The 132586-nt window shown below is 39.4% G+C and overlaps 2 protein-coding genes across 2 annotated transcripts; both read right to left on the bottom strand.

Moving 5' to 3' along the window:
- Nucleotides 1-30735: 30735 nt before the first annotated feature.
- msh2 (mutS homolog 2 (E. coli)) lies at nucleotides 30736-117509 on the bottom strand. The gene is made up of 16 exons (XM_028820936.2): nucleotides 117239-117509; nucleotides 115433-115587; nucleotides 106172-106453; nucleotides 104015-104161; nucleotides 102443-102592; nucleotides 101014-101147; nucleotides 85061-85260; nucleotides 69577-69686; nucleotides 50182-50305; nucleotides 49857-50007; nucleotides 40547-40644; nucleotides 36434-36679; nucleotides 35832-36036; nucleotides 34114-34361; nucleotides 32541-32713; nucleotides 30736-31142 (listed from the first exon to the last, which is right to left on the bottom strand). The coding sequence occupies exons 1-16, from the start codon at nucleotides 117444-117446 to the stop codon at nucleotides 30972-30974; spliced, it is 2802 nt and encodes a 933-aa protein (XP_028676769.1). The 5' UTR covers nucleotides 117447-117509; the 3' UTR covers nucleotides 30736-30971.
- Nucleotides 117510-128938: 11429 nt separating this feature from the next.
- epcam (epithelial cell adhesion molecule) lies at nucleotides 128939-131402 on the bottom strand. Its single transcript, XM_051919386.1, is given in 10 exon segments — nucleotides 128939-129336; nucleotides 129437-129484; nucleotides 129793-129990; nucleotides 130214-130312; nucleotides 130473-130536; nucleotides 130621-130666; nucleotides 130669-130685; nucleotides 131080-131135; nucleotides 131138-131224; nucleotides 131226-131402. Coding segments are annotated over 10 exon segments (825 nt in total). The 5' UTR covers nucleotides 131388-131402; the 3' UTR covers nucleotides 128939-129288.
- Between the last annotated feature and the right edge of the window lie 1184 nt (nucleotides 131403-132586).

Raw genomic sequence — 132586 nt, 5'->3', positions numbered from 1 at the left:
TTACGACATCAGCAAATGTCTATATCCACTAGCATTCACATTTTGAACTTTTTAAAACAACCAGAAAACATCAAGTAAGGTAGCTATTGTCTGAAATCAAAGTAAGTAGAGAAACCTACAGCCACGGCAGATCTCCACCGCAGGACCACCACGTAACACAACCTGGGGTGAATAACATGTCCGCATCATTATATCAATGTCTAGTGACGTACAAACCAAATATCCTGACTAATGTCATCATTACCAAAGTAATTTGTGCCATCTCTTCTGGGAATAAGAAGCTCCTCTCATTCAGTCTGCCCCTCATTTTCTAAACCATCATAACGGAAACTCAGAGTACACCTAATGATACAAAGACATCTACTCAATGATTAAACAATCTTGTTCAAAAATAATAATAATCCAGACACTCCAAAAGTTGAAAGTCTTTGGTCAAAATGACAGAATCATTTGTGAGATGTCAATAGAAAAGAGAAAGGCCGAAAAAGAATAATATAATAGCAAAATATGTGACATGTTGGAAACAGACAACGGTATGGCATATACAAAGGACTTTACACAGCAATTGATAGATCCTTAAATATTTTTATTTTTATTATTATTTTTTAAATTATTGCATGGCTGATAGAACTGAGGCCAGCATGGTGGCGCAGTGGTAGCGCTGCTGCGTCGCAGTTAGGAGACCTGGGTTCACATCCCAGGTCCTCCCTGCGTGGAGTTTGCATGTCTTCCCCGTGTCTGTATGGGTTTCCTCCCACAGTCCAAAGACATGCAGGTTAGGTGCATTGACGATCCTAAATTGTCCCTAGTGTGGCCTGTGGTGGGCTGGCGCCATGCCCGGGGTTTGTTTCCTGCCTTGTGCCCTGTGTTGGCTGGGATTGGCTCCAGCACACCCCCATGACCCTGTAGTTAGGATATAGCGGGTTGGATAATGGATGGGTGGATGGCTGATAGAACTGAATGACTTGAGTACCTGCCTATAAGGTCGTCCTAGGGCCTACAAGGTGGCACTCGGTCAATGCATACACCGTGGAAGGACACCCAGAACTGCTAATTACCAAGTGAAGCTGTCACTAATAAGCCCCCTATCACAGGTAAGCACACCGCTTCTTACAGCCCCACATAATCACTCCATTCCCTGATGCCCAGCAGACTGACTCAGAGACTGCTTTTATTTTATCAAATTCTTACACTCTGTTGGACCAGTCCAGAAATGGCTGCACACAATAGGAGGGACTTTCAGTTACATAACATCCTGTTAGAGTACCCACTCAGTATTTTGTGCTCTCCATTATGCATTACAACAAGATATTGGAATGTAGTTAAGGAAAGAGCATCTCCTGTAAACATGACCTTAGAAAGGATTGTGACAAGGTGTCATCGTGGAAAGAAAAACAAAAAGCTATGTGAACTCTGTGATTAAAAACAAAAAATTACAGAAAAAAAAAGTTTTGAAAAATACTTTTGGCCTAATAAAGGCTTAAGAGGAACAACTTTGATCCTATCTTTTATTTTATATGGCAGACATATGTGTAACCTCCAATTGGAAAAAGATTACAGAATTTCAAAATGCTGTTCAAACAAAGATTAAAACTCACTTATATTAAGTCGAATATTTTCACATTTAACATCAAACCTTAGTAGTTTTCCATGTGAGCACTATGTTTAACTGTGGCACAGCTGGGCCTGCATTTCAGAGAGTCAAATCGCACCGGACACCTTTCAGCTATACAACCTGGGGACAAGCAAAGGGAGGGGTGGGGGAGTCCACCTTCAACTTACTGTAAAACAAAATGTTTATGTGCTTTGTTTGCAATTTTTCATTGTTTTGAGGAGAAGGAGAAAGGAATAGAATACTGAACATCTGAAATTAGGCAAGAAACATGAATAGCAACAGTCATTAATCACAGCAGCTCTATGTGGGAAAGCAAGGAGGAAACTTTAGACAGTATTCTATGATTTTTTTATATCAAATTATTTTTATATCAAAATATTTATCAACTTATTACGCATTGAAATCTCAGAATTTTCTTGATAAATCTTCTATCTTAAGGGCACAATTTATAAATATGTAAAACACACCTGAAAAAGTTAATACCATGGGAAAAAGGCAGAGTCTCTTATTTTCTTTTCAGCATTGCAAAAACCTTTATCTTTAGTTCATATTATATATATATCTATTATATAAAAAAAATCTTGGGTCGAGACGTGATCATCTCGAAGAGACACTTTGACGTCACGCGAGACTAGACATTACAACCTTAGAAAGCAAGACCCATGAGACGGTGACTTTTGTACGTCACGCCCTACTTACAAACAATTTAAAACAAGTTCACCGACATCTAACCTCGCAGCTGATGGAATGCTTTTGGCAGACACACTTCATGTGCTCCCAGCTCTTAATGTTATATGTTCTAGATGGCATGTGAACGACTAAACAAAGAAGAAAGAGCAGCACGTTGAAAAGAGACACAAAAGTGTTGGAGAGAAAAGAAGGCAAAAAAGGATGCACAAGAGAACAATAATAATCTATGTGCAAATTCACAAAATAAGGAAAGTAATAATCAGCCCAGACGTCCTGCGAGAGACACTTTAATGTCCCGCAAGACAAAGCAGTGAGACCAAAGGACAGCTGCTGTGCAGGGTTTTAAATGATCGACGTGCGGCGCGACAAGCAGAACACGCAGCTTAGCAGCAGAAAGACAGCAGCTGATCTGTCTGCATCTCCTTAGCTTGTGTTCAGAGTATCGTTACATAATGGATAATTAATGCATGTTTGCAGTACCTAAATGTTTTTTTTATATGATATACTGTATATTATATATATATATATATATATATATATATATATATATATATATATATATATATATATATATATACAGTAATCACAAGGGTTGCCATTTCCTATGCAGCCCTGTGGATGCCCTAATCGGGTTTAGCCCTGAGGAACACTGCCACCTGCCATGTGGGGAATAACGTATGGCCGGGAATGAAACCTTACATTACACCTGTCTTTCTTCTTGGGCACCCATAATGTATGGGTGAGAGAGTGAGATACAGATAGATATACTGATAGATATATGGCTATATATAGGCGTATGCGTTTGTTGTATATTTAGAATCTAGCTGAAATTTCTCCCTTGCTAAAATAATACTGAAATGCACTTTATCCAAATGGATTGCAGTCTTCAGTGGAGGCGTTGGGGGAAAGGCTGGAGAAAAGGGTGGCTTGTGTATACAGGTATTGGAACAAATTTACTGTGTGCATCATGGGAAAAGAATGTAACAATCTACAACAGATGTTTTGAACTTGTACATTGAGTCCAAAGAAACAAAACTAGATTTATTTCAATGAAATGACAGGGCTGCATTACTAGGTACACATTTCAAGTAAATAAATGTTAGATAATAAGTGATTACAAGACAGAATTACATAAAGATTAGGTTGAGCATTAGGAAGACACCACAAGGAATATACTTGCCTTTGGAAACTGAAACAATTCAATTCATGGCGTCACAAAGAGATCTGGGTGTGAATGTCTGTTTATGTACAGTTCCTAGATCTTCAGTTATTTTGGACTGCTTAATGAAAAAGAAAATGTTTAACATGCAGCAATACCTACCATGTATGATACCTAGTAATCCCCCTGAAAACTGATGCAGCCTTAAGACACGACCAATAGAAGCGTGCCACGCCAGGCTGCCATACCCCAGACACATGGAAAGTTTAGGAGGTAATAAGGCACAGTGGTTGATGCTAACCTTGAAGCACTTGTAACTGAATCATTGATTTGTTCCTCAATTGCACCGAACAATTATGTCATTTATTGCAGACTTTTGCAATCAAAATGCTACATTTACAGTGTTAAGGTACAGGTCTTAAAGTGATACATGAAAATGACTTATTAAAAAAAACAGCAATTTGAAACTCCTTGCTTTAAAAGAGTAAAGTCAATAAATTAACCAATTTATTCAATTTTAGCATTATGAACAACAACTTAACTGTTGCTGAAGGGTGATAGGCTAGAAGGGAATACTTTTTTGTTTTTAAGAAGTTATTCATTTTTTTACAGCTAAGCCATGTTGTTAGCTAGCTAGCTAGCTAGATAGCTAGCTAGCTAGCTAGCTAGCTAGCTAGATAGATAGATAGATAGATAGATAGATAGATAGATAGATAGATAGATAGATAGATAGATAGATAGATAGATAGATAGATAGATACATACATTAATTGCAAATTTTACTGAAGTCAACCTTATCAATTAAATTAATTACCTTGTATTTACTTGACTGCTGATTAAATGAACAATATTCAAATTTGAAATAAAGTCTTGTAAATATGTAAATTAAAATATGTATCGAATAGATTTAATAATAAGTATTACTATAATAACACAACTCTGCATGGTCTGTTTAACAATAATTTAAAAGTTAAAAAGTGACGTAAAATAAGAATAGTGAAAATTCTTTCCTTGCATATTCCACAGGACTGCCATTGCTCAGACCACTCATTTCGCTCATTTATGACACAGGAAGCATGTTCTTTTTTTTTTTTTTGTTTTTATATAAAGTATTTTTAAAGTTGATCCATAATTCTGAACTATGCAATGATAAGTGTTTCACTAAGTTGCATTTTATTTTTTTTATTTTTAATTAATATTATGCTTTTAAAGCTATCACTTGTTATTGTCACTCTTATTATTCTGGAATGGAAATGGTGTGAACTATTCCAGTTATAATCTATGCAATGTAGATGTCTGTCTTATGAAACAATGTTTAAATCATTTTATCAATCATACAGAATATAGGACCTGGTGTTACTGTAGAAAACAAATGAAAAATTCCAAAATCGAAGCTATATTTGTGTTTTCATTTAGACATTTGAACACTGGAAAGTAGAGTGGCAAAAAGGATAAGAGCTTGGACTAAATCATAGTCTGACTCTAATCAGGTTACTTAACAGTATAATGGAAATGGGGAAAAAATTGTTCTGTCAAGGTCTGTTTGTGTAGAAGTGTCAGCTATATAAATGTAAATATATTTTATGATCTATTTTTTGATCCTTGCATTTTAATATTTTCATATAATCTAAAATTCAGAACTTATATTCTTGTAGCAATTGATGGCATGGAATAAAATTAAGTGCATGAGATATCAAACATTAGTATTTTCTTTAGGATCAATCAAACACCTAACTATTACCAATAAAAAACAAAGAGCTTGTGGGGTTAACGTGCAGTAAAGTGCACCAAAGACTCATACTAACTAACTCAGCCCCTCCACCAACCCATAACCCAAAAATAATAATTATAATCTTATGGATCAGGCCAATGCAGAATTTGGTAAAGGCCCACTCTTGTGCTCCTGGTGTTAGAGCTGAGTGCTCAATGATGACTCTTTCCCTTTTCAGTAAACTGCATCCATTGACAACAAGATTATTATATAATAGTCCTTGATTCGGCTCAGTCATGCTCATTCTCCAAGTTCCCATCTTCCATGTGCTGAATCTGATTTTTCATTATAGGGGTATGGGAAGCTACAGCATGACCTGGCAGCATGGGCTTCGTATAAATGATAAAAAAAAAGAGTTTTCAAAGTTATCTTAAGAAGGAGAGAAGCCAGCATAACAGGGATATGTACAGGGAAATCCCCAAGAGTTTTGATGCTCAACACTCAACGATATTGTAAAACTCCTCAGAGCACATAGGTGGCAGGACATAATAGAAGTGACCTGCAGCCAGCACAACCACATCTGCAGGCATCAAAGTGATGAATAGATATGCTTTTTTTTGTTTTTTAATATGCACGCCTCAATTGTCTTCGTGAACCTAAATAAAACACCCACTTTTTGACCTAAAATAAAATGAGGCCTTATTTAAAGTAAACTCACCATCTTGATTTATGTTCATGAAGTCTTCTGCCGATAGTTGTCTCTGACACACACACACACACACACACACACACACACATCAGCCTCCTGACGACTGTCTCTGATCTGTCAGAAAGGCGGTTGGGCCTTTTCTTTACCAGAGTGAGGCTTCTTCTGTCATCAGCAGCGGACGTCTTCCTTGGCCTAGCAGTCCCTTTGCGATTACTGAGCCCAGTAAGGTTAACTTGTAACTCTACTTTGGGCCTGTTGTGAAAGACTGTGCCCTCCAGTGGGCTGGGATCCCACCTGGGCACAGATGGTTCACAGATATCCTACAGATCCCATCAAAAAGAAATTGCGTATTCAGAAAATCTATAAACTGGGGAAAATGTAAATCTTGATATTTACTTTCAGGAGCTGCTGAAGGCAGAAAGATGTATGTTATGAAACTCTGAAGATTAATGAATTCCACAGTATAAGCTTGAGATATTAATGTTACTGTGGAAAAAAGAAAAAGTAGTTTATAGGTCACAGATGTTGATAGAGCGATTTAGAAAGTGTTTTAAAGTTACAGCGTATATGAAAAATACAACTATAACTGACACAAATTAACAGTTATCTAATGCAGGATGTCCATAAAGCAAAACTATATCCTATCAAATTCTATAATGGAGGGTTACCCATCCAGGTTTGGCTCCTGCCCTGCATCTGATGTTGTCATGATAGGCTCTAGCTCTCTCAATACTGGATTAGACAAAGTGAGTACAAAACATAGAATGGATGGACAAGACAAATCTGTATCATCGCCTATGCCAACGATGTGAAGGGTTAGGCTGACTGGCAACTCGAAACTGGTTCAATGTGAGTGTGTGTCTGCTGTCCTGTTCAAATTTGACTCTAGGCTTCTGCCTAGTGATGCCAGCCCCTGCCATCCTGACAAAGACATGCACAGAAAAAACCATTGCAAAGACATGTGTTAGGTTAGTGGCGGACTATAAACTAGTTATAGATGTTCGCCTTCTTCAACAATGTATTAAAATAGTGGGCCTGGATAATAAATGGTTAACAGAAATCATTGGATCAGCAGCCAGACCTGATTTGATGCAAGCACTCCTCCAGAGAACTGATGGTCCATGGATGGAATAGAATGGAGCATAGCTGTCATCCCAAAATATGCCCAACATGACCTATCCATTGTAGGTCTAGGGAATTATGCTGATCGCAGTTATCTGTAAGCAGCCAGTCATTGTCCTGTGAAAGAATGGTGTGCTCCAAACAAGGTATCATCGCGTGACAATGACCACCCCCAAGAAACAGCAGAGGCCATCACAGGACCTTCTAGAAGTCACAGAGGAACCCGGAATGGAGGAAGCACCTATCGGTTAGTCTTATGATGCAGACTAATTAGAAATAAGTATAAGTTCTGTAATGTGACTGTCTCCCCATGAAAGCGCTAATAAACGGTCTGCATGGTGTGAGTGTGCATGTAGAAGTGGAACTCCTAATTGATCCCTAAATAAGGAAGAAACTAATAATCACAAATATTCTGCATTTCTGCAGAAATAGAGAAAATCAAATTGTATCCATGCTAATTAGGGAATCCAACTGCTGTAATTCCTGGGAAAACGGGAACGGCCAAGCTCGCATATATAGCGTGTAAAAGTGTAAAAATTGATCAAGAAATTACAGAGTTATAGATGAAAATAATTAAGGTGGCGCCATTGCTGCAGCTTGCACTTCATCGAACAACAGCTTTGAACAGCAACTTGAAATTGCAATGCGTCAGTCTGTTGCATCGCCATTATCTGTGCAAAGAAACTTGCCATCACAGAATGATAACAAGAAACTGGATGCATCAGTAATAGCTGAAATGGCGGCATTTCAGCGCAATGGCAAGCGCGGGGCGTTGTTTAGAACAAGTGTATCAGTATCCGATGACTGTGCCACCTACTTCAGTGGAGGCAGAGTGTGCTTTCTCAGCGGCTGGCATACTTCAGCACGAAGGTGCGCTCTCACATGGACGACCGCACGCTGGACACGTTGTACTTTCTATGCTCTGATTACCGCAACTAAAGATACATGTACTTATATGACAGCATGAACTGCTTGTAGATAAGGTTAGTCTTTTATTTGTGTCAACATATTGCAGTAGCTTTATTAAAAATAAGTGTTGGTCGTTCTAAAACCGTTCACATGTGAGATGCCCGTGCACTATGTTATCCCTGGGAGCACGGGATTCCTGGGAATGAAATGCGGGATTCCCGAATTCCCGGGAATGGATAAACCCGTCCAGGAATGGATTCCCTAATGCTAATCTCTATGTCATTATAAATTTAGTACGTACAGTATGTTGGGTTCAGTTTGAATCCTGAGCCCAGTCATTATGGAATTTACACATTCGCTGAATGTCCGCAAGAGTTTTCCTCCTGGATCCTCAGTTTTACTTCCATATCTCTAAGACACACAGATTAGGTTAATTGGCAATTTCCAAACTGGCTCTGAGTGCAGGGTGTGTGTGAGTCAGCCTCTCTCCAAACCTCCGCAACAAGATTAAGTGGTTTTAAGAAGGCTTTGTTTTCTGATGTAATTTTTTCCTTGGTTGGTTTCTGTTTGGTGCCTGATGCTTGCAAGATAAGTACTAAAATCTCGAGCTTGAGCCTAATGGATGAACAGGTTCATCCTCCTCATATTGAAGGGTCAACTTACTGAAAACTTACAAAAGCAATTAAGGTTGCAAGTAATGTGATTTGGATAGATAGATAAGACAGACAGACAGTTAAGACAGACAGAGCTACTTGTGATCTTAGAGCAGCAGCAAAGGTTATCAATGAGCTACAACAGCGCTGGTGTATTCATTAATTGCTCTGCCAAGTGTTAAATAAAATTTATCTGCTGGACAACAGCATGAACCTTGGATTCCTGGATTTTCAGGTCCAGGAAATCCTTCTGGATGGTCGGAAACTTCAGTGAAGGTGGGGGTGACCAGACTGGTAGATTCGTGTCTGGTCAAGAAGCTGTAGTGAGGTTTGTTACCAAAAGTCAGAGAATCGGTTGTCAAAACTGAAGCACTAAACCATGAACAAAGTCAAAAGGAATTAAGCCAGAAATCGACAGCCAAAAGATAAACTTGTCATCAAAACCCAGACGTAAAACCTTTAATGGAATCGAGATCGAAAAACTAACAATCATTCTCTACTACAAAGGCACACATTTAAATTGTTTAAGGTTTGAATCCGTAATCTCGGCCTCTGTAGTGAATGCAGTGCAGGGTTATAAAGCAAGGCATTAGCAAAATGGCACATGGTGTCCACAATAACTGCTACGTGGTTTTGGAACACCATCATTACATGTCAAAGCTTACAAAAATGTAGATGCAGCAAATTCATAAAATAATAATAATAATAAATCATTAAAGCAAAACAAACATATGCAGTATTAACATTCTGTAATGTCTAAAGTCTCCAAAATACATAACAGGGCAAACAAAACAACTGATGTAAAGCAAAAAAAAAACCAAACCAAAACAAAATAGCAAACTGGTCAAATTCACAATATTAAGGTGCTAAAGTTCATAAGAAAAAGTTAAATGTCATGATTTTATGCTAATCACCTCTTTTTGACCATAAGGTGCACACACCATGGCAAGATCTCCATTCAGGCCATTTCCCAAAATTTTACAAGACACAAAAGACAATAAAGTAAAAAAAAAATAATAGAAAAGGGAAACTTAGAAGCAAACGGCTGGCTGTTCATTTGTTTAGAGGAGACGGTATAGATCGCTCGAGTCTGCAGACGCAGCCTATATGCAGAGTAAATGAGTGTACTGTCTGTCTGTCTGTTTGTCTGTCAAGAAATACACCAAAGGCTCCAGTGCACAGGGGAATGGGCTCAATTATATTGTGTTACCTCCGCTTCATCTTCCCACACAAGATTCAAGCTAGAAAAAAAATAAAGAATACATGTATCCACATACGATTTTTATAGAAATTATGCAAGATGAGGGAATCTTCATATATGTTTAAGGAGAATGCTCGCTTTTTTCCATGTGAATACTTAAAAAAAAAAAAAAAATGAAGAACACGAATGTCACAGTTGATCAGTAAGTCAGATTATTTCTTAGAGGTTGTGCAGCCGAGTTAAAAACTGTATTTTCCAAGTGCATGCATGGCTTGTTCTTTATATGCCTTAAATTTTCCTTAGGTGACAAATGTAAAATGTACATGAATTATTGTAGATGATATGTACAGCTTGCTCTTACCCAGGATAAACAAACCGAAATCTGTTTGCCTTTTTGCAAAATCAATCTCCATTGATTGCAATGGATATAAATAAGATGTACATTCATCACTGCATACCTGCTGAAAGGTGATAGTTGAACCTCTTGCGTCAATTCACAACATCTGGTGTGTAGCAAATCATCTGCAACGTCTATTCATCAGGCCAGATGAGTGAGCTGCTCCTTACTGTTTATCATGGTGGACTGCATATGGCTGGTGCTCTCTTCATTAATTTAGGGATTACATTTAACATTCCACAAAGCCTGAAAAGAACAAGCAGCATACCGCGGGATGAACCGATTGTCACACATATGGGGAGGCTTTACCAACACTGCTGTTATTTTTGTACCAGTGGTTAGAAGCGATATGTGCCCACCATCCAGAGAGGTCTCTTCTCCAGGTTTGGAGGGTGACAAGAATATCTGAACTGCTCCCAATTCCCAGGGTCACCCGAATCTAAGGTAAGAAACTGCAAACCTCCAGCGGTGAAGCCCTGTTGGGGGTCAACTCCTAACAATACAAGCAATAACAGTGCCCTCCAGCTGTACCCCATTTCAATAGCAGGAATGCCCAACATCAAGATCACATCACTACCCATTCAAATTCAGAATCCCCAGGCCTAGGGGGAAACTCAACAGCAATATGGAACTCAAGTACTTCCACAATTCTAAATGGGTAAAAGAAATTTGTACATAGCAAGGATGCCTGCCTTTCTTGCTGAAATGGGTTTTGTAACAGAAAATTCAAAAATCACCTTTCAGCAGCTTTAGAGGTCCTCATTTTTTTGTGTATCTAAGTTTTTTTTTTTTTCCTGCATCTTGTTGCACACCTTTGATTTCATGTATGCAAATTTTTCGGTTTGCAAGTTGCACATTTTTATCAATGATTGTAATTTTATATTTATGTAAAAATGTAAAGCTCTAATAAATATAAATAACTCATTTTACAGCTGCTTGTGCGTCCCTCTTTATAACAACTGTGGTTTTGCTATGGCTAACGTATAGTCTGTCTCTCCCAGGAATGATATCAAAACTTTACCAGAGGCACCAGCACAAGATGGCTACGTGTAATGCTTTGAACCAAAGCCCCCAGATTCCAGGCGGCAGGGAAAGAGAAAAGATGTGCAGAGAGATGAATAGGTTTTAGGGGAGAAGAGGAAAAAAGAAGAACCCATCAACACAACCCAAACGTTAAGACAAGGAGGAAAGACAAGGGGAAAAAGCTCAAGTCTGAACAGAAAATCTCCTGTACGTCATCTTTTACCCCGTAAGGTCTTCTTTGTTGCTTAGTAAAATAAGCATTTGGGTGGATTTTCATAAACAATAAAATTTTCACTGAAAAATTATGAAATTCCGGGGAATAACAAAACATGGACGCTCAAGGTTTGAAGAGGTCGTGCCAGCTGCACGGCATCCCTGTAGGTGTGCAATCTACACAGAGCATATGTAAACTAAACAGCAGTCAGAGGTAGCATGGCGTGATCTGCAGATCTGAGCCTCCTTTAGGTACTGTAAGCTTCTTTTGGAGTTCGAGTGCTAGCGAGACTGGTTTTTGTAGAAAAAACAACAAATGAATGTAAATTTATGGGCAAACTTAAAATCAACAAATTCGAGACGGAATGTACCGCTTGTAGTGCAGGCACGTTTGTTTCATTTGCAGACAGAGGCACTCTTGATAATGAAGCACACGTGGAAACAGCTAAATACAGAAAGGCCATGGATGAGGGAGTCCTGAACCCACAGCCTGCACAGCCTCTTGCTTATTATCATGATTGTTCATGTTTCTACAGGCCTGAGGGTTAGCTATGGCTTAATTGAAATAAATTGAAATGTCAACGATCACAAACTTCATCGTGAATTCTGGATCCAGTGAGGAGATCATTCGTGTAGCTGAAGGTCTTTAGCATTTAATTGTGTAAAGCATCAAAGCAGCTATAAATCAACAGACTGTACAAGTCCTCTAATGAAGAACATTTCAAGAGCACACAGAAAAACAGAAGCAAAAGTGAAGTCGGCGAGTTCTCCTCATGCAGTTAAAACTGTGATAGACAGAATGGCAGGCATTCCTTTTTGTGGTTTGGCTACTGATGCATGTAATCTTCTTGCAGAGAAGATGTTTCATCTAATGATTTGCTGTTTTGATAGGGAAAGTAGTGACAGACTGACTAAACTTCTGGACATTCAAAGCAAACCAAATCAAACAACACAAACTCTTTCAGCTTATGTGTATACATACATCACTCAAGTTCAGCCTTGTAGAAAAAGACTACTGCTCTTTCAGGTGGTAATTCAAGTGTACAAATGGGAACTCCACCAGGGGAATGCTGCCCCCAGAGTATGGAGGAATTCATGGTCTAAAGAGGCAGTCTCCTCCGTCTTTCTAATATTATGGCTGCCTGGATGGGAAAGGCACCAGCAACCAAACTAACCAGGGTCCATGTGCATCCATTATAAAGGCATTCCGACTTGGTAAGGAACCACCGATCCCATCCGGGATGTCAGCCAAACCATGTAGTTGGTGATGTTATGTATTTATTATTATTATTATATATTTTATATATTGCGACAAATGTAGAGGGCGTAGCAGCCACTCAACCTGACACTCGACAGACGCAGGAGTCACACTGATAAAAACACAAATGTTTTCATTTTCTTTCTTCACCTGTGGGTAACACCTTCCCCATTCCCCACAGGCACTAAGCACAACAACACAATACACAATACTTTCTTCTTCTCCTTCTCTTTTCTCTTCCACTCCTCACAGCAAGCTTTGTCCCCCTCCTCCCGACTCTGGCTCCCCAAGTACTGTCTGCTGACCCCTTAAATAAGGCACCTGGAAGTGCTTCAGGTGCTTGTTGCTCCACTTCCGGCGGCACTTCCAGTTGTGGTGGAAGAACCACCCACACAGGCTCAGGAACAGCTGCAGCGCACACTGGCGGTGCCCCCAGATCCCAAAATGGCTGTAGATAACTCCCCCATGAAGTCGTGCGGGAATCCGAGGTACTGCTGCCACCCAGGGGGACTGCCATCTAGCATTCTGAGTGATACTCTGTCCACACTCGTTCCCCTGGCCCTACCAAGGCAGAGGTATCCCAGCCAGGCAAGGGTCCTGGTCATCCATGACAATATATAGTACACCCCCAAAATTCGCGGGGGTTACGTTCCTAGAGCACCCGCAAATTGTGAAAAACCACAAATTTTGGATGTAGTTTAAAAAATGCCTATTTTTATAGTTATACCCTAAATATGCCCCCAAAACACTTTAATTTCAAACTCAGCTTAATACATTACCTAAAAATAAAGAATGCAAAGGTAAACCTGTATACTGTACTGCTATGTCTCCCACAGTGCTAGAATGTAAAATACAGATGTTACCGCTATATGTACTGCAATTCATGCAAGTGTGTTTTCATTGCCAAAAGCCTTAGACGGTGCAGGGCGTTTCAGCGGCATCTTGGGGCTTTAAGCCTTAAACTGCCACATACTTGGGGGTTAATGCATCCCTGGACGCCAAATACTTTTTTGCTGCACTTTAAGTAAACGTCACAAATAACAAAGAAAAAGTGAAATTTTAATGGAACACTTTTTTTCATGCAAAGAGCATCACAATTACTGCAACACTGATCATTTTACACACTGCTAATGAACTGTAAAAACTATTTAAAAAACTACTGGAACAATATGTACAAAGTGCAAATGATGCCATGGATGTAAATCACTGAGCCAACTGCGCTTGAACTGGCTGCACGCAAGCACACAGAGGTAAGCACTGACACTGGCAGGCTAGTCTTAGTGCGGCTCACGCTTGGGTCACAGAAACACAGGAGATTGTAGAGACAGGAACTTTATTTAAACACTTCAAACAAACATGTCTCTTTCAGAAGGGAAACGAGCTCAGTATGCAGTTAGTTATCAATTAAACAATAGACAAACATCATAGGGGAGCACAACCCCTAACAGGAGCAGAGAATGTCTGGGGGAGGAAAGGGAAACAAAGCAATCAGCCAAAAAGGACAGGTACTGTTCAGGCTTTTAAGTAAACGGAAAACACAAGAACACTCAGCTGGAGATGTATCACAGTCAAACAGCAGCAAGGAGGAATGAATAACGCTGTAGTGGTCTGGTGCCACTAAGATTCACACTGTCGACGGTGATTTATTTATTTTTATGGTGGAGATTCCTGGGACGCAACCAGCCTTGACCTGACCAGCGCGCACTCACAAACAGAGACAAAAACAAAGCAAACCAGTAATCAAACAGAAAATAAAGAATGTAATGAAAACAACAATACCACTCCTGTTCCCCTTACGGTGATTACACAATAAATACAACAAAGCACAAACAAAACACAGTAAATCATGAAAAAGTTCATGAAAAAACGGCAACGGATGAAATGTAATGATGAAAATAGATAGTCCAGAGATCCGCACATTGAATGGGAATGCAAAGATAGTTCTACCGGTAGTTCCTGAAATGGTGAAGACGGGTGGACAGGTTCAGGAGTGCTCCTTTCTTTGCAGGATGGCCATTAATCCACTTACAGTCCTAATGTACACAGGCAGACCGCAGACAATCCAGATGCACGAAACGATCCAGGACAAAATGAATAAGTACAGGTAACCCAACAGAAGGCAGGCAGACAGGAACTTGAAACACAATTTACAAAAACTTTTTTTTTTGCTTTTGGTCACCGGCCCCCTTTTTAAAAGCAGTGCTGACACCTTTTGACCTCAAAACCCCCAGCAGAAGACCAATCAGATCCACTGCAGGGAGTTGCAGTTTAAAATGCTATTGGCTACTTTCACCATCCCAAGCCGTGGTTCTCTCTACAGCACAATATTGCCACGAAAAAAGGCATAAAAATTGCAGAGGATATTTGCGGCTTCAGCTAACAATTATTAGTTAGGTTCTAAGGAAAAATCAGCAAATGACTGAGGCCGCAAACTCTGAACTGCAACTTTGCGGGGGATCTACTGTGTGTGTATGTATGTATATATATTATATATATATATACATACATACAGTGGTGTGAAAAACTATTTGCCCCCTTCCTGATTTCTTATTCTTTTGCATGTTTGTCACACAAAATGTTTCTGATCATCAAACACATTTAACCATTAGTCAAATATAACACAAGTAAACACAAAATGCAGTTTTTAAATGATGGTTTTTATTATTTAGGGAGAAAAAAAATCCAAACCTACATGGCCCTGTGTGAAAAAGTAATTGCCCCCTTGTTAAAAAATAACCTAACTGTGGTGTATCACACCTGAGTTCAATTTCCGTAGCCACCCCCAGGCCTGATTACTGCCACACCTGTTTCAATCAAGAAATCACTTAAATAGGAGCTGCCTGACACAGAGAAGTAGACCAAAAGCACCTCAAAAGCTAGACATCATGCCAAGATCCAAAGAAATTCAGGAACAAATGAGAACAGAAGTAATTGAGATCTATCAGTCTGGTAAAGGTTATAAAGCCATTTCTAAAGCTTTGGGACTCCAGCGAACCACAGTGAGAGCCATTATCCACAAATGGCAAAAACATGGAACAGTGGTGAACCTTCCCAGGAGTGGCCGGCCGACCAAAATTACCCCAAGAGCGCAGAGACGACTCATCCGAGAGGTCACAAAAGACCCCAGGACAACGTCTAAAGAACTGCAGGCCTCACTTGCCTCAATTAAGGTCAGTGTTCACGACTCCACCATAAGAAAGAGACTGGGCAAAAACGGCCTGCATGGCAGATGTCCAAGACGCAAACCACTGTTAAGCAAAAAGAACATTAGGGCTCGTCTCAATTTTGCTAAGAAACATCTCAATGATTGCCAAGACTTTTGGGAAAATACCTTGTGGACTGATGAGTCAAAAGTTGAACTTTTTGGCAGGCAAATGTCCCGTTACATCTGGCGTAAAAGGAACACAGCATTTCAGAAAAAGAACATCATACCAACAGTAAAATATGGTGGTGGTAGTGTGATGGTCTGGGGTTGTTTTGCTGCTTCAGGACCTGGAAGGCTTGCTGTGATAGATGGAACCATGAATTCTACTGTCTACCAAAAAATCCTGAAGGAGAATGTCCGGCCATCTGTTCGTCAACTCAAGCTGAAGCGATCTTGAGTGCTGCAACAGGACAATGACCCAAAACACACCAGCAAATCCACCTCTGAATGGCTGAAGAAAAACAAAATGAAGACTTTGGAGTGGCCTAGTCAAAGTCCTGACCTGAATCCAATTGAGATGCTATGGCATGACCTTAAAAAGGCGGTTCATGCTAGAAAACCCTCAAATAAAGCTGAATTACAACAATTTTGCAAAGATGAGTGGGCCAAAATTCCTCCAGAGCGCTGTAAAAGACTCATTGCAAGTTATCGCAAACGCTTGATTGCAGTTATTGCTGCTAAGGGTGGCCCAACCAGTTATTAGGTTCAGGGGGCAATTACTTTTTCACACAGGGCCATGTAGGTTTGGATTTTTTTTTCTCCCTAAATAATAAAAACCACCATTTACAAACTGCATTTTGTGTTTACTTGTGTTATATTTGACTAATGGTTAAATGTGTTTGATGATCAGAAACATTTTGTGTGACAAACATGCAAAAGAATAAGAAATCAGGAAGGGGGCAAATAGTTTTTCACACCACTGTACATACATACATTCATACATATACATACAATATACACTCACACACGCAATCAGTCAACAGTTTTAGAATACATTGAAATGCAATGAATGACCTAAAATGGTAAAAAGGTAAGCAGTACACTATCGGTGCTTTAAATTTAAAATTTAGTTTAGCAAACATTAAAAAAAAGGAAATTTCAGAATATTACAAATGGACCTTCTTTCTTCAGGGAACAACTAACAGGTTACAACCTACAAATGTTTTGCAGCAATGAAAGAAAATGAAGCTATGCAAGATGAAACAAACAATTTACACGAGTGTCCCAACGTCTGTTGATTACTTCAAAACCCTATGTCGGTCTTAAAGCGGAGTTGGAGCACACTGTGCCACTACACCCTCCGCAGTACTACTTGGACAATATTCCAGTGATTATGGCAATTAGCAAAATAAATGAGACAGCATATTATTACCCTTAGGAGTGAAGCCCTTTCATTGAGATTTGTTTTTTATTTTTTTTGCACTTTCTCTAAATATATATTGTGGCCAGCAGGGGGTGCACTGGCCACCCAAACCCGACACAAAAAGAAGCCAAGCTGGACTTGTGCCTTTGCTCTCTGAGGTGGAGTGACATTCTGGGTCTCTCTATGACATAAAGTGGGACCCCGCGACACCAGCACCCCTTTTGCCTTGCCTTCGGCCTCCACTTCCAGCATCAGTAAGCTTCTCTGTCTTGTCCAACCGGTCATTACTTCTACATCGACTGTCGGAACTCAGCATCTTTCCGATAAGCCAACCTGAGCCCATTCGCTTAGGTTCCCCTTATTCTGTATTGTATTGGTGTCACGCACCTGTACCACCTCATTTGCCTTATTGGAGAGCTCTACGCCAAGCTTTCTTAAGTAATCTTTGTGGAAGAAATTTACTGACACCCCACACTGGGTGCCTCTTACAGGCGATAAGCGTCAATCATTCGTCTTTATTATCTAAGTCTTGCAAGAGGTAGCCATTACAGGAGCACAAGCACCTTATTAGTTAGCATTACAAGGAATTCATTACATAATCAGAAAATCTTTAAAATGATTGTTTATATCCAGTTGCTAACAGGACATGACAAAACATTCATACCTTAAATAACCCGGTCCACTAGGCTGTGAAGTATGTGACTTTTCAATGTGCTATGTGCATGAGATTTGCACGTTCGTTCTGTTCTCAAACCTTTGCATAACAAAGGTTTTCCTTTTTTATCATATTAAAACAACACCTTTAGTCTTTAAGCATAAGCTCAGAAGAAGAATATGAGATTCAAGCCCAAAGCCAGCAGATAATAAAGCTGGGTTCATTTTAACAGTGCATCTGCATCACATGATTAGGTGCACATCGATCCAGGGTTAAAATTCAACTTCCACAACCATCCACCCAGCCAATTCATTTGCACCTCGGCTGTCTGTCACATCACTGGCTCCATAAGGATCAACACAAATTGACAGGCACCAGCATAAGGGAAAAAAAACCCCAAAAACTATCAACTTATAGAAAGACATGACTGAGAGGGGTCAAAACTGGAAAACAAAGCTCCGGGTGAAAAAAAAAACTTGATGACAATAAGTCGCTCTTGCCTTGCATATATTTAAATCTATATAATTATCCATCTGTTATGTTAACCAATCCCCCATTCATCCAGTTTTCCACCCAATTTTACTTTAATGGGTAGTTCTACTCACTAATCACGGCGGCAGAGTGACTACATGTTGCATGTTGATTAGCACATGCAAGTAATCATTTCAGTTTCATTGTACAGTACGTGTGACAATATTGACCCTATGAACCGATCTAGTATATACACTCATCTGATCGTTCGTCCATCTATTCAGCCTCTTACAAATCCATTCATCTATCCAACTATTCGTTTATTCATTTCCTAAACTTGCCTTTTTTCCATTTCATTCAAATATATGAGAAGGCCTCCTGCAGAGCCCGTTCATTACAATAATGTCCTCTGTCTGTGGGTAGAAAACATTAGATTCTTCCAAGCAGATGAATCACAAAGAGTAGCTTATCAAATCATTCCACTCACCTCCAAGATGGATTATCATTACAACACAGCACATTGTACCACACTTGTCGAGTGATCAATCATATCTGACCCAGAGGTCAGCACTGGTGTCTCTTCCCATGCCAATCGCACATCCCAAAGGCTACACTCTGAACACAACATGGTGATCAATCCTTAAAATGACTCGTATATTGAAGTACATGCACAGAAGTGTTGACATTACTATAACACTGTGCACAGCAGAATGTTGCTACTTTCAAGACGAATATCCAGACCATCTTTGTCATCCATCCATTGTCTCCCGCTTATCCGAGGTCGGGTCGCGGGGGCAGAAGCTTGAGCAGAGATGCCCAGACTTCCCTTTCCCCGGCCACTTCTTCTAGCTCTTCCGGGAGAATCCCAAGGTGTTCCCAGGCCAGTCGAGAGACATAGTCCCTCCAACGTGTCCTGGGTCTTCCCCGGGGCCTCCTCCCGGTTAGACGTGCCCGGAACACCTCACCAGGGAGGCATCCAGGAGGCATCCTGATCAGATGCCCGAGCCACCTCATCTGACTCCTCTCGATGCGGAGGAGCAGCGGCTCTACTCTGAGCCCCTCCCGGATGACTGAGCTTCTCACCCTATCTTTAAGGGAAAGCCCAGACACCCTGCGGAGGAAACTCATTTCAGCCGCTTGTATTCGCGATCTCGTTCTTTCGGTCACTACCCATAGCTCATGACCATAGGTGAGAGTAGGAACATAGATCGACTGGTAAATTGAGAGCTTCGCCTTGCGGCTCAGCTCCTTTTTCACCACGACAGACTGATGCAACGCCCGCATTACTGCGGATGCCGCACCAATCCGCCTGTCGATCTCACGCTCCATTCTTCCCTCACTCGTGAACAAGACCCCAAGATACTTGAACTCCTCCACTTGGGGCAGGATCTCGCTACCAACCCTGAGAGGGCACTCCACCCTTTTCCGGCTGAGGACCATCTTTGTTACAAAGTTAATTTAAGGCAGTGTGTCATAGTAGCCAGAGAACCGGACTTTCAAATGTTAAGGCTGTCTGATCAGCTCTTAGATTCTACTCACTGTGTGACCCTGAAGGAGCCTCTTAGCCCATTTTGATCCAACTGTAAATAATTAATAGAAATAACTGTACATTAAAGGCACCAACCAAAGAGTACACTCAACAAGGTTAACAGATTCTCATCAGTCCTGTAAACAGAGTGCTTTGGCAAACAGAATTTCTCATTTTATAGTCGCCTTGTAGCAGTGCTACATGAATAGGGGTGTCTTAAGGGTGTTTTGTGCGGAGTCAAGTCTTTTATAGTGTTGTCCAGTTTAAATAGTCTGTTGTGTCTGTTTAAATCTTTCCCCCCTTGGAACAAAGGGGGAAGGAGAGCCCTGTGGAACTGTGACCAGGAGGCGATTTTCCCTGTCCTCACATCGATTTCATCCGGGTCATTTCTATGTAAACAAGAGGACGAAAGAAAACAAGAGAACCCGGGCACGTCATCAAACCCCAAAGAATGAATGCCAATATGGAATTTGCGCAGTTTTCTCGCTTGCTGCTTGTCGACGTCAGACATTCAACTACATCATCATCACTACACAAACCCTGGGTTTCTGGATCATTCCAATACACCGCGGAGAACACAGTGAGACTGTTTTTTGTCGTTTGGGGAGGGAGCAAACAACCATTACATCCGTGTGATAATTACCGTAGAACACTTTCCAGCCGGACAAGGTTCACTCTCACTAGTCATCTTCAGTTTAATCTTTTTAGCAGCCGCTGGCTTGCTACTGCTTCCGTGCCGCGTGATCGTCATTATGTGCGGCGCTTCAAACGTTTAAATAACATTCCATTTTTTCACCGAGTAATATTTCCCTTTTGTTTGCGCTAATGCAATCTTTACTCTCATTTTTTTTGAGACTTTCGATTTTTCCTACTTCCATTATCTGTAACCTGCGCTGCATGTGTATCACGGGAGTTGCTTCCAAGGTTGTAAGTATGACGTGACTTGTCCATCTTGCGGGACGTGAAAGTGTCTCTGTCTCTCTTCCAAAGATCATGTCTCGTCGCAAGATTTTTTTTTTATAAATAAGAGATATATTCACCTTATCATTTTACATACTGTTTGCATTTTTGCCTATTTTAATCGCTGATTGGGGAAGTGATTTGGAAGAAGTACGGCTTGTCTGGTCTAATGGTCCCTCGGGTTGCCAGGCCACGGGTCTTGGTGGTGTACTTGCCTTTTCGGACGAGTGGGTCGGCCTTTATAGCCTAACCTAAGCTGTTGTCAGACTAGAAGCAAATCAAATCCTGAGCCTGAGATCAGCTAAGATCATAACGGGTTACCAGTGCTTACTGGCTGCAACTGTCATTAATTAGGTTCGACTCGATAAACTTGATTAATCCCATGGGAAAAATCCCAATGAATACAGCGGCAGAATCATAATAAACAAGGATACAGACTTACAGAACAGGGGGGTATTTTCCGTACATCGCTTAAATCATCCGAGATCAGGTGCCTCATCTTGGATAAGTTAATGCCGGTGACACTCATCCGGGATAAGTCGGTTTTTCAAACGCAGCCGTGTATTAGATTAGTCGAGCTGGATCTAATCATACGAGATGAATGTGCGCGTGCGCGCGCCCGCGCGGAGTGAAAAGCCCATATATATTGAGTCTAGAAAACATGATCAGCAAGTCTTTGATAGGCTGTAACAAAATGATGAAAGAACAGGCGCATTTTTTTTTTCACAAACGCGGCCCAAAACCTTTTATTCAAAGGACATGAAGAATTTCAAGATTTCATATGCACAAGGGGTAACACTGCAAATGCAGCTCAGACCAGAAAAGACGGCTGGCAAAAAGTGGCCAACAAATTAAACGCTAAGTAGTGTGCATTGTACTTACTGAATGCAGCGTTTCGTTTCCTATGTGCAAGAATATACTTCAAACTGGTAAATATTGGTAAGTACTATTTAAAGAATTGTTGACATAAATAATCATATATAATATAAAAAACATTAATTTTAAAGCTAATAAGAAGGCAGACAAGCAAAAAACAGGTGGAGGTCCACGCAGTCCAGACCTAACCCCTGCAGAAGAGTTGGCTCTCCAGCAAAATGCCCATCGCCCTGTTTCTGAGGGCATTCCAGGGGGAAGCTCCTCCTCAGAACCAGTGGCAGAATGCAGTGGTCACTTCATTTCAGGTAAAGGATGGTCATTGCATATATTTGTCCTCCATGTGTGCCATAGGTATGTTCCATATAGCCCTCTTTTTTGTTGGGTCAGTTGCAGGGAATATCATATCCCTTGAACCTGTGTCTGACCAACGAGATATTAACGAAGGTCAAATATTTCATGAAGACACTGTGTCTGATTATTCATCAGGAGGAGAGGTACATTTTCCAAATAATGTTTGATCAAACTCCACTCTGATCAGTCCTATGTGCCCCAATCACATTTAGAAATCCTAGTAATGAGAATGTTAGGCCGATTGTGAGATTCTTCATGGAACTGTGGGTGTTTTAGCCTGTGTATTACCTACATGCAATGGCATGAAACGCCTCTTTTATTGTCTGCACACGCAGGTGTCCAGGAAACACAATGAAAACCCAAAGGAAATGTTTCAGAGCCAAACAGACTTCACGAATTGCCTGGCAAACTGCACTTTTCGATGGATGTTCTGCATCGCCTACAGTATATAAAAAAATGCCGCTTGCAAAGAAACCTCAAAGCAATGCATACTGTCTGTATGGTTGTGAGAGCCCGACTTCGCCGAGTTTGACTTCGAATATACGGAGCTAATAAATCTTTGAGGTACAATATTCCCCCTCGGCTAAAGCGGTATCTTTCGTATAGAATTTCCTCCGGGAGCAATAAAGGATCTTGCCGATTGCGCAAACCCCTCTCTGTATGAAATTCTCTTCTTATAATTTGCGCACCAGTATCAATTGGTTGCTCATTCATGAACGGCAAAGCCATGACTGGATGACTTCCACGCACCGTCACTGATCACGTGTGTAAACTAATCCTTGTTTACGTAGAACAAACCTGCTCCAAGCAGGTTTGCGGATTAGGATGTGTTGCTATGAAAACACTTCCAGCAAGAGTTTCGAAAAAACGACAGATCCAGGATCAGGCCAAATCGTCAACAATTACATCCGGCTAAACGACTAATCCACGTACGAAAAATACCCCCCTGGTAATACAGCTAATCAATCGATAATAAATAAATAAAAAACTTAGAGTACATCCAGTGGAAGCACTGAATTGCCTGATAGCAGTGGGCTAGAAAGACCCCCAGAGGCGCTTCTTAGCACATCATGATGGAAAGAGCCCATGACTAAAAGTGCTCCAGGAGAGCACCCCCTAGAGGGGATTTTTCATGATGGCATCCAATTTTGCCACTATTCTCTTTTCCACAACAGCTCCCAGTGAGTCCAGGGTTCGCCCTGTGATGGAGCAGGCTCTCCTGATAAGTGTGTTCAGCTGTCGTGCTTCTTTGAAGCACAGGTTGTCTCCCCAGGCAAAATGAATTTCTAACTGACTGAATTGATCCATTCAGTCATTGTGTGGTGCGGGTTTTTATTAGAGCTACTCTCTTAATTAGAGGACTAATTGCATAGCTATGTTGTGTATCACAAGCATTCAGGTTCAGTCTTCACCTCATGGGACCCTGAATATGGAACTTCATCTGTCTGTCCTGAAAGTTTAAAAAATGCATGTACCTAAATCATTTTTAGAAGAATATTGCTTTTCTCTACTAAAATAAAATCATTTTTTGCTACAAATATTTTTAAGTACACAACCTCACTTGTCATTCACTGATTAACTTAAGTTATTTAACTGGCAGAAACCATTAGTCGCGAATACCAACTTTCACTTTACTCAGCCAAGTAAACCTACAGTGTATACATGAGTACCACAAATAATTCAGCTGTAACTAATACACAATCAATGATTAATATTCCTCTGTAGTAAATAAATATAATACATCCGAGGTGCTCCTGGAAGTTGGCGGCTTATTTGGACGTCGATGGAGTTCTACCCCAGACCTGACCAGTTAGCAGTGGCATTGAAGCCTTGTGCTTTTGTTCGTTTTTGCGCCATCAGCACTATTTATGTTTCAACTGGCACCATTATTAAATGGGGTGATCCAGTTGGCACCCTAATACTTATTTTGGATCTCGTGTCGTACCTCACCTCGACCACAGTGAACTCTTTAAATCAATACTACACTTTACGGTGTATACACTACATACTGCACATACATATTTGTTTCTGGCCAGTAGTCAGGTTTTTGCAGGCCCAGTATGGCTTAACTGTACTGTTGTGTTCTGATGTCATAAAGAGTTGCGATTGGTTGTTATTCAAATTCATATGCCACTTTAACAAATGATCCAAAAAGGTACATCTTTACCCCTCACACCATTTAAAAAACCAAAACCAATTGGCAGCAGATTTAAATACATTTTTACAAACAGGAGTGGCAGACCAATCCAGGAGGTTGGATATGTGAGGCACTGCCAACATACATATTGCTTAAAGCTGGTGTGACCACAAGAAGCAGAAGAAGAGGTGAGCAAAATGAAAATCTTATGAATGACTGTTTCTTTCCCATTCCTTAACTTTCTCACACTTTACAAAGCATACAGTAAGGAAAAAAAAAACACTGAAAATTCTTGAGCCGAGAGGTACACTTCAAGAATCAGCCTGTCACTGGCGGAGAAATCACTCAGGATCCTCACCCGGCGGGGCTGGTCACAAACCCAGAGAACTCGGAGTCAGTAAGATGGAGCCTACCCAGCTGTGATAAAGGAGAACTCCTTCCGCCCAAGTGAGTAACCGAGTCACTGACTTCTCTGCAACTCTGTTGCAGGTACTCTCAGCCTCGCTGGCCCACACAGTCCTCCACACACAGCCCTAGTGAAGTGTAACTTTCTGGAAGGGAAAACTGGATTCTGATTCTGCTGGCACTCAACTACACTTTTCTTTCTCAATTCTAAGTGTTACATCCAAGTAACAGAAACTTAGCCTTTTCCCTTCATTTCTGTTGTAGCTATGGAGATGGTTTCAGCTAAAATCAAGCTATTTTTAAATGGACTGATTACTTCTTCAAACACCTAGCAAAAGCAAATGAGATGAGTAAGTGGCGCTGATTGGAAATGGTATCACAGTGCTGCTATTAAATATAAACAGGGAGAGAGACAGAGAGGTTAGGAGTATGCACTGATACAGCGCATTGCTGGACCCAACACAAGATGAACCACCTCAGGATCCCAAATTAGGACCGGTGACACCTCAGCACCACACTAGTGCGAATGGCACAGTGTGAGGTTTTTTTTACAGTGGCTAGAGTGCCAATCCTGCTACCCACCCCAGAATTTTCACTGCAAGGGGACAGACAATAAATTCTAGCCTTTGCTACAAGTCACACAAAAATGTAACGAAATGTAATGGCGAGAGCAATGATGATTCAGTCTCTCCAAGACAGGCAGTTTAGTCCCTGGGCCCTGGAATATGGAACATAATCTGGTGCGCTCCTCAAAGACATGATGGGAGTGCTGTGTGTGGAATAAAAACAAGTATGGAAACCACCGGGACTACTAAGGAGATAACTGTAGCCTAACATTCTCAAACCCACTTGATCCAATTTAGGGCCACAAAGGGACAGAGCCTATCCCAGCAGCAATGGGCGCAAGCCAGTAGACAGTCCTGGCCAGGCAGTCAGTCCATCATAGAGCCCACTTACACACTTACACATTGAGCCAATAATCTGACATGCACATCATCAAGGATGAAGGAGGAGAACCTACACAGACAACAAATGGTTGCAGAATTTGAACCCAGGACACTTGGTCATAAAGGCAGCAACATTACTCAGTGCACCACAGTGCTGACCAATAGCAAAGCAACAACTGGAATACACCAGTATAGATATGGGTCAAATGATTAACACTTGTGGTGGGTTGGCGCCCTGCCTGGGGTTTGTTTCCTGCCTCGCGCCCTGTGCTGGCTGGGATTGGCTCCAGCAGACTCCCGTGACCCTGTAGTTAGGATAATGTATGGATGGATGATTAACACTTTAAAGGCTGAATATATTTGAAAAACACACAAAGCAATGGTTTCACAAATAAATCAACATAAAATGTCTGCTGCTGCATGCTGACTGCTGTCAGCACCCGTTCACCATATCTGGCAGCAGTTGTTGTACGGAGGCAGCTTGATGGCCAGCAGGAATGCACGGCGGGCTGGCTGCCTGGCTGTTTTCATGTAGCAGTGGCAGTTGCAGTGCGAAGCAATCTGGTTTGTACCTCTCGTCATTGTAAGTGGTGGTCCTCCCAAGCGAACGCTGCCGTAAGCGCAACAACTACATGAACATGATGCTGACACTGATGCTGGTACTTCACTTTGATTTTTGATGCGAGTGATCTGGAGATGGATATCGAAAATGAGAGTCCAACAAGTCACAGTCTGATTCAGCAATAATACACAAAAAGTCATCCATGGAGCACTTTGCTTTGCGCATTCGCTTCAATCTCTCACCAGATGTTCATGGCATTGTAGAGGTTGTTTGTTCTTCGCTACTCATGGATGCACAGGGAATTGAGGTCAAATTAAAGAAGCTTAACTGTCCTTCTAGCAAAGAGAGTCGAACTAAAACATAACACCGAGTTCTGTTACTGTTTACAGCTGATTACTGCCCTCTACCCCATCCTGAAAGAGTCCATCATATAATAACCTGCAAGGATAATAAAATGAGCAGGGCCCTCTTCACCAAAGTGGACCTCATCAGAGTCACAATACCAGTTGGAATTATGGTTTACTGTTTGGGACAGAGCTGTAACCAGAAACTTTGTAAGCCTCTAAGTGAGATCTCCTTCTTTTGCTAGTTATTCTGCATTCAACTAAATCTTCTTTTTTTTTTTTTCTTCTACTTCTTCCGGTTGCTCCCATTAGGGGTTGCCACAGCAGGTCATTTTTTTCCATATCCTCTGCATTCATCTAAAACTCCGAATTCTTAATCTCCGACCTCTTACTCAGACAATGGAAAGAAAACACTCCCCAAACTCAGAATTTCTACTAACAAATTTTGGCCTGGTCTCTCAAGTCTTAGTTTGTTCGGCTTCAGATTATGACGTCAATTCGAAATGGTGACATACTGAACCTAGCAAACAGGAAGTACAGAAACACTTTATAGGTTTATTAGAAAAAAAAATACTTCAAATGAATCACCTGAATCCATAATACTGAATATTGAAATTGCAAACGTTAACATTACAAGACAAAAATTTAACGTATTAACTGATATTAGCTTGAAACGTGCTATTGTTCGTATACTGCACTCAATGGTTGCTTTGTGCAATTTATTAACCTCAGCTTACAAGCAGAAATAACACTATTTATTATTCCCATGAGCATAATAATCATTTTCAGACATGACTCTATGCACCTTTCTTGCTCATTGTTTTTTTTTTCTTTGATCAGGATTATGGAACTATTAGGTACCGTTTGTTTCAAAAACACCAGCTGTCATGTGGGTATCCATGTTAACTCTCCCACTTGGGCTCATAGTGCAAACGCTCGGAGGTTGCAAATGATGCAATTGTGACTTCCCAGCTTTGCAATATGAAGAATGCAGCATTAAGCCTGACTGTTTAGGGGTCCTCACAAGTTTCATAGGATTAATTTCTTCTTAAATCCCCATTGTCTTCTAATCTTTTAAAAAGTGCCTACGATCACACAATACATGTTCTGGAATGACATTCTTGCTTCTCCCTTTGAGTTCATGCTTACAGTCATCCTTTTACTTCTTTCTTTCAACATTTAATGTTCTCAGTTATCCTCCACTACCTACAGTTGTTTCGTATTATGAATAATTCTGTTATCATATTAAAATGATGTATGGACAGATGAAAACCTTGCTGCCCCCCATGTTGAGCTGGTCAGACAAAACCACACCCTTCTTTTAGGAAACTATCCTGGACTAATGTATTTTCAGTAATTTCCATCACAGCTGACTATTAATGGCCTCATCTTGTCATACCACAACAGAGTAGAAAAACAAGCACAAATGTAATTTGAATGTAATGTAATTTGGCGAGCTTTGTTGGGCTGAATGGCCTGTTCTCGTCTAGAGTGTTCTAATGAAACTCTTCCAAGAAGTCGTGACGGAGTCACATAATCAAGGCAATGAAATCCAGCAAACGCAGTCATGCTCTCCAATTTTAAGTCACATAATGTGACAGTGCTCTTAGTTGCTGACTTGTAATTTACTTTAGTCCCATTTTGAGATGATTCCTGCTTTGGCTTTCCAGAGTCACAAAAGAAGCATGCCTGTCACTTTGGGAACCACACTGGACACTGAGTTGTAAATTAGTCAAACCCATTTTTCAAGTCCTAAAATACACCGTGACCCAAACATCCTGTCCCAGAGGACAGCAAACCTGCAGAAGAAGCACATTTGGATCTGAGCAACACTCTATGGTAGTAGCATCAGTTGCCAGAGTAAGGGTGCACAAAGGATGAGCAGCATGCCAGTAAGCAACTTGAGCTTAAACAGGTGCCCTGCTGATTTAAGGTCCTGAGGCAGTTCTCTGCCATCTGCTTTAGCACTTTTGTTTCAATTATAATACATCTAATGAATTTTCTCTTTCATTTAAGCTTTTACAAGGATAGATGACCTTCGCAGTCAATAAACTGTTTTGGGGAAAAGAGACCAATTTTGTTCAGCATACTGTGCAACTTGAAAATGCCTGGGATCCTCTGCCCTTTAAGGTACAAAAAGAGTTAGTGCTGGAAATAGACAGTTGGCTTTATAATGCAAACCATGACACTCTGCTTGATACAAAAAACATTCTGCACTACTTCTGTTGTGTAACATGGTTATGCCAGGCAAGAACTTGGTTGAGAAATATAGCTGCAACGCTTATCTCTGTGCATAGCTAAGTGATGATGTTCATTTACTAGCCACTGTTACACACTAGCACATTATGTTTTAAGGAAGTACCTTAGAAAACAAACAAGAATTAAACTTGATGAAAAGTCTGGAAGTGCAAGATTTTATCAAGCAGAACAGGGAGAACCATACAGGGTCGAATAAAACAAAGTCAAAAGAGTTAATGGTGGGTACATAGTACACCAAGAAACTTTTGATATCAATCACCATGATGAGGCAGGAGGTGGTGCAAACGTATAAAATACCTGGGGGTCCACTTGAAATGTAGACTGGATTGGGTGGATAACCTTCATAAGCCATGTAAAAGGAATCCAGAGCAGGATCAGGTCTTTTAATAAGCAGCTAGGGATGTTCCACCAGTCCATCATGGCTAATCTTTTGCTCTACATTGTGGTTTGCTGGGAGGCGAATACGACTCAGGGGATACCAAATGCCTGAAAAATACTGATCAGCAAGGCCAGTTGTATCATGGGACTGATCTTGGGCTCACTAAAGACTGGCAGAAAACAAGATTATAGCAAAATTTGAGGTAATTGTGGCTAATGCTGCCAATCTTCTTCATGAACACCTATAGTCATTGGTTCATTCCACCATGCTGTGCTAGGAGGTCTTACGGAGGATGAAAATATAATTCCTCCTCCCATCATGTTCTCCTTCTAGCCAGTTAAAACAGACACAAGGGTGTAGGACCAGGATTCCATTATTATTATATTGTGTGTATGGGTCTAGGACTTGCACTTATGCAAGTACTTTTTAAAATTTTCAGAAGACTGCAAATGTGTTATGGTTAAGCTATTAGAGCATGAAGCCCAACAATGGGATACTGATGAGAACATGGCTGAATCAGTGTTCAACAGTGTTGAATCCAGGGTCCTAGTGTGCTGCTGTGGTGCCTTATATAATGCCAGAGAAAATAATTTTGTTAAGTTCATATGTCACATTTTGAAGTGCATTTTACATTGCATAGATCCTTTTGTTCATGTATTAACACTGAGAACATCAGCTGTTGTTCACACACTTTACACTGAATTGACACTAAAGTTTTCAATATTTTCTAACAGTATTGTACACACAATAATATCGTATGTAACCATCTTGAAGCACCAAACCACAGACACAGTAAAGCACCACACATTATTTGGACCAAATAAAGACTTTATTCTCTACAGGCACTTCTTCCCAATCCCTTTCTCCAGTAATCAGCAACAACAATACAATAAATGAATAATAAAATACAATTCTTCCTCCTCCTCTCCTTCAGTTGAGTGTTGCCTGCCAACTTCCGCTCTGACCCATCCATGTGTGGCAGCAGGCTTCCTTTTATGCCAGATCCGGATATGCTTCCAGGGCCACCCCATGTCTTCTGGTAAGCACTTCTGGGTCGGAATGAAAGTAGGGAGGTCCTCCCCTAACATCACCCTCTATTGGAATGTAGGGACCTTGACAGGGCTGAGCTTCCAGACTCCATATCCCATGCACCCCCCCTGCAGGTGTCCCAACTGGGTTCCCATGCGAGGACGGCAGCAGTTCAATCCCCCATACAACTCCTGGTTTCTGCTGGTAACCTCCATTATTTTATAACAGCCAGGCACAGTTATTTTCTCTCCCCACCAGCCAATCCATCAGCCTTTCTGGTCCGGCTTCCCATCAAGGGAAAAAACACTGTTCCTTCCTGGCCAGGACACCTGTCCTTATCCTACACTTACTAATGTCTAAAAAGGTCATCCAAAATATTCTGCATAAAAGCTTTGGAATTAAGGCACAAAAAATGCGTTATATTTAAACTAGTCATAAAGCAATAAACAAATATATGCTATACTCGCATGAAAAAACAATGTTTTCTCAAGATTCATGACCTGTGGTTGATACTTTTTGTGGGTGCGGTGTCCACTTTTTCTGAACATAAACTCATAACACATTAAAAAATGCAGATCTAATAACTAGACAAATCCAAAAAAACTAAATGGAGTTTTTTTTTATTGAACTTACAAAAAGTATGTACATTTTAATCAGAGCACTCAGAAAAAGTCTAACTGTGGCTGAAAGTATAAAATATTCAGCATGAAGATGCAGCAGGCTGCTCATAAAATGAACATTAAAGAAGATCCTACACCGTTCTAAAATAAGAACTTCTTTGTATGAAGCGGAGTATGATGATATAGACCAACATCTTCTAAATCCAACTTGCTTTCCTTTTTAAGCCACAACTTTAGATCGGGACAACACTTCATTCACAAAATTGTTATTTTTCGCCAGAACACCTGCTTTAATTTTCTTCAGTTCTTTCTTGACAGCTTCTTCAGACATCTCAGATATGGGCAGAGCCTTCACTTTAGACAAGAAATCCTCAATTATCTTCTCCCCTTCCTGAGTAAATTGATACAAATAATGGGAATAAATACGTCAACTCTTAGGAATTCTTGACTCATGTTTCACCATTTTTTTTTTTTTTTTTTAAAGAATATAGTCAGTCACTCTCCCAGCTAAAGAGCAACATTTTTTGATTCTTTGTTACTTATGTAAGAACAAAAGTATTAGCTGGACACGAATGTGTCACCCTTGCAGAGCTCCAGTCTATTACTTGCATTTTATTGTATATATACACATTACAATTGCTTTTTTTCCCAAAAAGGAAATAGGCATATTTTCACTCAGCCCATCATATTAGCATTGTGTACTTTTCACACACAATGTGGCAAAAAAGTGTGACTAGAACAGACGAGGCATGCTATTACTACGGTCAACAGACCAGCTATGCTGCATGCTTTTACCCCAGTTATGTTTTGCAGCTGCCATTACTAATACTGGCACTGCATTTTGAGACACCTATTTCTAACAATAGCCCAATTTTTCCAAAAGAACAGGCAGGTCTTACAGGCCATAACGACCGATACTACAGGCCACCTGCTGCTGCTTGAACACAAAAATGGAAAGGGGTAACCATTTTTCTCTCTATGTATTTTTAAAAAATTTTACATTGTGGTTTTAAAGTGAAATTTAAAATTGTTCTCCTATGCCCTTGTCCACATTCTGCTTCTTCAACTATATTCATTTTTTTTTCCAAATCCACACAGTACACACATTCAGGAGTTTTGCCATTAGAAGAATGACAAGGAGGAGTAACTAAAGCCAACACGTAATGTGCTAGATGGCACACTGGAAAGGGTTAAACGTGGGGCATGTAAAATTAAGATGAATCCCATATAATTAACCCAAGCCAAGTGTTGCTTCTGCGGGGTGCACACCAATTTGTTTGTATGTCTGAAATTAGTACAGACTATTATTTGGTAGCTGGTTGGAGAAAAGTAGCACAATGAGACAATGGTTCTATTATATGCACCTGAAATGAATAAGGGCAGCAATCCAGGAATTGAAGCGTGATCCAAGAAATGTGAGAGTGAATGGCCTGTCTCCACTAAAGTCAAATAAGCAGAAAGCAGGAGGCAGAATCAACAGCTACTCAAATAATAAAGGAACTCGACTCAGATGTGCCCGAGACAGTCAGAAGACGACAGTGAGATTCTGTGGGTATGGGAATTAAGGTCAGTTCTCTCGGCTGACAGAGGGCACATAGGTTTTTACAATATTGTTTAACTACTCTCTGTCAAGTCTACCTTTGTATAAAATAAATGTTTTGCTTGTGATCCTAGGTAAATAGCAGAGGTTTTATTGGTAAATTTGTCATGTAGGAAAATATTATTATTAAAATGTACTGGAATAGATGTGCTTTTAAAACTGTGTAAATACAGATAGTATAGTACTAACCTCCCGTTCCATATAGCGCTTCTTAACAATTGGCGCACTCTCTGACTGTTCAGATTTCTGAATATACTGAAACTCTTCAAGTTCAAGAGCCTTCAGCTTTGCATTCTCAATTACATGCTTTGGAAAGCTGGCCAGCTCAGCCACATGGATTCCAAAACTCTGATCACAGACACCTGAGAAAATTACAAGATGCACATGAATGTCATATAAAAATGTAATTTGGATATTATAAGCTTTGCCAAAAAAAAAACCTTTGCTTTGAACATATATTGAATGGAAGTGACATATTTTGATAAAAACCATATCAAAACACTTTTATATACAAGTTAATGTTCATTTCACATTTGACTGCAGGGCAGACTTTGTGTATGGAAAGGATGTTCTATGGGCACAACACTACTTGTTCCTTTAAATGAAATATACTTTAACCATCACAGGGATTCTAGAATGAAAATAGCAAACTAAACTAAATATAATGAACCTTAATCTGAATAGAAATCAACCACAAACTTTAATAAGAGAAGTTATGTTTTCATCCCAGCTCAGAGTTTGAGTAATAGCAGTGCCAAAATTTTGATTAACTCCATCCTTTTCACAGTAAATATTTATACTAAGTTTTAGGACTGTGGTGAGTTTGGGTTACATCTCCTATAATCCAAGACCATTTTCATTGTTTTTAATTTTTTCAGGTTAAGATTTTTGATGGCACAGAAACTGGTCAGTCAATCCATCTTAACCTCATACTGTATGTGATCAGGGTGGTTGAGGTAATTTAACTGTAAAATGTCAATAGTTTTTACACATTATCACTGGAAATGTAAATTGCTGACATACAGGGAGAACACACATGAGGTGGAACACACCTCTGATGGCCATGTAGCAACTTGCCTGGTATCTGTTTCTCTGAAAGTCAGAGATCTAGACAAGTGGCATAGTTCAAATTCCTTCTGAGGACCTGGCTAAGGAAAAGCTCTGTTATGACTCTGTTAAATGCTGAACTAAAATCCACAAACAGAATGCCAGCAAAACTACCTAGTGAGTTTTGATTGTTATTATAATTCCATTTTATTTAGTTTAATTTTACTTTTTAAATTTTATATTCAAACTGGTTACCAGCTTAATCTATTTATCAGTCTAATCTATTTAACCATATTCATTGGTTGTTCAGACTGTAACTAAAAGAAAACTTACAAGATGGAAAAATCTCTGACGATTAGTCCCACTTCTCTTTTTGACTGATATGTAAACTACCTCTCCAATGCGATACACTGCAGAAAGTGTTTTAGTTACTACACTGGCACATCACAAAAATAATTGTGTTTATATCTAGACGTTATAAATATGTTTACACTTTTAAAGATTTTTTGGCATGTAAAACATTAATCTTGTATGAAACATCACAAAAATGATATTAATGTAGAAAGATTCAGTGTTCCATTGTAACAGACGTTTTTTGATAGAATGTTAATGTAACAAAATTAAATGTAAAAAATTCAAAAGTGAGGTTAAATACTTCTAATGATCAATGCAACAGATGGTGGTTGATGATTAGCATGTTAACAGGAATTCCTACCTTTTTTAACTCGGTACAGCATGGTGAGAGTTTCATCCGTTGTCAGAGCAGTGACGTGTAGATTGTTCACAGTGGGCACCTGGTCAGCAAGGGCTGTTAGCTCATGGAAATGAGTGGCAAAAAGACAAAAAGATCGAATCTTTGTAGCAATGTACTCAGAGATTGCCCAGGCCAGCCCAAAGCCATCATATGTTGATGTCCCTCTTCCAAGTTCATCAATTATAATTAGAGAATCTTCTGTTGCTGACCTACAAACAAAAGGGACAAAGAACTGCTTAGTCTGTTCAAAACAAAGCATGGGCTTTACGTAGTTCATGTTTGGTAATCAACCATTAACACCACTGCACAACAAACCCGCAGACATGCTTTTATTTCTGTTGAAAGACTTCTAAATATTTCATTGGTCTTCATACCTTCCACAACTGAACACCTTTAGGAAAATACACTACCCCATTAAAACATACAGGGAAAGGTTAAAAATAATTTTCAATCCTTTTATTTTAGTGCATAATTACTAATTTTCATTAAACATGTTCCTTTTCAGATGTGACCACACCATCTCCTTCTTTACTGCACACAAATATTAAACTGTCAAAGGAAATTAAAAAAAAAAAAAAAATCATCCATTTTGCATAGTCACCTAATCTAAATTTTCGATTACGGAGACTAAGAGTCTATCCAGGCAGATGCTAATTTATAGCGATACTCAAACCATAAAAAGACAGACAGACACTTTATTGACCCTGAGGGAAATTCAAGAAAAAATACTTTTCAGATATAGCTTATATTTTCAAACTTATCAAGTAACAAATACATTTATAAAATTCATGTAAAACACATATACCATGTTGCAGACATCAACTGAATAAGATTACAGATTTAAAAAGGTGGTGTTAAACAGTCGGTTCACAGTGTACTAACTTTATCCTGGCTGGAATATAATGGAGGAAAAAAACAGCTGTACTGCAAGATTTTCAGTCAAATCAGTTACCCCAGGATATCCCTAACAAGTCATGTCAATGCTTTTTTACATTGTGAATAAGCACACACAGCATCAATAAATAAATGTTTGCAACTTAATAATTTTATATTTTTAGGAAGATTTCATTTCTTGTATCACAAACCTGTAAACTTTGTTTATTTGTGAATAATCGTGGGCAGCACAATGGTACAGCAGATAGCAAACTATTACATAACACATACATTCAACTTGGTTGCCAACTGTCGGTTCCTGTTGCGACACCATTTTCATCCAATAGTGCAAAGATATGCTGATAAGCTAACAAATGCCTCTATATTGGCATGGTATCAAAGAGGGCAGGTAGGTGGTAGACAACACTTTGTGACTAACTGGCACCCTGATAAGGGTTCGTTTTCACCATCATCCTGCTTCTGGTTCCTCTTGACTCTTTAATTAAAAAAAGGTCTATCAAATTGATTTGAAGATGAAAACATATTTGTAGGAAAATAAAAGTTGCACATACAGCTCACTTTGGAATATGACACACCATTAAATAGCGCGTTTCAAGCATATAAAGTTTCTACTAGGGTTAAAAACAGGAAATTAGACAAAACATACTTTAAAGGGATACTTTAACTGTAATCAGAATAACATAGCTAATGAATATGAGAACACTGAAAGAAAAAAAGTATTATGTTCTTTTCTGTAGTTTCTTCATGAAAACAGCCTGTGCTACTCTTGGAATGGTTATACTCACCGAAGAATAGCCGCTGTCTCCAGCATTTCAGCCATAAATGTAGAGACACCCTTCAACTGACTGTCTCCAGCCCCAACACGAGCCAAGATGCAATCAACAATACTAATCTCTGCAGCATCACATGGTACAAAACATCCAATCTGAGCCATGAGAACAATGACTCCTGCCTGCCGAATATAGGTAGATTTACCTCCCATGTTTGGGCCTGAAAAAGCACAAAACACAAAATAAAAGGTCTGATACAATTCAGTTCCTGGTGGTTGACAAATAACTGTCTTCTTCTACGGTATTTTATTTTACACTTCTGAGAATTACACTTAAATCACTACTTCATTCTAATGATAATTTCTTCACAGTATTGAAGATGAAGTATGCCAAATGTGGCATTCTAACAAAGGTTAAGTTATGTAAAGTTTAATTGAACTAAATGTTATCCCTTCATATGCTTCAGCTATTTTCCATACTGTTATAGTAGATCTTATTACCACTGATGATTCAGCACAAGAGGCTTTTAAACCAATTCTGATAATATGAATGCAGCCCATCTACACTGCAGTCTTTGAAGCCTGATGAATTCCAGCAGATCATTACGAACTCCTCACCTGTTATTATATGAAATGTTTGCTTTCCTTTCTCAAATGTCACATCATTGGGGATAAAAGCCACATCATCTTGCACTTCGATACATGGGTGTCGTGCAGCTTTCAAGACAAGACGGCCTTGACCTTTTCTTGAAATGATTGGTCGTACATAAGGCATTGGGGCTCCATTTGACACATGAGCAAAACTGACCACTGCGTCAAGTTGAGCAATCACATCATTAAGAGTCTGGATTGGATCCACATAGCCTGCAGTTATAAATTAAGAAAACAAACAATGGTCATAAACAAAAAGATATAATAAATAAATCAATACTTAACATCAGAAGACAAAAAATGAAATATTATTTGATTTCATACATATTGTAACAACCACATAATACAAATTCTTAAGCTACAAAATGATCAATGACAATAAATTAGCAGTGCTAACAGAATGGTAGTACTGGTGCTTACAAGTAGATGGCTATATGTGACAATGCAGTCTGATTTCCAAGGGATTACAAAATCCTTTGAGAGTCTTTGTGGTATGGCATCGAATTATCACTTGCATAGCTTTGGGAAAGAGTCTGTTGCTGGTGTATGTGGAGTCCAAGACAATGGAAAGTGTTTTCTTCAGGCATCACTTGTCATAATGTCTTGTATAAACAAGAGTATGGCTCAGTCAGTAATGAGCATGTATCATCATTTACATTCAATTATTCTGCAAGTGAATTTACGAGGGACGTTCAAAATGCTTCCACACTTTTTTAAAAAATTTTTTATATACAGTAATCCCTCCTCCATCGCGGGGGTTGCGTTCCAGAGCCACCCGCGAAATAAGAAAATCCGCGAAGTAGAAACCATATGTTTATATGGTTATTTTTATATTGTCATGCTTGGGTCACAGATTTGCGCAGAAACACAGGAGGTTGTAGAGAGACAGGAACGTTATTCAAACACTGCAAACAAACATTTGTCTCTTTTTCAAAAGTTTAAACTGTGCTCCATGACAAGACAGAGATGACAGTTCAGTCTCATAATTAAAAGAATGCAAACATATCTTCCTCTTCAAAAGGAGCAAACAATTCAATAGGGCTGTTTGCTTTTAAGTATGCGAAGCACTGCGGCACAAAGCTGTTGAAGGCGGCAGCTCACACCCCCTCCGTCAGGAGCAGAGAGAGAGAGAGAGATAGAGAGAGAGAGCCACAGAAAAACAAAGTCAAAAATCAATACGTGCCCTTTGAGCTTTTAAGTATGCGAAGCACTGTGCAGCATGTCCTTCAGGAAGCAGCTGCACACAGCCCCCCTGCTCACACCCCCCTACGTCAGCGCAAGAGAGAGAGAGAGAGAGAGAGAGAGAGAGAGAGAGTAAGTTGGGTAGCCTCTCAGCCATCTGCCAATAGCGTCCCTTGTATGAAATCAACTGGGCAAACCAATTGAGGAAGCATGTACCAGAAATTAAAAGACCCATTGTCCGCAGAAACCCGCGAAGCAGCGAAAAATCCGCGATATATATTTAAATATGCTTACATATAAAATCCGCGATGGAGTGAAGCCGCGAAAGGCGAAGCGCGATATAGCGAGGGATCACTGTAAACTATTTACTAAAAATTTCAAAAAAATGACACAGCAGTATTGAGCAAAAGAAAAGGACTAACCAAGGCAAAATGGCAGTTTATCACAGGAAACACTCACAAACACATATGTAACCTTGGGGACATGAAAGGAAACATGGAGAACTTTATGAAAAAGACACAGAGACACAGTAAACATGCCAATTTGCTAATACAGTACAATCCCTCTTAACCGGCCTGTTAAAATAATTTTTTTTTTTTTTTAATCCCGAGTTGTTTATATTATATGTATGCACTTCCTTCTTTCCTGGAAGGTGAGAGGGCTCCTTGTGGTGTAGCGGGTCCAGAGCTCAAGTTAACAGGGCCACTTTTTTAAATAATCGGTGCACTCACAGCTTAGTGAAGGGGGTGTGGTGTGTGTGGTAGATCAGTTCCCGGGGAATTCGTGATGCGGGCGAACCTCACTTAAGTGCACAGGTGAGGAGTCATCCGCATCCGTAATTGTTCCCGGGAGCTGGTGATTGCCACAGCTGATCCACGTCCCTGTGATATATAGAAGAGCGAGGCGGCTAGTAGGGGGGAAAAAAAAAGAGAAAAGAAAGACGGAGGTTGCAGGGAAGAAGGCGGCAGGAAGCAGGGAGAGGATAGTCGTTGCGAGAGCAGGCTCGATGGAGCAAAGGCAAGGCAGATGACAGAGTGACCGATATTGAAGACGACTGGCCGTTGAAAGGCTTTGCGCTGGTTTAGCCCCAGCGTGAGCGCCCTGGCCGCTGGGGAAAGAACCCAAGTCTCCATCCAGATGAATCTCCGACATAGCCAGGGATCGGAGGGCTACCGGACCAATGTGGAAGGCAGCTGCACTTGCAGGTAGGGCGCAATCCTGTTGCGAAGCCCAATGGGAAAAGCAGGGGAGCCGCCAGGTAGAAAGAAGAAGGCACCGTGCTTTGGATTTTAAGAGACTGTTTCTAGCCATTGTTTTAACCTCGTTTTTTTTTTTTCTATTGGATTTTAACCTCCACCTTTCACCCGTTTTAATGGAGTATTTATTGAAACTATGATGCACTGCACTTTTTGTTTGAACACAGTTTTGATTTGAGTAATAAAAGCACTTTGGCACTTTTGCACTATACCCTGACTTCATTAGAGAATTGTCCTCATTTGTCAGCTCATCTCGGTGGCATTACCAACGGTGTTGGGTTCAAGGCTTCCAGAAGGACGATGGGAGCGTGGAGCAAACCCGCATCGTCACACTCCTATGCTCAGAGTGATTTCAGTTTACATAGCTGAGTTCTTTTATTCGTTCTAGGAGTAGGGTGGAGTGCCAAATCGTTGTTGAACGCACCCTGGCTACATTTAAGTTATAAGGCAAGTACAAGTGAAGGGGGTAATAAAACAACGATTGGGAGTTAAAAAGAGTACGTCGGAGTATGTGGAACGAATAAAAGAACGCAACTTTTGTATGACTGAAGCAAACATTCTCGGAATTTAAAGTGGAGAATGGGGGCGGAGTACTTTCTGATTTTTTACTGAACTGTTTCCCTTTACGATGAGTACAAAACGAATTGTAGTTTCAATGGATACGTGTCTTAAGGCACTAAAGCGGTTGGATAACGGTGATTCCATGGCGAAAATTTGTGCTGAACTTGATGTTGGGAAAAGCACGGTAAACGACTGGCAAAGAGAATATTTTTCTACATGAAAATAGGTATGTGTCGGATTAACCAGCCAAAACAGCAACCAGCCATGGGTCCACTCCCGAGGTGGTCGGTTAAGGGGGATTGTACTGTACCATGAACTTTTTAGAACATGTTTAATCCAGTTTCAGGGCCATAGGGATGATCAATGCTATTAACAGGTTTCTGTTGATACAATCCTAAACAGGTGGTAAGTGCACTAATTACAAGGCAAAGAAATGCATATAGATATTAAACATACACCCCTGGCAGGAAACTATACGAGGATTTAATTACAAAAGCATAGCAAAATATCATTGCATGTAAGATGACACCCACATTGTGGCTGAGGGGAACTATATGACAGTTGTTCATAAGAAAATGTGGGAAGGCGATAATGCCATAGTCAAATGCACACTTCCAACGCTTCCAAACGTATGAGTAACTGTAGAGAAAAAGTACCTACAACAATGCATCAAGGGAATCATTATGCTGTGCCTATCGCGTTTGTGAAGCTACAGACTGAGGCTTTTAAAGAACTCTTTAACAAATTGCTATACATTTCAAAAGAAATGACTACTAAATACACATTACAAATTTTTCAAAGCCATAAATTATCTGCAGAACACAAACATAAAATCTGCCAAGAATACAAAATTTAAAATTACCACTGTAAACAAAAAAACAAACTCAAGTAATCTACTGAAATAGTATGCTTCTTTTATGACTAGGTGTGAATAGAGTTAGAGGACTAGTACTGCTTTATAATAGAGCGCCAGAAGGAAAAGACAAAAGTAACTGCTTTAACAGTCAACAACTTTGAAGAAAAGACTGCCAAAACGCTGAATAGGTGTCACTTAAATATTTAATATATAAATGCCTCTTACCTGAAGAAATATTAATGATCTCCTTTACAATAGCATTCTGTGCTTCCTCATACTCCTCTTTGCTTTTCATGTATTCTTCATTGTAGGAGCTTAGCTTGCTGCCAAAGCAAACAAAAACACAAATGATTAGCTAACACTTTTTAAATACAGTCTTCCAGCCTTTAGCTGCTATGACTACCATATGCAACTCTTTTAAAAAAATTTAGATTGAAATGTGTGGCTCGGATTAAAAAAAAACAAAAAATGTGCTTATTTGTTTCCTTCATGACAACATTGCACTAGTCCTTTTAACAGCATTATTTTCATACTCATTGTCAATTTAAGCCATGCTACACTTCAAGACATGCTGCAAAGAGAAAATTCAAATGTAACAAATTTCTTTTAGCTTCAGCAGGAGCATGTGAAATAGTTAAGTACTGTCACACACGTGCGCATGGGAGGCAGCTAAAGGGCTTGAGGGATGGCAGTTCTGAGACATACCGGGAGGTGGCAGAGTGCACTGACTCTTTTTCTCTCTTGCCTGCAGACCGTTCCCGGGAGATTCCACCTGGCTCTCGTGACATCATTTCCGGGACCGAGCCAATGGAAGGGGACCTGAATGGCTCCGACCCCCCTGACGTCATGTCCGGGCTCGGTCCAATGGAGAACGAACACATCCCTGATCCTTATGACCTCACTTCCTGTCTTCCCCTTTAAAACCCTGCCCTCTTTCCTAATTCCTCAGTCTGGTTTTGGACTCGTTTGTATGCACTTCAGCGCGATTATTATTCACTTCAGCTTTGCAGCCAAGGATTTCGAGATTATACGGGTGGCTGCCCCAAACCTTTATCAGAGTATGTCTGATTCTTTTACATCTGGAGTAGTCGGCAGGATGGAGACGTCCTGGACGAGAAGGGGACAGGACCTGCAACATATCCAGGTGGGAGCGTACTGGGACCGAGTTTCCAGGCGGGGAGGGTGTCCCGTGGTTCGGGGTGACCCGGTGCAGGCTCTGCCTCCGGCAGACTCTATTAGGCAACCTAGGAGGGCTGGGGAGTATGCGGGAGGGGCTCACAGAATTGGGCTGCTTCGGAAGCGGGAGGCCGGGAGGGCTGTTTGTGCTCTCTCGGGGGAGAGTGCCCGTCTCCCTGTAAAGCCAGAGCCCCGAATTCCACCTGGGGGTGCCCCAGACCGGCAGGTGAGTAGAGTGAAAGCCTGGCGGTTTGACCCAGAGAGGCCAACCCCTCAACAGGCCTTGAGCCTATGGACGAAGGTAGGGCTGTGGCTACGGCCACATGAAAGTACGCCCTACCACATGCTTGAACAGGTGGCTTGCTACCTGTTGTTAAATTCACTACCCCAGCGCTTCACCCAGCCGGTTTGGGGTAAAGATTTCATAAATATGGCGGAGCTCATTGAGCTCGTAGAACAACAAAGGGGGGCCTCCCGACCTGGGAGAGCTGAGCCGCCCCTGGGCCGACCTCGACCGGAGTACGTCCCAAACCCTAGCCTCCCTCTGTACAACCCAGAGCTTGCACCGATGTCCCCGGCGCCGCGGGCGCACGAACAGTTTGGGAATAAGGTGGGATGCAGGTGGAGGGGGAGGAGGGGTTGGTGTGCTCTGTCAAACCCGTTGACGGTCCCGCATACAGACAGGCTGATCGTTAACGGGTATAAAACATCTGTGTTGTTAGATACCGGCAGCAACATATCCATTGTTGCCCGCCGTTTTGTGCTACCACAACAGTGGGTAAAACATAAGACTGGTATAACCTGTGTCCACGGAGACATCCGCTGGTACAGGACCGTCATTTGTGTCATCAGCTACGGAGGTTCAGTTCGTAAGTTAACCATGGCTGTCCATCCTGGGCCTCCCCACCCGGTGATACTAGGGCCGGACTGGTCTGAAATAAACAGCGGTGAGTCACATACCACTCCTGGGGATAACTTGGGCCTAGTTATAGACGGGGATGAGTCGTCTCAATCTGCCTCCACGCCGTGTAATCAGCCGGCAGAGAGAGATGAAGCAGTCGGCCTGAGTGATGTGGCTACTCCCGGGCCGTCGCGTGCCAATACGTCATCCACCAGGGCCGCGGCGGAGCGGGAGGACACCACGCCCCTTGAGGTCGGCACCGACCCTCTCTCCCTTTTAAGGTTTCAATTTAGAGAGACACCGGCTTCCTTTAAAAGGGAGCAGTGGAGTGACGACTCCCTGAAACATGCAAAAAATGCAGTAGTCCTTGTTAACGGCCAACGCACCAACCAGTCCATGCCACAGGGTCCTCACTTTGTGTTGGAAAATGACCTTATATATCGGGTAGCATTGCATGATGGGCAGGAGAGAAAGCAACTGCTAATCCCACGGACCTACCGGCGGCAGGTCTGTGAGTTAGCACACGCCCATCTCCTAGGTGGCCACTTGGGCACCGAAAAAACCCTGGAGCGGATTAAACTCCGTTTTTACTGGCCGGGAGTCAATGAGGAGGTTCGTCGCTTTTGCACTTCCTGTCCGGAGTGTCAACTGCGACAAATTCCAAGAAGGGACCGTGCTCCTCTCATTCCCATTCCCCTGATTGATGTTCCCTTCCAGAGAATTGGGGTCGATATAGTCGGACCTCTAGAGCCCTCAGCCCGAGGACACAAGTACATCCTAGTCCTCGTGGACTATGCTACGAAATACCCCGAAGCTGTTCCCTTGCGCTCAGCTACTTCTAAAGCAATCGCACGGGAGTTACTAGGGGTCTTTTCGCGCGTAGGTATCCCCAAGGAAGTCTTGACAGACCAGGGGACACCTTTCACCTCGGAGACGTTCAAGGAGACTGCCAAGTTACTGAGAATAAAGCATTTAAAGACCGCGGTGTACCATCCTCAAACCGACGGTTTAGTCGAGAGGTTTAATCAGACTCTCAAACAGATGCTACGTAAGGTGGTCAGCGAGGATGGACGGAACTGGGATCAGCTCCTCCCCCTCGTCCTTTTTGCCTATCGGGAAGTCCCTCAAGCCTCCACGGGGTTCTCCCCTTTTGAATTACTGTATGGGCGACAACCCCGGGGCATATTGGATATTTTAAAAGAAGGATGGGAAGAAGAGGCTCTTCCCTCGCCAAACATATTAGAGTATATCGCGCAGTTACGCGATAGATTTGGAAAGATACGGCCCCTCCTTAAAAGTCACGTGGAAGAGGCTCAGACAGCACAGGCCCGTTATTATAACCGTGGCATGTCACTCCGGGAGTTCCGCCCGGGGGATCGAGTCATGGTCCTAGTGCCTACCTCTCACTCGAAGTTGCTCGCCCATTGGCAAGGCCCCTATGAAGTTAAGGAGAGGAAGGGACTGGTCGACTATTTGGTGAGTCAGCCGAATCGTCGGCCAAAGGAGCGGGTTTATCATGTGAATCTGCTGAAACCATGGAAGGACAGGGATCCCGATCCCTCCTCCGGCCAGCCCCGCTCGCTCTTCGCTCACAGCCCCAGCCTTAACTTCGGGGTGGACTTGAGTCCCCGACAACGGCTGGAGCTGGATGCAGTTATCCGGGCTGTTCAGGAGGTAGTCAGTGAACACACCGGACGGACCTCTCTGGTTGAGCATAATATTGTGACAGAGCCCGGGGTTGTTGTCCGAGAACGCCCGTATCGTCTTCCCGAGGCAAAAAGGGCTGAAGTGGAGCTTGAAATCAAGCGCATGCTGGAACTAGGAGTAATTGAGGAAAGTTATAGTCCCTGGTCCAGTCCCATTGTGCTCGTCGGTAAGCCGGACGGGAGTTGGAGGTTTTGCAATGACTTCTGCCGGCTTAATCAAGTCTCCCAATTTGATGCCTATCCAATGCCACGAGTGGATGATCTCCTCGAGAGACTTGGGCAGGCTCGATATTTGACCACGCTTGACATGACGAAAGGGTACTGGCAGGTTCCTTTAACGGCCTCCGCGAAGGAAAAAACGGCGTTTAGTACCCCTAGCGGACACTGGCAGTATCGTGTCCTTCCATTTGGGTTACACGGGGCCCCTGCAACCTTCCAGCGTCTGGTGGACAAAGTGCTCCGACCTCATAACTCATACAGTGCTGCCTACCTGGATGACGTGGTCATCCATTCCGGCACATGGAAGGAACACCTACAGCAGGTCCAAGCGGTATTGCGGACACTCGGTGAGGCCGGGCTCAGGATTAATCCCAAGAAATGTTTCTTCGGATTAACCGAAGCCAAGTATTTAGGCTACCTGGTGGGTCGGGGTACCGTGAGGCCACAGTGCTCCAAAGTAGACGCCATTTTGAAATGTCCCCGTCCGCGAACCAAGTGGCAGGTCCAAGCCTTTCTCGGGTTAGCGGGGTACTACCGCCGGTTTGTACCTCGGTTCTCAGAGAGAGCGGCGCCCTTGACTGATTTAACAAGGAAGAGGGCCCCGAACATTGTGGTATGGACTGAGAAAACAGGCGCTGCATTTAGTGACTTGAAACAGGCCCTTACGTCTGCACCTATCTTGATGGCACCCAACTTTTCCTTGCCTTTCATTCTCCAGATGGACGCTTCGGACACAGGCTTGGGAGCACTGTTGAGCCAAAGCGTCGATGGTGTGGAACACCCCATCATGTACCTGAGCCGGAAACTGTTGGACCGGGAGACCAGGTATGCAGCGGTGGAAAGGGAAGCCTTGGCGATTAAGTGGGCAATAACTCAGCTGAGGTACTACCTGTTGGGCCGGGAGTTCACCCTTGTCACGGACCATGCACCCCTACAGTGGATGGCCCTGCACAAGGAGTCGAATCCGCGGGTCACCAGGTGGTTTCTTGACCTACAGCCGTACAAGTTTTTGCTCATTCATCGTCGTGGCTCTCTCCATGCCAACGCTGATGCTCTTTCCCGGGTTCACGACCTCTCGGTTAGGGTCGCCCGACCCGACGGGTCTGGGCTAAGGGGGGGGCCTTGTCACACGTGCGCATGGGAGGCAGCTAAAGGGCTTGAGGGATGGCAGTTCTGAGACATACCGGGAGGTGGCAGAGTGCACTGACTCTTTTTCTCTCTTGCCTGCAGACCGTTCCCGGGAGATTCCACCTGGCTCTCGTGACATCATTTCCGGGACCGAGCCAATGGAAGGGGACCTGAATGGCTCCGACCCCCCTGACGTCATGTCCGGGCTCGGTCCAATGGAGAACGAACACATCCCTGATCCTTATGACCTCACTTCCTGTCTTCCCCTTTAAAACCCTGCCCTCTTTCCTAATTCCTCAGTCTGGTTTTGGACTCGTTTGTATGCACTTCAGTGCTATTATTATTCACTTCAGCTTTGCAGCCAAGGATTTCGAGATTATACGGGTGGCTGCCCCAAACCTTTATCAGAGTATGTCTGATTCTTTTACAGTACATAGAAATGTTCAAAATGAAAATACTACATTGCCAGTTTGGGTGTGGGTGTGTGCGTCTATTCTATCCTTCCACTCTTCTATTTGTACCCACTTAATTTAAATAACGGACTTCAAGCTGCAGTCTATACTGGTGGTATTAGGCACAAGGCAGGGTAGGCTAGCATTCAACTACCATCATTTACATGTGGCCAATCTGGGGATATATGGGAAGAAGATCAGAAGTACTGGAAGAGAAAGCCACAGTGTCAAGTTGAAAATGTAAAGGTTTTATATGGATAGTGAGTGCGATAGAATTTTAACCAATTCTCCTGAAGCTGTGATGTGCTAGTGATAACTATTTTGAACGTTCTATGGCGCTAAATACTGGGAAATAAGGGTAACTTTTGGACCAGTCTGGCTGATGTTGAGCTGGTACTGCCAAACACATGCACAGATTCATTCATCTCTTTTAAGGCAAATTGACAAAAATCAATTTCATTTTGCATGGATTAACTGAAAACCTAATGTGGGAATTTGGATGCACAATAGTGTTATGTTAATATTTATATTAAGGAAAATGAACAAATTAAGGCATGATCACATATTATATGAAAGCACTGAGGTAGTGTTTATGTACTACTCACAGATGAAAACTCTCACTTATCAGGATAAACTTTACTGTCGCTACACACCAGTAGTTGACAATTAGCTATAAAAAACAATTTTGATTGCTAGCAGCATATACTATGTCACTCACTGTGATCACTCTGTGCACTAATTTCACAACTGCAAGAGCAGTCAGACAGTTTATGAAGTGGTAGGTCTCTACAAAACATGAGGTCAGTCACTTGTTGCTCAATGAGCAAAATATTAGAAGCAGTAATTTACTTCTCTGCCTCTTTATGCATCTTTTGAGAGTATAGATAATTGAGATTATATATATATATATATATATAATTAGTCTTATGGGTAATCTAACATTAGCACACGCATATACAAACCACTTTGATTAAATTAAATTTTTATTGCCACTAGGGCTACAACTAATGATTATTTTGGTAGTCGACTAATCGTTCAATTTTTTCCCCCCGATTAGTCACAATTATTTCATGCCTGACTATTTTGATGCCTGCGACCTGTGGTTGCACATCCTGTTCTGGGCTCCAGTGCATGTCTTCCCTCATCTGCTCATGTCTGTCCACCTGTGAATGTCACCCTGATGTCTCTGCATTAACATGATTAAAATTAATAATAAGCAAATTAAAATAACCAGTGAAACATATGAATTTGAAAATAATCAGATGTTTTATATTAGTGTGACCATCACAATAAAAAAGAAATACATTAAACAATACAAACTAAAATGCACATAGTCTTTAAACAAAAAAAGTGCATTTAACTTAACCAAAAATGGCCACTGGTGTGTCTTAAAGTCGAAAAGTTTAAATAAAGCTTAAATACAAATAAAATAAAACAATAATGTACAGTTTATTAAAGATTCTGTGCATATATTCCTGATTGCAGTGCAGGAACGTGAGCATTTCGACATGCTCTGGGATGAGGCTGGCTCTCTTCTTTGAGACAATGTTCCCAGCTGCTGAGAAGAGACGCTCAGGGGGAGTAGAGGTAGCAGGAATACAAAAGAATGATTTTGCAGACCGAGAAAGATGTTTTAATCATCACACTCTGAAGGAAAAGTGTTGTAGTTTATCACATCATGTACCATATTATGCCAAAATATAAAAAATAACAGACTAAAATATATAACACGCTAATTACTGATATACTCCAAAACACAAGTTACCTAACGTTAGTTAGAGATGGTTTTCTATTCATATGAACTCAAATATTATACGAAAAAAGAAGAAAAAAAAAACTAGGACGGCTCAGCTACTCCTATGGACTCGTTTAACATAGCTCCAAACACATTAGCAAACATAACTGAAATCATATTCACTTAACCCTTAAACCGCCGCAACTGGTTAGAGTCGATTTCCAGTGCAATTTGGAAGCACGCCGAAGCTAAGTATATGCGGCGACGTACATTCATTGAACTCTGCAACTGGCTAAAGTTGTTTCTCAGTGCAATTTGCCACCATGCCGGAGCAGAGTATATTCAGTGATGTATATTCATTGAATGCTGCAAGCGTTCTGTAGTCGTATCTCAGTGCAATTTGCCAGCACAGAGGGGGCGAGTATATTCGGCGACGTACATTCATTGAACCCCGTAACTGGCTATATTTGCTTCACAGAGCAATTCGGCAGCACACCGAAGCTGATCAGTCAATGCCGTACATTCGTTGAGCAGCCAGCTCAGGAGCACTGCCAGCCCCGGCAGAACTGCAGCACCACTGTCTCTGGGATTGAGCCGCTGCACTAGACGAGCCTGCAATCAGTGTTTACCTCTGTGCGTTTGTGTGCAGCCAGTTCAATCGCAGTTGGCTCTGTGATTTATTGAATTTCACAAATGATTTCAGTTGCACCTTGAACATATAATAATAGATTGTTACAGTAGCTTTTTAAATAGTTTTTACAGTTCATTTGCAGTGTGTAAAATGATCAGTGTTGCAGTAATTGTGATGGTCTTTGCATGAAAAAAATACGCGTTCCATTAAAATTTCACATTTTCTTTGTGAATTGTGACGTTTACTTAAAATGTGCAGCTAAAAAGTATTTGGCATCCAGGGGTGCATTAACCCACAAGTATATGTCGGTTTAAGGGTTAACTATCATTGTCAACCTTGATATACACATTATACAGTAGTACAAACATCAACGTTAACACGTGACACTAACTTTACTCACTAAAACATACTTCGAGAGACGGCGGCATCACAGCTCCAAGATGCTTGCGTTTCTGATGCTCGTGCATCATGGAGGTGCTGCAGTGAAAACAAAGCTCTGCTTTGCATAATCTGCATTCAACTTTTTTTTCTTTTCCGGTTAAGTGCTTCCACACTTTAGAAAGTTTCTGTCTCAATTTTTTTCCCATCTCCTTCCCCCTCCTCTATCCGACTCGCCACTGCAACCACGTTTATTTTCCTCTACATTCTTCTTCGTTGGTAGGACTTTGTGCAGTCTTGAAAAACAATAACAAACGATATTGCCCCCAGACGTTCATGTAGTGCACTGCAGTCACAAAAACCAATGTGGTTATTTGTGAGAGGAGCCTCTATTGAAGGTTCTGTTTATGACGCGTCGACAATAAAAAATTTGAGTTGACGATTTTTTGTAGTCGACATCGTCGATTATGTCGACTAATCGTTGCAGCCCTAATTGCCACCCAAGCTATACTTTACAACAGAAGGAACTGTACTACTATTTGCATGACTAATACAAATGGGAGGAGAAAAAGTCACCAATACAGCATAAATTGACCATGTAAAACACTCTAAAGGATATACATTCTCACGCATGTACACTTTGAGATCACATTCCTGGCTCTGCTGAGGCAAGCGATACCACTCCAGAGTGAGAGGGGGTGCCGGCACTAACTGTATCTTCTCTTTTCACCTGTAGTTAGGAGAAGAACTCCAAGAAAGAACCCTAGTCCCACCCACAGCACCCAGAGCTGGCTCCACCCCTTCAACGCCAGATGTTATGAAAATGGGTTCCAGGAAAGTGGTGTTTCATTTCAACTACACCCTCAACGACGACTGAGCTCCTGCTGATGGAACCTTTTCCACCAGACAAGGCTGATAAGAGCCAACTTTCATTTGCGCCATATGTACTTTATCTGGTGTTTAATTTTTGTGTCAATTAAATAGGATCACTTTGCTTGTGCACCAATACTCTCCCTAGCTTCCTGCAGTCTATCCACCCAGTCAGAACACATAAAGCTAGACTAACACTTTCAATAAAATAATTTTTAAAAACGCTGCTTTTAGAATTTATCTACTACTTCAGGGAAAAAAAAATGATGAAGAAAACAAGTACCAAGTAGAGTCCACAACACTAAAGCCTTTTTCTCAGATGCATAAACATCTACTCACCTGTTAGTAAAGCGGACACCATTCTTTTGAATGTCCAACGTCGTGAATTTCTTATTGTTACGAAGGCTTTTCTCTTCCTTGCATGTCACTCGAAAATAATACCCAAGTTGTGAGTTTGACTCTAGTTTGACAGATTTACCTGCTTCCAGACCTAAGAGTATAAAACAAACAGAACTAATGAGAACCAAGAACCCAAAGAGGAAACATTCAGGTTTTTGCCAGTTACTTTTATTTCCAGTTAACCAAAAAAAAAAAAAATACAGTATAAATCAAGTCTTAAACAAACCTAACAAACAGATAAAACATAAAACATGATTTTCATCACCTAGCTCTCGGGCAGCACTGTTAAGTACAGACTGCATGCTTTTTTCCAAGTCATCCATCCTTTCTCTAAGCTCTGTCAGATTGGGGTCGAAGGATGGCTTGACCAGAAATTCATGGTGTTCTACCTAAAATTCAGGAGGCAAAAAATAAGGTAATAAAAGACACAACACAATAAGTGTAAGGTACTAACAATATATACAAAAAGACAAAGATCAAGAAGAAGAATTTTTACAAAAATAAAAATACATCAGACAAACAAAGAAATATCCGTCAATTACATCTGCCTTTTTCCACAAATATTTGTTCAAGCATAACATTTCTTGTTTTCAGCATATGAATAGTCTCATAATTATAAGAACAAGGAGCAAATTAGCTCAAATTGAACAAACATTCCCAAAATAAATTACTGCAATTACTTCAGAAACTGTTTTATGCAGTTCACCTTTTGAGATATCTCAAACACATTTTCAGATTAAAATAAACATCCAGACCAAGATATCTCAAATACATCTTAAAAAAAAGCTTCATATCAATTTTCAGATATCTACAATGCATTTCAAGAAACTGAACTGTGACTTTGTTGTATTCAAGGCCCTGTCCAAAATAATGTATTTTCATTTAAAAACCCCATACATCTATCTGTTTCCACCTTTTCTCCACACTACCCTGTTGTTTTCAATGCATGAAAATAAAGTATTTTAAAAACACTCTGCAGAGCCACATACTTCTGAAAACAGTGTCACATGCTTTGGTGTGAATGGATGTAAACTAGGTTTTCTGAAAACTAGAGTCTAGTCGCTCTCCGACTGGTTCATGATTATTTTGTGCACTCCCCTGACTGGATCCTGCTCATTACAATGAGTCATTCCCTGACTAGTCACCCTTCATGGAAGAAAAAAAAAAAAACATTTTCCAACACAGTGGGCATAAAATAGTTGCATTCCATGGGGCTGGCTGTGCTGCTTCCTTGCATCTAAATTGCTTTTGCAAAGCTTGAATGCTGCATACATGTGTGAAATGCAAAATTACTTATCAGTCATTACAATTTTATGATAAAACCTGTACCCGGTTTCTTAATAAGAAGTCAATTATTGCTGATGAAGCACGTATTACGTATTGCTTAAGTGACATTTTTCTGCTTTATTTTAATGGTCTCAATTCTTAAGGTTCCTCACCCTTAATTGTTTATTTCAGTCTTAAACCGCTGCAATCAGTGTTTTTAATGGCGCATTAATCTAATATATAATTCACTAAGTCCATGGCAAGCAAGACACACGCAAGACAGAGCCCCGCCCACCAACAATTCATTAAGCAGCTGACCATGGCACGCAAGACAGAGACCATGGGATACGCACGACAGAGCCCCACCTGCCAACTCTAACCCTCCTCCCGAGTCCACCCCAGCACGCAATACCTCACCAAACACCGCCTCACTCGCTTTCGTCTCTGCTACAGTCCACATGCATCTCTTAGCCACGTTGACTTCATTGTTCTTTTCGGTTCCGGCTGCTTCTCTATATATAATCCACCAAGTCGCCCAACCATGGGAAATGTACGCATGCAAGACAGAGCCCCGCCCGCCAACTCTAACCCTCCTCCCACGTCAAATTATGCTGCGTATGCTACTCCGCGGGTTGGCTAGTAAGCAATAAGATGCAAACGACAAAGAAGCCTGTAGTTCTCCAACTAACTTGTTTCCATTTACACCTGTGTGGATTCATCATGTGCTATTTAATAAAAAAAACACTTAAGAGAAAAATGTGACAGACTGAAAATGATATGTTTTAGGCTTCAAATCATTAGGATGATTTATTGCAAAGGAACAAAATCTATGCCAAGAACATTCCACAGCTGATTAACAAGTCTTAAAATTAAATAACATCTGAGACTGGCAAGGATTGGTATCTAATTAAGCAATTGGGTTGGAATGAAAACCTGCAGCCACTGCAGCATTTCAAGACCCTGATATAGACACACAAAACAAACTTATTATTTTATGAATGTATTTATGTATTTCCTCTATTGTTATTTGTGCTCAGATTGCTGTGGACTGTTTATAAATCAATCATCTTGCAAATGAAAATAGATTAAACACTTTATGTGTCACTTTAACATTTGGTTTGTTTTATTTATCACAACATAACCATCACCCATTCTGAAAACTGTAATCAATTAATTAATGTGACATGGGTTGGTAGTTTGCTCCAGCTCCTTAAAGAAAGCTGTGAACACGTTATCAGAGACCTGCCTGGCACGGATAGTTTTGAAAGCACACAGCGATTTGATTTCCACGGGGCTCTGAATATTTCACAACACAGTTGCTTCAAGGAGTCTGCCACTGAAGCACGCATGCTCAGTGTAGGCGATGGTTTACAGTCATATGCGTTTATTGGGCATTTCAGCATGGACAGGGATTTTTCCATAATTAATGCAAAAGCTCCAGTGTGAACAGAGAACTTTTGTTTAAAAACGCAGTGTTTAAATGGAAATGTGGCAGTGTGGACTAGCCTAAGACATCTCAAATTCATTTCAAGATATCTAAAAATAGAAAGGAGGTCCCATTGAAAACACATGCAATTTTAAATGAAGCAATCTGATATTTCTTGAATTGCACTTTGGCATTTCTCATAAAGCCTACAAAAATAATTTTCAAGATATCTTGAGTTACATTTGAGATACTATATCATTAAATGAATTTGAGCTATTTCAAAATGAGCTGGATATCATTTCAAGATATGCTGAAATCTAACTTAGCTATCTTAAAATGCATTATGAATCTTGAAACAGAAGAAGTATTCCCTTAGTAATTCATTTCAAGATATCTTTAATGCATTTCCATATAAACAAAAATGCATATAGAAGTACTCTCTCTCTAAATGCTAATTCTGCTTACCATTATCACATTGCTCAAATAAAGTGAGAGTGTATTTTGTGTGTGCTCATCTCTTAATTCTTTCTTCATTCAATTATTATTCTCATCATCAATTATCAATTATTTGGACACTTAATCATCCCCACAAAAGAACTACGCAGAAAGCTTTTTGTCAGTGATTTACATTGGTGATATGTAAAGTCAGTCACCAAAATACCGTTAAGAATTATATTTTTAGTTTCAAAATCAATTATTTTTTGAACACAGGGCAAAATCAAAGCTTAAAAGGACAAGTTCAATATTTTTCAAGTCAAAGGCATTTCTTCTCAGTCATGGTATATACAGTATGCCATGTGAAACTGCACTCTAAAGTAAACCACATTTTAAACATTAAAAAAAATAAAATAAATAAAACTATCCTTCTCCTGCATTTCATAATAGAGCTAATGAACTCTGAGATCCCATTATAAAAAAAAAAAAAGCCTTAAAACTTACTGTATACATCCATTTTTCAAGCCAAAAATATTACAGAGTATAGATCGGTGTCTTGAGATTACAAATTGCTAAACAGTGTATCAATGTTATTTTGCAAAAACAAACCACTGTTGTGAGATTATGCCACTTCAAAAGGAGATAAGCTGTGTGTTTCATGTCACCAACCACCCCATTTTCCTTCCTGTGCACGGAACTGTTTCAGCCCCAGGCAGACGGTCGAGAGAAGGTACTTGGCTCAGGGGGCCACATATTCAATTGTGAAAGCCATCAGCAAGCACTGTTATGGTCATTATTAAATATTGATGCCCAGACATGAAATTGCTATTCTTGTTCTGTAGATAACTAGACGATGACTGAAAAAGAGCACATGCCTACCCCAGTAAGCACTGGATACAAGGCAGGAACAATTCCTGGACTGGCTGCGAGTCCATAGAAGAGCAAGAACAGATAGACCAACACACACACAGACCATTTTAGCAATGGAAATACACCCAACCTGCAAGTGTTTGGACTGTGGGAGGAAACCAGAGCACCCAGGGCAAACATGCAAATTCCACACAGATGCAAACACCAGTCTTTTTTAACTACAAGACAGTAATGATACCACTGCACCACCTTGCCGTTCAATAATTACAGCAATGAAAGCTGCTGCAAGCAGACACATGGACAACAAACAAACTAAGAAAACAGTACTAAGAATCTGTAATAAAATAATTTCTAGTTTCTTTTCATCACAAGGATGCCTTATAAACATGTAAGGCATGTTTTCAAAACCTGAACATTTTCCACTTCAAAAACTGGATGTACTGTATTTAGTATGTTTTAAGATTTCTTCTTTCAGATTTGGACCTTGGTTACCCTATAGCCCCATTGTAAACTGCAAGAACACACAAGTTATTTTAAAACTTATCACTTTAGAACACTGTTTCAAGTGGCAAATATAAACTATGAATATGAATAAATAACCTTTACTTGAAAAATACTGAACTTATACTTGGTTTAAAATAGAAGTTGTGGAAATAAGAGAATAAAAATGCACTTTTAATAATAAATTGTACATTCTTTATATGGGCTGAGCTTGACAAATCCTCATAATATAATTACTAGCAGGAAAAATTTTATCCACATTATAAAGTGACAACCTATATAGGTGAAATTATTTTAAAAGATAAGGGCTCCATACACCATCAGAAAAGTATTATCAGCAACCTGAAAATGTCAGGCAGCCTTTGGTAGTTTAATAGGGCAGATCTAATAAGGCAGTAAACTGATCAGAATTAAGTTAACATACCAGAGAGATGACATTTTGTATTATTATTCTGCAGTGGACTCCCCCCCCCCCCCCCCAAAAAAAAAGCCTGCATTCAATTAACATTGTAATCTGAACAGCAAGTAGGCAGTGTAAAGTAGCCATTTACAACTAGTTATGCTCAAATATGTTTTTTGCTGATAAGTACCCAATTCCTTAGACTTTTTATCTCAGGAATAACATGCTGTATGTCTTTAAAAAAATCTATCTAATGCCAGCATTTTATTTTAAGCCTGTAATGCAAGTACCAGTGCAAAGAACTCTACACTTACATTATTTTACAAAATAAATATCCTTCATACTTAAGTAAAGGCAGGTTAATGTTGATATCTGAAACATAATGATATAATATGTTCTTGTTCATGAGGCTGAACTACAAGTCTGAAGATCCCATGAATTAAATGTAAAAGAAGACAGATGAGAAACTGCCTCTGAAAACTGATGAACACTTGAAAGTATCCTATTATATGTAGCATTGCAGCCCACTCAAATAATTATTATTTTTTTAAATTTTATTGATTTTATTGAAATCACACAATATTCCATACAAATACATCAATTTTACAAAAATAGGATTGAAAACAAATCAACCGCCACCCCTGAGAAAGAGAGCATGGGCAGCAGAATAAAACTTAAAGCTACTAAAAATAAGTAAATAGATGAAATAACAAGTGAATAAAGATAAATGGAGAAGAAAAAGAAATGGGGACAGAATCTGCTTCCTCGGTGCTTTAAAAGCTTATTCTAAAATGTTATTGATTAGATCCTGCCAGAATTTGAATAATTTCTGCACAGATCCTCTGAGTGAGAATTTGATTTTTTCCAATTTCAAATAATATATAACATCAGTTACCCACTGACTTAGAGGAGAATAAGGATTCTTCCAGTTTAGCGAGAAGTCTACATGCCAATAGTGTAGTAAAGGCAATCAATTTATTTGTCCTTCTCCACTTTAAGCCCATCTGGGAGTACACCAAACACAGCTGTTAATGGGTTAGGAGGGATTGTGACACCAAGGCTGTCCCAAAGGCATTTAAAAATCTTGGTCCAGAATGATGTTAATTTGGTGCAGGCCCAAAACATGTGACCCAGTGAGGCTGGAACTTGATTGCAGCATTCGCAGGTTGGATCTTGCCCTGGAAACATTTTGGACAATTTTAAACAAGACAGATGTGCTCGATATATAATTGTGAGTTGAATAATTGTATGCTTTGCGCCTATGGAGCTCAAGTGAATTCTCTGCATTGCTACCTTCCACTCCTTTTCTGAGATGTTGAGTGAGAGATCCTTTTCCCCACTGTCTTCTTGGATCTTTGAAAGGGAGGGACTGTAAATTGCTTTTATATATTGCAGAAATGCTGTTTAAGTCCTTGAAACTGAGCAATATTTTTCCAGCATAGAGGGAGATGGGAGGTGAGGAAATTTGGGCAGGTTCTGTTTAACAAAGTTTCGAATTTGAAGGTAGTGAAAGAAATGTGTTGCTAGAAAGTTAAATTTGGAGTGTAATTGTTCATAGGATGCAAAGACATTGTCTATGTACAGATCTCTAAATGATTTAATCCCAAACGTTTTCCAGACATTAAAAACTGCATATGTTTGTGAGGGTTGAAAAAGGTGGTTCTCGTGCAGAGGTGACACCAATAAAAGATTGTCTATCTTAAAATTATCTCTGCATTGGTTCCATATTCTGAATGAGTGAAGCACAATTGGGTTGTTAGTAAATTGACAATAACTTGCATTTATTGGGGCACAAAGCAAGGAATATAAAGAAGTACTGCAGGATTTTATTTCTATTGCAGACCAAGCCTGTATATGTTTATCTATTTGTGTCCATGTCTAGGTTTTTATAGTTTGTATGTTTGCTGCCCAGTAATAAAATTGAAAGTTAGGTAGAGTAATGCCACCTTCTGTCTTTGGCCTTTGTAGGGTCACTCTTTGGATACGTAGATGTTTTGAATTCCAAATAAATATGGTTATGGTTGAATCTAATTTCTTAAAAAACGATTTATTGCTGTATATTGGAATGTGTTGAAATGAGAAGAGAAGCTTAGGGAGGATATTCATCTTAACAATGTTAATTCTTCCAGCTAAAGTGAGATGAAGGGTTGACCATCTATGCAAGTCTTGCTTAATTTTTTCCATACAGAAGGAGAAATTTTGTTGATAAAAAGTTATGTTTACTTGTGATGTTTACCCCTAGATATTTAAACTGATCTGCGATGATAAAAGGGAAGGTGTCCAGTCTAATACTGTATGCTTGAGAATTCACTGGAAAGAGCACACTTTTAGTCAAATTAATTCTGAGACCAGAAATCTTTTGAAATTCTGTTAGTGCTGTTAGGACTGCAGGCACAGTATTTTGTGGGTCTGATACATACAGTACCATATCATCTGCATACAGAGAAATTTTCTGTTCAAGTCCTTCTCCGATAATCCCCTTTATCTCATAAGCATTTCGACAGTGAACTACCAGTGGGTCAATGGCGACTGCAAAAAGTAGTGGTGACAAGGGGCATCCTTGTCTGGTACCACGTTCTAGATTAAAGTAGTCTGAATTAATGTTGTTAATACCAACTGAAGCTTCTGAATTGGTATACAGTAGTTTGATCCATGCACAAATGTTCGGGCCAAACCCAAATTTCTCCAATGTAGTGAAAAGCTAGTTCCATTCAATCATATCAAATGCTTTATTTGCATCCAAGGATAGTAATATCTCTGGGATGTTTGACTTTGCAGGTGAATATATTACATTAAACAGGCGTTGAAGATTGGATGCTAAGTGTCGGCCTTTAATAAATCCAGTTTCATCTTGTGATATTACTGAAGGCAACACTTTCTCCATTCTTCTAGCTAGGACTTGAGAGTATCTTAACATCATTATTCAGAAGTGAAATTGGTCTGAATGATGCACATTTTAATACGTCCTTATTTTGTTTAGGAAAGACAGTGATTGATGCTTGGTGAAAAGTTTGGAGGTAGAATTTTATTGTCTCTAGCTTCTTTGAATGTTGCTAATAAAAGGGGAGCTAGCTGAATGAAGAACATCTTATAAAATTCGGCAGGGTAGCCATCGGGGCCTGCTGCTTTCCCACTCTGAAGTGACTTTTTAGCATCTAGTAATTCTGATAGTGCCAACGGTTTATCCAATTCCACTTCACGAAGAATATCTATTTGCGGTATCTGTAATGCATCTAGAAATGCATTAGATTGTGTCTTGTCTTCTTTAAACTCAGTAGAATATAAGGATTTATAGTAGTCTCTAAATGTGTGCATTATATTTTTATGGTCAATGATTTTGTCTCTGTGTTGGTGATTGCTGGGATTGTATTGCGAACTTCTTGCTTGTGGATTTGTTGAGCTAAGAGCTTATTAGCTTTCTCTCCATGTTCATAGTAATGATGTCTTGATTTAAAAATGAGTTGTTCAGTTTCTGTAGTTGTCAAGAGACTGAGTTCTGAATGCAGAGCCTGCCTTTTCCTATGAAGAGCCTCACTTGGACACATGGCTTGTTCTTGATCTATTCTAGTAATTTCACTGGCTAGCTTTGATATCTTCTTGGTTTCCAATTTATCTCATATCTTTCCGACAGAAATAATCTGTCCTCTTAAGGCGGCCTTCAGGGTTTCCCAGAGTATTCTTGCAGAGACTCCTGAGGATGTATTTGTCTCTAGAAAAAAATGATTTGTTTTGATATAAATTTTGTACAGTTCTCGTTTGCTATTAAAAGTGGCTTAAGATGCCATCTGTGAGATGAGTATGTGTGGCATAATGATTTTAGCTCCGAGATCAGAGGGGCATGGTCGGAAATAACAATAGCGTCGCACTTGCAGGATTTAATCATAGGCAAGAAATTGTTATCTACAAAGAAATAATCAATTCTTGCGTAGCAATGATGCACTGGTGAGTAGAAGGAATATGCTCTTGAGTCTGGGTTTAGAAATCTCCAGAGGTCTGATAAGTTGGGGTCAGTTACAAACTGTAATCGTCTTTGCAGTGTTAGATGTCATCACCCCAGTTGCAGGAGACCTTTCTAGGTCTGGATTTAAAACACAATTTAAGTCCCCAGCCATTATAATTTTATGAGTGTTCACATTGGGAATGGATGCAAATACATTTTGAATGAAGTCCCTATCATCCATATTGGGTGCATAAACATTTACCAAAATCACTTTACAATTAAATAAATTACCCATGACAATCATGCATCTCCCTTCAGGATCTGATACTACAAATGAGACTGTTCTATGGATAAGAATTCCCACACCTCTAGTTTTTTTTGTAAAGCTGGAATAGAACATTTGGCCAGTCCAGTCTTTTTGCAGCCAGAACTGATCCTTGCTTAACAAGTGGGTCTCCTGTAAAAATACTATTTTAGCATTTAGATCTGTTAGGTGAGAGAATACAGTGGAACCTCGGGTCACGAATGTCTCGGACCACGTACAAATTGGGTTACGACCAAAAAGTTTGCCAAACTTTTGCATCTGTTCACAACCACACACTCTGGTGATGAACAAGCCAGTGTCCCTTCCGGGTTCGTACGCGCAGATGATTTCCACACGTGTTCAGTCTCTCCCTGTGCAGCGAGTGAGAGCGTGCGACAGAGAGAGCGAGAGCGTGCGGCAGAGAAAGAACGAGAGACAGAGCGTGAGAGAGAGCGCGCAAACGAGCGTATATATTTACATACAGCTAGTACGGTCCGGAATGGAGTAATTGTATTTACATACAATCCTATGGGGGAAAATTATTTTGGGTCACGACTAAATCAGGTTGCAACCAGAGTTTTGGAATGAATTACAGTTGTGACCCGAGCTTCCACTGGACTTTCTTTTTAATTCGTGATTCAGGCCTTTAACATTCCAGCTCACAAAGTTAACTGCCCCGTCTTAGAGACATTGATTCTGAATTTTTGATGTCATTTTCTAGTCTTAACCGAATGCGAGACAGCTTTGATCTTTATTTCCAATCTTCCCAGGGGTTATTGCCATGTAGTCTATTGTTATGTTGGTAATCTATACTAATAAAAGGCAAAGCCCTCACTGACTCACTCACTCACTCATCACTAATTCTCCAACTTCCCGTGTAGGTAGAAGGCTGAAATTTGGCAGGCTCATTCCTTACAGCTTACTTACAAAAGTTAGGCAGGTTTCATTTCGAAATTCTACGCGTAATGGTCATAACTGGAACCTGTTTTTTGTCCATATACTCTAATGGAGGAGGCGGAGTCACGTATCGCGTCATCACGCCTCCTACGTAATCACGTGAACTGAAAACAAGGAAGAGATTTACAGCACGAGTCAAACGCGGGAACGAAGGTAAATGACGTTAATTGTTGAGTGTCTTAATACTGTGTAAGCATACATATTAACACATGTGCAATTAAACGTGTACATTTACAGGGTGATTTCTCAGGCTTAAAAGCTTGCCTTTTATCAAACGCGGGAACAAAGGTAAACGACGTTAATTGTTGAGTGTGTTTTAATACTGTGTAAGCATACATATTAACACATGTGCAATTAAACGTGTGCATTTACGGGGTAATTTCTCAGGCTTAAAAGCTTGCCTTTTATTAAAAAGATAAATACAAACTGTTTTCAATCTGAAGGGCACAAACCACGTTAGATTTCATGCTCAAGAGTAAGCTCAGCACACAGCTTGGTCATATTACAACCGGAGGGGCGAACTGACAACGTGGTATACAAAGAGATCCTTAACAAATATTTATTGATTCATTTTCCCTCAGTTTAAAAAGGTTTACTTTTCTTCTTAATAAAAATTTTAAAGCAGTACTTCGCCGCTGCAAAGCGCGGGTATTTTGATATATATCAAAATATATTGCGTCATCACGCCTCCCACGTAAGCACGTGAACTGACCCGCTGCCGTTTGCAATGCCATATTCGCGAGATACAAGTTTAATGAGAAGACACGAGGTATAAACAACAGTTTGGATCACTTTGTAACAGAGTTAAAATTGCTGTAGCGAGAAACTTTTAACTGCCGGGTCTTAGCTAACATTAAATAAACCCGTGGACATCGCAACATCACACAAGAGAGTGGCTCACATGAAGTGACTGAACGCAGCAGGAGTGATCACTTCGATGAATCAAACCTGTTCAAAAAACACATTAAACAATTGATAAGGTACGAAAACAATATGAAACCGATTGTGGATTTGCGTACAGCTACTGAAACTTTGTGACGGCACGAGACTTCAGGTCATGTGTCTGCAAAAGAACCTCATTGAGGCAACTATTTTTACTGGCGGTGGCTCAGGGGAGAGAGTTTTTATTCCTCGCATCCCCGTTATACCCTCTGATCTCCCATTTCAATTCAAACGCTTCCAATTTCCACTAAGGCTCTGCTTCGCAATGACAATTAATAAGTCTCAGGGACAGACCCTACAAAAGGTTGGCATTGATTTGAGGCAGGACTGCTTTTCACATGGCCAACTGTACGTTGCATGCTCAAGAGTAAGCTCAGCACACAGCTTGGTCATATTACAACCAGAGGGGTGAACTGACAAGGTGGTATACAGAGATCCTTAACAAATAATTATTGATTCATTTTCCCTCAGTTTAAAAAGGTTTACTTTTCTTCTTAATAAAAATTTTAAAGCAGTACTTCGCCGCTGCGAAGCGCAGGTATTTTGATAAATATATTATATATATATGTAAATATATGTGTGTGTGTATGTATGTGTGTGTAACCCCCTTGCAACACCCTTCCGTTATCGGTATGCAAGGTCCTGAGCTCTTTTATAATGGTGTCGCCACCTCTATGGTGGGAAGGTACACTATCACCCACCTTCACCCTTATAATCAATAATCAAATCAGTTACTCCAATATATAAACAAAACTTCTCTTTACTAAAATGAAAGTGAACAGTTTTTTTTTTAAATTGATAATTTACAATATATACACTATACATAAAATACAAGCAGTAACTTATTTATAACCCGATATATATATTTTGGGCCCGACACTATTGGTGAGCTCACCCGGACATATTTCCACAGTCAATGAATATTACTCAATCTGTTGGGGGCCCCCAAACGTAGCTCGGGTGCGTAGTGGCCAAACAAAACAAACAGAAACTGGCCCCTTCACTTGAGAATTTACTCAAGCCACTTTAAAACAAATAAACAAAAAAAAACACACCGACCTTGTTTTGTATATTCTTCCTTCTCCTTCTTTCTCAACCACTCTCTTTACTCACTGATCACCATTTCTGCACTTGTGTCCTGCCTGCCGTCTTTCTCTTTATCCAACAACTCTTCTTTATGTTTTATCCGCTTGCTACATTTAGTCCTTCTTTCTTTCTCTCTGTCTTGCATCGCCGTTTTGCTTCAACTGCGATTCTCTTTTCTCTTTCAGTCCGTCTTTCTTCGGCGTGCTGCCTCAACTACAACTTCCTCTTTCGTTCTGTCAGTCTTGCTTCGGCGTGCTGCCTCAACAGCGACTCTCTTTCTAGTTCTTTCTCTGTCTTGTTTCGGCGTGTTGCCTAAAACTCTCTTTCTTCTGGTCTCGGCGTTTTGCCTGAAACTTTTTCTTCTGGCCTCGGCGTTTTGCCTGAAGCTCTCTCTTTCTTCTCGCTTCGGCGTTTTGCCTGAAGCTCTCTTTTCTTTTTCTTTCTCTCTCACCACTCCCGTCTTCTCCTCTTCGTACCGCGACTCTTCCTAACTATCTTACAATCTCTTGTTTAACTATCTTACAATGGCGTCTCCCCCCCAACCAATCCGAGGACACCTACATATATACTCAACTTCAATAAACTTTATTTACACAAAACTCGCAGTTATATATATTCCATTTGAAACCTGACCCAGGTTACACCTGTATATGTATGTGTGTATATATATATATATATTATATATATATATATATATATATAGAAAAGACAGCAACACTCATAACAATGACAACACAATTACATTGACAATCATGTTACGTTATTTTTAAAATGTTTCCTTTTCTTTTTCATAACCTTTTTAACACACTACTTCTCCACTGCGAAGCGTGGGTATTTTGCTAGTTATAATTATAAAGGATTAAAATGACAGATTAGAGATAGCTTGCTCTCTTTCTCTCCCCCCCTAGTACGCCCACCCCCTCATTTTGCCTCCCCACGTGAGGCTGAACCCCACTTCACAAAGTCCCAATCTTCTGACATACCTAGAGACAGAGCACGTCCAAAACAAAACAAGACCCCACAGCGGCGTAGGAGGATTAAAATTGAGATATCTATTGCCAATACAGTCTAAGTACTATAAGCATAAAATTTAATATTTCAAGACTGTTGAAGATTATGATAGCAGACCCAGGGAATGGTGTTAAAAAGTGGCTCTGGATAAGCATAGTAAACCCGAATACAATAATAAATCAAGGTAATGATGTTTAACAGTCTCCTTTAGAATAGTAAAAAGAGCAAAAAAAAAAAAAAGGTTACTAATTTAATTTCTTCCACACATACATACATATACGTGTATAACTGTAATTAAAACAAACAGAAAGTGACCGACAAGGAAAAAAGGATGTATAATTACAGTACCAGTATCATTGCAAGCGGATCAGACAGCTGGTGATATCTTCTTTGAGATGCCATGACAGGGTGCGACTCACAATCATATTTCAGTAAAGTGTCGGGATCAGCTTTCTTAACTCTTTATCTGCTTCCTCCGTAATGGTAAAGATGTAATGTTTGCCTTGAATATCCACTTTCAGTTTAGCAGGATAGAAGAGGCTGTATCTGATATCGGCTTTCTGTAAGCGCTGTTTAATATTATAAAAAGAGGCGCGTTTACCAGCTGTTGAGGGTGAGAAATCAGGGAAAATACGAATGAGGTTATTTTCAAATATAATCTCTTGTTTCTGTCTGAGAAGTGACATTATATTTAAATTTAGATTGTAATTTCTCAAAGCGCACAACAAAAGTCCTAGGTTTAGAGGTGTCCATCCATCCATCCATTTTCCAACCCGCTGAATCCGAACACAGGGTCACGGGGGTCTGCTGGAGCCAATCCCAGCCAACACAGGGCACAAGGCAGGAACCAATCCAGGGCAGGGTGCCAACCCACCGCAGGTTTAGAGGTGTTCAATCCCCATATACGGTAAGCTGCTGCTATCTCGGTGTCTGATTTAAAGTCCTCTCCAATTATTTTGGAGAATAGTCCGGCTACGAATTTCACGATTCTCAGGTAGACCTTAGATTCTAATATTAATTCCTTCTAAATCCATCCTCCAGAGCAGCAAATCTGTCTCAGAGTTTTTTGCATTCGGAATTCGCAGCTGTTGCTTTTCCATCAGCGGAGGATGCAAAATATACGGCTGTTTCAATCTGAGTCATGAACGTCTGCTTAATGTCTTCTAGTTGATTGGTAAGTGCTCTCAGTTTAGACTGAATTTTCCTGAATGTGCTCTTCAATTTTTTCCAGCATACCTTTAAAGGCCATATCAAAGTAATTATATGCGCGTTTCTCGAAGTCTATATTATCCTGCTGCAGTTTCTTGCTTATCTTGAGCATACCATTTCTTTCTTTATCTCTTGCTTGAGCTCAGCGATCATTACCTTCAGTTCGGACATATCATTTCTGCTTTCGTGCACCGTAGATGAAGCGGCAAGACCTATTACAGCCGATGCTCCCGGCTCGTGAGGAGTAGATGAAAGCGTGGACTGCAAGGCCTTTTCCAGTTTCAAGTGATCTTCTGGAACCATGCTATCGGGACCTGCATCACTTGCACATTCGCTCCCATTTTCACTCTTCAACTGGAGATGATGCAGCAGACTGTGGTCCTGAGAAGTCTGGGCTTTCGCCTGTCTGTTCCAGGTCAGTCTGTGAAAGGCCGTACCTTGAACTTGGACTTTTCCTGTCTAGGCTTGGATGTAGCTTTAGGTTTCTTTTCCATTTCTTTGAGCCCCTTTCTTACCAGTCATGTTTATATATGCTTGCATATACTGTAGTAGAACCTCCTCAGGATGGGTAAATACAGGATACCTCGGGATGATAAGAAATAATAGAAAAAATAACACTGCTGCTAACGGAGCACCGCTTCAGACCTCCATCTCCTGCAACAGACGAGACCAAACTAGAAGAAAATTAATTTGATAAAAGATCCTTATTTACAGTGCCTGGAATTTTTTTCTTCTTATGTTATTCTGTGGATGTCTTCTGTAGCCTTCTAGTCTTTAGGAAACCGGGCTTAATGTTTCCTTATGAACAATCTCTGTACACTTAGCAGATAAGTGTTGAGCAATCTAAGAAGCCTATACAAAAGAATTTTTTTTAATGGGAAAGATACATCCAGCAACTCTGAACTATACCAGAATACACGCAACAATCAGAGTGACATTGACAGACTGTGGTTGGGTCAGATTGACTCACTTGAGCCAATAACTCGAGAACAGATGTTGTTTGGATGATAGCACATAAACATCTGGACTTTCAGCTTGCTTGCTTGCTTACTTACTTTCTTTCTCTGAGCTGTAACCAGTGGAGTGCAGACTTCCTGCATGTGCAACTAAACAATGACATCTGCTGGGTGATCACAAAATTTCATCTCATCAACTAGGAAGCTTGTACTATGTAAACCATAAGCTGAACAGCTTCACATCTTATTCAATATATAGCTAATAAGCAAGTATGAGCAGATCATGTATGAAACGATGTTAATGCCAATGAGATTTAAACATGTCCTACTCCTGTCTTAAAAGCTATATTAATACAGTAGTAAATATTTGTGAAGTTCAGGCATGCTCACTGCTTTTTTAATAATTTCATTTTTTTCTCCCAACATACTTAATCAGATTAAAAGCTTTAATTGAATTATCCTTTTCATATGTACCATTAAATTTACAGAAATTGCTAGACTCCCAAATATATACAAATCTATGACTACAGTAAATTTGACATTGACTAAAAATGCAAACCTCTCTCTTTCAAAAGTATTTATTATAAACCCAGTAATGTCTGTGGGCAACAAACATGGTTTATTAGGATATACCACTTACAAAGGCAGTTAAATAATTTATGCCTATTTGGGCTATTTATAAGTTTTCGCCTATTCATTTAACAGTCTGGTTTCAACAAAGGTAAATCTAACTGACTTACTCAAACATATGATTATGTACTTAGCAAGCTTTAATGCAAGCAAAAATAAATATCATGCTATGTGGTTCCAGTAGATTTCCATAGTTTGACTTTTTATGACTTTCAGAAAGCTGCCACACTTTTTCAAACAGTTGTAAAAATTATCAACCTAACATAATACTGATATTACTGTATTTCAATTATGCTATAAATATATAAAATCCATTATACTGTAGTACTGTAACATAATTTAGTGTGCAAGTCTGGTCAACTGCAGTGATGGTATTGCCGCCAGAAAACACTAGCTGGCTGGGTTATGGAAGGTCTACTTTAGCTCAGCTGTTTAGGTCTCTTGTGTGTACAGTTCATAGCAGAACTACAAGTGAATCAGCCTAGATGGAATGGGGAGTGGGAGAAAAGTGACAGTGAATTATACTGGTGAATGAATCTTGGCCACAATGTTGTCAAAAACATGGATATCCTTTGCAAAAGGACTGCAAATCTAGGTGATGGAGAGTGTAATGGTGCTTAACTTCTAAACTTATTATAAAACTGCAATAGTTTAAAATCTGCAAGCATATCCTAGTACAGGAATTCTTCAGAAATTAAATTGATACTGTCCCAACTAGGTACAAAAGTTCCTCTTTAGCTCAGTTTGTGTGCCACATCTGCAGCCAAACAATGAGCTAAACGTGATTACAGAATAAACTTAATGGAAGTTGGATTAGACAAAATTTCATTTTTGTGCTAAATATACAAAAAATTAATAATACTACAAATAAACAATGCCTTTAATGCCTGCTAAATAGAAACACTATGCTCCACACTCATCACAGCAAACATTACTGATAGGATGGCATGTGCAAGACTTGGAAAAGCTAGTTCATGTATTGGTATCAAGCAGAATTAAATTAATGCTTTTTTACTTACCATAAATGTTTATATTTGGAAAACAGTATGACGGAGTCAAAATATGAACTTCACATATTCAACAGATGTATTTCTTTTAGTCATCTTGAAAAGGATATGATCAGTTTCAGAGTGATATCCATCTGTCATAATGTAAACTTTTATACTGTACATGGCAACTCAAAAATGATTCCCTCAGTCCAAATGAAAATGCTAAAAATATACAGATTTTGAACAGAACTATTCCAGTAGATTTTGCTTCATATAGACAAGCTACATACAATGTAGCTATGCAGAAGTTCACATAAGTCTCAAAGAACTATCAATTGCCTCATGCAAGCCTGCTTTGACTGTACTGATTGGAGTGTTTTCGAGTCTGCAGCGACAGACCTGGATGAGCTTACTGACACTGTGACATCCTACATCCGTTTTTGTGAGGATATGTGTGTGCCCATGAAAACTTTTCGCACATACAACAAAAACAAACCCTGGTTTACTACAAAACTCAGGCAGCTTCGTAAGGCTAAGGAGAAGGCCTACAGAAGTGGGGACAGAATCCTGTATAATCAGGCCAGAAACACATTGACAAAGGAGATCAGAGTAGCAAAGAGGTGCTACACTGAAAACCTGGAAAATAGGTTTACAGCCAACAACCCTGTATCAGTGTGGAGAGGTTTGAAAGACATCAACTACAGGAAACCATCCCCCCATACTGAAGAGAACCATCAACTGGCCAACGAGCTGAATTTGTTCTACTGCAGGTTTGATAATCCCTCTTTCACACCTCTCACCCACGCCAATCAAAATACAGTCCCAGCACTCACTACCAAGCCCCGGTCCCTCCCCACTGACAACATACCTGCACTCAGGATCTGTGAAGGGGACGTGAGTCAGCTCTTCAGGAAACAGAAGATCAGGAAGGCACCAGGTCCAGATGGTGTGTCACCCTCCTGTCTTAAAGTCTGTGCTGATCGGCTGGCCCCCATATTTACACAGATCTTCAACAGATCCCTGGAGCTATGTGAAGTTCCCTCCTGCCTTAAGCATTCCACAATTATCCCGGTTCCAAAGAAAACCTCCATTGCAGGGTTAAATGACTACAGGCCAGTCGCCCTGACGTCTGTGGTCATGAAATCCTTTGAAAGACTGGTGTTGACCTACCTGAAGGACATTACAGACCCCCTGCTTGACCCCCTACAGTTTGCTTACCGAGCAAACAGGTCAGTGGATGATGCAATCAACATGGGACTGCACTACATCCTGCAACATCTCGACTCTCCAGGGACATATGCTAGGATCCTGTTTGTGGACTTCAGCTCGGCGTTCAACACTATCATTCCAGAAGTCCTCCACACCAAACTCACTTGGCTCACTGTACCAGCTCCCATCTCCCAGTGGATCAAAAACTTCCTGACAGATAGGAAGCAGCAAGTGAGACTGGGAAAAATCACATTCAGCACACGAACAGTCAGCACTGGCGCCCCCCAGGGATGTGTCCTCTCTCCTCTGCTCTTCTCCCTCTACACAAATGACTGCACCTCAAGAGACCCGTCTGTTAAAATCCTGAGGTTCGCAGATGATATGACAGTCATTGGACTCATCAAGGACAGTGACGAGTCTGTATACAGACGAGAGGTCGAATAGCTGGCCCTCTGGTGTGGTCAAAACAACCTGGAGCTGAACAAGCTTAAAACTGTGGAGATGACAGTGGACTTCAGGAGGAGCCCCCCAGTGCTGCCCCCTCTCACACTACTCAACAGCATTGTGTCTGCTGTGGAAAACTTTAGGTTTCTGGGATCCACAATTTCCCAGGACCTAAAGTGGGAACTAAACATAAACACAATTGTTAAAAAGGCCCAGCAGAGGTTGTACTTCCTGCGCCAGCTCAGGAAGTTCAACCTGCCTCAGGAGCTGCTCATCCAATTTTACTCTGCAGTAATCCAGTCTGTTCTATGTTCATCTATCACAGTTTGGTTTGGCTCAGCCACAAAACAGGACAGGAACAGACTTCAACGGACAGTCAGGATTGCAGAAAAAATCATTGGTGTTGATCTGCCCTCCATTCAAGACTTATACAGATCTCGAGTCAGGAAACGGGCAGAAAACATCATTGCAGACCCATCACACCCTGGTTACAACCTTTTTCAACTTCTTCCCTCTGGTAGGCGCTACAGAGCACTGTACGCCAAAACTACCAGACATGTGAACAGTTTCTTTCCTCAGGCCATCACTTTCATGAACACTTAAGTCAATCTCACAGCATCAGGGACAATACTAGGTAAAACCGGAGTCCAATTCCTTGTATGTGTACATATACTTGGCCAATAAAGCTGATTCTGATTCTGATTCTGAAGCTACACCTGGGAATAAAACAAATAAAATGCTCCACCAACAGTTAAGCAATATTAGGCCAATCATGGAATCTGATGTGTATACTTACTGAAACCCAGTAGATAGTTATTTTAACTGAATGAGTGGGTGGTACTAAATGGAAGTACTTATGCTAGTATTTGTAGAGCAGAAACTGAAAAACCATCATCCTTCACACAAAATCAAGTTACATTTTGTTATGTATGACTTTTTTCTTCACTACTAAAAAGTACAAATTTTACGCTTAACCTATAGTATTACAGTACTTTTTTTGCTCAATTTGAAAAGCAAAATAATTAGAACTGGCAGATCCCTTGCACATATGCAAGAAAGGCTAAAGACCTAGCCGAGACTCCCACCTGATTCATGTCCAGCGTTGTCTCGATCATCTCTTGATATTTGTTGAAATCATTGATGAGGTCGTTCAGAGAGGAGATGAAAGCGGCATGCAGAAGCATCTGATGTTTTCCTAGTATGAAATTGAGTAAGATTATGGCAAATTAGTGCCATGTGGGGAAATACTATGAAATTCTGCTAGAAGACAAAATGAATAACTTGGAAACAGGAATTTTGGACAACTTTTATTATTTTTTTTTTTTAAATGATCAGCAAGATAAGACAGGAGGTCATTGGGTGTCCAAGCCCTATCTAAGCACATTTAAATAGTTCAAAAATCTCATTCAAATGTAATCAAAAGCAGATTATCTGAAGTAGAAATAATGCACACCAGTTAATAGCTATTAATGGCTATATATGAAACAGAAGAGTCATTATTATTGTGCCAGAAGTTCATCAAGCACAGATCATGAATGCATATTAAATGAGAAAAGATGCTGCTCATTATGCAATTATTGATTGCTGCATACACGACTGCATTGTATCACTCAGAATCAATCTGTAAACAGTTGGGACTAGAGGTTATGACACTGGGCTTGATATGACAAGTCTACAATTTAATCTTTGCTAGTGACCAACTGTACAAAACGGAGAAAACATCATGTCTGTTCCTCAGTACAAATACACAGCTGTGCAATAACTCTGTACTTGAAAAATACCTTATGATGATCACTACAGAAAGCCATTGTATAATATTGTTTTGTTGGATTGTACCAATACAATTGAATCAAAAATCTAATGTACCATAAAAGTGGGGTTGTCAAAAGTAACAAAATATCAGGTCAGGTCGGGGAGCTTGCACTGGTACAGCACATTACCGCACTCACGACACGATAAAACAGCTCGGTACCCTGGTTGGCAACCCCCCAAGCAGACACACAGTCTAGTCCCACCCTCTGGAAGTGACCATCTATCTGCCGCAGCCAAGTGTTATGTGGGCATCCCCTTGGCCTAGTCCAGCCTTTCAGGTCCTGAACAACGAGGATCCTGCAAGACAGATCACCCTAAGGGAATCGTGCTACATGTTCGTAATGCCAGAACTGATGCTCCCTTACAATGCAGTTAATGTGCCTCATTTGGGACTCCATGAGCAACCACACATTCGACAGCCTACATTGCGAAAGGTCTTCCAGTTTGCTCTGGCTTTTGGCAATTGTACCTCATAGGCTAACAATGGGCATAGCTAAAGATCCAGCCCCAATTCCACTGACTCACAGATGTTAACAGAAACTTCAGTAGTGTTGGAGCTTCCACCAGTATGCCTAATTTACAAAAAATGCAGACAGAGTGGCACCTGGAAATACTTTAACTTCTCCCAAATGGGGATGGAAAACACAACAACAACTAAGGGGGCGAACACAACCAATTTAGCCAAACACTTGAAGGACTGACACAAAAGTCAACGCAAAGATTTCAAAAAGTTGGTATCTTATTAATAAATTACAGAAACATTAATCAGTATAAGCTTCAAGTAGGGGTGGGATGTTTGTTGTTTGTTTACATGTTAAAATGCTTTTTGCATTCAGCTAAATGTTTCACTCATTAAGACAGGGGTCTGGAATTTTTACCTGCGTGTCAGTTTTATTCATTGTGTTCATTCAGGGCAGCACTCTCCATTACTAGGGTACTGTAACTACCTTGATTTTTAAACTCCTGCCACAAAGTGTGCTGCCATACCACATTACTTTCCTTTATTTTATCATGAGCAAGTGAAAAATGTTTCACATTTTTTATATTATGTAAGGAGCTATTACTTTCAGTGCTCAATTGCAAAACAATGGCATTACTCCTCCGCATACTTTAAACTTGTTTACTTTTTATTGTTTACAGAACTTCACTCTTACCTTTAACAAAAGACTGAACTACTTGAAGTATTTGCATTTAACAACTTTTTTACGCATAGAGATTTTAATGCATGCAGAATTGCAATTTATTTAAATACATTTTTTACTGAGTTACATATTATATTAGGTATTGAAAATGGAATTTCATTAATTTTCTTTGCATTCTATCAAAGCTTGAAATTTCACATTGTGACAACCAGGCATAAAACTATGAGCAACAGACAATTACAGCACTTAATTTACTGCGTGTCTGTCTCAGCTCTATCAGATGTACATGTTTATGTTTCTGGTAATCTCTTACACAGGAACGTTACAGGTATTAAAAAAAAAAAAAATCTACCAAAGATCACAGGATTAAAGAGGAAAAAGTTACAGAACTTCTTACAAAATTCATTAACACATACCACCTTATTAAATGGCTAGGATTATAATGATTGAGTCTATATTGCATTACATCCGCTTCACAGACAATTCTGTTGTAATTCCTTTACTGTTGCCAGAAAGAAAGATATTTTAACTTGAACTGCTGAGCAAAGAAATACTGAAGTTGATATTTTCGATGAATAACTCCAATGAAAAAATGCACATAAAACACTGATATTTGCTGCCAGCAACCGTCAAATAGGTGTTTTAAGTAAAACTGGCAATAAATCAAATCAGATACAATTCTAGAAGCTTATCCACCATGAGTCTGCGGTACAGAAAAGGCTGAAATACCCAATTGTGTATTCATTCCATCATTTATTCCTATAACTCTCATACAGACAACATATGTATACTTAGGTTTTAGATATGCAAAAATGGGAAAACATCTACTTTTGCAGTTACATAGAAAAGATTATTGAACGGTGCTACATGGACTACTTACAAAGTCAAAATCTTTTAGGGGAGTCTTAATTTTTTTGTATTAAAAGAAAAGTAGCGGAGTGGTGGCTCTGAGGCTAGAGATCTGCACTGGCAATCGGAAGGTTGCCAGTTCGAATCCCGTAAATGCCAAAAGGGACTCTGCTTTGTTGGGCCCTTGAGCAAGACCCTTAACCTGCAATTGCTGAGCGCTTTGAGTAGTGAGAAAAGCGGTATATAAATGCAAAGAATTATTATTATTATTAAAAGACATTTTCTGATTCTAAAAATATGCACCCTACAGTATTGTAGAAGAAAAATGGCTAATGGTATCATATTAGTCTGGTGTTGAATACACTGAAATTAAGTAAGAAATATAATTGCAAATTGTCCAAATGCAAGGACTGCTTCCTTAAGATTGTTTTCTGGTTATAAATACACTAGACAGAGTCTTTACATAATCCAAAATTACAGATAGTAGGCATGTGTTAAATATATCTTTTAAAAATTTCACATCTAAGATGTGAATAGATATTACACCATATTTATGAGATAAACTGCATTATTCTTTATATTTATTTAAAGAGCTTCTGAAAACAGCCCAATTTCCATCTGGGGATAAATAAAGTTCTATCTATTTCTTGTTTTCCATTAGTAAACCACATTTGAATTAATATTCTTTGATTCTTTACTTATTCGTGTGTCTTTCTGGGATGCCTGGACAGCCTTTGTAATCAAAATGGCAGATATAGATTTTATTCTGTTTTGGCAACCAATTGGTACATTTATGACTAAACACAATTAATAATTTTGATTTTTTTACTTGCTAAATTGAGGACTCATAAATAACAGTGTAACTCAGATGATGCAAGCCTATAGACATCACACAGGCATTCTTGGGTGGCAAACTTCAATAATTTAAGCAAAGACAGAATTGTACATTGGAAGCATTACTTCTAAAATGTATCTAGCACTGGTTCAAGCACAACCTTTGAGGAGACAGGGTATTCACTGTATTCAGGAATTTGGGTCTCAAAGTTCTCATTCAGTTCTTCTGTTGAGTTTAATGTCTGCAGGTCTTACTGAGATCAGCCTGGATGACATGATACTCAATTTTTCAACCAGCGGGTACTTTTCCAGTAACTTTTAAAGGTTACCAGAAACACATTCTGTATGGTCTTGGAAAACTCTGCTCACACACAGGACTTCACTTTGGCAACCACTGCAGCTGCTGCCTTTTTGACCTCAAGTATATGAAGCCTTAGATGAAACTTGACATCTTTCCATACCAACTGTGTCCAACAACAGGTCCTACAGCTGGCACCAAGAACCTTTTATGGCCACAGTTCCTTGACATTGTCTCTACTAAAAAGCTCTTGGAGGAGTTATAGTTGATTTCTGTCTAGTGGCTTCCACTAGTTGTTTCCAGCATACTCCCACTACTTTTCTGGATTTTTCACATCTGTCCAGCAGATAAGCCATTTCATCATCAAGTGAAAAGTGCTGATCAGTTGACCTTTATTTATGTGACTTTTTAGAACATATGTCCTTAGATGAGACAACACAACATTAACCAATCTTTGTTAACTGGTACTGTAGCACCAGGTACACTTAAGAGAAGCCTTGTGCTTGAAAATGGTGCCTGAAATGACTAACAAGAGTACTTCTCAGCGTAGTGTTTAATGAACTACTTTAGTAAAGTAAAACAGTGGATGAGTAATGTTTATGTTCAAATAACCAAAAAAAGTTATTTTAGATAATGGTATTTATGTGAATAGAATGCCAATACTGAAAACTCAATACAAAAGGCTTACATTTTAGCTTATCTGAATCTACTCATAATTTAGATATCATCTTTGACAGTGATTGTACCTTGTCAAATTTCCAAACTTTCCATAACCTATATTTTACTGCTTAAATATATTAGGAAAATTAAGGTGATTTCTTAACTTGCAGGATCTTAAAAACAAAAATCATTAATTACATTATATTACATTGTCATACTGTTTAAAGAAATCACTTACTACTCTACATTTAAAACAAAATATGAAAGCAAGAATCAAAACTACAGCAAGTACAGTAAGTGCAAGCACTGTATATACTAACTTAGCCACTTTGTTTGCTTCCAATTAACTTACAAGAAATTTTAAACTCCTCCTTTTAATGTATAAAGTTGTTAAAGGTTTAGCCTCACCAAATTGGGTGCCTACCTTAAAGAAAGATTTTTTCCCCCCCCTAAGGTAATCATCAATATTTCAGAAATCTACTGCTGACAGGGGGAATTGATGCGTCTTGGGCATGACATGTTTCTTGACATGTCAGACAACAGGGATTTTGATATGCCAATGGCAGGAAACTGGGAGAGGTAAATTCTCATTTCACACACCTTCTTTGCCCCATTTTATGCCCACTATCTTATTCTGAAATTTTACTGGCTGATCTTTTCTTGGTGTTTGGAAAAATGTTATTGGTGATAAAAGTCATAATGTGAAAGAATTTCACCTCAGAACACAAGCTTATTAGATTTTAACTGAGTGCTAACACTCTCTTAATCGGACGCAACATTTTAAACTTACTTGAGCCAAAATCCCTTTCAGCTAAAACATTAATTAGTTTAAAAATTTTGATGATCAACACTATCAATGACATCTTTTGGTTTTGTGCAGAATAGAAATTTTTTTTATAAGCAAATGGGGACCAATCAGTCTTTCAATATTATTTGGTTAGCTATTAGCTATCCTCCCCTATTATCTCATGTAAATATTTTTTTAAAACTTGAGTTAGCAGTTTGTTCAAGCAGTGGTCCAATCTTAAATGCATTCTCCTTAATTTCCATTGATGTCTGGGAGTACACGATTTGCTTTTATCATTGCCTTTAAGATAATTATGAACTTCTCTGCTCAAGACTGAAAAGGTTTAATTCCCTATAACCTTGAATATTAGGTTATAGTTGGTTGTTCTGGCTCTCAGGACAGCTTATGATGTTGCTATGTCTTTTTGAAGCATGATAACCAGAGCTGTACAGAGTAGTCAAGATGCGGCCTTGAAAGTGCATTACAGTAATCCCTCCTCCATCGCGGGGGTTGCGTTCCAGAGCCACCCGCGAAATAAGAAAATCCGCGAAGTAGAAACCATATGTTTATATGGTTATTTTTATATTGTCATGCTTGGGTCAGAGATTTGCGCAGAAACACAGGAGGTTATAGAGAGACAGGAGCTTTATTCAAACACTGCAAACAAACATTTGTCTCTTTTTCAAAAGTTTAAACTGTGCTCCATGACAAGACAGAGATTAAAAGAATGCAAACATATCTTCCTCTTCAAACGAGCAAACAAATCAATAGGGCTGATTGGCTTAAGTATGCGAAGCACCACGGTTGAAGGCGGCAGCTCACACCCCCTCCGTCAGGAGCAGAGAGAGAGAGAGAAGAGAGGGAGAGAGATAGAGAGAGACAGATAAAAAAAATCAATACGTGCCCTTCGTGCTTTTAAGTATGCGAAGCACCGTGCAGCATATTGTTTCAGGAAGCAGCTGCACAAAAGATAGCAACAAGATAATCTTTCAGCATTTTTAGACGAGCGTCTGTATCGTCTAGGTGTGTGAACAGCCCCCCTGCTCAATCCCCCTAAGTCAGGATAAGAGAAAGTCAGCGTAAGAGACAGAGAAAAGTAAGCCGGGTAGCTTCTCAGCCATCTGCCAATAGCGTCCCTTGTATGAAATCAACTGGGCAAACCAACTGAGGAAGCATGTACCAGAAATTAAAAGACCCATTGTCCGCAGAAACCCGCAAAGCAGCAAAAAATCCGCGATATATATTTAAATATGCTTACATATAAAATCCGCGATGGAGTGAAGCCGCGAAAGGCGAAGCGCGATATAGCGAGGGATTACTGTACATTGTCTGAGTTAAAGTCCCTTAATTTATTAGATTAGATTACATTAGATAAACTGTATCAATCCTAATGAGAAATTCACACATATATTCATATATAAAATCTACTGTTTCACAATATAACCTAACATTTACCTTTTTAATTGCTTCTGCACATTAATTTGATGATGAGAATATTGCATGAATGAAGATGGTGCTTCTTGTAAGACAGTATTTCACAAGATATTTTATATTAATTAACTTTCTTTTTGCCTATATGCAGCACTTTGTTTCTACAAGAAAATGCATTTTGCAAGTGTTCCCTTTAAACAATCTTCAACATAGGACAAAGCATTAGCTGCTTGAAAATTTGCATATAAGACGGGAACATGATTTCAACTGGAAATAAAAAAAATTGTACAAATTTTGCACCTTGTTACAGGAGCTACCTTCTATTTAAAAGAATTACATTGGGAATAAAAAAAGATATATGATGGCACTGACATTTCTTATGCTCACACTCAAGATGATCTCTGATTAGTTATCCTGATTGATGGAATGAGTGCCATTCAAATCACTAAGCATAGACGATTCAGACATATTAATTATAATACAAAAAAAAAAAAATACAAGATGTATATCTTGGGCTGCTTTAGCTTGTTAATCACTTAATGGACGGTCATTTATTCTTGTTGTAGATGATGCTAACCCTTAAAATTACAACGTGTAATACGAATTTTCTTAGAAGTAAGAAAGTGATGTGGGAGGACACATTGCATAAAAACATTCTAAAGTATGAGTCTTATTCATACATGCAGTTTTTTACTTTCTGCTGTCATGATTCTATCCATACTAGCTCAGCAAAGGAAGAAGGGAAAGACGACATAGTGCCATGTCATAGAGAAGACGGTAGCAAACATAAAACACAGAATTTCCATTAAATAGGGTATCAAATTGGAAAATGCTTCAAGAAAAAAAATTAACCTCACTGTCCATGAAAAAAACCTGTATCAACAAAACGGCAGAAAGGCATGCTTGGTGTATATGACTGCAAATAAAGCAAGGAGACATGAGAGATAAAAGTTTCAGAAAACAGTAATATATACATTAAGTCTAGGAGATTTAAGACTTATATTGCTAAAACATTATTTATAATACAAACAAAAACACAATTCAAGCAAATAAGGCAACTACATTCCAGCTACTTCTGTTCAAAATATTTTTCTGTAAAACAAAATCGCAATGTCATAGGAGGTAAAAGGGAAAACAAACTTGTAAACCTTTTAATGAGCCTGGCTATGACTTTTATTTGCCACATTTTATTTGAAAATGTAACTTTTGCAGTTATATCCAATTCAAAACCATAATTCACATTCAGCAAAAAGTAGGCTGCTGAGCAATTAGGACTAAAATAAGTGGGTCAAATATGATTCAATTATGTTTACCATTGACATATACAGATGCTGTGTCAAAATAATCAAAAAATATTAGTGATGCCTAAAGCATGTACATTTGTTGAAGAATTAGCATAGAAATACTCCCATTATTATAAAAAGGAAAAGCAAAAAGTTAAAAAGATACTTGAAAAATACAGTACATCCCCGTCACAATATTGCATGGTTAACCACATTTTAAAAAACAGGGTTCATACGGACTGACTCTAAGCAAGCACAAATATCATACCCACTGTTTTATGAAGCACCCAGTTAGTCTCTTCATTTTTAAAGATTTATACATGGTGAAAGTATCAAAATATTTAAAAATTTATTGAAGAAAAACAGGTACTCATATTTTAAAGGCTTTTTCTTCTCAGTAGGATGTATGCCCCAATACAATCCCCACCACTTGAATTTTTTTAAATTTTATTAATTTTATTGTAATCATTCATACAAATGGATCAATTTTTACAAAAAATAGGACTGAAAAACAAGTCAACCCCCACCCCTGAGAGAGGGAGCATGGCCAGCGGGATAAAACTTAAGGCTTGTAAACATACCTAAATTGATGAGTTTAATACGCCAGTAGAGATCAATGGAGAAGAAAAAGAAATGCGGAGATAATTGCTTCCTCGGTGCTTTAAGAGCTTATTCTAAAATTTTATTGATTATATCCTGCCAGGTTTTAAAAAAATTCTGTACAGATCCTCTAACTAAATATTTGATTTTTTCCAATTTCAAATAGTATAAAACATCGGTTTCCCACTGACTTAAAAGAGGAGAGTTAGGATTCTTCCAGTTTAGCAAAATAAGTCTGCATGCTAAAAGTGTAGTGAATGCAATCAGTTTGTTTGTCCTTCTCCGCTTTAAACCCATCTGGAAGAACACCAAACACAGCTGTTAATGGGTTAGGAGGGATTGTGACACCAAGGCTGTCTGAGAGGCACTTAAAAATTTTGGTCCAAAATGATGTTAATTTGGTGCAGGCCCAAAACATGTGACCCAGTGAGGCTGGGACTTGATTGCAGCGTTCACAGGTTGGATCTTGCCCTGGAAACATTTTGGACAGTTTTACGCGAGACAGATGTTCTCGATATATAATTTTGAATTGAATAATTGTATGCTGAAGTAATTTTTTTAAGGCAGTGGTGCAAAACACTGATGTATTTAAATGATTTTGTTTTGTGACATATTCAGCAAGCTTAAATGCTCCCAGTTATTTTTACTTCCCAAAAATGGTGTCATTGCACATTTTGAAAATGATGAATCTTCTATTCAGAATCATGCTACAATATTTACATATTCCAAGTTTGCCAGTATCATCATTACCACCAGTTTAACAGCCATTTTCCAGGTTTACTCGGGTTATCCAGTTGACCCCCAAATCTTTTTCCTTTGCTTTCAATAGTCCTGGACATCCCTTGTAGTGAGACAATTTTATTGTGTCATTCAAGACCACCTCAAACTACTACTTCTTTGGATCTCTCTGGGCTCTATCCACTGCACCTCCATTTTTGGTGCTTCTCTACACCCAAATCATCCTCTGTCAATCAAATGACTGAACATGCCCAAACCATCTTCATATGATTCTTCTCAACACCATTACTTACTCCCAACACTGTTGCCACACATATCAAACACATCAAGATATGCAGCCACCATTTTACACCTACTGCCCTTTTACATCAGCATATTCCCTTGGTCTTTCCTGCATTCACCTTGAGGTCTTTCACTTCTAAACTAGCTTTCCATTTCAGTATCCTCTCCTTCAATTCCATGTCACTTTTTGTGATGAAAATGAGATCATAGGCATACAAGAGTTCCCATTGAAGTCCTTAATACACTTATCTGGTCAGCAATTCCATCATTGTCACAAAAAGTAACACATTCAGAATAGAACACTGGTAAAGGCTCACCTTCACCTCAAAATGTTTAATGTGCCCATCTGCCCTGACCATTGCTCGTGCTTCTTCAAACATTGACATCACCATAGAAAGTAACCATTCATCCACCTGTCTTTCTCAATTTCCACTTCACCACCTCTAAAAGTGGCATGTCAAATATCTTCTCCAGAAATACAAATGTATAATGAAGCTTCTTTCCCTTTATCAGATTGTTTTCCTGTATTAACCTGATAAAGGTCACATCTGTTATTCCTTTATCTGGAAAGAGATCAAACTGCATTACATGAACTTTTACTTGATCCCCGACTCTTTTCTCTAGAATTCTTTCAAATGCCTTTATTACCTGCTCTAGCTGAATTGCTCGTATTAAGTCACACTCTGATGGATCATCCCTTATTGGAATGAACATGTGCCATTTCTAAGCTTCAGGAATCCTGCTTTCATTCAAAATCATATAGGTCTGTCAACCAATCAAACCCCAGAACTCCTACTGCTTTAAATATTTCCAGTTGGACTCACTTGTATATCTTACTTCACATTTCTGCAATCATAAGAATTACTTACGAATGCTTTAAAATCAATTAATCTTTTTTGTTCAGTGTCTCTTGACTCACCGGTACAAAAAACAGATAAAAAAACACCATTCAATATATCACTCAACATGTCTTGACATCAAGTTATTCAAAATATCAAGCTTTTTGGGGTTCCTCCTAGTTTTTGGCACTCAAAGCCCCAAAAGAAAAAAAAAAAAATTTTAGGCCATTTGTGGACCATATTTTGTGCAGGAAAATACATCCTTATGACAAAAAGTAAACCAATAGCTGTCTTCAGCAGAAATTATCAGAAGTTGTGCATACTACAATGGGCTAACCCCAGGGGCGTACCCCACCTAGTGAGATTTGAGGGGTCAAAGTTACTCTTTTATAAAACTTTGAAAAAATTGCGATTACTAATACAGGAGATCTAGCCCTCTATAAGATCTCTATCAGAGGCTGAAAAATGACATTTCTAGCACATGTAAGGATATTTATCCTTTAAACAATTAAACTGAACCACAAATTTTAATAGCTCAAATATTAGACACAACTATTTCTTATTTCTTTACGAAATGTTACCTCATGAAGTAACTACATTTGTTACTGTATGAAAAACTAATCCGATTACTATTAGTTCCCTTCAGCATTTTTCTAGCAGTTCACTTAGACTCCTTTTCTTTAGCTTCTCGTACCCTCCATCTGTTTCTCAAACATTTTGTGTTACTTCACTTTACTTCCTTATAAATCACCCTGTCACCTTCTACCTCCCCCTCCCCCGACACTCCTTACAGCATTGCCTCTTTCCCATAATTTTCATATCTAAAGAATAGGCAGTGTAAAATTTTAGCAAATACAATTATATTAAGTACCCAGCAATGTCTGCAGTTTAATACATTGTGTATATATATATATATATATATATATATATATACACACATTCTACAATAAAGAAATATTATAATAAACAACCACCACCTCCCTTCAAACATACATCTATCCATCCATTGTCTCCCGCTTATCCGAGGTCGGGTCGCGGGGGCAGCAGCTTGAGCAGAGATGCCCAGACTTCCCTCTCCCCGGCCACTTCTTCTAGCTCTTCCGGGAGAATCCCAAGGCGTTCCCAGGCCAGTCAAGAGACATAGTCCCTCCAACGTGTCCTGGGTCTTCCCCGGGGCCTCCTCCCAGTTAGACGTGCCCGGAACACCTCACCAGGGAGGCGTCCAGGAGGCATCCTGATCAGATGCCCGAGCCACCTCATCTGACTCCTCTCGATGCGGAGGAGCAGCGGCTCTACTCTGAGCCCCTCCCGGATGACTGAGCTTCTCATCCTATCTTTAAGGGAAAGCCCAGACACCCTGCGGAGGAAACTCATTTCAGCCGCTTGTATTCGCGATCTCGTTCTTTCGTCACTACCCATAGCTCATGACCATAGGTGAGGGTAGGAACATGGATCGACTGGTAAATTGAGAGCTTCGCCTTGCGGCTCAGCTCCTTTTACACCACGACAGACCGATGCAACGCCCGCATTACTGCGGATGCCGCACCGATCCGCCTGTCGATCTCACGCTCCATTCTTCCCTCACTCGTGAACAAGACCCCGAGATACTTGAACTCCTCCACTTGGGGCAGGATCTCGCTACCAACCCTAAGAGGGCACTCCACCCTTTTCCGGCTGAGGACCATGGTCTCGGATTTGGAGGTGCGGATTCTCATCCCAGCCGCTTCACACTTGGCTGCGAACCGATCCAGAGAGAGCTGAAGATCACGGCCTGATGAAGCAAACAGGACAACATCATCTGCAAAAAGCAGTGACCCAATCCTGAGCCCACCAAACTGGACCCCCTCAACGCCCTGGCTGCGCCTAGAAATTCTGTCCATAAAAGTTATGAACAGAATCGGTGACAAAGGGCAGCCCTGGCGGAGTCCAACTCTCACTGGAAACGGGTTCGACTTACTGCCGGAAATGCGGACCAGGCTCTGGCAACGATCGTACAGGGACCGAACAGCCCTTATCAAGGGGGCCGGTACCCCATACTCTCGGAGTACCCCCCACAGGATTCCCCGAGGGACACGGTCGAATGCCTTTTCCAAGTCCACAAAACACATGTAGACTGGTTAGGCAAACTCCCATGCACCGTCCAGGACCCTGCTAAGGGTATAGAGCTGGTCCACTGTTCCGCGACCAGGACGAAAACCACACTGTTCCTCCTGAATCCGAGGCTCGACTATCCGACGGACCCTCCTCTCCAGGACCCCCGAATAGACTTTCCAGGGAGGCTGAGGAGTGTGATCCCTCTGTAGTTGGAACACACCCTCCGATCCCCCTTCTTAAAGAGGGGGACCACCACCCCGGTCTGCCAATCCAGAGGCACTGTCCCTGATTTCCATGCGATGTTGCAGAGGCGTGTCAACCAAGACAGTCCTACAGCATCCAGAGCCTTGAGGAACTCCGGGCGTATCTCATCCACCCCCGGGGCCCTGCCACCAAGGAGTTTTTTGACCACCTCGGTGATCTCAGTCCCAGAGATGGGGGAGCCCACCTCTGAGTCCCCAGGCTCTGCTTCCTCATTGGAAGGCATGTTAATGGGATTGAGGAGGTCTTCGAAGTACTCCCCCCACCGACCCACAACATCCCGAGTCGAGGTCAGCAGCGCACCATCCCCACCATATACAGTGTTGACACTGCACTGCTTCCCCTTCCTGAGATGCCGGATGGTGGACCAGAATCTCCTCGAAGCCGTCCGAAAGTCGTTCTCCATGGCCTCCCTAAACTCCTCCCACGCCCGAGTTTTTGCCTCAGCAACCACCAAAGCCGCATTCCGCTTGGCCTGCCGGTACCTATCAGCTGCCTCCAGGGTCCCACAGGACAAAAATAAATAAATAAAAATAAATAAAACACACTACTGAATTGGCTAATGATATGAAAACAGCCAACAGTGAGGCATTACAAAGGTTTATTGCTTTAGGCCTGAAGGAACTCCAGTAGCACTTCTTGTCATACTTCTCTTAAATAATGCATTGGCTTAAAGTACTAAGATAGTGTTTCAGAGAGAGGATGTGCAGCATTGTTCATTATGGACATCAGTTTTGTCTTCATTCCTTCCACAGCAACTACATCCAGAGAGTTGAGAGTACTTCCCCATATCTGAGCCTGCCTTTTTAATTAGCGTACTTGATTTACTTCAAGTGGTCACCAGCCTCGCAAACTATCGCAAAGAAAAAAATCGCACTGACTGTAACAGAGATACAGAATATGTAAAGAAAGTCATTAACCATAGTACGGGAACACAGTTTACTAAGAAAGAAGTGTCTGCTCTGCCCTTTCTTATATAGTTGCTCTGTGTTAATAGACCAGTCCACCTTTTCCTTGACGTGGATAAGTACTTGCAGTAGTGCCCCACCTCCACATTCACTCCCTAAAGATAGTGATTGGGATATAAAGGTCCTTTAGTATGGTGAAAGTCAACCTGTTGTTTGGTTTTTGCATGTTGAGTTGTAGACAATTCTCTTTGGATAAAGCAACAGATCTCCCTTTTAACTCTTAATTTTAATTGTACAATTAAAACCTAGAATTTAGCTTTTAGTAGCATAAGGGAAACATAATTGTCAGCACCATATGCTGTGATGGGAGAGGTCCGTGGCAACTTTCATTTTTAAATAAATAAATGAATGAATGACCCCGAGTACGCAAGCTCCAGGAGGGTGCAGGTGCACGTGGTAACATGCACATGCTGCTCCAAGGTTGACTGCAGTGTTTGTCTGATCGGACATTGACGTGCAAATGTGAAAGGATCGGTCAGTTGCTTCATTCATACCTTGGAGTAGGCGATTGCTGCACCTGCACCTTACAGCAGTTTTTTTTTTTTTTTTTTTTTTTTTTAAAGGAAGCCTGCACTTAGGAAGGAAAAAACAAAAGAAAGTCAGAGGTTTAAGGTGCATGAAAGAAAAAAAGGATAGCTTGGGAGAAAAGCTAATACAAGGAGGAGCAGAGGTAGGCAGCCAGGAATAGAGTTCAAGGAAAACAGCATGTGGCCACCACTCAAGAGGGGACTGAGGGTTGCTCCTGCTGAGTGATCTGGGGGACAGGAGTGACCATCCACTCATGGAGGGCTCCATTGCAAGATCAAAGAGTGGAAGCAGGAGACAATGGAGCAAGGCTCAACGTGGCACCATGTGGATGTCGAAGGACTGGTGGGGAGGACCCAAGCTCGGTTAAGGGGTTGGCTGTGCCTGTCAGAAGGACTTCAGTTTTAAGAAAGATGCACTGTGGCTCGTCTTTGTTGAAGAGGATGGATGGATTCCTGCCATGGAGTTTAACCTCATTTAAAGGATTTATTTAATTCTTGTTTTAAACTTCCACAAGAACACCTGTTTTTATACTGAGATTATTTATTGAGGAGTGCGGCACTTTTATACTTTGTAGTTTTGAACTGATGTTTGGATCTAGACAATAAAATAATAGCACTGAAATATTTTGCAGCACAAAATGAGGACCATGTGTCCTCATTTGCCTGGCTCATCCTTGATTATGGGTTTGAGAGCTGAGAGGAAACATGGAGCCAACCTGGACTATCACATACACATTCATTTTGAGCAATTATGCAGAATTCAAAAGTCAAACTTTAAAAAAAACCTGCTTTAGTTGAAAGACCGTGGTGACAAAAGACTGGAATGAAATTTCTAAAAACACTGGAGAAAATGTCTATGACAACGTATTTACAAATATTTGTCAATAGTGCTATATAAAGATGTACTTTTAAAATTAATCACTTGCCAAAATTATTAATAAATTGCAAAAGTAACAAGTGAAAGTGAAAACATTGTTGCCATACGTTTTTAAAAGGAAGCCCATGGCTTTTCTTCAACAAAAAAACTGAATCTACACCCTTTCCAATCATTACCTACTCAGAAGGACTGATTCAGCCATATTCGTCTGGAAAGAAAACACTTTTAAACACTCTGCTCCAGTATGATATCTGATCTGAGGCAAGATCATTTCTTTCCCCACTTACCAGTATATTTCTCTAGTGCAAGCACAAGGTTGGGTAGCTGGCCCACTGCCTGGTAAACCCGGTAACAATCCTGTAGATTGGCAGAATGTTTCTGGAATTTTTTAGCCAGGCGGTTAAGGTCTGGGAAACGTCTAAGGATGTCCTCTTGTAGGCTCTGTCTCAACTCAGAATCTTCCATCAAAGACTCAACAAGGTTCAGCCTGTAAAATCAAGTGGTAAAAAGTGCAGCTTTAAAAAGTAGTCGATTGGAGACTATAAATAAATTGCAAAATGACAGCCTAAAAAAAAAAAAAAAAAAAACACACACACACACACCCGCACACAGATTATACTGGAAACATGTGGCATCCTATAGGAAAATGACTTGCTTGGTTCCCCTCAACTGATTGCCCCTTAACAAATGCAATATCAACTTGAAGAGTACTGTCTCATTCATTTTGTTAACTAGCTATGACTAACTTGTCTCTATGTACTTACTTTGTAAACTATAACTTGCTGAGAAAGGTAACATGGTTACCACTGGCCAGTTAACACCATAAATATTCTTATCATTGAACTTAGGGCTGATATGAACTCGATAAAGACTGAACAGGCAAACTCAGTCAAGGAGATCCAAATCTTATAATCCTCATTCTCCTCACAGCATGCCAGAGAGTTGAATTTATGAGACTCTAGAACCAAAGGCACAAGAACCTTTACTCTAATGTTTCTCCACTATATAGCCAGGTACTGGGTGATACACACTTTTCAGCAATGAACAATATGGTTCTTCAAGGAAGCTAGATTATTATCTTTTCTGATTTCAACCAGAGGACTGCTCAAAGTTGTAAAGCCTTCCACTCAGTAATAAAGAAAGGCCAAAGCTGTTGTACTGCACACCTTCCTAGTCCTCCATGATCAACTGAAATGGCTATATCATGTACCTGACTTACCCAAGAAGCTGATGAAATCGATAGATGACTTTGCCACATCTTAAATCTTCTCACTTTAATTTTTCTGTAATGTTTGAGACGAACTCTCCAATGAACTGATTGAGAAATTTGCCTTTACCATGCTAGCAGTGGTACTACTGTAGTGGGATAGTTATAGCTCTCTAGGGTTACTCAAGCATATTACTTTGAACGAAGTTCTTTGAATGTGAAATATTCAGAAAAATCTTAAGATTGTTTTTTCTTTGTTGTTGTGATGTTGTGCAGATAGTTGAGGTCTGAGAAGGGATAGACTGCTTGAATGGAGGAGCTTTCCGTGTTGTGTGTAGTGCCAGGACCCGAGGTAATACGAGAGCCCTTGGAACCCCCATCTCCAGAAGACTCAAAACTATCAGAGATCTAATGGAGTCAGACCTGTTGGGAATCAAAACTGTTTTTGGTGCTGATGTGTCGCCTGCTGCATGGCAGTACTTAGGTCTTAATTTGAGGCAGCCCATCCAGGTAGGCTTGTGGAACGTCTTGTCTCTCCGGCATGATCATCATTTTCCTCTGCTGTCAGGAGCTTCGTAAACTCCAAATTTCAGTGGCGGCACTCTCCGAGGTGTGCAAACCGGGGAATGGCCACATCTCAATTGGTCTGGTTACTCTGAGGATTGTCATACACAGGGAGTAACTGTTGCTGTGGCGGTTTGGCTCCTTTCAATGGTGTTTGATGTCACGCCTTTCAACGAGTATATTATGAGACTCAGATTAAGGTACTCGCTGAGTGTCTTGTCTGTTGTCTCATTGTATCTGGCTGTTTCTAAAGTGTTTGCACGGAGTTTGTGGGAGGAACTTACGGACTTGGGTATAACTGCCGATCCTAATGTGATGCGAGAGACCTTCCATGACAAGACTCTAAAGGTTGCTGAGGGTTGTGTTGGTGTTACCACTGTTCCCAGAAGGATGTAATTCATCTTGCACGGCTTGAAGGCAACTGTGGTCTGTACCAGGAACAGAGAAGGACGGTTGCGAGGGCTCTGAGGGTCAGATAATGTGAATTTCCCATTGGGATTAATAAAGTATCTATCTATAAGGAAGCAATTGTTAGAGGAATCTGTGAGCAACTGACACATCAGCTATGGTCTTGTGATCCACATCCTGCTTGCACAGGAATCAAAGCATTACGCACATCCAAATCTGTTCCTCAGAGTCGCAGTCAGAGTGGCTGATGGAACAGTCCTTACGGTTGACACTGTAGTTGTGACCCGCTGGGCTGGCTACTTTGAGCAGCTGTTTAAAGCTGATCCTCCGGCCAGGATATTGGATATCTCTGGATCCACGGTTCTTGAGGCTGGTCCTCCAATTAGCTGTGAACCACCCAATCTTACCGAGATTGCACAGGTGGTGACCAACTAAGGGTAGGGAAGGCTGAAGGGATCTGTGGTATCCGGGGTGAACTTTTCCAGGCTGGTGGTAAGGCTGTCCTCCTGGCATTGCAAGCAATCTTTGCTTCCATTTGGTAGACAGGCATCATCCCAACTGACTGGAAAACCGGACTCGTCCCTATCTGGAAAGGGAAGGGTTGTTTGCCTGGATTGCGTCAACTACGGAGGGATAATACTGCTCAGTGCCAGATAAGGTCCTTGCTATGGTCATCGTCAATAGGATTCCGTGATCAGTTGCTCACCTACCAAAGACCGGAGCAGTCTGGTTTTACGCCCGAGAAGTCTTCCATCGATCATACCAATTATTAGCTTTGGCATCAGGTTTGACATTTGGGGTAAGAAGGGATTACATCTCTCTACTGATGTGGAGTTGTACTGTTCTATGAGACAGGTGTAAGTGTATGCAATGATATTCACAAGCCCACAGCGGAGTGGAGTGTTTAATGTTAAAATAAGAGACTGATCCAATGTGACTGAGCTGTTGGAGTGCATATGGCTACTAGCTATTCAGTACTCGAGGAGGAACCATTTACTAATAAATACTCTCACTGCAAACCTTCACTGAGCATGCAAGTATTGACGCAAATAAATGGAGGAGTATATAGCAACTAAGATAATAGCCTGCTGGCTCTAAGTGATAATTGCTACTGGATTATTGTTCGAATGTGTAACAGAACAAAAGGTTACTCATATTTGCGTATCTTTTGATTGATGCTCCAAATGTAAAGGAAATTGGAAATTTTAACGAGTCTCCTGTAATACACTAGAAAGTGGAGGGGAAATAGGAAACAAGTACTTGGACGATGCTGAATTTGCTATTTAACTTAAGCAATCACCTTCATCAATGCTCCTGAACTTTTGTCAATGATTCAAAGCACAGAACAGACTAAAAGCTGAATTCAGCACATGGTGATGAGAAAGTGGGGGAGGTATTTATTGACTTCAGCAATAAAAAGGATTTGTCATAGTGTTTTTCACAAACTTAATGTTTCAAAAAAAGTGGTAGTCCACAAGAGGGCAGATTCTCACCAGAGTACTGGTTTTATGTACCACATGCCAAATTAAGTATCTGAGCTAAGTTAAGGCTAGTCACTCCTCATGAAGAATGCTCAATTTTCTTTCAGATCTCACTTTTAGGTAGGAACAATGCACAAAATACTGTTTAATGAATGAAAAAATAAAGCATTTTCACATTAAATCTCATTCTTGCAGTAATACATGTGTATCAAGCATCTGATAAATAGAAGAAACATCTCTATTTAATGTGAAAGTGCAACAGCTGTTAAATTGTAAACTTTTTTTCTAAAAAAAATAGTCAGACTAAGAAATCCTCATCTATCCTTATAATTTGTAATGTAATTAGCTAAATCTAACTTTGTACACATTCCAACAGATTTTGCGGTTTTCAATATGTTTACTATAAGATTAGTGATTCCAAAGTCTTGACATTTTAGGTAATTCTCTTGACTCCTGATGTCACTACTTTCAGTCCTTCCTTTACCGATTGCCAGTTGCATCAGGTCTCGACTCTTTTGTGATGACTATAATTGATTGTCAGATCAATCAATTGTAATTTGCCTTTTTACATTAAATAGTGTTAACTTCTTCACAAACTACTGGTTTATATCCTTATCCTTCCAATACAGCAGGACCTTAAATATTTTTTTACCATTTTCAACTTTTCTTGTGCTATTTCTAATTTTACCTTGACACTTATACCTTCCAGTTTTCTTAGATAATTTAAATATTTCAGTTTAATATTCCATAAATTTGGTGGTTAAATTAGAGCTTTCAAATTTCACTTCTGTAATTTTTATTCCACCCATATAAATTGTTTCAGCAGTCTTTAGTATTGCAACGTAAATGTAAACTAACAATTCAGATTTTAAGATGTAGTCTTTTGACCTTTTGGTAATTTTTGTATTTGCATACAGAAATTATCAAATTCTCTTGTTTAAGTAAGTGCTTTGAAAAAATAGAAACATTAAAATGAATAACTGCTTAGTCAAGTGCCATTATATATGTGTCAACAACAAGGTATAAAACGTTAGTGTAAAAAAAAAAAAAAAAGATGGTAATATGAAAGAAGGGGGTATATTTTCTTGCACCTAAGGCTTTTGATAGAGCACTACAGATGTAATCACTTTTAACACCTTTCATCCATAGCAGCAGTTTTCTTTACTGCATTATCATCAAGTTTTGCTGACACAAGTTGAAATTAAACATGTTACACTTTTGCTGCTTTGGAGGCATGAATTACCATCTGCGTGTTTCAGACATAAACTGATCATCATAACCAGCTATGGAACACACAGAACAAAATTAACTTAAATAAAACACACACACAAGCTCAAAAATATTATCTAAGCATCTGAACACAGGCTGTATTTCGATTGCACAAAATATTTCAAATAATAAGATTCCATGTGTCTTTTCGACTATTAATAACCTACGATCTGAGCTACACAGACAATAGAGGAGCATAAAAAGGAAGACAAAAAAAAGAAATCAGAACTAGAACAAATGACGCAAAGTAGTCTAAAGAGAAAATGTACCAACATTAAAACTGAAATGTAGATAAATAAAACACACTTTTTACAATTAGATTAATCAAAATGACAAAGTTTTAATTTAGCACGGATTATGGAAAACATGATATATAGGTTTTCAAATGTCAATCATTTTACGTATATTTAAGTAACATTTAAACTTAACATTCCCCAAATTAAATTTCATCCAAGGTTGAAATGTATTTCAAAATTTCACTCTGGTCTAGGGTATTGTATTATGAATGTAGTGAGAAGTCAAGCAAAATTACACCTTTTATTGGCTAACTAAAAATATTACAATATGCAAACTTTCGAGGTGACTCAGGCCCCTTCTGCCTCGAAAGCTTGCATATTGTAAATTTTACTGTATTACTTTTATTGGATGAATTTTGACAAAAAACACTGGTGCCCCCACAAATAAGGCCTACAAAAACCCTATCTGCAATACTGCAACTTTAAGTAAATGGGAGTGATGCACGTTATTTCACATGTAAATATACAAACCGTTTTACCTGTGACTAGCAAAGGAGGTGGTGCACTGCAGTTTCAAACAGTGGGAGTATCTGTTACTCAAATAACCAAGGATTTGTACTTCTACCACCTGTTGGATAAATGTAAACTTACTATTTGTACTGGCAAAGTCCTGAAACTTGCCAAACAGCTTTTCAAGTGTGTGTGTTCCCTGAAGTGATGATTGTTTAATCAGCAGTATTACTTGGGGGGAAGGTGGGGGGTACTCAGCAATTGCTACTGTACACAGCTATAAGGACAGTAAGTTTAGCCAGAAAGAAGATTTAATATTATGAGCATAACTAGAAATGTGAATTATAAACTATATACAAAATTCACAAGGGGAAGAAAAAAAAATGACATTTTAAAAAATAAATAAATAAATAATAATAAAAAAAAAACTACACAAAAATAATTTTGACCTAGATCATTAAACCCACGTTGTTTTTAGTGCTGTACAAGCAAAAAAAGTTTAATCCTCCATAGAAACTGGAGCAAATAAAACCGGTCTTGCATAATCCGAGTGACAGGTATACAATCTTATGCTCACATAAGCTACTTATTAGTAGCTGGATAAAAGGTAGGGGTGTTGAAATTAATCACACAATCGATGCATCGCGATGCAGACGTGGACGATTCCATTGTGGACAACGCTGGGTTTCAGCACCTGTTAAAGACGCTGAAGCCGCGGTACAAGGTCCCATCTCGTAGCCACTTTACAGAAAAGGTTATACTGGCTCTTTACCATGAAACCAGAGCCCAGATAACAGCGTCAACGAGCAAAGCTAGTCGGGCAGCAATAACATGTGATTCATGGACTTCAGTGGCAGCGGAGTCTTCTTACAGTGACAGCACATTACATTAGCGAGGACTGGAAGATTATGTCCCATGTGCTGCAGACAAGAGCTGTGTTCGAATCTCACACGGGCGCTCATCTGGCGGAGCAACTGTCTCATGATGTGGAAGAATGGCAGCTATCAGATAAAGATGTGGTGCTCATGATAGACAATGCTTCAAACATGTTGGTTGTAGCTCAAGTCGGAAAATTCCAGCATATAAGATGGTTCGCCCATACACGGAATCTTGCCTGTCAGCCGGCACTTAAAGTGGGATGAATTCGACGTATATCAACATTCTTCCATCGCAGCACTACAGCCAGCCACCTTTTAAAAGTGAACCAGAAATGCCTGTGCTTAAAAAAAAATAAATAAATAAAAAAAATCAACAACTGCTTACTGATGTTTCAACCAGGTGGAACAGTTCATACAACATGATCCAGAGGTTTCTGGAACAGCAACCTGCAATTTGTGCCACCTTGCTATCACCAGAAGTTCAAAGAGGAGAGTCAGACCTCTGTACACTGAATGAAACAGACGTGTCAAATGTAGAGGACGCTGCGAGGGCATTAAAGCCAATGAAGGATGCGACCACGCTGATGTCAGAAGAGTGCAATCCAACCATCTCTCTCTCATTGCTCCTCTCATCACACAACTTCTCCAAAACATGACAGACACCATCAGAGACTCAACCATGAATCACAAGATCAAGAATGCTGTCAGAACAGATCTCATGAACAGGTACATCAGTGAGGCTGAGATACAGCCTCTGCCCTGAAACCTCGCCTTTAAGGGATTGCCTTTTCTAACAGAAAAGGAGAGATTGGATGTATACAGAGGAGTGACTGAGGAGGCAGCATCCTTGAAAGTAATTAAATCATATATTTGGTGAAATTTATAAAATTCTAAACTGATCATAACAGTATTATAAAATGATAATACAATTGTAAATAATCATAACAGTAAAACTTTTAAGATTGAATAAAAACACAAATAGGTGCGAGCTTTTGCATTGACTGAGTACACTATCTGCTAAGTTATTGCTTTTTTATATTTTCCATTTTTTTGGTCCAACACAGAATGAGTGTATTTTTACCAGGGGGACAAAAGTGGTTGAAGTGCCTGAGGGAGCAGAACCTCTGAAAGAAAAAACACCAATGGAAGGCGCCCCCCTCTCTTCCTCCAAAAGTAAGGCCTGCTTGTGAGTTTGTTGGGACAGTCTTTCAGCAATACTGAAGGTAAAGTAGAACCCAAGACCCCCTATGCAAGGGCTGAAGAGGAAATGAACAGGTATTGCAAAGCCTCATCCTTGCATCTGACTGACGACCCCTTGAATTGGTGGCAGGTACACGAGGTCACATTTCCCCTCCTCTCTTGGCTATCAAAATGATACTTATGTATCTCTGGAACAAGTTTATCTGCAGAGCGTGTTTTTTTTCATTGCAGGAGATGTGGTCACTGCAAAAAGATCCACTCTCAAACCAGAGCATTTAGATCAACTGGTGTTCTTGCACAAAAACCTACAAATTCCCAAATGCTAAAACCAGTTTTGCACATTCAAAATGTGCCCAGTGCTGATGTTAAAGATTTTATTTTGTGCAGTTCTTATTTTGTATCTTGCACAATAGTAGTATCTGCAGAGCAGGTTTTCCCCACAGCCAGAGATGAGGTCACTGCAGAAAGATCCACTCCCAAACCAGAGCATGTTGTTCAACTGGTGTTCATATTGACAAGTCCCAAATGCTGAACATTGACAAATTTGTAAATTTGTCTTTGTAATTTTGTGCACTTTCAGGAAGTGCCCTGTATACATTGTTATTTTATGTTATAGATTTTATTTTGTATATAGCACCGTAAAATGTTTTGTTTTTCAAGACTGACCATATTCATACAAGATGTAGGCTATGTCTATATCATTTATTTCTGTTTACAATATAATGTAATTGTCACAATTTGTTTACATTTTCAGGTTTTGTTAAATAAAAATGGGAGCTTACATCTCACTGCTTGTAATTGTATTTGAAAACATAATGTGAAGTAATGTACAAAAATTGATGGGCTGCATCGAGATATCGAATCGAATCGTTGACATCGTAATCGAATCGTGAGACCAGTGAAGGTTCACACCTCTAATAAAAAGGTACAAAAATGCAAACCAATCCAAAATCTTTAATTTGCATAACACTGCCCATTTTTTAATGCATCTCTAACAGGAATAAGTCATAAGAAAAAAAATAATCACTACCCTCCTAGAAAAAAATGCCTTTTAATACTTCCCTACTTGACCACAGTACTCCCATCTCACTAGGTTGGCTAAAGTGATCTTGAATGCCTTCCACAGTCAGGACTGTTTCCAGCCATATTTATAATGGCCTATGGTCTTAAAAAGGCTACAATATGACCTTGGATTTAGTGCCATTTCTTTTAAAAACTAAGAATACTTTTGACAGTGAGAGTATCCATATTACTAACGAAGGTTGTAAACCGGATGGGCGCAGGGCTCACCGGATGTACGGAATCCCCAAAGGTCCATGCTGTGACAATGCGCGCGCCTACAACACGCTTGCGAAAGGAGTCACGGCTCAAACCAACTGTGGATGGGCGCAGGGCTCACCGGATGTACGGAAACCCCAAAGGTCCATGCTGTGACAACGCGCTTGCGAAAGGAGTCATGGCTCAAACCAACTGTGATAGGCGCAGGGCTCACCGCATGTTTGGAATCCCCAAAGGTCCATGCTGTGACAATGCACGTGCCTACAACGCGCTTGTGAAAGGAGTCACGGCTCAAAGCAACTGTGACAACGCGCTTGCGAAAGGAGTCACGGCTCAAAAACGAAAGGAGTCACAGCTCAAACCAACTGTGACAACGCGCGCGCCTACAACGCGCTTGCGAAAGGAGTCACATCTCAGACCAACGGTCCATGCTGTGATAACGCGCACACCTACAACGCGCTTGCGAAAGGAGTACCGGCTCAAAAACGAAAGGAGCCACGGCTCGAGTATCAGAGGGAACAGACAGTGATTGCCATTCTTGGATTTGCGATTCTTTCAAGAATCGTGGGCTTGCTGGTGTTTTACATATTTTACTCTTGTTTCCATTCAAGGTTTTTACAGCATTTCCACTGCATTTATACTTCAGTTTTATTACTGAACTATATCTCAATTCATCCATCCATCCATTTTCTAACCCGCTGAATCCGAACACAGGGTCACAGGGGTCTGCTGGAGCCAATCCCAGCCAACACAGGGCACAAGGCAGGAAACAATCCCGGGCAGGGTGCCAACCCACCGCAGGACACCCACACACCAAGCACACACTAGGGCCAATTTAGAATCGCCAATCCACCTAACCTGCATGTCTTTGGACTGTGGGAGGAAACCTGAGCGCCCGGAGGAAACTATCTCAATTCATTCTTCAATAATTCTCCAGCTATGAATGTACAACACTACAACAAAAGATAAAGCCAACCTAATTTTGATTTGATTCCTGTAATTTATGCAGCTGCCTTCATCCCACACAAAACTGTATAAACACTGTAAAATATAAAACATCTACTCCTCTCTATTAGACAGTGGTTTCTTTCTTTTACACTTTAGTAATATGTTAACTAAAATGTCCTTAGTGAATTAATAATTTACCAGATACAGTATATGTCAGCCTTCTAATTATTCAGTGTGTTCTAACCTGGTTATCAATCCATTTACTTTTTAATCTGCTTTGTCCAATACAGGGTGGGTAACAAAAACCTATCAGCACAGCACTGGGCATACATGCCCATACTAAGTCCATTTTCAGAGTTAGTTTAACCAGTGTAATTTTGGCATGTGGGAGGCAACAACTTTCACAACCACAACATTCTTACCTAGATAAAGTATATTCATTTTAAAAGGAAGTACTGACAAAATTTGTAATAGGCCAAGGTTAACAGATATATATTTTTTTAGAAATCAATTTTATTTCAATTGGAAGTGGATTTCTAATGTTATTTTCTAAACCCAAATGTAGTTACCATTTCCCTCTCACAGCTAATTCATAAAATCAGAGCAAACATTTTTTTTTTTTTTAATCCTTTATTTCCAGGCGAGAATCAGAAAATATAAAAACAGAACCACCTACACATGCAAAGCAACCCTCCCTTTAAGTCTATGGAGTGGGCGGAGTGCAAAAAAATGCAAACCTGTTGCAGCTGGTTTCAAAGGGAACACCTTAGTTCTGTTTCCATAGAGCTTCCTGCCTTAGGGAAGTTCCCAGAACAGCAGTTGAACTGAAGTAAACACTCTTTGGCTAATCAGTCCTATCATTTTGAGTATACAGAAATTTTGAGAGTGGGGGGACAGAGGTACTGTTCAGAGGTCAATTCACATTGCTAAAAGCCATTTTACCTGAATTAATGTCATTATCTGTGCCCATTAATGAGCAAAAAAGTAAAGATTTATTTAGTTTAATGTTCAAACTCCTTTGCAATGTGTCTATTGAAATTATTATATTCAATAGTGTACATAATAGAAGTGGTTATCTATGGGGATTCAAAAAAATTACCACTTCACCTCCACTTTGACAAAAGAAAAGATTTGGAAATTTAAAATATTTTTAGGAATATCTTCTGATCATGGCATGATGCAACTCCAGGAACTCTGGGCTTATGTAAATTAAGTATATATGTTTTTCAATGTACTCAAAAGATCTAACTGTATTTGTCTACTAAAATAAGCGGAGTCCATTAAAAGGGCTGTAACCTATTCACAATTGAAGATTGAATGTGTGAGTTTTCACACCAAATAAATGGGAAAAAATACTAAAACCTGTGTTGCTGTTTTCTGTATATATTCAGTGGTCAGTTTATTTGGTACACCTAGAAACACAAATTGCCTGCTTCTCCTAATAGTCCATCATATATCTACAACTCAATATGTATATTATACATACTTGGTTATGAGGGTCGGTTGTTCACCAAAAGATGTTTGATCTGAACAACTTTTGACTGTGTTAGGATTGTTGTTACAAATACCAAAAATAGCTTTTGTCCTAGGATCTGGGACACACCTTATATCTCAAGAATATTGTGATATTAATAAAAAATTCCAGTTCTGTTGGGGGAAAAAATAAACACTCTGTGCTCTTTCTGTTAGTGTGAACAAGTGTGGCCATTCTTTGCAGATGCTTCTCATTAACAATTCAAATGTTATCTTTTTACAAAAGAACAGAAGACTATTTTGACTACTATTCCTGTTAGCTAAAAATAAAAAGAGACGGCTACAGTGACCATCTGATCATTAAAAGTGGTCAAGTGAAAAATGACAAAAAAAGTCTCCTGGTCTAACAAATGTCACTGTGTGCTGTAGTTCACCAACATTGGGCAAATTTAATGTCACCATTAACCTTAACTGCAAATGGCAAGTTTGCCCTTGAGTCTTCTAAGCCTACCTAACACTAACCCTCTTACAGAGGCAACTCACAACGGAAGCATATACTATTTCATACATTCTTTCTGTAATATATCAGTAATTTACAAGGGGGCTATGCCCCCTGCTCGCTTCGCTCGCCTACCCCCGGTGTTGGGTAACCCGAAATACATTGATGAATGTATGAGATATATTGAAGTGTAAAGGTGTAGATGACGAACAAAGGAAGTATATTCATTAATCCTAATGAATGTTCACTAATAGTGGACTCATTACAGAATGCGTTGTCAGCTAATTGGCGGAATTATTTAGCGGCCGTCTGTTGTTCCTTTCTTTGCCGTTTATCTATTGACTCTGCTGTTTGAGAGGCGCGTTGTAGGCGCCTGCGTTCATTAATTGTATTCAGGCGGGCTCGCTTCTGTATGTCCGTTAGATGAGATGTTTCGTTTTGGAGCCGTGACTCCTTTGGTTGCGTTGTTTGAGAAGCGCGTTGTAGGTGCCTGCGTTCATTTGTTTTATCCATGCGGATTCGTTTTTGTAGCCCCGTTAGTCGAGCTCTTTCTTTTGGAAGGCGTGCCTGCTTTGCTTGCGGCATTTCAGACGCGCGCTGCGTTTTGAACCCATGCCTGCTTTGCTTCCACAGTTTCTGACGCGCGTTGTAGGCGTCTATGTACATTGTATTTGTCCATGCGGAGCGGTTTGGTTTTGGAGCCGATACAGTTTTGCTTCCGCGGTTTCAGACGCGCGTTGTAGGCGCCCACGTGTATTTTGTTTATCCATGCGGGCTTGTTTTTGTAGCTCCGTTAGTTAAGCTGGATCGTTTTGGAGCCATGACCGTGACTCCATCAGTTATCCGTAGTCTACCGTTAGTAATATGGATAATAGCACTTACTGTTAATACGGAGCGTTTTCTGTGGTTGTACTGTTAATAATGCATCACTGTAATGTGATACACATATGCCATATGGTTTGGACGTGTGAGGATGCCATACGTTTAATACGGAGAGTTAGTTTATTCTTATTACCCGGACCATGCTGTGTAGTATGGACGTTTAGTTCAGAAGCGCGTTGTAGGCGCATGCGCCTTTCGTAGTTTCTCGCGCCTTCTGTACTCTCTTACGTTTGACTCTGGGGTGCAGTGCAGAATCCTCTTTTCTGTGTGGCTGTGTCGTTAGTCATTAGCTATGGGCGTGTTGTTGCTTCATGTCTTATTTACGTTAGTTGAGCGCTTTCGTTTTTGAGTCGTAACTCCTTCATTCGCGGTGGATCACACGTCACTTGCGGTTTATGAGACGCAGGCTGTAGGCGCCTGCGCACTATGTCTCCTGGGTCCATCGCCGTGTACCTGCGTCCATGCCTTCCGGTTTACCGAGACCTGCGTCTTTGCCTTCCGGTTTACCATTCTCGGTTAGTAATATGGATAACCTTAAGGCAGCTAATTCAATTAGTTTATAACTTGAAAACAGAAAATATGTATAGACAAGAGGCTGTTTCAGGTTATAGTCTGGGAACGGAAAACAGTACCAGGTTCAAAGAAATATCAAACACTTTGACCAAAGGTTAAGATTAGTGTATTTTGGTGGCTTAACAAATGAAGCATTTTCACACAGCATGAGTTCACAAAGCAAAGCTTGTTTGATGTACAGACACAAACACTTAACTAGTTCAATGCAAAACACGATACTAAACGGTATTAAATCGCCAAAGTAGTGTATGCATTGAACGCATAGATTTAATTGTTGCACATTTCACTAATATTTATTGGCCCCAACGACATTTAGAAGTGTGTTTCTTTCCAAATTTAAGTTTAACGTCTTTAGAGTCATGTTTACCCCAAGAAAAACGAGTCACAAATGTTGAAGCTTTCTTAACAATAAAAAAAAAAAAAAATGTTATGCTTAACAGAAACATGGAGAATACCAGAATGTCAACATAAATACAGTAGGAAAGGTTTGTTTAGTGTCCACTGCTATAATGATGCAGATTTATTACCCATCCTTTATGTGATATGTTTTGAGACAGTCAACAGCCAACACAGGGCGCAAGGCAGGAACCAATCCCGGGCAGGGCGCCAACCCACCGCAGGACACCCACACACCAAGCACACACTAGGGCCAATTTAGAATCGTCAATCCACCTAACCTGCATGTGTTTGGACTGAGGGAGGAAACCGGAGCATCCGGAGGAAACCCACACAGACACAGGGAGAACATTTGAACCGGGAAGTGAACCCAGGCCCCCTTACTGCAAGGCAGCAGCACTACCACAGCGCCACCGTGCTGCGCACAAATGATATTTCTGTGCTAATAAAAAGAATGTAAATATTATAAACAGACATCTTTAAAACTAATGACATGCTGCAATATTTCTGATCATATACAGTACATTCCAGTAATAACTAACAATTTGGAATTAGGTCAAATATTTTGGAAGTATCAGTTTGTAAACTTTACTTTCAAAAGCCTCAACAGAGTAGGCAAACCACTACCTAAGACAGAAAACAACTACATGCAATCTATGTAGAAAAGCCTACAGTCAATAGCACAATGGCCATATGTTGATGTAGAAATAGGGTAGGATAAGCTGTAAATTTACATTGCAAATATTGATGAGATTACCTTATCACATTTAAGGCAAAAATGACTAAAGTTTACAAACATGCCATTGTGCTGTTCCTTTTTCATTCATGTTAAATTACATTTCATTTCTTAAACCCATACTTATAGGAGTTAATGCTTATACACTAGTTTGCAAGGTGTAGGCTTATAAAAAATGGCACTTCTACTGCCAATTACGGCGGAGCTTAACCAAATTTTAGGAGTCAAAATAGGAAACAGAAATGCTACTCCATCCTCAATTTCCTAATGCCCAAACTTCATATGCTTCTACAAAAGTAAAAAAAAAAAACAAAAAAAAAAACATGCAAACACTCAAATAATGTTTCTAGGAATGCCGTAAAATTCCTTATAATACCCCTTACCATACTATACTACTGAGGTCATGTCCCTAGAAACCTAAGTGAGGATGCAACATTCAAAAGAATACTATACAAAATTTTTAAGCCAAAATCAAGGAGTGGAGGAGGAGGAGGAACGAGACCTAGGCCAACATAAATTTTGTCCAAAAGCCTGCATTTTACTTCATATTAAAAAAGACTAAAACACAAATCTCCCTCTCATATCACAGGATGCAATATTACAGGACAACCAAGAAATAACTGTCCTTTGAGTTTAAAACAATACAGATGTACACACATCAATTGATATAAGTGAAAATAATCCAACAATATAAAAAATGAAAAATACATTCATTCAAAAAGACAATAGGTTAGATTTCAGAAGTCACTATACTACAGCAAAATAAAAGAAGAACACACAATCAAGATTTTCCTGCTTAAGCAGCTGTTTGGAAACTTATTTCTCACAGTAAAACACGACAGGCATGCAGACAAGTTGTCTGTTCACATTTTTTTTTTCAAGGAGAAGGATAAGCAATTGCCACATTCTTCAAGCCGAAGTGGATCCCCCAGTGACCCAAGCAAAGCTCTTCAAGACCCTTTCCTTTAACTTATTAAATGCACCTTTTATTCAATAATTCTTTAACTGTCAGGTAAACATTTGTAAGAAAATCTTTTTAAACAAATGCAGTCTATATCTGCTTTGAATTTTTAAAATCATTTTAGCTAATGGATTTCAGCCAAAGCTGCAGCTACATAAACAGAACTAAAGACAAGAATTATTAGGCACTTCATTCAACTAACCAAACAAGCAATTGCTACACACAAAAACTTGCTCAGTATGCCACTCTTATCCATGGTAAACAGTGAATGCTAACTCCGATCCTAGAGGGCCACAGGTTTTCATTCCAGCCACCGTCTTCATTGGTTGCCCATTAGTGTAACCCACTTCATTTTAACCGATTTCCTTTAAGATTCAACATTATTAATTTTTTACTTCTCCTTAAACAGCAAATAAAAACTATGAAAGGAAAAGTGGCACCATTTTTTAACCACCAATTAATTAGAAGCCATTTTTGCAGTTAAAATTAATGATTTTCTTTCATTGGTCATCTATTGGCTTGTTTTGCATGTCATTGTTTGGCTGCAAATCAATTACAACTGTAACTAAAAAAGTCCATTCCACTAGCAGCAGCAGTTAAAAATTAAAAAAGGGCTGATATGAAAACTTGTAGTCACAGAGGCCCTCTATGAACAAAGTTTGTGGCCCAGACAATGGTATGCTATTTGTTCTACAGTTACTTTCAACTTGAAGTCAATATCCCATAAACCAAAAGACTTGCCTCTCTTCAATACGGTTTTGGTCCATAAGTGGTTGTTTAATCCACTGGTTTACCAGTCGCTGACCTTGAGGTGTTTTGCATTTATTCAACAAACCAGACAAAGACTGAGTTCCTGTGGTGTCCTCCGCAGAAGCCTGGACACAAAAATAAGTATGCTTAACAGTCTTCCACATTCAGCAACAATACTTGTCATGAAGGATGGATGAAATGACAATTGCTTAGTCTCTGTACAGTACTCATTACAGTACTGCTTTCCATATAAACGTGAACGCCTCAGTACTCCATGCAATGTTAATACAAAATATGGTGGGATTCTTAGAAGTAATATCTTAAATGAGTTACAGGGATATAAAACAATTAAAAAGACAAATGCATAGTCATACTATTATTTATATTGTAATTTTATACACACACACACACACACACACAAATATAAAGTACCTGCCAAATATGTTCCCTTTGCAGGGATCAAACTTCGGAACCAAAACTGCATACACCTGATGAGCCCCAATCAGGGAGAACCATTTGTTGTGTACTCTTTGTATTATTTGATTTGAAAGGTACTATATATCATCTTATATAATACGCTACTGTGGCTGTCTGTTTGTCTGTCCGTTTGTCTGTCCAGGAATTTAAATCATCTGTAGCTCGAAAACCATTTGAACCATTGACCTGAAATTTGGTACACATATACTATATGATGTCTACTATCCAGTTTCATGGTAATGATTGACTTCCAAGGTTATTCCTCTTTTTCTTTTTATTTTATTGTAGAATCAACTCTCGGCAGCGGCCAGCAGGGCGGCCATGCGCCATTCTCATCCCTACCACCTTCGCCGCCATCACTTCCCCTACCTCTTCATATCTTGAATCATTCTTAAGTCTTCAATCTGCCTCAAGTGCTAGCTTAAGTGAAAAATTAAGAAAAACGTACTAAGTAATTGCAACACAAACACTGACTTAAATCGGTTTTAATGCGAAAAGATGCCAGCGAAAGAAGAGAAGAAGTGGGCCGCTAGGGTGGAGAAAAGAAGAGCTGATCAGGAAGCAGCAACTGTATCAACTTCTGAGCAAACGAATGCTAAACATACAGAGAAAGAGGAGGAAAACTATGAATGCTCAAGTCAAGTGTATTCACTGCACTTTATCATGCAGTGCACGGTTAATGGTGTCTAAATAATGTGTACATACAGTATATATTACACCAAACACACCGAATACAGCATTTAATAATTCAAAACAGAGGGTACCCCCTGCTCAGATACAATGCAAGTTATCCTTTAACAAGATGTGAAGTCTAAATTATACATTTACAGTTCAATTTACCAAAAAAAATTGTGTGTCAAGAGCTGAAAAAAAACAAAAAAACAAAACTATCATTTGTTTTAAACAATCTTAACAATCTTCACAGTTAGCATTACATTCTTACCTGAAAAAGATTAAGTGCCTGTACTGCAGCATTATCTAGTCTCATGTACTGACTAAGGTCAAAAGTTGTTAACTCATAACAGCCAAAATTTGACTCATCTGCAAGCAGCTCCAGGTACCTAATCACAGCTGAAATTGATGACATGGCAACCTAATGAGGAAAAAGAAACATCATAAGGAAGAATCATATGAATACAACAGAATAATTTAGTTTAACAAAGTAATTTAATAACTTTGTTAATTTTTAAAAACCTAGTACCAAATTCCTGCAATACTTCTCATGAATAGTGAAACAAATGCAAAAATAATATTCGTAAATGCTTGCAAAGGCATATGTACTGATGCTTAGAACAAAGCATTTATAAACAAAGTTGCCCCCATGCCATTTCACCAAGTATGTATGGCTCTAAAAAGCATTAAAATATATTCAAAAATACTTCTTAAAATTCAGACAAACAATAAAAAAAAGCCACCTTAAACAGTACATAATAATGACTTGGTCCCCCATCTGACATCAGAACAGCCAGAATTTGTGGAAGGTATAAACTTAACAAAATACTAAAAGTAAGACATAAGGATACCTTTCTAGGACATCTTTAATGCAGCCCATATTTTTTGCAGGATTATTGGATTTTTCATCTCTGTTCCTAAAAGCCCTATTCATTTCACCACAGTAATGTCTCTGCATTAAGTTAAATTCACTGTAATACTCCGGGACTTTTCTCTGCCTTGATGAACAGAACATTATCCTGCATACAAAGACCTGTTTTATTGCTGTCATTAGATAATTCACCTAATCGTCAGTCATATTCAGATGACCTAAGTCATTCCAGAAATCCCTTGCCTATATCAAGGGACACCAAGAGGGCGCAACACACATTTCCACTCAGTCTCAGCCTAGGAGAGATTCAAAGATATTTTTCTTCCATCAGACAGAATAAGTAAGAACTAGACTCCACTGGATATATATTTTTTTTTAATCTTAAAAAATATATTTCTGTTTATTAGCCTATTGTAATAATTTCTTCTTGTATGTCACCGACAGGAATTGAAGTCCTTTAGGTCATTGGTTCTCAGAGTACTTAAAACAGGATATAATGTTCTGAGTACAGCAATATATCTTTGCGGGAACTACTATTGCACACAATTACTATATTACTAAGGCAGTGTGCTACTCCACACAAATCATATCCAACTCCACTGTTCACCCTTCATTAATGGCCCATTAAAACATCCAGTTATTCACACACCCATTGCAGCAAGGCAGCCTTATTCCCTCATGCTGGATTATCTAGTATGCATGATTATGTTGCGTTCAAAACCAATTACAACTTAGTACTTTTTCACATTAATAGCTACATACCTGTATGGTGCTGCATTGTCCAACCACGATATAATAATAAAGCAATTATGCGAAAGGGCAGGCATTGTTAATAAAATGAAAATTTAAAACAACTAAATAAAATATATAGTAAACTATTGTTTTCACTGCACAAGAATGTGTGGGACAGAGGTTCAATCAAAGGAATGAACTATAATCAGGGGGAACAAAGAGTAGATTTATTAAGAATACCTGTTTCTCCATTTCAGGCAGAGCAGCACTGGAAATCTGTTCCCCCTTCTTGGCCTTGAGCAATCGGTTTAGATCCTGCACAATGTCTTTGGTACTGAAGTCTGTCTTTTTTCTGTCAGTGATAAGGATTCCACCACGCTGAACCACCTGAGATCAATAGATGTATCCAGAGAACTATCGGCAAATAATGTAATTCATGTAACTACATTCTATAAAAATACCACAATGAAAACTATCTAGCCATTCATGTTCTAATTCACTTTTATTCAGTGCATGGTCCATATGATACCAGTGCCTACCTCATCAGAACTGTACACATGACAAGGATGATGCCTAGATAAGGCACTAGTGCATCACAGACACAACAGCATGCACTAAAACACTGAAAAGTCAGAGTTGCCAATTAATCTAATGTGCACATCTGTTATGTGAGAGGAAAACCCAAGCAGACGTTGAGAATGTCCAAACGCTAATCAGGCAGTGATCCAGGCCAGGGATTTAAACCCAGTATTCTGGAGAACTAAGGCTCTAACTACTATGTCACATGCAGAAGCCATAAATAAAAATTTTGAATGAGCAGGTTAGAATATGAACTGATTGAATTCTGTTAAACACTGAAAAATAAATTTTTTTTCTTTCCACTTGCATGCAAGATTTTATCGTAAAAGTGTCTTTAACAACATATGACCAAAGAGTGAGTCAATTATGACAACATGTACAAGAAGTACAGAGACACCTAAGGACTTTTCCCTACTTCATTCATATTTACATTTATTTGCCTAGCAGACGCTTTTATCCAAAGCGACATACAAAAGAGAACATCATAATTTGAGTAATCACATACAGTATGTCCACTTCCAGCTCTTATTCTGGTTTTAGAAACAAAAATCAGCACTGACTAAGTAGAAAAAAAATCTCTCTCTCATAACAATTAATTGGATACCTGAAACACACAATTAGTCAGGTTCACGCACAAAGAGACTTTTGCTTTTACTTATTTAATGAGGTTGGGAGCATGCGCTGATTACAGTGCGTTGCCGCGCCCACCACACAGCGAACCACCCGGACTGAGATCCGAATGCAGCCATGCAATAGGTGACACCTCAGCACAACACTTAGCGGTTCAATGTTTTTTTTTTTTTTTGTTTTTACAGTGGCTGGAACCAAGTTTTCCCTGAAAGTTGGAGGGCCTGCATGCAGCGCTGGGTGCAGATTAACGTCATTACCAGGACGGAGCAAGTGCAGGTTAAGGGCCTTGCTCAGGGGCCCAATGGAGTAGAGTCCCTTCTGGCATTTGTGATTCGAACCAGCAACTATCCAATTGCTAGCACAGATCCATAGCCTCAGAGCCACCACTCCACCCATTTATTTAATAAGTGTGATTAAATCCACTTAGATATATTAACAATTTCAAGAGAAATTAAATAAAAAATATCACTTTGCTGCACCTAGGAGAGTTTTTTTTCAAGTTAATATACAAATTGAAACTTGCTCTAAAACGAAGTGTACAAATCAAAACATAAAAATACCCCAAAAATGTATTGCATAAGAATGATTACTACTGAAAAACACATTGTTCTTAAGTGCTAGTTAGGACCAGAACATTTAATACAGTTACTACAAAGGAATAGCATTCTAATAAAGTACATTCTCATATGAGAACTTAAAAGCTGTTGATAGTCATTATAATTTTACTAATTTGCCAATTCTTATTTTAACAACTCTTTATGCTGTATTTCACACTACTTTATGTTCACGATTGTCACTCTGTGGACCAACGAAGAGTACTCCATTATTTCAGGCTCCTTTCTTCCTCTTGCGTCATAATAATGTTCTTGACAGTCTTTATCTTCCATCACTTCCCTCAGTCTATGCCATCAAATATTAATAGCTACTTCCACCATCCATTTGGATTTTTTTATTCTTCTATTTTAAATGGTCATCAGCAATTTAAAAAAACAAAGGGTTTTTTTTTTTTTTTTTTTTTTTTAAATGATGTTATTATATCATGGGAGTAGCATGTAAATGAACATGTAAAAAGCTGTAGGATTTTGTTTACAATTAAATACGGTATGTATTCAATAAACACGGAAATTATTTGATCAAACACACACTGTCTTTTTCTCTTACCAAGTCTAAAACATTTTCCCCACTTACCTGCCTCAGCTTGGCAACATCTCCAGCAACCTCCCCACTTGCCAGTACACATTCTTTGGGTCCAATCTGTACTAGGAGAGCCTCTAGGTTTGAGAACTGGTCATTGTCGGGAAATTCACACACCCCAAACCTCCTCAGTGTACAGTCCACATAGCCCACTCCAACCTGCCTCTGGCCTCCTTCACCCGTGCCTATCTTTACACCAACAACACCTGCTCCAGCCGACTGCTCACCAGTACCAAAGAGGATATCTTCAAACTGGGTCAGGTTTCCAGGAGAGGCCTGAAGGAAATATAAAATTACAAAAAACATTTATAATAAGACACTATTACAGAATAAGATTTAATTTTCTAAATGCTTAATTTTCATTTAACTTTTAAGAAGATAAACAGGGGGTAAAGAGATATAGTATGTCGAGTGTTTTCCTAAATATGCTAAACATCACCCTTAAACATCAATTATAGTTAGGCAAATGAGGCACGGTTTCTGGCAGTAGAAGCATTAAAAAGAAAAGACAGAAACTGTCAGAATTTAGACACTTATTAAAAAAAACTATAAATGTGGAAATATTTTTAAAATGGCCATTGTGAATAATTGGAAGATTTTCTTGGTCTCCAGCTGACTTGAGAGGACATCTTGATTGTCCCAAAAATTGAAAACTCCACAAAAATCTTAAATTGAAGGCCGTACAGCCTTCATACCAAAAACAACACCTTTAATCTTGCCTTTATATTCAATATCCATAAGGCAGCATTTCAAAAACTGCAGTTTTGCTTACACCCAGATCATTAAAAAAAAACACACACACACACACCACCTCTACCTTACCTCTGTTTCAGCAGTAAGTAACAATGGGCCCAAACGGTAATATGGATAAAACAGCATTCTCAAACCTGCCTGATGCAATTAAAGGCTGCAGGGTCCTTCCAGAGCCCATCCTTTTAAGCAAGGTATGTGAAAAAGTCCAGGACAGGATGTCCACAGCTGGGGACCACTCACACACATGCCAACACTCTCACTCAAACAAGACCAATATAAAAATCACTAATAATCCTAAAAAGGTAATTTTTTCTATATGCAAGAGGAAAACTAGAATAACCAGCGAGAAAAAAAAAATTACAGACATAGGTAGAATGTACAAACTACACAAGGAAAGCAACTAAAGCACAGTAATCTAACCCAGGAAGATGAACTTAAGAGGCAGCAATTGCAGTCACATTTACCACCATTCCACCTACTACAATGGATTTGGTTTTTATTCTAATCAGAATGTGTAAATGAAAATGTACAGATCTCTATTAACCTGTGCCATCTACATTTGAATACATTCAAACAAAGGTTTCTTTACCATGATCTGCTTCTGCATATAACACAAAGGCTAAGGGGCCACCAAACCAACATCATTTTTCTTCATAATCTCTCACAACAATGATGCACTTTTTCCAACTGGTGCTGCAGATTTTCAATTCCTCTGCAAGAAAATGTCTTGATTGCTACTAAAATCATGTCTCTACTGCACAGATGTTTCTTCAGAATTTGAAATAAAATGACAGCCAATAGGGGCCAAGTCAAGAGAATATGGTGGGTGGTTAACCAGTTGAAACTTTGCATTTTGAACAATAGCCACTTAAGTCTGGTATGTGCGAGCAGAAGCCGTCGTTGTTTATAGGGCCATTATACAGACTACGGTGAAGGATTAATAAAGTATCTATCTATCTATCTATCTATCTAAATTCTTACTTGCATGTAGAGAAAAGCCAAGCAAAATGACACCTTTTATTGGCCAACTAAAAAGATTACAATATGCAAAATTTCGAGGCAACTCAGGCCCCTTCTTCAGGCAAGATGTTGCATGTACTAATCAATATGCAACAAGTCACCACACTCAAGCACCATGATTAGTAAATACAACAACCTTATCTTGAAACTTCTGTTTCCCTTACCTGGAAATTCTCAAAACACAGTTCACAAGACTACCTACCATTAGAAGACATCACATTTTATTCAAATGCCGATGACACTAAGCTGTATTATGGTTAAAACTTTTTCATTTAAAGTGAAAAGGAAAACAGTTTATCAGTGCATCACAATAGGTGGAATTGCTGTTCAATGAGGTCCCAAAATGCACTCCATGAACAGTTTGAACTCTTGCTACATAACAGATTCTAAAAATTGGATGCTAAACTAGTTTGAAATAATAATCTGTGCAGGTGTTATGATTTATTAGTAGCCAAAGCTGTAATGAAAAGAATGTCCATTTTTACTGGGGGGGGGGGTGTGGGGGGAATCAGTAGACTTTATATCCATCAACTTAGTATATCATAGATATGGAAACTGAAGCAAACCAAACCACAGGACTAATTAGGTTGAATTACTTGTATAATAGGAGATTTTTGTCTGCGGTGGTGCCAGAGTGCAATCTTAGTAGAATAATTATACAGTACACCTCACAGGCTTTTATTTGTGGTCTCCTTCAAACAAACCATTTGTTTCCTTTTCCCTTTGTATACAATGAGGGAGAAAAACTATCAAGTACAACTGAAACAAGTACATACCATAACAAAGTATAAACGGGCATGTCCAGTAGAATGATGCAAGTCTGCAGTCTCTCTGACTGCACTGTGCATCTCTTGGCTCATCTCAGATAATTATCTACAACCACATGTGTGAACATTCTGCATGCACCAGCATGTGCATCCAACATTCCCAAACATTCCAAGCATGAAGGTATTCTTTAGGTAACTGAATACTGGATCAAATAAATTACATTCATCTTTAAGTAAGTCATTTAGTCTTCTTATCATAATTAAAAAGCAGCTTTCAGAATTGGTCTAATAAACAAGGTTGTACAGCATTTACATAAATCCTTCATGTTGGCAGGGCAATCTTGCCGGATGCTTATTTGCTTCTCAAATTAGATGAGAGAGTTTAGCTACCCTGCATTATTTGATACATTTCCTGTCTTATTCTGAAAGACTGAATTAAATACCAAGTAAGCATCATAAAAATTGCTTAGCCTTTTAGGTGGATTCAATGTTGCAATGTAAGCAAGTATAAACAGAAAGATATTTATTTATACATGCATTATGCATGTTTATAGGATTATTGTTATTACATGTACAGACTAGAGTACAGCAAAATTCTCACTTGCGTGTTCTAATCTAAAACCGTGCAACATGCTGCCACTCTCTAGTGTCATGATTAGTGAGCCTAACAAATTAACAACCTTACCAAATGCCACCTCTCCTCTAAAACAACAATGGATTGATTTTTAGAACGGTATCATACCCAAAATAACATCTAAAATACTACTTCAATCTTAATAATCAGCCAAAAGAATTTTATAATGTTGCTATAAATGCAGACATTATATTGTGTGTTCTGTAAAGATGTTTTCAAAATATACGAAAAAGAATTTTCTAAAGTTCAAAAACATGATTACTATAAAAAAGGTCCTGTGGTGGGTTGGCACCTTGCCCGGGACTGGTTCCTGCCTTGTGCCCTGTGTTGGCTGGGATTGGCTCAAGCAGACCCCCCGTGACCCTGTGTTCGGATTCAGCAGGTTGGATAACGGATGGATAAAAAAGGTCAATAAACACTAAAAACTAAAATCAAACTTTTTGATTACTTTTGCCTTTAAAACAGCGTTATTTCTCTATGTTATATTGTCATGTAGTTTTATAAGACAATCAGCAGGTAGTTCATTCCAAGCAACTTGTAAACTTCCCAAACGTTTTCTACAGACTATACCTGTCTTGCTCGATTACTTCTCTCTCTCTTTCTCTCTCTCCACGTAATCCCAAACAATCACAATCTTGGGATGATATTGTAGAACACCGAGTTGTTTTTCTGAATATAGTTCCTTTTGACCTTGGCAATGTGTTTGGGGTGGCTGTCCTGCTGCAGAATTCACTTGGAACAGATAAGACGTCTCCCTTATGGTACTACTTGATGGATGAGAATTTGCTTGAACTTCTCATTATTACGGGTACCATTATTTCTGACCACATCAACTCCATTTCCAGAAATGCAGCCCCAAACCTAGAACAAACCCACACCATGCTTCACAGATGGTTCTAAACACTCATTAAGATGCACTCCCCAGCCCTTCTATGGACAAAGTGACTCTTTTGAGCCACATTTTTCACATTTTTACTCTTCAGTCAGAAGCACTCCAGTCTTGGCATTTTTGGATATAGATAGGTGCCTTATCTTTGTTTCCACTTCAGAGTATGGCTTTTTCCCCAGAAACTATTCTATGAAGATCACTTCTATGTATAGCTGGATTCCAGTGGTTTCTGAGAGTTCAGAGCTGATAGCATTGCTAGACTTATTACAAAATCACAAGGATATCTCTCTCGTGCATCTCTTGTCTGTTGCACTCAGTTTCTACAATCAGTGCATTTCTGGTTCTCAATTTTGTCAGTTTCTTTGTGCTTCTTCAGAGGAGGTTGGACAGCACATCTTAAAACTCCTGTCTGCAACAAAATGTCTGCTTAGGAGAGAGCTTACCGATGCAGGATGACAACCTCCTGTCTGTTATTATACTCACTCTTGCCATGGTATAATAACTGATCATTTAAAGTTTCAGATCAGCCACATCCTTCTCTTTTACTCATGGAAATTAAATTTTCTTTTTTCTACTGACAAACTACTGTAGATGTCAAAAATCAACATCCAAGACAAACATTTACATAACAGAAAATATATAGTGAGCAAGATTTTTGCAAATTACGATGGAGGGATAAGAAAGGCATTATTCTTAGTATGGACTAAGAAACCTCCACATATCTGATATTTTATCAGAGTTTAAACTATCTTGAATTCCTGAACCAATTATAAATAACAATATCAACTTTAAAGAGGAAACCTCTTACAACAGTTACACACAGGGCAGTGTAAGTTTGTGGGTCCAAAAAGTAGGAAGTGAAGAATAAAACGTTAGTTACAAATTTACTGAGATATTTACTGGTGGCATACAGTCTTGGTATAATGGCTTCCACTAAGAAAACATTTGGTCGCCATCAGCAGGCAGCACTCCATTTTACAAATGGTGCACAGTAATGAAGAGAAAATACAGGCAGTCCCCGGGTTACGTACGAGATAGGGACTGTAGGTTTGTATTTAAGTTGAATTTGTATGTAAGTTGGAACAGGTACATTATTTTAACAAAAGCTATTGTTGACCGACTGTAACCAAGTGCTCTGCCAATGAATGATGGAGTTTCACCTCTTTCTGACCTTTTAATTTTTCTACTTTATTTTCAATGGTGATGGTTTTTCTCTTCTTTACTATATCACCAGCACTTGCATCAGATTTGTGTTTCAGAGACATTCTTGAAGGGTGAAGACAAAAGGTTAAGATGAGCTCTTCTGCACAGCACTGTACAGCTATCACAGCAGGAAGGCACCAGTCATCAACACGTCTGATGTATAGGGTGGTCCAGATCTAATTATGCAATTTTTATTACGCTATAACTTATTCAGTTTATTACATAGAAAATCACCCGAAAAATCCCAGACCATCGAGAAGTGTCCAAATTGACAACATGAAGAATCGTCTTTGCGCTGAACTGGAATCGTCCCTGCATAAATCAAAGTCATCCAGACAATCTGGATCTGCATAATTAGATCTGGACCACCCTTTACTGACAAGAGACAACTTCCTGCTATGTGCGTAACAGTACAAGCAGGCTTGCTATTGAGAATGAATGGGGCAGCGAGGGGCAGTTCATCACCAGCCCACCTCACAGTCACCTCCACTACAGTATGCTGCCTGCAGCGTACGCAACACCACCGCCCCCATCTGAAGCACAATACAATGCTACCCCCCCGCCGCCCCGTTCAGCCACAACCGGATCACCGCTTGCAGCATTACCAACCGAGCACCTAGAACGAACGGGGCAGCCGTGTGTGGTGGGCGGGCAGTGAAACCGCTTGCCGCCAGGAGCCACCCGAGGGACACTACACTGCGCAAGAAGCAAAATTGCCCCCCTCCAGCCTCCGTTCAGCCACCACAGGCCAAAGATGACGGAGCGGCAGTTACTGAAGCGCATGAGTCGCAGCTGCAGCCCCGTTCATATGTCGTAGGTCAGACGTCCATAACCTGGGGACTACCTGTATTGCACTTTAAAACAAAGTAGGTTACTAGCTGTCCCCCACAGCTCCACCCGGGTAGCAGTGAAACAGGACAAACTTTAAAAATCAATAAAAAAATTTTTAAAAAATGCAATAATTTGTACTGAGAAAAATTTATGTTGATAGCTTTCGTATCTGAGGGCCTCTTGATATACAATATTTTGGTTCTGCTATCAGGGGTGAGAATGTAGCTGTGATCTCTTTACCAAAAATGTAAAAAGTTGGAAAGGCATCTCTGGCCAAGCGGAAGGTAGGTGCGCTCCAACATCAAACGTTGCCACTGTACCTGATCGTGTTCAGCTCTGATGGGAGAGCGTCCCCCGTGTGAGCACATGGTCATGATATCACTGCTAATGAGCAGGTACCATCTAAAAGACACGTAGCTGTGATCTTTCTCTGAAACACATCAAACGTCACTCCTTATTCTCTAGATGATAATGTCTGATGAACAAACAGGTATCGCTAGCTAAGCAGAGGCAAGGTACACTCCAACACGTGGCAAGAGGTAGAGCGATTTAAATGGAGGCTGGCACGTGACTGCAACCGAACTATAATAGCCGATCTAAATCCGTTAAACAGTTCTTTAAAAAAAAAGCGGACAGATATATAGACAGACCGACACTGGATTTTACATACAGAGAAAACACATAGGCTTTATATGATTCCTTTAATAAAAAAGCCAAACTAGATTAACAACTTTAATTTCAGCTCTCACCACCTGTCACTCATTTTGCCTCATCAAACAAGACTCCTCAGCTAGTAGCATACAAGAAGCTGATCAAAACCTTCTCACTGATGAACTCTAATATGAATCCTGGAAAGTAAGTGAAATAGTACTACGGATGTTTCCATTCTTTTTAACTTTGATTCTTTTTTCAATTTACTTTCTGGTCAGTCACAGTAATTAAACAATACAAAAGTGATAAAAGCATCAGAAATGAATGATGATGATACAAAGTAAATGAAATTTATATGGTATTTGTATATATGTTTAATTTAACCTGATAATTATTTGCTTATGTTTGAACATTTGTTTTTCTTTTTTTTTTTTTAAGTCAGTTTTTTGGATTATATTTGTAACTATTTAAAAGTACACCAGACTCATAAATGGAAGAGCACTTAACACAAACTGAATTTGAACTGAAATGAAATGCTGCTACTACCACTATTGATAAAGAACCATGAAGGTGCCATAGTTGTCCTGCTAACTCACTTTTCCAAAAATTTGGGGTTAAATCTCATCTTCTTAACTGTTTATGTATTTTACACATCCTCCAAGGGTCTGCTATGGTTTTCTCATGTTTCTTCCCATATCTCAAAAACGGTATGAGAGTTAGGTTAACCAACAACTCTGAATTCGCCCAGTGAGGCAAAGTAAACAGAAACAAAGTTAACCATCTTCATTGAACATCTGAAACACTAAAATATAGTCTCTCAATTGAAGTGCAAAAAGAAGCCTCTGACACTGTAATCAGTACAAAAAAGAAGAAACTGGTACAGACTCCAGAAATTTATTTAGGAAGAGGGACACACAATTTTTGTACACCACTTCAATTCAGGAGGATATAGAAAAACAAGTAACATTTTCTTTCATTTAAACTTAATGAATATAATGTGACTGCTTAAAATCTTTAATACATACAAATAAAGGTGAAAAAGCACACCTTCCACTTGCAGCACAAATACATTAATACCTTAAGAAATACAGTAATCCCTCGCTATATCGCGCTTCGCCTTTCGCGGCTTCACTCCATCGCGGATTTTATATGTAAGCATATTTAAATATATCGCGGATTTTTCGCTGCTTCGCGGGTTTCTGAGGACAATGGGTCTTTTAATTTCTGGGTACATGCTTCCTCAGTTGGTTTGCCCAGTTGATTTCATACAAGGGACGCTATTGGCAGATGGCTGAGAAGCTACCGAACTTACTTTCTCTCTCTCTCTCTCTTGCGCTGACTATCTGTGATCCTGACGTAGGGGGTGTGAGCAGGGGGGCTGTTCGCACACCTAGACGATACGGACGCTCATCTAAAAATGCTGAAAGATTATCTTCACGTTGCTACCTGCTGTGCAGCTGCTTCCTGAAGCGACATGCTGCACGGTGCTTCGCATACTTAAAAGCTCGAAGGGCACGTATTGATTTGTGCTTCTTTGTTTTTCTCTGTCTCTCTCTCTCTCTCTCTCTGCTCCTGACGGAGGGGGTGTGAGCTGCCGCCTTCAACAGCTTTGTGCCGTGGTGCTTCGCATACTTACAAGCCAAACAGCCCTATTGATTTGTTTGCTCCTTTGAAGAGGAAGATATGTTTGCATTCTTTTAATTGTGAGACAGAACTGTCATCTCTGTCTTGTCATGGAGCACAGTTTAAACTTTTGAAAAAGAGACAAATGTTTGTTTGCAGTGTTTGAATAACGTTCCTGTCTCTCTACAACCTCCTGTGTTTCTGCGCAAATCTGTGACCCAAGCATGACAATATAAAAATAACCATATAAACATATGGTTTTCTACTTCGCGGATTTTCTTATTTCGCGGGTGGCTCTGGAACGCAACCCCCGCGATGGAGGAGGGATTACTGTACTGCTAAAGAGCCAAGAGTTTTCTGAACCATTATAACTTACCTCACCTGATTATTCTCACCACTAGTGTTGGATTGGTAAAAATATTTTGACTTTAATGTTGATACTAGTTTTCAGACCTCAGTACCGGTACCAAAACAGTTCCAAAGCAAATATCAGATAACTGCAAAACACCCTGTATAACTCCAGACTTCATGGCATGCCACACTATGCACCACTTTCCTCTTGATAGCTATAAAGTCTCGATCACATCAAAGAAATATGTTATGGAAAGGGTTCCCCATGAAGTCCCAATATTGTGTTGGGGTATGGTAAGAGTGGGATATGCCCTGAAGTCCCAACTGCATTAAAGCAATCGAAAGAGTTGGGTTGGGGGTCTCCCTGAATGTTTTGATCACTTTGAAGCATGTGCTTCTGAGGTTTTGAGAAGAAAGCTGCCATTTACTTCTATTTACAAAAATCCCAAAATGACAGTACTGCACCATTTTAAATTTAGACTTTGACACTTTTCCCAGTAACAGTATACCATGCAACCCTTCCCACCACTTACCTTATATGCCAGCTGCCAGTCTTGCTCCTTGGTTGCTTTTCCACCTGCCTTGTTCTTATAAACTTCAACCCTGTACTGTCGCACCAGAAGAAGATCTTTAACAAAGGACTCAAAATTCATTTTACTGAGAATAACACTTTCCAATTTCCGACTACCTAGAATGAAAGGATAGCATCATAATACAGATCAGTTGGCCAAAAATTATATCCTTAAAGATATTTCTTTTTATATAAATTAGACTGATGTAATTTATTTTTGTATCCCCCGAAATATACATAGTACCCAACCTTTCAACTAACAAAATAATACTTTAAGCAAGTTCAATGCAGCTTCACGCAAGACTCACCAAGGACAAATAATATGCTTAGCCAAGGATTAAAATCAAATTTTATTGAATCTATTCTTAGTATTTTAGCAGTGCTGCAAATACAATAGCATTTATTTTCCAGTATATTCTTGCGGCAATTTTTTTTACATGCGATTTCATGTTTTTTGGGTTTTTTTTTTTAAAAACAAACAAACATTTAAACAAATTACATTGCACTTGTAAAATTCTTTCAGACAGCCCCATAATAATTATGCCTACTATGCCCCTATAACAAGGGCTGCATAAGTAGTACTGCCCATTACGAGTTCAAATTATAAATGAGAACAACAGAAAAGTTGCTGCCTTCCATGAGCCTTATAACAAGGTAGATCTGAGCAACAACACTTACAGCACAGGCTGCATAAACTGATAAGAGGAATTTTGTAAAATGAGGCAAGTGACTTTCCTCAAAAAAGAAAACAATACAATGAATCTGTAATTATCTTAAAACCAAGCCCCACTGTCAATTTAAAAGAAACAAAACAAAAAAAAAAAAAAAAAAACACAATTATAGCAAAATGATAATCCCATTTGAAAAGGACATCTGCCAGATTAACTTCTTGGAAATATTGACTCTGCCACCTGGTAATTCTCTCCAAGTACAACTTCTAAAAAGAGTGAAAGGCAGTAAAACTCCAACGGAGTTCAAAAAGCAGCATATCACTTTTCAAAAAAGCATATCAGATACTGTGTTGTACTGCCGAAGGAATTGGACTTCAATCCGAAAGGCTGCTGCTTCAGTTCTCCCATTTGCCTTAAAGAAACCCTTAATTAGAGAAGAGGGTTACACAATGAATGGATGCTTTTTTTTTGTACTCTTGATGAATTCACTTAAATTGATCAGTGTTCCAATTGTATACAATGTACATAATGTAAACAACTGTATCCTGATCTTGACATGTCCCTTGAATAAAAGGGGCGGCGATATTTAAACCACTGACGTAAGATGAATATTACTGGAAGAAATGCTTACATGACAGTTGCTTAATGTGTGCAATCCTACAACATCTTAAAAAACAGAGAAAAAGTAAAAAGGTTAAAAATATAAATGCAGCTAAGTAAGTATGTACTTGAATATTTGATTACTATGCCAATGTTATCTCTTTGCTTGCATCTGCAAGTGCTAAGGCAATGCTGTGTAACGTTTCAAACTTTTTATTATTTTTATTAACTACTAACTTAAAAATTATATATTTTTTCCTTTCCTCCGGATTGCATGCGCTTTCCCGTCGTTAGTTGATGACCAACATGGAAGAAAGGAACACTGCTTACTTTAATATACTGTTTGAATCAAATGAGGAAAAAATGGCCGGAGTGGCTTCAAGATTTGCAGAAAGCTTGCCCTCTCGACTCACTAGACAACTCTGCAGAAAACGTCAATGTTGGTATTCATCTGCAAATCGGCTACTCCGTTATGAATATAATCCGGTAAAGTTTACCTGCTCCAAGATTCTTAATTACTCCATTTGTTTTGAACACTTCCTTAGCTGCAAACAACGCATCTTTCCCGTGCACCGTATAATATTCACTACGATCAAACATTCTGATGGTGGTGTCCGGTTTCTCTGGCATTGAGAAATAGAAGTTAATAAAGCCGCTCTCTGCGGCACTGTCCATAGACATGCTCTGCTTCGGCTGCACCGCCATGATGCAAACAATCTCCCGCCAGTACTCAGGCACAAGGTCAAAGGGAAAACGCACGTTGCTGGGGAACCGTGTAAACGTCACGACGCTTTATGAAGGCGTGGGCCACGCTCCTCTCCTTAAGCTGTCCGAGTGGCATATACTTGGTGAAGTCTTGTTAGATTTTTACATGGTGAATGTTTATTATCGTTCCTGCTTGTTTAATTTCGGGAATTCCGTATTTTATTAGGCTGCGCGTTTCTGTTCCCAGCGAGCACCGGTGTAGGAAATACTCAATTATAATGTCTACACCCCTACAAAATGTACTAGCCGCATTGTGTAATTTGTAACATTTACCCTAATTGATTAATTCATTGATTTTTATTTTTTTAATAATTAGAACGCTTTACAACGTTTGCAATACTTCAATGAGTTGAAGTAGTGATGGCTTCTGAGCCGCTCAATGGTCAGTGCATAGCACTGTAGTCTCACGGTAGCGGTTACTTACCATGAAAAACAAATGTCACATTTACCGTAGCAATTAGTTTGTTTCTCATTTCCTCACACACTACGTCGAGTTACTTATTTACTACTGTTAAAACGATCTATTGGTCCTTTCCCTAGACCTGCATATTTAAAAACACTTTGCTCCATCTGTGGATAAGCAGGACCCTCCTAAAAAAAACATTGACAAAGTTATTGAGTAACATGTTCACTTTTTTCCTTTAAAAGTGTCAGTAAAAAAAGTTACTTGTCAATAAAAATCCCAGAGTTCTAGAAATTATGTCGCCAAAGGACGAATACATGCACCTGTATGATCCAAGCAAATGAACTGTAATGGATATTGACGTGCATTAAAATCAATTTTTTTTATTATAGTTAATCTTTGGTTTATCAGAAATGTTTGTTTCACTAAACATTTTCAGTGGCACTTGTTTTGCTGATCAGTTGTCCAGTTTAGACCCCCTACCTGCTGTTTAAGCTTGAACAATTTGATTTGTTCACATCAATTTAAAACAAAAATTTTAGCACACCCTACAGGGGGAACACAAATAGTTGTTTTGTTAAGTATTCAAAGCAATTTACTAAAACATTCCCTGATTATTTGGTGCATGTTAATTTTACACAGAATAGACAACCTTTATGCTTTACCTGTTTGTCTGGGAATAAGGCAGTCAATCATATTCAATGAACATTTTGTCTGTTAACCTTGCAATTAATAAATGCTGCCAGTGGAGCATCAAAGGGCCACCATCTATAATAGTTGTTTTCAATAGCCAACAGAGAGCCGATGGGAACCACTGGTGGTTTAGCAGTTACAAGCCGCTAACTACTGAGTGTCAAGTTGCTAGCAAAGCAACTGTGCACCATCCGCTGAAAACTGTTGGTGTGCTGCTGCCCCAACCCACCCAAACCCCCCCCCCCCCCCCATACCAAATGATCACCTGACTGGTGGTGTGCCATCCGAAAGCAGACAATGGACCAACAGATGTTTGCTTACTGGGATTATCTCGTTTTATAGATCTTTTTTATCCTTTATTGTTTTCTCTGTTGAAGACTTTTTGAACTAGATAACTACATAGACAGAGATTTTGTCAATTTTATTATTGTCTGAATATTCCACTGGAAGTCTGCAGCCAGACCCATCTCAAAAATTCAGACACAAAGTGAAATCCTCATGTAATAAAAACAGGATATCCCGGGGGATTCCAATTGGTGAGGGAGAGGACAGCAGCATCATGACAATGTTCCTAAGAATACTGTATATAAGTTCTTTGATACATTTTTATATGCAAGATGTGCACAAATGGGGTGTCTTCAGTGGCCCAGACCCCCTGCCCCTTTTCTTTCAGTGGTCCAGGTGCCCTTTTCTCCTGTTTAGAGTGTGGACCTTCATTTCACTGCAAGAAACAGAGAAAATGCAGCAATAAGCAACATACCTTAATAATTACTATCTGATACTGAAATAAAGTATGTTCTATGACAGGGGACTCCAACTCCAGTCCTGGAGCACTGCCGTGGCTACACTTTTTCATTCTAACCCTTTTCTTAATTAGTGACTAGTTTTTGCTACTAATTAACTCTTTTGCTGTAATTTTAGTTTACCTACTTTAAGACTCAGACCTCTTTTTTCTTTTTTTTCCTTAATTAGCAGCCAAATAATAATGAGATACAAAACAAGCCAACACATAACCAGCAACCTATCTCCATCATACAATATCTGAAATGTTGATCTGCTCAGGTGACCAAAACATTTGGTGGTGCTCTTAGAAAAACAAAATCAACAGTTTTGGACATGTTTGCTGTGGCAGAATGAAAACACCAACAATCCATGGAATTAAACAACAAGTTTAATTAGAAACAAAAATGGTTTCTGATTAAGAAACTGATTGAAGATCAAATTCGGTTGGAGTTTGAGACCTCGATTTAGCTGTCTGTCTAGTGGCTCACTTCACATCTCATTTCTGTTTGTGTGCCGATTAAGAAAAAAGTGAAGTGATTAAGAGGACCTGAATCTTAAAAAACGAGCATGTTAAAATGAGAGGAAAATGTATCAATCAGTAGCAAAAACTGGTTACTAATTGTATAAAGGGTTACAAACGAAAACCTGCAACCACAGTAGCACTCCAGGAATGGAGTTGGAGACCCCTAGAATATGATATTTATTGATAATAATAGTACAAAAAATATATAATAAATATTTGTCATGTTGGTTTGGTTTATTAAAATAACTGTTCTTCACAGTGCATATCATTTTCTGTCCTTAATAATTTCAGCATATTGTAACCAAGCAAAGCTTCATAAAACAGTTGACATCCATGAGAGCACGTCTCTCAAATCAAATCAAATTTTATTTGTCACATACATGTTGTGTTATATACATAATACAATATGTATTGAAATGCATAATTTCTAAACTCCAAACTTTTTTTCTCAAAAAGAAAAACAATAAAAATTAATATGTACAATGACAGCATACATAATAATATAGAAGAATTACCAATAGGGACACATCAGATAGACTGTGGAAAGAAGCTCCTCTGTCTCTCTGAACTGGTCTTCAGGTAGAGATAGTACTTGCTTCACAGCAGCCCAAAGATGGGGCCGTTGTTGGAATGGCTGGAATCGCTAATAGTTTTCTTTGCCCTGGTCCAACTTTACTTGGTATAGATGTCTTGGAAGTTATGGAGTGCACACCCAGTGATGTGTTCAGCTGACAACCCCACTCTGCTTAGAGTCTTGCAATGCTGCTGCATCCTGTTTCCAAACCAGATGGTAACAATTCCTTTAATGACACCTTTGAGGGTGGATAAGTACAAGTATTTTAGTTTCTGGAGGGCCTAAATTTCCTGAGACATCTGAGGTGGCAAAAGCATAGTCGTGTTTTCTTCACTATGGTGTCAATATTGTTGGACAAGCTCAGATCCTCTATGATGTGAAACACCAAGGTATCTGAAACTGTCCTCCCTTTCCACCCAAGTACTGTTAATACTAATGGGTTGATAGTGCCTCTGCTGTTTTCTCCCAATGTTCAGAATCAGCTCTTCTGTCTTGCTGACATTCAGAAGAAAACTGTTGTCCTGACACCAGTGTGACAGACTCTCCACTTCATACAGGTAAGCCTGCTCATCTCTGTGTCTACAGGTATGTCTGAGGTTGCCCAAAAAACATGCCCAAGCAACACTGGGTACATTCAGTAAGTTCAGGAAGTTTGACGTTAATTGAGTGTTTTCAGCAGTCTTCCAAAACTCTTTCAGAGTTCCTTATCAACAGGGAAGTGCTGAAATAAGTTTTTTCAAGCTCAGTTAAAGTCCAAACTCAGAAATCTATGTGGATAAAAACATCTCCTTTGATTCAGAAATCGCTATTAACAAGGAAGAAATAATGCAGTTTTATCAAAACTTGGGATCCAAAAGAAAGATTTCTGCTGTAAACCCAAAAACTGACAGCACCTAGAAAGCAAAAGGGTATTATTATTTTCCTTTTGTTTTTGTTACTGAGAGATTTTAATACACGTAAGGAATATATGAAATCAGAGTTCTGATTTCAGGATTTTGGAGCATAATAATTCTACTGTTTTTTGCCTAAATTGTAATGAACAACAAAGAATGGTGGTGTATGGTATCAGATGATCAATTCTAGTGGCTTCCTGAATATCTGACCCACAGTTGGCACTTCATACAGGTAAAAAAAATCTTTAAATTTGATATGCTATGATGTGAACTCTGCTTTTACGCTCCATTTGATCATTCATGTTAGTAGATGGAAATTTCTTTTATTTGCTCTTTTGTCTTGTTAAGATGTGTTGCATTAAGAAAATAAATTACATGCACAATAGAGAGTGTGATGCCATTTCTAATAATCTAAAACAATCAGCAATCATGGAAGAATATTTCTTACTCTTTTGTGGATATTTTAATACTCATCCATGATATCATCTCTCTATTATAATAAAAAAAATCCTGGGACAGAGATGTGACTTTTTCAAAGAGATACTTTCACGTCCTGCAAGACGAGACTTTGTGCCAAGAGAGTTCAATCACGCCCGAGGCTGGAAATAAGAGACAAAGAGTAGATGACAAAGTGGAACATCATAAAGAATTCAAAAACGTTGGCACGATACACATGTACAGCAGGTTAGAGATAATGAAAGTACTAAAATTCAGAAGAGTCTCAAAAAAAGGATAGAAAGATCGCATTAGCGCAAACAAATGGAAAATTATTACTCGGTGTAAATAACGGAACAGCGAAAAGAGATCAAATATATTGTTTGGATTTAAACTTTAAGTCGGAGACTTGTAAATCGTCTAATTTGTAGGTTGCCATCAGGGGAAAAGTAGTGTTTCTTCCCATGGAGGAGGCATATCTGTGAGAATTTAAAAGATTTGTTGTTTGGTGAAAGTGAAATCCATATACGTGAGCGGCAGAGACAAGAAGTGGCTGGCGCTTAGCGCAGGCAGGGGGGTTAACGAGCAAAGCGAGCAGAGGGGTGAAGCCCCCTAGTTTGAAATAATAAAAAAAAAACAGAAATCAGTGGGCACTTCTTTGTATCCTTGCTTAAAATATAACATGCTAGCTGATTACCCAGTGGCTTCGCTCACTGAGTACAAGGGAAAAAAAATAAAATGTAGTATTTATAAAATAAGTTTGTTAATTGACAATTTTATTTTTCAACAAATAAAGAGCACTTACAATAACATTGAAAATCAATATAAACAACATTTATTAACATCATTATCATATGAGAATATGAAGTAATATATAAGAAGCACATTGCATATACATATAAATTATTAAACCGTAAAATCTTCTTCTATAATACGCTACCCGTGGCTGTTCGTTTGTCTGTCCAGGATTTTAAATCACCTGTAGCCTTGCAAACCGTTTCACCTATTGACTTGAAATTTGGTACACATATACTACGTGACGTCTACTATCCGTTTTCGCGGGGTGATGATTTTATTACTCTTTTTATCTTTATTTTATTGTAGAATCAACTCTCTGCAGCGTGCAGCAGGGCGGCCATGTGTGGATGCGTATGGGCGCCGTTCTCATTCCCTACCACCTTCGCTAATCATTGGAGAAAAGAAGAGCTGCTCAGGAAGCAGCAAGCGCATCAACCTCTGAGCAAACGAATGCTAAACGTGCCTTTCTTTTTGCTTTTGTTGTTGTAGCTCACACCCAAAGAAAAAATTCAACTTACTTGTACTGGAACATGAACCAGAAATATTACTTCTCAGACCTGTACTGGTTAAGAATTTAGTTACAGCCTTGTAGACTTTTATTACTTCTTCATTTGCATCCATAGATCACACATTCTAACCATTCCCTGCCATGAACAGTTTCATTTGGAGTTTATCTTCCTTTGATTTCAAGTAAATACAAGTTAGCTTAAAATGATTTGCTGGCAGCATAGATAGTATAGATAGATAGATAGATAGATAGATAGATAGATAGATAGATAGATAGTATAGGATAGAGTAGAGAGATAGATAGATAGCACTTTATTTTGTCCCCCAGGGAGAAATCTGACTATTTATAGAAATAACAAACCCCTTGTCAAATATGCACTACAATGACTACAGAAGAAAGAAAACACCTGACTGCTAACAATAAATATACAGTCCCAGTGCATTACACAGGCTTATTGTGGTTGGTACAAAGGAGCCACCATAGTGTTTCTTGACACACTTTTGCTGAATAATTCATGTGTCCTGAAAGACCCTCAGTATTAGCCTGTCAGAGAGATGATTCAGCATTGTTCATAATGCACTCACTTCTGATTTCATTATCTCTTTTGCTCTCTTTAATTGATTTTTGACCTCTCTTGAAGTAATCCTACCAGTCCAGGCATACCACAGTATGGGAATATTGCACTGGACATTACATAGTTGTCAAATACCCACATTAAAGGAGTGCAGTTTCCAAAGAAAAGAGTCTGCTCTGACCATTCTTAAATTGTTCATCTACAGTATGTTATGAGACCAGTCCAGCCTGTCAATGATGTGGGCCCTCAAGTGCTTCTACCAGTGCATTATCTCCACATCTGTTCCCTGAATACAGACCCGACATAGGGCCTCTAGTTCCTTGGTTTTGCTAATCTAAAGTTGCAGACAATTCTTCCAGCACCAAGAAACAAATTTCTATGACTGACTACCATACCATGTCTCATTCCCCTTGTCAATACACCCCCATTAGTTCAAAATCATCTCAGAAATTCTTCAAGTGACATGACATGGTCTTATATGTATAGCCCAATATCTAACAGGTGAAAAGAAAAGGTGACAAGACTGTTTCTTGTGGTAGTCCAGTGTTGTTCACATCCACATTATAGGTACAGTCCCTCAGCTTCACAAGCTATAGTCTGGCTGACCAATAGTCCACTATCCAGGACACCATAGGCCTCAGCATAATTGATTAATTAAAATTACAACTTGACCCTTCATCATTAAAAAGAGTGCACACTATGCAACCAAATATATACATTAAATATTTTTAATGTATGCATTTCCATGTAATGTTGTTAGTAAGAAGATTTTACTAAGGGTGAAAAGGGTCTGTCGTCATTTTTCTTTACTTAACTAAGGAGACAATTAAAGCACTGCCTGCATTTTTATCTATCTGCCATGTGTCAGGAAATACTAGTCTCCTTTATATCAACAACAGTACGCTTACACAATACCTCACTGTGACTTCTTTCTTTTTAATTTTTCTTCTATTTGTCATTCTGGTGTGTAATCAGACTATCTATCTATCTATCTATCCATCCATCCATGCCAAATTTGGTTATTGTATTCTATTCCCTTTTAGCCTAAAGACTTGTCCTTCTTCTGTAGCAGCTACATGGATGATGACCGAATATAAACTCAATCAATATTACTCTAACCTTGTAGTGGCACAATGTATTGTAAATTAAGAACTACAACTCCCAGCGGTCCCTCCTGTGGCCCTGCTTGGACGTCTGCAGAGGGTGCAGGGGCTGCTGGGGAGAAGATTGGCTGGTGAACCCTTTAAATGGGACAGATAGAAGTGAGTCTGGAGTATGTGTTTGAGTTATCATTTCTCCTTCTTTCCATGTCATCGGTTGCCACTTTATTTGGGGAGTGTATTGGACTTTGTATTTATCATGCTTGTTGTTGTTTTCAAGCTTCGTTATATTTGTGATCGCCATCAGTGAGCCGCGGGTGGGATTGATTTTGTTTGTTGTTTAGTTAGATCTCACCTTCTATTTTTGTTTAATATGTTCAGTTTGATTATTGTTTAAGCCCTTGGTTCTCCGTGTCTCTGGGTGTGAGTGGTGTGAGTCAGGGTCAAGGCTTGGATGCGTTTCTGGAGTTCACTGCCCCCTGTGGCAGGTGTAAATTGTAGTGTCTCCATGACTGCTACAACTTGATATGTAGGTAATGAAGGTGCTACACAGCTTGGACCAAGTCAAAGACTTTTCCTTTAGATTTGTGAAAAGTTGACACACTTACAATATTTGTAAGATTACTAGTAAGATTGGCTGAAGATAATCTTTAATTTTTTTACAGTTGATTAATAACTGTATACTCATCCAATGCAAAAAATATTAAACTGAACAGTTAGGTTGGTCATTCTTGTAAAGGTGAACATGCTGGAACTCGTAGGATTTGGAGTAAGGAGTGAGCAGCATGACATGAATTTATGATGTTAAGTACATCATCGTCCTACAAATATATTGTTAGATGCAAAGGATACCAGGATATGTAATAATAGGCAGGATCATAATAAGGGGGACGGGCAAATGCCAAAACTGGAAGGATATTAATAGACCAGCAAATAAAACATGAGGGTGTGTCAAGAGAGACGTCAGGAACAGAAGGATGTCAAAAACAGAAATTAAACCTAGCACTAGAACTACTTGAAAAATAAACCTAACCACACTAGAACATTTATTTTGAAAACATGTATCCACAGTTGATGCTAATTTATGGACCCTCCATATTTATAGAAGGACTCTCTACATAGGTCACTGATGTGCCAATCATGAATATGTGACACAAACTGTGTCGTTATAAACAAAAAGAAGGTAATGACCATAATAAAAGATAAACTTTGTCCAAATAATAAAAATAGCTCAAAATACCACAAAATGAATTCTTCATAATTAAAAAAACTTTCATCTAGCCACAACAAATAACATTAATTTATCACATTTGACTTTTGATTTTCTTGATGGGGGAGCCAGGAAAAAATAGTAGTTTTATATCAATAAAAGAGCAATTAACACTGTATAGCATTCCATCGGTTTTCACATCTGCATTTATTTTGAACACTTTCTTCTGTTTCTCCCTTGGCAAATAGTTGAAATTGAGCAAAAACTAAATGCTCAACCTATGACCGCCAAGTCTCACCACTATATACACCAAAACCTCATCAAAAGGACAGAACTCCCAACCAACCACATACACTTTCTGTACAATTTTGACAACTATTGATGCCAACTTGCTTTGCTTTTTTCTCTTTTCTTTTAATCTAATCTTAAACATTAAACATGGCATCCCACACGACTCTCACCCTTTTTCTGAGTCATTTGTGGTCTTTTGCAGTGGTGGGATTTCATAGGATATGATGAACTAGGTTGACCTCAAGATTCTTGTGCAACAGATGGTCAAGCAGCTGTGAGAGCTACAAGTGCAATACCAGCAGATTAACTTTGCTGAGGAGAGAAGAGATGCTAACTTGATTTGCAAGTATTTAACTGTAATCAAGCATTCCCTGTAATTTTTTCGTCATGGCCCCACACCACTCCATGTAGAGCATTAGTGTATCTAGATTTGGAGTCACAAGCCTTTTATTACACCGGCAGAGGCAATGCCAGTCCTGGAGGGCCAGGCTGCAGGTTTTCATTCTAACCCAATTTCTTAATTAGAAACTAATCCTTACCAATCTCAGACCTTTTTTAATTTGTTGGCTTGTCAGTCTGCAATGTTAGGTCATTTCATACATTTTTTTTCCTTTCCAAGGATATTTAAATGATTTGAAACCTAAAACAGATCATTCTCAGTCTGTCACATTTTTCTCTCAAGTGTTTTATTAAACCAAAAATAAAGTGTATGATGAATCCACACAGGTGTACATGGAAAGACGTTCAATGAAGAACTGCTGGCTCCTTTGTCATTTGCATCTCATTGCTAATAAGGAGCCATTAAAAATACAATGCAACTGTTTAAGACTGAAATAAGCAATTAAAGGGGGAGAACCTTAACAAGGGAGACCATGAAAATGAAACATCAAAATGTCACTTGAGCAATAATTAACCTCTCAAGAAACTGGAAAGGAAAAAACCTGCACACACCGTGGCACTCCAGGACTGATAGTTTACCCATGCCTTACACCATTATATCACCATTGCAATCTGGCCACCTCCATTTTTCTGCTGTATCCGGAATTGTGCAAGTCAGGTTTATGACTGGAAACTTTTAACATTGCTCCCAGGATTACAGTAGAAATGCCTCATTGTCGGAGCAAGTGGTCATTATGCCAAAGCTGATTGACATCATATTTAGGCCACTACATGATGAACCTCCTGGACTGGGACCAAGGTTACCTTTAAAATTTGACAGACCTGCTGGCAGGGCTGGGTGCAGATTAACATCATATCCAGGATGAAGCAATTTACAGAAAGGTTTGGAATAATCCCCAGATATACCTTGGAAACGGGGCTCCATTCCTTCCCCTTATAATTTTTACGTTTTCCAAGCATCTCACTCACTATTTTTTAGTATGGCTTCAAGACATGACATAAATAAACCCAGAGACAATACAGCCCTAATTCATTTTAGGGTTTTTTGCACCAGAAGGAACAAAAATAACCAGTCTAATACTAACAATATTTATGGATTAAATACAAGTTTAACCCTAATAAAGTTTAAACAATATTTTAATCTTTCAAACTTTAGACTCTCATCCAGCTAGTATATACACACAGACATGAAGAAGGGAGAGAAAAAAAAAAAAAAAAAAAAAAAAAAAAAACCACACACTTACATGCCAAGTATGCATGTACATTGTTTGCTTAAATGCCGGTTGTATGCTTATGCAACTTAACAGATTCACATATTGAAGCAAAAAGTACTTGAAACAAAGGCAGTATAAATGAATTCCTTTTGCAGACACTCAAGATACAGTATTTAAGTTTTGCTCTATCTGGACCAAGTAACAAATGTTTGCTTGTGTAAAAACTACTGACAATGAATACCAAAAATAAGTGTGAAAGAAGAAATTGCACACTAGCTTGTATGCCAAAATGTAGCACAAAAAAATGCAATAAATATGCCCATAAACATCTGTATCAGCCTTAAAATTTGTATTCTTTACATGCGATGTTCATATTGGAGTTTTCTGGTGTTTTGGTCATCTACTGTACAAATTCACTGCAACCATATTGTGTAGTTTTATGCCATACACCTTGTTGGAATTTATGTGGAAGATCAAAATTTGTCTCATCTAAAGTCTCAATCTGAGTCATACATGCATAAGAATATGCATCCATGACCTGTACAGTGATGTTCATACAGTGCAAAACACACACACTTCATCATTGGGCATGTGGATTGTTGTATTTTCAACTGGTGTCTATATGAATTAGGAGCCACTGATTTCCAGAACAGGGTTCTAGGAAAGCTGGAACCTATCCTATTAAGCACCTGGGGCAAGGCAGAAACAAAGCCCTCAGAAGCCCATAAGGAAGTTGGGTCTGCCAGGCTACAATACTTCCCTATGCAACCTGGTCTTTGCCCGACAGACGCGTCTTTATTGGAAGAAGAAAAAAAAAAAAAAAAAAAAAAAAAGATCCACTATCCTGTAGCAACCGAACTAGTTCGGTCAGGTACAACAACTTATACATATTGGCTGTCTAGACTCTTAACCCTCCACTGCCATAGGTGCAGAACCAATTGTTTATAAACATTAAAATCATAGTTCAGAAGACCAGCGATAGTCATAGGTTCTCAATCTGCCAATTAACAGTATTGGGATGCATGCACACACAATATTAGGAAAAATGTTTATTTACTTTAAAACAAACCAAAAACTTAAATGAAACCAAAACTGTACATGAAAAAAAAGGCAAAAAAAAAAAAATCCAAAGCCACTACATTATCAAGCATCTAAATGTAACAATTTGTAGACAAGTCTTAAACATCTGCACAAATCAAGAAACAAGTTGTATCAAATATTGCTGCAAATAGTTTTACCAAACATTGAATTAAACATCCTCCACATCCCCTCCCCTTTAAAATAAAGCTTAAAAAAAATGCCACATTCAAAATCCAATCCCCTCTCCATGTGCCCAGTAGTCCAAACAGTTCTTTCAATGTCACTTTCCACGAAAGGCAGCAAGTTAAGAGGCCAATTGTTCTTTCTGCATATCGTCCAGTTCTCTGCTCTGCTGAAGCAGGGGGTGGGAGACAAAAAAAAATTTTAAAAATAAAAACCACTGCGAGAGCCACTTAATAGTCAAGTACCATAAAACTTGATAGGAAACCAACCTGTGCTTTCTGGTAAGTCTGGGATTTCTCCTTCTTCCTTGTAAGGAACTGTGGGGTGGAAAGTGGGGGGTTTAAAATCAGGGATGCAGAATGTGCTTAGATAAACTTCATATTGGACATCAATAAGAGGAATCTTTTTCGCAGCGCAAGGGCATTATGGAGCAGCAATTTTTTTTTTTTTTTTTTTGGATGGCGGCCAATATACTACAAAAGGTATTATATAACCAACCCCAACCCAAGATTTACATGCTTTAAGTCATTTAGTGAGAATCACTGTTAACTGGTCGACTTTAATTTTACAAGTGTTATGAAACAAAATTGCTTAAAAATTCTACTTTCTGGTCACAAATACTCACCAGAACTACCAATCCAGCAATAATGGCAAGGACAACCACAACAATGACAGCAATAATTCCAGCAGTTAGCTTCTTCATAGTAAAGGTGGGAGGTTCAGCATCCACATAGTAGACCAAAATGTTACGAAATCCCAGTGGAGTGCCATTGACTGTAGTTGTCAGGGAACTGTTACTCATGAACAGGGGTAAAACTTTCACCTAAAATGAGGAGGGTAGGTGAAACCACACTCAGTAGGGGTTTAGGTCTTTCCCCACACACTTCCTAGTAAGCAATCTTAACAGTAAAAGGATAACTTTGGCACTTCATTAGGAGTTTAAAATTACTGAACTCTGACAACCATTAAGTTTTCACTCACTGGTTTACAGCAAGGAGCTTCATCATCAATGTGCACCTCTCATACCAGTGCTAAAATCTACTTACATCCTTCTCCATGTAGTAAGCGACTGTGGCAATGTCCACATTGGGATCTCCTTTAGTGTTCTTCAGGTCTACAATAATAATGTTGTCGTCCTTAGAATACTAAAAACGGGGGGTTGGGAAGAGGTTTTAAAAAAAAAAAAAAAAAAAAAAAAAAAAATGTAAACATGATATAGTGCATTGGGCTGCCGTCTTTAAGATCAGTCTGCCAAAGCATATGCAAGATTACGATTCATTGCTGTGAATTTACACACATCCCTACCTGCACATTATCCACATAGCTGGGATCAAGAAAGTAACGGTTCTGAATGGTCTGTGTCATTGCACTGAAGTGGGGAAAACAAAGGTCATCACATTAATATGGTTTCTCAAATCTTTGAAATAAGCATTTGCATCACATGATCACTTACGCTTTCAGAGCAACTGGATCAACTGGAGTCTGAACTGGGTGATTGTCAGTTGAGCTTGCACCCACCTGTTGTAAAACAAAAGCAACAAAACTAAATTGATATTGCAAAAAAACCCTGAATAGTAATTATCAAGGAAAAATAAATTCAGAGGCAAAATTCTGAAGTAGATCTACTTCAGGGTGCAACCAAGCAATATTCACCTGGACTTACAAAAAAATAGATTATAATGCATTACACACAACATATGTAATGCAAACACTGCTAATCCAGTGTTCATAACTTTGCAGCTTCTGTTCACTCTTGGTCTCTGTAACCACAGCAGCCCCAGTCAAACTTAACATGTGGAGAACTGGGGATTTTTTTTTTTTTTTTTTTTTAAATAAAACCCTCCCTCCATATACCAAACCACCCTCTCCTTATAAAATTGCAAAGTTGGTTTCCACATTTCTAAGTACTTACGTTGTCTGGACAAGCTTGTCACATTTCAGATTAAGGTCTCCTTTATCAGTTCTCCTCCACACCAGCACTGTTCCACACACCAGCAAGTTTCTGTATGATTGCATTGGCGGGCCTTGAAGACACCATTGGAATCACACTCTGGGTCCATAAATACCATCATTGTCAACAAAAGCATGCTCAGTAGGTTTTCCCAATCTGCGGGTTGAATGGCCTTTTGATGCCCTATACATCTCTGCTTTCATTAGGAAGCATTTTGGAATCACTAACAAAAAAAAAAAAAAAAAAAAGTTACGTCCTCTTTTATGCATACCCCTCTCTGGTTCCCATGTGAACATACTATACAAAGAGGAAATGTTTTAAAACACATGCAGGAAACAGACCTACACAGTAAACCAAGGAGGACACTTGGGTTGGGATATTTAACTACTGAACAGAAACACTGAAAGACTTACACTGTTGAACAGTTGATATTCTGTAGGGTGTTGTCTGCGATCAGTAGTGTGCAGGCACAGGATGGTGAATCACAGTTAGCCCACTTCATAGTTGGACACGTGCCAACCCTGAAGAAATAAATATGATATAATAACGATGCCACCCCTAAAACAGTACGATCAAGAGCTTCATTTCAGGAAGTCAACCCTGAACAGTCCTGCCATATTACAGCCTATCCGAAATCAGATCTGGAATTTACCCACAATCCATGGATTGTCTCTATTCTAAACTATCGCCACATTTGGCCAACCCACTACTAACCTACTTTACAGATGAAGAAATTCAGGAGCAAACAGTTGCTCTCCCAACACGCGGTGATCAATGGGCGTTGGCGCCGTACACTTGAGCGCCCCCGTTAGGCGATACCTGGCTTTCGCGCGCACAGGTGATTTTAACTAAAGGATTAAACTCAAACTACTACTGCAATATGGACATCTGTAGTCATCCATAATTAAAACGCGTTTTCGTATGTGTCAAACATTCCAAGTACAAGGAAAAAAAAAAAAAAAAAAACAACACAATAACAGGTGTTTCATTCGAACGCCGAATTTCGGGCCCCACCCCCACTAAACCTGTAAAAAAAATCACCCTTTTAGCATACGAAGCCACAAAGGATACGACGGCAAACACTACTTTAGCAAATCAATTGAGAACAAATAACGAAAACGCCCAACTATGACAAACATTTATCCTAACAATCGCCCAATGATTTTATTCAGCCCAGGTTTTAAAATAAAAAAGCTAAAATTTCTTATACATTTTAAAATACTTCCATACACTATCTCCAAATAAAAAAGGGTACAGTTGCGTGTGATGCTGAACTATAAAAGCAACAAATAAATCAACTGCATTTGCTACAAACACGGCGCGCCGCTTTAGATAGGAAACAAAAGCTTCCAGAAAGCAGAATTGCGCACCTCTCCGGCCCCTCCCCAGCCAGTTTCGGACTCACCTTGAGCCAGAGGCCGCGGACAACAAAGTAAGGACAAGGAATCGCCACACGGAATACATTTTT

This window comes from Erpetoichthys calabaricus, chromosome 15, assembly GCF_900747795.2.
Source record: "Erpetoichthys calabaricus chromosome 15, fErpCal1.3, whole genome shotgun sequence".
Classification (NCBI taxonomy): domain Eukaryota; kingdom Metazoa; phylum Chordata; class Cladistia; order Polypteriformes; family Polypteridae; genus Erpetoichthys; species Erpetoichthys calabaricus.
Note: the sequence above shows the minus strand (reverse complement) of the source record. Positions and strands in the feature narration are given on the sequence as shown.

What these genes read in the sequence shown, in the direction of transcription:
- msh2 (XM_028820936.2), bottom strand. Translation starts at nt 117,446, where the DNA reads ATGGCGGTGCAGCCGAAGCAGAGCATGTCTATGGACAGTGCCGCAGAG. An exon ending in GGTGTCCGCTTTACTAACAG is followed by an intron (nt 40,645 to 49,856) that starts GTGAGTAGATGT and finishes TTGCTTTGGCAG; the next exon opens with CAAGCTAAGCTCCTACAATG. An exon ending in GAGACAGCGGCTATTCTTCG is followed by an intron (nt 34,362 to 35,831) that starts GTGAGTATAACC and finishes TTTTGTTTGTAG; the next exon opens with GTCAGCAACAGAAGATTCTC.